A 144,179-nucleotide genomic window follows, 5' to 3' on the forward strand; every position below is an offset into this window, starting at 1 on the left:
ATCCCTCACCCCAGAAGAGCTATCCCAGTTTTGAGGTACTCTGTTAGTACAGCACCCACTCAAAACCATAGCTCTCAAGCCCGCAGTGATATGTTTATTTTTACCGGCCATCCAGATGACACATTAATTCAAACAAAAGACATTTAGTCAGCTAGCATTGCAAATAAAATGTCAAGAAAACATTCCCCTTCCAGCCCTATGTACATATGGGGTTAATTCTTCAATAAGTTACCATACTACCAGTAGAAGATGGCATATACACACACTAACATGTGACAAGAGAAAATACACGGAACACACAATTGTACACATGGGGCTAGGGATCATGTTTAGAGGGCATATGTGTAAGGTGGCCAAGGCAACCCAAGCCTCTAATACTGCAGAATTGTCAATGTGGTGATTTAAGAGATGCTCTCTTAAAGTGCATCTCTGCTCCCTGCTGGGCATCTCATCTCTTCAGATTGCATTGTCTCTACCAAATGTTGTCTTTACTAGATGTTATCTCTATGCTAGTCATATCTCTGACGGTTCTGCTTTTCTTATGGATCAATGAACTGCTCTCTACTACCATTGGCTTGGGGGGAGAGGGAGTGAGAAGAGAGAGAGCCCAAGCACAAACACAAGAGCAAGCACCTGAACCTGCCTTTATTGTGCATATCTAGCAGCCATAAAACCTCACGGGTTGCCTTTTATTTACCTTTTTATTTACCAAGTCCTGTCAATCTATACTGTGATTGTACTTCAGAGAGCAACTGGTAGAAATTGCAAACGGACAGATTTAAGTTTAATGCAAGGAATTTTTTCCTAATAATTAAAGCTGTCCAAAAATGGAACAGAGTACCTTAGGAGGTGATGAATTCCCCCTCGTTAGAAATATCGGCCACTTATCAGGTATATTCTAGAGTAGTGGTGTCAAACTCAAATAGAGATTCACTCACCCATACATAAGGATTCCTGCAGGCACATGTTGACTTAGAAAGCCACACATTAGCATTATCTGTGTTCTATTGTATATTTGTTTTGTTAACTATTTCCCAATTACATTTTCATCTGGTTGAGCTGCACTCTGGAGTGGAGTAGGCTGCACATGGCAGGCCACATATTTGGCACCTCTGTTTGGGAAGGAATCCTTGTTCAAGTACGGATTAAATTAGATGATGTCTGAGGTTCCTTCCAAGTGAGACTCCTTATTTATTCTTTCCAGCACAAAATTGTTGATCCTGTGATTCTGTGATTCTATACTAAAGAGAACAGTGCATTCCGAATTTGAAGAACTGGCTTCAAATCTCTGTCCCCAGCCACTACCTTATGTGACCATGGACATTTAAGAATAGTGTAAGAGCCTCAAATTATATTATAAAACTAATTATCAGAAACTATTTGGTACTGATGAGAAATTAGAATGCACAAATTAATCAGGGTGAAAACTCCCTTTTTGACAAGTACTGCTTGAATAATTAGCTATTTGGCAGAACTTTGGTTTAGACCAACATCATATACCATATAGCACAATGAGCTCAGTATATCATCAGACAACTGAATATTAAAGGTCACCATATGGACCTATGAATGGGTACAATAATTCTGGAAAGTAATTTGGAATTCGTGCGAAGAGTGACTAAAATATGCATGTCTTTTAACCCAGAGATTCCACTGTTAATGAATATGCCCCACCAACTGTCAACGGGGGAAAAGCCCCATATGGACCAAAATATAGCAGCCTTTTTCTTTTTGTGATAGCAAAGAAGTAGAAACAAAGTAGATTTCAATCAACTGGGGAAAGGCTAAATAAATTATAGTGCATGAATATAACAGAATATGACAAGTTTTTAGGAAACTATGAACATGAGGAGAAGCATAGAAAAAATACGAACTGATGCAAAGTGAAGTAAGCAAAACCAGTAAAACAATATACATCATGACTATAACAATGTAAATGAAACCGCATCACCAATAAAATACTCAAAACAATGCTGCATAACTATGTTGGCCAAGTTTGGGCCCCAAAAAGAAATAAGATACCTCCCTTGTTCCTTAGCATAAATGGATAATACCATTCTTTTTTGAAATGTTGGTTAGTTTCATGGAACTTTTTCCTCTTTTTTATTTTTATAAGGGAATACTTCTCTTAAAGATAATAGGGAGATACAATGAGAAATGCAGGTGATATAAAAAATTGCTAATAAAAAATTTATTTTTAAAAAGGGTAACACCATTTTTCTAAAAAGGGAGAAGCAAATCAGGCACCTTTCACAACTTTGACTTGAAGGAAATTTCTTAAAAGATTGTGGTGATCACAAGATGAATAATTTTGGTTACATGAAATTAAAAACCTTTTGCATAAAAAAAATCAATGCAGCTAAGAAGAGAAATTGTCAATGGAGGAAAAAAATCTTTGCATCAAATGTCCTTTATAAGGGTCTTAGTATCTGAGATATGTAGGGAAGCAACACAGATATATAAAAGTCATTCCCCAATAAATATTTGCTCACGTGATATGAATAAACAGTCCTCAAAAGAATTGCAAGTTAATAACCAATTGAAAGTTTACTTCATATCAATAATAAGAAAATGCAAGTCAAAACAACTTTGAGGTTTCAACACAACCAACAAATCAGCAAAGTTGACAAAAGACGGAAATAGTCCCTGTTGGAGGAGCTACAGAAAGATAGATACACTATCACATTGTTGGTGGAGGTGTGGAGAAAGAGCAACTTGGAATTTTGCTATGAAAGTGGCTAAAATGTCTCACCTTTAGCCAGAATCCCACTGCTAGGCATGCATGGAGCTGGAGGGTATTGGAGGATCCTCCGATACAAACAGGAAGAAAGGTCTATATACACCAAAATATTCATAGCAGAAATAAAATAGATGACTATTGATTTGGGAATGGTTAAACAAACTGTGATACATGGATGTAATGAAATATTATTGTGCCATAAGAAACAATGAATATTAAAAATTCTGTGCTATCTTCATCCAGAGAAAGAACTGTGAAGTTTGAATACAGATTGAGGCGCAGTACATACTCGCCTTTTTTGCTTCTCTTTTGTTTTTGTTTTTGGGTTTGGTGTTTTTTTGGTTCTGTCTCTTCTTTCTCATGATTCATTCCATTGGTTATAATTCTTCTCCACAACTTGACTAGTGTATAAATTAATTCAATGCGAAGTTATACATGGTAGTTATATGAGATTCCAGGCTGTCTTGGGGAGGGAGGGGGGAGGGAGGGGAGAAAATCTGGAACTCAAAATTATGTAGAACCATGTGTGGCAAACTAAAAATAAATAAATAAATTTTAAAAAATTAAAAATAAAAATGAAAGAAATAAAAAAGAAAAAAAAAGTACAATCAGTTGCCTCAAGAAAAAAAATTAAAAATTCTGAGAAGTATAAGAAGACTATATAAATTGGTGCAGAATGAACAAAACCAGTAAAACAATATTCACAATTATTACAACCATGTTCTTCCATGTAAATATAAAGAATATAAAAATGAAACAGTACTTTGTAATTATAATGACCAAGCTTAACCCTGAGCAAGAGTTGGAATAGTGCGTATAATCTCAGAGTTGAATAATATGTTGATTTGATTTGCTGAACCACTTTTTAAAATGCCTTTTTTATTCTTTGTTACAAAGGGATAGTTCACTGGGTAGAAGGTGGGGAAGAGATATATTCAGAAATGAAGGTGACATTAAAACAATATCAATAAAAACTTTTTAAAAATAATGTGAGGAGTGCTAAAACTGAGAATAAGCTAAGATTGACAACAAATGCTAAAGACAACAAAAATATATTTTATTTTAAACTATATTGGAAAAAGAAAGGATGAAAGAAAAGGACCACTGTTCAGATTAGATGTCATGATGATGATAATCAGTGAAGAAAAGAAAAACTACTCAACTCGTATTTTCTTTCTGTTTTCTCTTCTAAGGAGTATGATCTTTGGACTAGAAAGAACAGAACAAAAGTGATTAATAATGAGTTGAAACCCAAGAGAGTAAGGAGATGTTAGGAGAGGACTTCAATGAGTTCCAATAACCAAGGCTAAATAAACTTCATCCCAGGGTACTGAAAGAATGAACAGATGTAAATGATTATGATACAGTCAGTGATCTTTGAAAAGCAACGGTGAATGACAGAGGTGGCAAAGAACTGGAAAAGAGTAGATGTTCTTTTCAATAAAAGGGAAAGGGCAATCTGAAAAACTATAGACTGGTGAGCTTGACTGATCCCTGGGGAAAACTTTAGAACATAATATTAAAGAAATGGTTTGTAGTTACCTAGAAAGGGGATTAGTCACCACCGAGGGCCAGAATGATTTCATCCAGAAGAGGTCATAAGAAACTAACCTCAGTTTCTTTTTTGAGAAGTTAACTAGAAGGGTAGATGAGGGTAATGCTGTAAATGCAGTTTGGTTACATATCAACAAAGCATTTGTTCATCTATGTGGACTAGACAGTAATGGGAATAAAAGAAGGAAATGAGCATTTAGTAAACATCTACTATGTGCCACACACCATGCGCTAAGTATTTTACAAATACCACATTTGATCCTCGCAACAACCCTAGGAGGTAGGTTCTATTATTATCTCCATTTTACTATTGAGGAAACTGAGGCAGACAGATTAAGTGATTTGCCCAGAGTCACAGACCTAGTAAGTATCTAAGGACCAATTTGAATTCAAGTCTTCTTGACTCCAGGCCCAGTACCATCTACTGTGCCACCTAGCTGCCTCTGGTAGTTAATTAGTATAGTTAAGTGGATTTGGAACTAAATGAAGAAATGAACCCAAAGAATAGTCAGTCATTCATGGATAATGTCCATGGCCCACTTACAAAGCATGAAGGTCAGGTGGTGATGAAAAACCAAGGAATGAGATGACTTAAGATCAAGGTCAACAAGCATTTATCGAGCACTATGTGTCAGGCACTGTGCTAAATGAGCACTAGAAATACAAATGCAAGCAAAAAAATCCCTTCCCTCAAGGAGCTTATATTCTAATGGGAGAAGACAACACATTAAAGGGAACTGAAAAGTGGAGTTGAGGGTAGGGGAGAGGTAAAATGAAAGTATCTCATGTGGAGTCTTAATAGAGAAGATGCTGTGGAGATGAGTCAGACCTGGAGAGGAATAAAGGCATGGTTGGCCTAGCCTCCTCCTTAAAATACAGGTTATAAGAGGAACTAGCCAGTCAATGGTAGAGGCTGCAGGGGTGAAGGGTACTTCCTATGTGAAAAGTAGTCTGGCACGGGGTGGGGGGTGAGCTTCCAGGGCAAAGAGGTTTCTGTGGCATGGTAGAGAAAGTTCTGTGAAATGGGTCAGAAGTGTAACCTGGAGAGGAATGAAGAGATTGGGGAAATGATGCCTTGCTAGAAGAACTGTACATTCTTCCTTAGATTGTTTGGACAAGGTCTGTGAGAAATGAGCAAGGTATGTGCTCTAGGGGAAGTATACACAAACATGCACACATAACATACAGCCCTTCACCACCCACACATGCACTTTCTTGCCTTGAAAGGAGCAGAGATACAATTTAAGTGAAACTACCTGAAAGGATCCAGGGATTAAAAAACAGAAATGGTAACCACCTGAACACAGTCCTTTGCATTATATTCATTCTCTTTCTAGAGCACAAACCACCTTGACAGAAGACCAGCAGAAGCATTCTAAGTTCCTGAATCTCCCAATAGAGGGTATAGCTACCTGAGTGCATTTATGTTATTTAATTTATTTATCATATTCTGATTTTCATAAAATATACTTTTGTAAGTGATTCAATGAAACACACAACTAGTGATACAATAAAGAGGGAAGAGTTTTCTTAGTAGTATGGAACCTGAATCAAGACTTGATTGAATAATACACACCTGCAAATTCTAGACCAATCTTTCATGAAGGGGTGGAGCTAAAGGAAGAGATAGATGAGAGCCAAAGAAAGTTTGGCAGTTAGCCCGGAGAATTCTCTGGTGTTAGGTGGTGTTCATGACAGATGAAGTTAAGTGTCCTTGCCTTCTAATTTTTTTAGTTCCACCCAGCCCAAAGCTTAGTGACCCAGGGATAGGAATTTTAAATTGATGCAGATAAACTTAGAGGATATCTCTAGTGCCCTTAGAATCTGTTCTTGACCCTGCACTATTTAAGATGTTTATCAATAACTTGGATGAAATACACATGGCATACTTTATTATTTTTTATTGTTTACTATTCTCAACTTGACAAACACCAATAAGCATTTCCATATATAAAGAACAGAAAAAGAAGATTGCCATTGAAACCATGAATCTTCATTATGTTCACTTTGTTAGTTTTTAATCATATAATACATTTTGAATATCTTCTGCCTGTCATTAAGACCTGGCTTCTTCCTGATGACACAGCTTCCCTCTCTCTGGCTACCCTTACCAGCACTGGCTGCACTTTGACTCATTCCCTGTGTTACACCCAGACTCACTTGTCTTGGTAGGAGAACTGGAATACTCCTTGCTCTGAATTGCCACTTCCAGGTTCTCCTACCATCTTCATTCAGTAGCCTCTTCTTTGAAGTTCACAAATCTACATCTACCACCCAATCAAAATCCTGATAGCTCTTGTCTACAGACCTCCAGGACACTCCCCTTTCTTTCTCAATGGGTTCGGAACCTGGCTCATCTTTCTCCCCTGCCCACCTCCTGCCTTCATGCTGGGGGACTTCAACATACACTTGATACTCAAACGTCCCAGTTGCCCAACTTACTCATTCCCCATGACTTATTCCTCCACCATACATCAGCTACACACTAAGATGGTCATACTCTTGATCTTGCCATGACCTATAAATGCACCATTTCCATGTCTCTGAACTCTGAAATTACATTATCTAATCGCAACCTATTGGCTTTCCACCTCTCCCTCTGCCTTCCAGTGCCAAACCTTGCTCTTCGTCCAGGTGGTGACCTCCAATGCCTTGACACCTCAGTTCTTTCTCAAACCATCATCCTTATATTAGTCATACTCTCCTTTCTCCACTTTGACCCCTTGGTAAAACAGTTCAACTCTACACTGACTTCTCTTGACTTCCTTGCCATTTTATCATATTGTTGATCTGTGCCCTACCAATCCTCGGTCTTGGATCACTCCCACCATTCTTATCCTTTACTCCTAGACATGTGCTATTGGACAAAGTTAGAGAAAATTGTGCAACACTACTGACTAGGTCCACTACAAATTTATGTTATATGACATCAACTATGCCCTCATTGCTGCTAGGAAATCCTTTAACACCTCTATAATTACCTCCCACTCGCCACTGAAGCTTCTGTAAACCTTTTCCTCCCTCTTCAAAACTCCCATAGCTCCTCTACCCACCACCCACCCTCTGAACTGAAAATCCTGCCTCACATTTTACTGAATTCAGGTTATTCATTGGTAGCTCCCTCTTCTCTTTTTCTCCTTCTCTCTTATTACCCAAATGCCTGAGTACACAGGTAATACAGCCATAATTCCATTCCATTTAGTCTCCTCCAGCTGATTGCTTGTTCTTTCATTCCCCTTCCTCCCTTATTTTCAGTTTCTCCTTATCTTTGTGTTACTTCCCTACAGCCTACAAATATGCCCATCTCTCCTCCATCCTCAAAATAAAAAAAAAACCTTTTAATTCATTGATCCCTGCTAATTATGGCCCCATACCTCTGCTTCCCTTTGTAGCTAAACTCCTTAGAAGGACATCTATTAATCAATGCCTCCACTTCCTCTCCTTTTATTCTCTTAACTCTCCACAGTATAGCTTCTGACTTCATCATTCAACTGAAACTGCTCCCTCCAGAGTTACCCATGATCTCTTAAGTGCTAAATCCAATGCCCTTTTCTAAATCTGCAACCTTCTTGACCTCTGTAGCCTTTAACACTGTCACAATCACCCTCTTCTCCTTGATTTTTTTTTCCTCAGGTTTTAGGGACACTATATAACCACTCCTCGGTCTCCTTTGCTGTATCTTCATCCAGTTCATATCCACTAACCTTGAGTGTCCCACAGGGCCCTATTCTGGAACCTCTTCTCCTTCCACAGTATTTCACTTGCTGATCTTGTCAGCTCCCATGAACTTAATTATCATTTCTGTCCTAAAGATTTTCAAATCTATTTATCCCCTAACCCAGGGGTGGGGAACCTGCAGCCTAGAGGCCACATGTGGCCTTCTAGGTCCTTAAGTGTGGCCCTTTGACTGAATCCAAACTTCACAGAACGAATTTCCTTAATAAAAGGATTTGTTCTGTAAAACTTGAACTTGGTCAATAGGCCACACCCAAGGACCCAGAAGGCCATATGTGGCCTTGAGGCCCCCTGCCCTAACCTCTCTACTGAACTCCAGGACTTGCATCTCCAACTACCTACTTTACATCTCAAATTGGATGTCCCATAGATGTCTTAAACTCAACATGTCTGAAATGGAACTCATTATCTTTTCCTCAAACCCTCCCTCTTCCAAACTTCCCTATTAACTGTTGAGGGTACTACCATTCTTCCAAGCTAACAACCTAGGTGTCATCCTCAACTCCTCCCTCTCAAACCCCACCCCCACTCCCACATCCAATCTGTAGCCAAGGGCCTATTGATTTCAGCTTTGTAACATCTCTGCAATGCTCCTGCTTCACTTTGATACTGCCACTGCCCTAGAGCAGACTCTCATTACCTCAAACCTGGATTACTACAGTGGCCTGCTGGTTAATCAGCCTGCCATAAGTTTCTCCCTACCCCAGGCCATCCTCCATTCACCCACCAAAATGATTTTTTAAAGGGATTGGAGAGGATGCAGGTTGGAAATCTAGCAAATCACATCAACCTAAAAACTCAGACTTCCACCTATACCTCTTTGCCCTCTGGTTGAAGAGGATGGAGGGTAAATAGTGAAGAACTCCTCCCAGATCCTCCATTTAAGGAGAATACCCAGAGCAGCCATTTATTTCTCACCCAGCTGTATTGTCTGGACTTTAAATTCTGCCCCCCCTTTTCAGCCAATTTTTGTGTGTTCTCTTCCCCACCCCACATTCGATTATGTACACCTTAAGGGCAAGCACTGCCTTTTGCTTTTCTGTGTATCCCCAGTGCTAAGCATAGTGCCTGGCATATAGTGAATAAATAGTAACCTGGTCCTCTTCTACTTTTCCAGTCTTATACTTTATACCCTCCCCCCCTTTCCAGCATTCTTAAACCTTACACAGACACCACTTTCCTGCTCCTTCCTCCTCCTCCCCCCTCTCCCTCCACCACATACTCTTTGATTTAGTGACACTGGCCTTCTTGCTGCATCTCAGACAAGACACTCCATCTCCTAGTTCTGGAAATTTTCACTGGCTGTCTTCTATGCCTGGACTGGTCTCCCTCCTCATCTCCACCTCCAGGGTTCCCTGGCTTCCTTCAAGTTATAGGTAAAAGCCTACCTTCTAAGGGAAGCCTTTCCTAATCTCTTTTAATTCTAATGCTTCCCCTCCATTGATTATTTCCTATTTATCTTATATAGTTTGTTTGTGTACAATTGTTTGTTGTCTCCCTCATTAGACTGTGAGCTCCTTGAGGACTGTCTTTCACTTTTATTTTTATGCCCAGCACTTAGCACAGTGTATGATCTGGGGGGGAGGCGGTATAAAAGGGCTTAATAAATGTTCATTGACTGAGTCCTTTTCCAAATAACACATTGTTGGTTTGTTTTGCTTTTTTTTTTTTTTTTATCAAATTGTCCCTCTCAATCCCCCCCCCCTCCACTGAACAAATTAAAAAGAAAAACAAAGTCCTCAGCACAAACATGCATAGTCCAACAAAATAAGTTCCCACATTGCTCCTGTCTGAAAATATATGTCTCTTTTGGCATTTTAAGTTTATTGAGAGAGTCAGATGAGTGGAATGTTTCATCTTCATTCTTCTGGACTTATGGTCTATTCATTGAGTTGATTTGAATTTTAAGGTCTTTCAAAGTTGTTTTTCTCTGCAATATTATCATTTTATAAAATTGTTCTAGTTCTGTTCCCTCAGCTCTGCATCAGTTCATAAAGATCTTCCAACTGTCCTTCCAGAAGTTACTTGGCGTTGAGAATGAGGCTGGTGAAATGTGGATTGCCCAGTGGAGGAAGAGGCTAACATGGCTTTGAGATCTGGCCCCAGGGAAAATACATTCTAGGGGAAAGGCATCAGAAAGTAGTGAGTGATAGACTAAAAGAAAAACAAGAGTGAGATTACCAAAGATTGTAGGAAGAAGAAAACTTGAAAGACCCTGAATATAAACAGATAAGCCAATGAGGAAGATATTGATAACAGAAAGGAATACGGCCTCCATAGCAGGTTTTTTAAAAGTCCAAACATCTATGAATAAATATTACAAGACAAAGGAAAATGAATCAATATGTAATAAGGCAGCATACCCTCTGGCTTCCTAAGAGAGCATGTCACCACAGCAAGACATTCCTGAATCATTTAAAAGAAATAAGAATTTTAGACGCAGAATTTGTGGTTCGTATAGCAGAAATAATTGACAATAGAAAAACTTGTATCCACAATGGCAGGTCTCACCAAAGAAACAAAAGAGAGGATAACTAGCAATACAAATACACAGAAGTGAAGGATAATCAGTAAGAAGAGAAACAAAAACCAGTAACATTAAAAGAAAACAATCTATATACAACCAAAATATATTGATTGCAAAGACAGGTTGAAATGAGACAACCTTAGGATTATGGGTCTCCCAGAAGAAAATGGCAAAAATTAAAAAAAAATGCCATAATGCATGAAACAATACAAGAATTGCCCAGGACTTCTGAACCTGATGAGGAGGGGGGAAAACAAGTGCCAATCAAAAAACCTTCAAATCACCTCAAAAAAAAAAAAACCCTATGCTGCAAACTCCAAATACGTAGTGGTTAAATGGAATAATTCCACTGGTGAAGAACAAATTCTGAAAACAACCAGAAGAAAGACCTTCAAATACAAAAGAAATTCAAATAACACAAAACTTTTGCACCCGCCAGAATCTGTAGGAGGGAATGAAATAACGTGTTCTGAGGAGCAAAGGAGCTCAAAATGCAAACCCTACAGACATTCAGTAAAAAATAAAAAGTCATTCAAAAAATTCCTAGAAGGATATCCAGACCTGAAGAAATTATTTGCTTTTCAAATACCCAGACACAGCTACACAAGAAAAGTGAACAAATACAGCAAACAATGATGACGACAATAGAAAGACCTTTAAGAGATTTCTTTCTAAATGCACACAAGGAGACAAGGGTAAAAGAAAGCAGAAGTAAAATAAAAGTAATGGTTGGAAAACAGGCCTGAAACATTATAGACTAAACCTCACAACACCCTACCTACAAGTGAATCAATTTATTGTTGTTCTTTGCGGAACTAAAATAAAGAATGGGAGAGTGCATAAAAGGGGAAAAAAAGGAAGAGATGGGAACGAATATGAGGAAGGAAATAGATGGGAATATATGTTTTACCCTAATCAAGTCGAGTCCTGTAAGCTCTCCAAAGGAAGAGAACTACAGGAGAATGGGTGAGAAAGCAAAGGGAGGGATTGAAAAATAAAAGGAAAGAAAGGGAGCAACACTGTTTTAGTTCTGAGAAGGGCTACTTCTGATGAATGCTCCCATGGGAGTAGAGACATGTTCTACAAAGAGGAGTGAAAACCTTACAATGGGTATGATCTGTAAGAATTTGATTCTTAGAAAAAAAAAACCACTCATCTTTCCTTAGAATAAGGGGAATCAGAGCTCCCTGGGGCAACTGTCACCCAGAAGAGTGGGAGGAAATGGACCCAGGAATGTCAAGGCGAATAATACAAAAAAAAAGTGACCAGGCAGAGGGCAAAGGTTAATAATGAACTTTGCAATCAGGCTCATGGGAAAAAATCTTACCATGAAGCAATATCCTGTCTATCATTTGCAGAAATTGATATTTCTAAGAGTGAAGCACAGCAGAAAAAAGGGACCAGGGCAAGATCTATAAAGGAATAACATAGAAACAAGCTCCTTAGAAGCTTTAATTCTATGATGAACATAGAGACTAAGAAGAACGAAATATCTATAAAGGCCATGAATCAAAGAATAAAAGTCTAGAATAGACAGGGAAGATAAATAATGAAAAGAATGAAGAAATCATTTCTAGAAAAAGGTGCAGAAAATGGAGTTTTAAAAATAAAACAATTGGAAGGGGAGGAGAAGGTGTAATTTACTTTACTTAACTGAGGAAAAAAAGAGAAGTAAATAACCAGATGAAAGCAAGAAAGACAAAGGGACTAATAAGTTAAACTCCAAAATTAGGAAAAAGAATAACAAATGGGGGAAAGGAGATTTGAAAGTGAGGGGAAGAGAGTTGATGAGACTAGAGTTGCCTTAAAATAGAGTGAACTAAAATAACTTAGAAGACATAGTACTGTGTTTATAGAGAAAAGGGGGGAAATCTTAATTTGGGGGAAAAAATTTAGAGACAAATGGTGGAAAATACAAACTGAACTCTCATAACTTTAAATGTGAATAGAATAATCCAATAAAATGAAAAAAAGTGGCAGATTACATCTCACAATCTGCTGCTTATACAAAACATTTTAAAAACAAAGACATACACAAAATAAAAATGAGAGGCTGGAAAAAATTTACTATATATCAAGTGAATTCTAAAAATTAGGAGTTATAATCATGCTAACAGACAAAATAAAAGTAAACATTTAAAACATAAAAAGAGATCAACAAAGAAACTATATTATATTACATATATAGACAACAAAATTAAGCTTATTAAATTTAACAATATTAAGCTTATATGCTCCAAATATCACAGCATCTGAATTCATAAAGCAAGCATCAATTAAACCACCAAAGGACATAGACAATAGCACAGGAGTGGCAGGAGATTTCAATGTCCCTTTCTCAGTTTTAGATGTCTAACAAAGATAAACCAAAGAGAAGACATAAAACTCAACAAATTATTGGAAAAACTAAAGCTACAAGACTTGTGGCAGCTTCTAAATGAGACTACTAAGGATTATACTTATTTCTTATCACCACATGAAGCTGTTATGAAAACTGACCACATATTAGGTCATAGCAATATTGTAAATAAATGTAAAAAGACAGAAATAGTAAACACATCTTTTATAGAATATGATGCAGCAAAAACAATGATAAGTTCAGGGAGCACAGACCAAAATGGAGACTTTGGAATGAAATCCTAAATAATAATAAGTGGATCAAAGAATAAATCAGAGCAACAGCTACTAATCATGTGAAAGAAAATTATGACGAACAACAAATCAAAATTTCTGGGATTCAGCTAACATGGCCCTCAGCAGGGAAATGATTTTCCTACAAACATATTAACAAAATAGAAAGAGAGGATTAATTGATGTGTATGCAGTTTTAGAAAATTAAAAGAAGCCAACAAATAAACCCAAAATAAGCACAGAAGAGGGGATATTAAAAATTAGAAGTGAAAGAGACAAACTCACAACCAAAAAAAATATAGAAATTATAAATAAAACTAAAAGGTGATCCTTTGAAAAGACTACTAAAATTGATAATTTAGTCTATCTGATAAAAAAGGCATAAAATCACATCAACAAAATAGCAATCAAGGTAAAATCTTAACAAAACCAGAAGAAATAAAAAGAATTATCAGAATCTATTATACACAGTTATATGCTAACAAAATTGAGAACACAAAAGAAATAGAGGAATACATTCAAAAAGATCAAATACCCAAACTAACAGAGATCTTAAATAATCCAATTTCAGAAGAAGAAATAAAACTACCTGTAAAGCAACTACTAAAGGAGGGGGGGGGAATCATGTTTCCAATGAATTGACAGGAGAATTCTATCAAACTGTTAAAGAATAATTATTGCTAATACTGCACAAATTATTCTCAAAAACTGAGAAATAATGCACCCTACTAGATTCCTTTTATGAGACAACTATACCCCTAATACCTAACACAGAACTACAGGCCAATATTATTAGTGAATATTGATTTTAAAAATTTAAATGAAATTTTGTTGAATAGACTACAATGATTTATCTAAGAAATCATTCATGACCAAATTGGATTTTTACTAGTAATGCAAAGATAGTTCAGCATTAGGAAAACAATCCATGTAACTAATCACAGGAAAAACTAATATAACCCAAACCACATGATTATCTCAATAGATGGGGGGGGGGGGGAGACTGGGAAACTCTGACAAAGTACAACACTCATTTATGCTTAAAAAAAAAGTTTGATGCTTTAAACTTTTTTTTTTTGCTTCACTATCACTACCAGCCTCTTCTTCTTCATTCTACCTCACCTAGCCATAAAAACAAAACATTTCCCTTGTAATCAGTAAACAAAACAAACAAAAAAGCAAATCCACACATTGAGCACGTTCAAAAGTGCATGTCTTAATTTGTACCTCTAGTCAATCCTCTCTCTGTCAAATGGTGGCAAGCATGTTTCATCTTCAGTCATTTGGCAGTGCACTAAAGAGTTCTTCAACCTTTTAGAGCTGCTTTTCTTTACAATGTTGTAGTCATTGTACAAATTATTCTCCTGGTTCTCACTTTACTCTGCATCAGGTCATACAAGTCCTCCCAAGTTATTCTGAATTTTCTCATTTCTTACAATGCAATAATATTCCTTTACACCCATATACTATAATTTGCCTGGCCATTCTCTAAATGGATAGATCCCTTATTTTCCGTTTCTTTTTGACAAAAAGTGTTATGAATATTTTTGTACCTCTAGGTTCTTTCTCTCTTTTAACTCTTTCAGGTATGATGTTATAAGAATAGCTAGAATTTATGTGGTGCTTTAGGGTTTGCCAAATGTTTCACAAATATTGTCTTACTTTGTCATCACAGCAAACCTGGGAGGAGGTACTATTTCCATTCCCATCTAATAGATGAAGAAACTGAGGCAAAGAGAGGTTAAGTGACTTATCCACCTTGAGTCACACTGCTAGTGTCTGAGGTCATATTTGAACTTCAGTCTTCCTGACTCCAGGTCCTAGCAGTCTATCCACTTTACCACCTAGTTACCTACTAATAATATTGCTGGATCAAAAGGTATTCACATTTTAGTGATTTTAGAGGGGTATAATTGCTAATCAGATTTGCAGATGACACAAAGCTAGGAGAAGTAGGTAACATATTGAATTGCAGAATTAGGGTCCAAAAAATTCTTGACAGACTTGAATGATGAGCTTAGATGAAATCTAATGTAAATTTGAAAATGAATGTAAAGTCTAACAGTTTCAAAAAACCAACATCACAAGTAACTTTCTGCCTTCTTTTTAAGATGTGGAAAGGAATGGCTAGACAAAAAAAGTATGAGTTTCAGTATTATCTAATAATACTTAGAACCAAACTTTCTATTTTCTTCCCAAGCCTCCTATACCACCACCTCACTTCTCCCTCTCAGTATAGGACTTCATGTTTCATAGCCTTCTGTTGGATGTTCCTCTGCCCTCCAAATTCTACATTTTAAATCACTTAATCATATTCTTTTACCCTCTCCTCCTTTGTTTCAGTTTTAGAGGGTAAGGTGGTGCTTCTTATTGCCAATACCAGCCTCTCTACTTATGTCCTTGATCTCATCCCCAGCCCTCTCTTAATAAAACACTTGATAAATGCTTTATCCATTCCATTCCATCCATCACATTCCAAGGCCATATCTGATATATCTCTGCCCTTACAACCCAGGTCCCTACCCATAGTCAGTGCACAAAGGCACTGTGACACTACCAAACCTTTCTGCAATGTTTGTGATTAACACCTCAGGCAGCTCTTAGCATTGCCTGACCTACAGGATTTTCTCAAGGACATAAACAGCACAGGGAAACAGAAGCAAAAAAGGAAAACTCTCCAGGAATAACAGATCCCTGAAACTTAATTGTTTCCCAACAAAGAGGTCTAACCTATCACTTATCTCTCTTTCCTTGCATGAAAATCAGTAGTATAATGGTAAAAGAATGAATCAGTCTTAACTCTGGCGTAAAAACACTTCTCTCTGCTTTTATCTGTTGGCTTTTGGCATTACCAGCCTCAAAGAATAATTGTCACCCCTCTTACCATGATAGTTTTCAGCTAGTACCTTCATACCCATTCCCCCATAGCTTCCTTAATGTGCTAATAATTGTATGAAGGAATTATTAAAACAATATCAAACACAGGCTAAAATGATGGTTTAATGTCTATGCATCTGAGAAAATTAAGTTGTATATCACTTGGAGATCTTTGTAATCACCAAATAACCTTTGGCTTTTGATGGAAAATACAAAGGCCAGTGGTGTGAAATATCCTATGCAGAGGGACACAGTAAACAACCATCTTGAATATCAAAGATAACTCACTTGAGATGTGTCAGGTTTAATATTATGATAGGAATGATTTTCTAAGAAGCAAACATGCAGAGAAAATAGCCAACACCTATTTTTCTTAAAACCAATCAAGGCCAGGTGTTTGGGGTTCTTTATTGAGTTTACAAATTAAAAAGGAGAATAATCAACCTCAACTATCCACAGTAAACAAGCCAAGGCTGTGACTTTTATTCCTCTTATTGATCACCATTAAGTAGGAAAGGAAAACATGCATATGGGCAATATCCAGACAGTGTGCACTTTAACATTCAAGTTTATCTGGCTAATCTCAGACACATGGGCACAGATAGGGTTTTTGAGCTGCATTTCACACAAAAACTTTTATAAAGAAGCAAGAGAAAAGTTTAAAATTTTTTCTTAAAAAGCCAAGCTATTAAATATATGGTATTTCATTCTCAACCATCAAGAACCAGGAGATTGAAACAGCATCTCTGAAAAAGCTGCAAGTGAATGGACATCCACTATGGTGTTGGACACTTTGTTCCAGGCATATCCATGGGAAAGTAGTCTTCAGTTCTGTAGAGTGTGGGCAGTTCATACATCTGTGGAACTGGTGCGGGCTGTCTCTGAAATCAAAAGAACAACTTTTCAAAGTGGTTAAGTGAGAAGAGGGACTTAGCTAAACACTATAGCACACTACAGGCTCTATTACTGTGTAGTCATACAGTTGCTCAATAAATGGCTTATAACTGATTGAGGCCTTTGAAAACCTTTCTTATTCTGCTTGTATTTTATACCACCAGTGGATACAGCGATAGTTTCTCAGTTCTCAATTGCCCCAGTCTTAACCCCTCTACCATTGTCCACATGGCTAACTCTGAGCCATTGTTTGGTCTTACCATGGCCACTATATCATCTTCTAGCCTCAGAATGCTTTCCTATGCTGCTAACGTAAATCACTTTGTTCTGTGTTGTAGGGGAAGAACATGATCCAAAATTGCCATCATTGTTTATTTCCAGGACTCCTGCCTCTCCCAGAAGACCTTTGCTGGGCAGCAGCTGCTCACTCACTTAACTTTGGGGAAAGGGAAGAAAATATCAGAGTCTCTTTACTATTCCACATCTGGAATAACCAGTATGATGGTATCTGTAACTCACTGTGGTCAAGGATGTTTCCCAGGAGGGAGATCTCTAATAAAGTATTCAGAACTTTGGACTAGACCTTGTCCTTAGAGCATTATTAAGAACTTAGATGAAGACATCGCAAAAAGATCACAGAATTTCAGATCTAAAAGAGATCTCAGAAGCCCAACAGCAAGAGATAGAGAAATTCCATTTAAAATTACTGTAGACATTATAAAATATTTGGGAGTCTACCTGCCAAAACAAACCCAGAAACTATACAAAACACTTTCCATACAAATAAAGTCAGATCTAAATTCTGTGAACTATGGCAGTTACCAGACTTCTCAACCCACAAACGCCAAAGACCACAGAGCAGGTTAGTGGGAAATTGCTAGGTCAGGTTAGAAAGCAGTCCAGCCACCAGCCCTGGGGGGCAGCAGAGGTGGTGCAGCAGTGGTGGCAACAGCAGCAGAAAGCTCCTGCAGCTGCTTCCAGAGCTCCAGCATCAGCTGCTTCCAGAGTCCCTAGCTCACACAGTGGTAGGAATCAAGCAGCAGACCAGAGCAGGACAGCAGGGCTTGCTTTGCCCTTGCTTGGATCTGGTTTGCAATCCTGGTTGGCAGTTCTTGGAGGAGGAGGAGCGCTGCTGTGGCAGAGCTTGTGGTGATAGTGGAGTAGAAGTATCTCTGAAAACAGCAGCGCAGCCCCTAAAGCTTGGGACAAAGCACTCTCTACTCTACAAGCAGTCATACCCTGACAAAAAGCTTAAAGGTCAAGTAGTTGGCTGGGAACATGGCCAGGCAGCAAAAAAGGACACAGACTCTGACTCAGAATCTTTTTTTGGTGACAAAGAAGATCAAAGCATACAGCCAGAAGAAGTCAACAAAGCCAAAGAGCCTACATTAAAAGCCTCCAAGAAAAATATGAATTGGTCTCAGGCCATGGAAGAGCTCAAAAAGGATTTGGAAAAGCAAATAAGAGAAGTAGAGGAAAAATTGGGAAGAGAAATGACAGAGATGCAAGAAAACCATGAAAAACAAGTCAACAACTTACTACAGGAGACCCAAAAAAAAATACTGAAGAAAATAACACTTTAAAAAATAGACTAACCCAAATGGCAAAGGAGCTCCAAAAAGCCAATGAGGAGAAGAATGCCTTGAAAGGCAGAATCAGACAAATGGGAAAGGAGGTCCAAAAGACCACTGAAGAAATTACCCCCTTAAAAATTAGATTGGAGCAAGTGGAAGCTAGTGACTTTATGGGAAATTAAGATATAAAACAGAACCAAAGAAATGAAAAAATGGAAGACAATGTGAAATATCTCATTAGAAAAACCACTGACCTGGAGAATAGATCCAGGAGAGATCATTTAAAAATTATTGGACTACCTGAAAGCCATGATCAAAAAAAGAGCCTGGACATCATCTTTCAAGAAATTATCAAGGAAAACTGCCCTGATATTCTAGAGCCAGAGAGTAAAATAGAAATTGAAAGAATCCACCAATCACCTCCTGAAAAAGATCCCAAAAAGAAAACTCCTACGAATATTGTCACCAAATTCCAGAGTTCCCAGATCAAGGAGAAAATATTGCAAGCAGCCAGAAAGAAACAATTTGAGTACTGTGGAAACACAATCAGGATAACATGAGATCTATCAGCTTCTACATTAAGGGATCAAAAGGCTTGGAATATGATATTCTAGAGGTCAAAGGAGCTAGGATTAAAACCAAGAATCACCTACCCAGCAAAACTGAGTATGACGCTCCAAGGGAAAATATGGACTTTCAATAAAATAGAGGACTTTCAAGCTTTCTCAGTGAAAAGACCAGAGCTGAATAGAAAATTTGACTTTCAGACACAAGAATAAAGAGAAGCATGAAAAGGTAAACAAGAAAGAGAAATCATAAGGGACTTACTAAAGTTGAACTGTTTTGTTTACATTCCTACATGGAAAGATGAAGTATATAATTCATGAGACCTTTCTCAGTACTAGGGTAGTTGAAGGAAATATACATATATATAGACAGAGGGCATGGGGGAGTTGAATATGAGGGGATGATATCTAAAAAAATAAAGTAAAATTAAGGGATGAGAGAGGAATATATTGAGAGAGGGAGAAAGGGAGAGATAGAATGGGATAAATTATCTCCCATAAAAGTGGCAAGAAAAAGCAGTTCTGTTGGAAGGGAAGAGGGGGCAGGTGAGGGGGAATGAGTGAATCTTGCTCTCATTGGATTTGACTTGAGGAAGGAATAACATACACACTCAACTGGGTACCTCACCCCACAGGAAAGTATGGGGAAGGGGATAAAACAGGGGGGATGACAGAAGGGAGGGCAGATAGGGGGAAGAGGTAATCAAAAACAAACATTTTGGAAATAGAGCAGGGTCAAGGGAGAAAATTGAATAAAGGGGGACAGGGAAATATAGTTAGTCTTTCACAACATGAGTATTGTAGAAGTGTTTTACATAATGATACATGTGTGATCTATGTTGAATTGCTTGCCTTCTTAGGGAGGGTGGGTGGGAAAGGAAGAGGGGAGAGAATTTGGAACTCAAATTTTAAAATCAGATGCTCAAAAGAAAAAGTTGTTTTTGCCTGCAACTTAGAAATAAGATATATAGGGAATGGGGCATAGAAATCTATCCTGCCCTACAAGGAAGTAAGGGGAAAGGAGATGGGGGAGGAGAGTGGGGTGACAGAAGGGAGGGCTGACTGGGGAATGGGGCAATCAGAAAATATGCCATCTTGGAGTGGGGGGGAGGGTAGAAATGGGGAGAAAATTTGTAATTCAAAATCTTGCGGAAATCAATGTTGAAAACTAAAATATTAAACAAATAATAAAAATTTTTAAAAAAGAATACAAGTTATTTTCCAACTGATAAATGGTCAAAGGATATGAACAGGCAGTTTTCAGAGGAAGAAATTAAAGCTATCTATAGTCATATGAAAAAATGTTCTAAATCACTATTGATTAGAGAAATGCAAATAAAACAACTCTTAGGTGCCACATCTCACCTGTCAGATTGGCTAACATGACAAAACAGGAAAATCATAAATGCTGGAGAAGATGTGGGAAAATTGGAACACTAATAATGCATTGTTGGTGGAGTTATGAACTGATCCAACCTTTCTGGAGAGCAATTTGGAACTTTGCCCAAAGGCTATAAAAATGTGCATACCCTTTGACCCAGCAATCCCAATTCTAGGGCTGTATCCCAAAGAAATCATACAAGTGGAAAAAGGACCCGTATGTTCAACAGCTCTTTTTGTGGTGGCAAAGAATTGGAAATCAAGGGGATGCCCATCAATTGGGGAATGGTTAAACAAGTTTTGGTATACGAATGTAATGGAATACTATTGTGCTTTACGAAATGAGGAGCAGATGGACTTCATAATAACCTGAAAAGATTTATATGATCTGATGCAGAGTGAGGGGAGCAGAGCCAGGAGAACATTATACATGATTACAGATATACGGTATCTCTGATGACTAACTTTGATAAACTTGGCTCTTCTGAACAATGCAAGGTTCTAAGACAACTTCAAAAGACTCATGATGGAAAAAAGCAATTCACATCCAAAGAAAGAATTATGGAGTCTGAATGCAGATTGAAGCTTTTTTTTGTTTTTGTTTTGTTTCTGTTTTGTTTCTTTTTTCTTGTGGTTCATTCCATTGTTATAGTTCTTCTTTACAACTTGACTATTGTTAAAATATGTTTAATTGAAGGTATATGTAGTACCTATATCGGACTGCATATCATCTTGCACAGGGAGGGGGGAGGCGAGGGAGGGGGAGAAAATTTGAAACTCAGAAATTTGAGGAACTAAATGTTGTAAACTAAAACTAAATTAATTAATTAATATAAAAAAATAAATGAATGAATAAATAAATAAACAAATAAATAAAAGGGACCTCAGAGGTCATCTATCACTATCCCACTACCTGAAGAAGAATTCTCTCTACAACATCATTAACAAGTTGTCATTCACTCTACCTCCTGATACAGCTCATTCTACTGATCTTTAATTGTCAAGAAATTTTCTTTACTGTTAAGCCGAAACCTGCCCCTACAACCCATTACAGCTCTGCTTTCTTGGAACAGCTTACTTCCTTCCACCTTGGATAAGTCTCTTTTCTGGGCCTCAGTTTCTTCTTCTATAAAATGAGGGAGTTAGAACATTATGAAGGCAACTCTGAAATGCTTAAAAACTCTGGTCAGTGTAATTGCTGTTTTTTGTTATTTATGAGTCTTTGTTGTGCCTGACTATTTATAGGGTTCTCTCGGCAAGGTGACTGGAGTGGTTCACCTCTTCCTTCTCCAGCTCATTTTTACAGATGAGGAACTGAGGTAAACAGGGTTGAGTGATTTGCCCAGAGTCACACAACTAGTAAGTATCTCAAACCAGATTTGAACTCATGAAGAAGAGTCTTCCTGATTCCAAGCCCAGTGCTCTATCCACTGTACCACCTAACCAACCACAATTCCAGAGGCCCAATGATGAAGCATGCTATTCACCTCCTGACAGAGAGGTGATGGGATCAAGATGTAGAATTAACATACATTTTTGCGCATGGCCAATGTGGGAATTTTTTTCTTCTTTACCATGCATATTTGTTGCAAGGGCTTTGTTTTTCTTTTTTATTATTTGGGGCTGGGGTAGGGGTGGGAGCAGGGAAGGAAGGGAGAAAAGAATAAATGCTTATAATTTAAAAAAATTTAAGTGAGGGAGTTGGACTATGGGATTTCTACAGTTCCTTTCCACTTTAAATCACATGATTTTCTACTTTATTCGAACCTCAGTTTCTTCATCTGTAAAATTAAGGTTAACATGTTTCTGTCATAGGGAAGGACATTTGTAAGGATCAAGTGAAATAATGTGGACCCACCTGACCGGTAGGTTTGATAGTCCCAAGAAGAACAGCCCTATGAATTTTTGTGTCTGTAGGGAGACTTAACTTCTGATTGGCTGAGAGATTTCTGAGTCAATGACATGCATATATATATGTATGAAGAAATTACTCCTGATTGTAGAAGAGAGAAGAAGGGAAACAGAGACGCCCCCAGAGCCATAAGTATCTGGGGAAGAGTTAGCACCTCCATCATATCCCTTGATTCTCAGTACCTATACCCCAGAGATTGCTAAGAGTGGGTGAGATCATTCCCTCCTCAGCTGAGCTGAGCTGAGATTTTATCACACTCTCAGATTTTAGAGCACCCTCACTCATGTGTGTTCTATCACCTACATGAATTTGAATGACTTCCCCATTACTGTTTTACTGCTTTCTTTGATCAATATTTTTGCTTGCTATCTGTGATTGTCTTTTATCTAATAAACATTTGGAGGGAAGAGAGCCAAAATGGCAGAGAGTAAGCTAATTGTTATCCTCCAGGTCTGGGGCAGGACTATTTCCTTCCCCCCAACCTAATAAGAAGGGAAAGTGGCTTTTATCCTAAACTTTACCCAAAAAAAGGGTATCAAATCACTAGATATTTTATTGTAATTGATGGGTATAAGCCTAGTCCAATGCCCTTCTTGAAGACAGAAGAGTGTACGAATGATTGGCTAGTCACAGCCATCTTCCTATTCTCCACAAAGGTGAAACTCCAGTATCCCTGAGACATGAGGTGACATTCCAGATTTATCTAAAAATCTGTGTTACAAGCATAGCAGCTCTGGTCCTTATGTTTCATTGCATTCCTTGTTACTAATATATAAAACAACTACTACAATCAGAAGGTGCTATAGAATTGGAAATTTGAGCTGGTATTTCACTGAACTGAAAATTACAAAAATTAATACAACTATAAGGTTACTGATTAACATTAAAAAACCTGTAGCCACCCTGCTTAGGCTTTAGTGGGACCAGCCATGAATTACCTATTATACACATACACAGGGACTGGCCCATGTACCCCAGCCTGGCAGTCCAACCCCATCAAGAAGCAGGATTCTGACCTGACTTCATTGTCACAGCCCAATGCCAGCAGCCCCCTCTTCCCAAGAGCAATTGCCCTGAAATCTCCAGAGATCCAGTTTAGACCCAGTCAGTTCAAGATTGCCTTTGTTAGGACCTGCAGCACTTGTGAGGTCTAAAAGCACTAGATGCTAGAGTGGAGCCATGGGAAAACATCCGAGGGCTGAGACCCTCACTGGTCATTCTCTCACCCCAGGAAAGGCCCTTAGAAAGGATAGGTTTCAAACTCCTCACAAACTGGATTGGCCTGTCCCGAGCTGGAAGACCTGGGTGCCAGTCCCAGCTCTATCTGTAACTCACTCTGTAACTAAGCCCCATTTCCCCTTTTCTGATGGAATCTTCTTAAGGACCTAAACCACCTTTACTATGTACCTATGACAAGTCTATTAACTTCTCTGAACCTCCATGCCCTTCCCTCTAGAACAGCAATAAGAACATAAGAGCCATGGGTTTGGACACAGACGGCAAAGGCTCAAATTTTGCCTGTGCTACTTACTACCTGTGTGAACGTGGGCAAGTCGTTCAACCTCTGTGGACTGTAGGTTCTTCATCTGTAAAACGAAGTGGTTGGACACGATAATCTCCAATGTTCTTCCCAACTATAGATCCTTTAATTATGTCTTTGAACTACTTACTTCACAGGAATGTTGTAAGGAATGTGCTCTATAAATGTGAATTTTTTATAGCTATCTATATTATTGATATTTTACCTTTCCAGATTCCACCATTGTCCTCTACCCAACATCCTGTTTAGACTGATAATAATTACAACCACATCTGACCTCCTGGATCTACAAGATGAGTGCGCCAACCAGGTGTCGGGGGCTTTGTTTCTTTACCATACTTCTCTTGCCTAGTCACTACTGCAACTCCTGGGACTAACTCTTGAGACCTGCCTGGGCAGTAACCATGCCCAGGGGCCAGGAACCTTGGAGGCCATCCCCAAGAGGAGCAACACTCCTTCCTCTATGCAAAAATTCTGCATGTTGAGTCCTGCCTAGAGGGTTAAAATGGCTGGTGGCAGCTTTGCAGGATGCAATGGAGATATTCCCTCCCCTCCTCCCCCAAGTCTTCCTGATGAGGCTCATTCTATACAAAGAGAATTTCATGAACTACACATCTTAAAAAGTAGCGACTAAAAGAACAGCCTATTGGGGGGGGGGTTCAAAAGTCCCCCATCAGTCTGGTGGAAGCACCACTAGGACAGTCACCTATTGTCAAGGACTAGTCCCAGGGTGGCTAATTGATGGTCGGGGTGTCTCCTTTATATAATTCTACTCCAGGAACAATTCTAAAAAAGAGCAACTCACAAAGTACTGCACTTGTAGTTTTTGTTATTTTTCAAATAGGCAACGCAGAAGAGGGGGGAGCGTCACATAGGTGAAAGAGATCACCTTTGGAATCGAAAGATCTGGGTTCAAATTCTAACTGTTATTGTGTGACCTTGAGCAAATCCCTTCCCCTCTCTGGGCCCTGGTTTTCTCGCCTATACAATTAGTTGGGGTTTTGGGGGGGGAGGGATAATTTAAGGTAACTTCTCATTCAAAATCCTATGATTCCATGAGATATCAAATGTTTTTTCCCAGAAAACATTTGGAGGAATCCAAACTTGCAAAGCTTCCTTGTCCTCCACAGAAGTAGAAGGGCTGAGAATATAAATTAAAAGGCAGCTTGATGGATTATTATTATGATAATAACACATTTCCATAATACTTTAAAGTTTGCAAAGTATTTTTCTCCCAACAAATCTGTGAGATGGCTGGTGTGAGTATTTTCATCTACATTTAACAGCTAAAGCTGAGGCTAAAGGCAGTAAAAGTGACTATCCCAGAGTTACCCAGTAGGGCAGCAGAAAGGGTGCAGAATCCCAGATCTGATACTTATCATCTAAATGACCCTGAGCAAACCACCTCTCTCAGGCTGTTTCTCTTTTGTGGGGAGAATGTTATCAACTATCCTACCTACTTCACAGGATCAAATGAGCACATTGTAAAGAGAAAAGAAAAAATGAATCATATTGTAACTGATAAAGCAGGACATAAATGTCAATGATTTTTGGCAATATTAAAAATGATAGTAATTGCCATGGAGCTTGAGTCAGAAGAAACATGCCCCAAACCTCAGACAGGTATTAATTACACAGGTCAGAGATTCAGATCTGGGCTCCTTAGGGGTTCTTCAGTCTGGCAGTTATTCAATAAGTATTTTTAAAGAACCTACTATGTGCCAGGTACTGTGCTAAGCCCTGGGTATACAAAAAGAGACAAAAAGCATTCCCTGCCTTCAAAGAGCTCACGGTCTAATGGAGAAAACAAGCAAATAAATATGCACAAACAAACTAAATGCAGGATAAATAGGAAATGGAGAGAAAGCACTAGAAAGAGGGGTTGGGAAAGGCTTCTTATAGAAAGTGGGATTTTTGTTGGGACTTTAAGGAGCTCGAGGAAGCCAGGAGGTGGGATCAGGAGGCAGAGTACTCCAGGCATGGGGGACAGAGAAAATGCTCAGAGCTGAGAAAGAGTTTCTTGTTTGTGGAACAGCAAGAAGACACCGGTCACTGGATCAAAGAGCACATGGTAGGAGATAAGGCATATGGAGACTGGAAAGGTGGGGTGAGGCTTTGAACACCAGAGGATACAATCCTGGAGGTGACAGGGAATCACTGAGAGGGAGTTTATCGGGTGGCATGGCCAGGCCTGTACTTTAGGAAAATCACTTTGGTGTATCAATAGAGGATGGATTGCAGTGGGGGCAGAACTGAGGCAAGCAGACCCGCTAACAGGCTATTGCAGTAATCTAAAGCGAGAGGTGCTGAGGGCCTACGCCTACGCCTACGCCAAGGTGGTGGCAATAGCAAAGAGAAGGAGGTACATTCAAGATGTGTTGCAAAGGAGAAGTTGACAGGCCTTAGCAATACACTGGATATGGGAGATTAGAGATAATGAATGAGGAGTCTAGGACGACACCAAGATTGCAAGCCTGGAGAATGGTGGTGCCCTTGATAGTAAGTAATGGAGAAGTTTGAAGGGGATTGAGGGGAAGGTGATTAGAGGAAATAATCATGAATTCTGTTTGGGGCACGTTGAATTTAAGATGTCTACTAGACATCCTGTTTGAGGCAGCTGGAGATGTGAGCTGGTGGCATCTTAAAGAGGATAATCAATCCATGGGAGCTAATGAGATCATCAGGTGAAGCATTAGAGAGGGAGAAGAGAAGAGAGCTCAGGACAGAGTCCTGTAGGACATCAATGGTTAGAGGACATGACCTGGGTGAGGATACTGAAGAGGAGACTGAGAAGTGGTCTGACTGGTAGGAGGAGAACCAGGAGAGAGTGATCTCATTTTACAGATAAGGAAACTGAGGCTCAGAAAGGTTAGGTGACTTGCCCAACCACGGTCACAAAGCTAGTATTATAGGCAGGATCTGAACCCAGGTCTTCTTAGCCCTTAGTCCAAGATTCTATCTCTCACTCTGTCTCCCTAATGATCCTATGCACGCTACCCTTTTACAGCATGTGGAACTCTTGCCTGCAGAGAGTTCTTGATTCTAGTCTCTTATGTTCCTGCCTTCACATCCTATTTGCTCTATCTGCTCTGAAATCCTGATCTGTTTGTTTCCAATACTAACTTGGTGACCTAACCACACTGACTTAGTCTAGCTAGAAGGGCTTGGTTTGGTGCTCTAAGAACTTTATTACACCCTCAACTCCAATTACCACGGCCCTAGCAGCTTAGCAGAAAAGCCAAACACTCCCCTCCCCCAATTAAAAATATCATGTGCCCAAGGATTGCACAGGCTTAGGTATCTAGGAAAGATGGGATTCCCAATCTAAACAAAGGGAATAATGATTAAAGTTTATACTTGTCATAATGCAAAGAGCACTGGTTCTTGAATCAGACCTGAACCAACTCAGATATAAGGCTCCTCATCTGACTATTTGCCACCATGCACTAATCATCTCCCTTCTTGGGCCTCAGTTTCTTCAAACATAAAATGAGATTGTTGGGATAGATGATCTCTCAGGTTTCTTCTATTTCTAAATTCTTATATCCTATGTCCAATATTTTCATAGCCAACAGCTAATATCCAACAAATGTCTAATGTCCAAAAAGGATGAACACATTAATAGATTTTCTTGAAATATTTTTCTCAATCCAATAGCCTGTTTATTTGGTTGCCCTATTTAATGCCTCAGGATCAAGACAGTGTTAAAAATAACAATCAGCCTTAAGGACAAAAAGGTAAACACTAGTACAACTTACCACTTTCCAACGCTCCACAAAAGTCACAAAAGTGTGCCAACAGTCCCTAATGGGGCCAACAGCCATTAGTTAAATAAGGATGAGATATGTCAGCTAGCACTTACCCTAGTAGAAAGTTCAGTCTCAGAAGTCCCCCCCCATCCCGCCAGCCCAGGGCGTTTTATCAGGCCTCTGTCTCCCTAACCAGATGCATCTCCTCCCAGAACTGAGCTGAAATTCTCACACAGAAGGAAGATGCGGCCCAGTACCTTGTCTTTAGAGGCTACTGAATGAAGGAGAACCTTGGGTCCTTTGCCAATCATTAATTGTTCTTCCTTCTCAGCCCTGGGTGAACTGTGCTAGGGAAATGGGCCTACAGCAAAGCATGGATCCTTCTAAGGCTCTTCTAGTAAGAAACAATCAGAACCCACCCTAACGTCCTCATTCCCCAGCCACTTGACTAACTCCAAGCTCTAGTCCTGTCCTGTCACAGTTTCTTCCCAAAGTGAATAATAAGCAAGCTCAGAAATATCATCCTGGCTCTTTGAAAGACCAAAGCCCTTGGCAAAATAGTATCAGCCTAATGGACCTACAGAGGTTCTTAAGTGCACGAAGCCTCAGCCTGAAGAGCAGCTGTTGTGTTTACCTGTTAGTGAATTAATTGATTAAATCTCCACTGGTCACGTACACCACCAGAGGATTAATAAACTCAATTCATGAGGCCTGTTTACAAGACAGCTCATGCTAATATGCTTTTTTAAAATCACATTTTGTCCATTTGAACCTCTTCAGTATGAAAAGTCTGTTACCAAGGTTGAGAAAATAACATGGGGGAAAGGAAGGGAGAGAGAGTGGGAGGGAAAGTGAAGGGAAGTGAAAGACAGAGAGACTAGAGAGAGAAAAGGAAGAGACATTCTCTTACAGGAAAACAAAGGGAGAGGAGAGAAAAACAGGGAAAAGAAGGGGGGGAGAGAGAGAGAGAGAGAGAGAGAGACAGAGGGAGAGGGAGAGAGGGAGGGAAAGAGGGAGGGAGGGAAAGAGGGAGGGAGAGGGAGAAAGGAAGAGGGGAGACAGAGAGAGAGAGAGAGAGAGAGGGAGAGAGAAAGAGAGAGAGGGAGAGAGAGGGAGAGAGGGAGAGAGACAGAGACAGAGAGAGACAGAGAGGGAGGGAGGGAGGGAGAGAGAAAGTTGTTTGTCCTTCATTCTCAAAGAGGACCATGGCATCAGGAAGGTGATGCCATGACTTGCAAGTGAATTGGATATAAGTGAGAGAGGGCTGTGTAAAGTCACCAGCCTCACTCTCTCCTCTAGAGCCATCTGGGCACACTGGCAAGATACAGCTCAGGACAACTGGAGATGGCCCCAGATGCAGTGGGAGATTTTGGCCTTTTTAAGTTAAGGTCTTTCTCATGTCTCAGCTTGCCTGAAGCAATACCCATTCAGTGATTAAGGCTAGGTAACAAATAAGGCAAAGGGGGCAGCTAGGTGTTGCAGTGAGTAGAGCACCCGCCCTGGAATCAGGAGGACCTGAGTTCAAATTCAACCTCAGACACTTGACACATGTACTAGCTGTGTGACCTTGGGCAAGTCACTTAACCCCAATTGCCCTGCCTTCCCCCCTCTGAAAACCAAACAAAAAAAAAAGAAATGAGGCAAACAATGGTCTCTTTTACCTACTTTAAAAAAAAATCAATCTGGGAGGGAAGATCTTCAGGGTTTCTGGCCAAAACAGAAACAACTGCTATTTACACTCACTCTGAGCCATAAGGCCCCTTGGTTATTATCAAGCTTGGGCTGGGACCTATTGTTGGCCGATCGATGAGAGCCAGAGTAATTTAGGTTTAAGACATGGTTCTTAAGAAAAAAAATCTAACCCCAAGATATCTTGTGAGGTTTCGGGGATCAAAATTTACATTCCTTTGGGCAGAGCACATGCAGGTAAAGATATGATACTCTATTTGGGCAGAGGAAGAGAAGGGAGGAGGAGGAAGAGAGAAGAAAAAGAGGGAGTGAGGTATTGAAAAAAGAAAATAAGAGAAAGGATCACTCAGGGGGCACTAAGGGGGATGACAGGATAAGGTCCCTTAAGAGATTTTCCTGGCCAGTCCTCTCATTGTACAAATCAGGAAACTAAGGCACTATGCCTAAAGTCATGCAGTTAATTTGTAGCAGAGCTGGGATTTAAAACTTAGCCTTCAAATCCAGTGTTTTCTATGCTACCTACACTAACTCAGAAACGGAATCTTAAGAAGAGGAAACTATGAAAGAAAGGAATAAGTAGAAAAGTGGGAGCTTGAAGGAGAAGAAAAGGAAAGAGGGCAAGGAAAGGCAAATTCTTTTCTCTAAATAGCATAGAGAGTGAGTTCAGAACCAGAACCCAACCCAGGTCGGCCTCCCAGTTGAGTGTTCTTCATTTGATGCATCTTCCAATTTGATACAATGTATCTGTGTATAAAGCCCTACCAACAGTCCAACAGGTAATTCAAGCTGTTTTCCCTCTGTTAGCACTCAGCCATCCCCAGGCCTCCTCGTGATTAGCAGTGAGCACCCATACTGAGCTGCCTGGGCAGGCACACTAAGGTAAAACTGAAGGAAAGAACTGCAAGAAGAGAATGAAGCAAAGAATGAACAGAACGAAGAGCGGCCGCCTCTGGAGAACCCTATGCAGTTACCCTGGTGTGATTCTGGGGACTTTCCCTTTCCTCCATTCCAGGTACACAGCAGTGGGGGAAATGAGACTCCAAAGAATGCCTGCTTCCCCTAAGCAGAGGCCAGGACTGAAGCCATAAGGCTGGGAAGAGAATGGGAAGACACGAGGTCCTTGGCCATCCCCACCCCCTACCAAAAGGCCTACCTGCCTTCTCCCTGTTGGTGATGATCCTGTCGCACGTTGGGAAAGGAAAGAAAAGAAACAAAGACAGAGATCTTTCCTAGGTTGTCTTGCTTAGCAAGACATTTGCCCAGGCCCTCAAAAAATTCCCTGAAGGGAAAAAGTGAGAGCACATTGGATAGCCACAAGGCAATAAAAGAGTTAAAGCCAACCTAGGGGTACAGAAGCAGTGGGGCGAGACAGAGGTAGAGGATTACACACACACCCACACACACCCACACACACACACACACACTCACACACTCATACCCTCTCTCTCTCTCTCTCTCTTTCTGTCTCTGTGTCTCTCTCTCTCACTCACTCACTCACATACCCCTGTGAAGAGCCCAGCTCAGGTCAAACCAGTGGTTACCCATGGAACAGCTAATGAAGAATAAAAATAGTCTGTGTATGAGTATGTGAGGGGGAGGGGGGCTGGCGGTGGGGGACAGAGAAGGAGGCAAGCCCACAGAACTGGCATTGCAGTAGCATGGGGGGATGGGCTGCATTCAAATCAGGCTGCAGCTCGGGGTGACTCCTGCAGGCTGGATCTGCTGGTGAACTAAGCTACACAATGCGGAGGAACCACCAGCGGCAGGCCGACCCGAGGCTCTGCAACGCCACTGCAGTCAGACTCCACCCGCCAGAGGGGACTAGAATATTCGGGGGGGGGGGGGGCGGGTTGGCTGGGCAGGAGAGGAAGCTCCTCTTTGGTTATTGGCTGGTGAAGTCCAACACTAGCTTTCCGGAAGACGTGTGAGCCTTCCCACACCCAGGACCAAACCAGACAACAGAGTGCAGTGGCAAGAGCTGAGGACTTAGAGCCAGGAGACTTGGGTTCAAATCCAAACTCCCCAACATTTCTGCCAGGTCTAACAGCCTCATCTCTCTGAGCCTCAGTTTCTTCCTCTGTAAAAATGAATAATGATATTTGACCTAATGTCCTCAAAGAATTACTGTGAGGGAAGAACTCTGTTAATAAGAATTTACTTTTATGTAGCCTTTATGGTTGACAAAACATTATCGTCCACACAAGTAGTTGCTACAATGGATACAGCACTGGGCCTGGATTCAGGAAGACCTGAGTTCAAATTTGGCTTTAGACATTTAGTAGCTATGTAATCCTGGGCAAGTCAGTTAACTGCTGACTCAGTTTCCTCAATTGTAAAATGAGAATATTAATAGCACCTACCCCACAGGACTGTTGTGAGGATCAGAGGAGATGATATTTGCAGTGCTCAGCACGGTACTTGCTAGGAAGGCACTTACACGGTCGTTACCTTCAGCTTCCCTCTCTGAGGTGCTGTCTGAAACTACGTATCTTGATTCCAGCATGCTTTCCACTATACGACACCAAACTGCTTCTCAATCTTAAAGAACTATATAAAAGTGAGTGGTTATTAAAACTAGATTAGGTATGGGGGGAGAAGTCTTGTTCTAGAAGGCAATTTAGGGGAAGAGTGGAGGCAGAAAAATCCTAGGTGCAAAAATGACATTTTCCACTGGACACTTTATCCAGGTTGGTAAGCCCGATTCTCTATAGTCACAGTCATCCTTACAGACCCCAAAGACTGAAATGTCCAACTGTGTCCTCTCGCTTATGCCCCACGTGGGGCAGGGTACTGCCCATGTGCTGACAGGGTAAGTCAATGCTCAGAGACTGGAAAGAAGTTAAGAGCCCCTTGCAGTGGGCATGGGATGCTGCGATCTAAAACAGCTTCCAAATGCTGGACCCAGCCAGGGCTTCCTGATTGGCTCCAGATGATGTCATTCAGATGGCCAGCATCCCCAGTAAGGAGCCAGGGCCTTTACTTGCTCTGTGAATTCCTTTTCAAAGCAAGCACCTTCAAGCTCCCGGTCATGTTCCCCAGGTTAATGATTATACTTCTCAGGTAATAGTTAAAGTCAGTCTGACCTTAGGCCCCAAAACACCCATCAAGGTGTGATATTATCACACCAAAACAGCCACCTGGAAGGTATTATTGCTTAATGAGACAAGGTTTATTTCATAGCCTGAAGGCAGCAAATTAGAGGGTTTCCCCAAGCTTCAAGGGGCATCAAAGAGGTGTCAAGGGGGCATCAGAGGGGCCTCTGGTTCCTCCAGAACACCTGGAAGAACAAAATAAAAAGCCCCCGGGGGGGGACGACGACGACTAAATATTGAGAATTATAAAATTAGGTCACCTCTCCATTGTCTGTATGACCTAAAGTGACTTACAGGATAAAATCCCTTCTATTTGTTACAACATCCCCATACTTGAGCATGGAACGTGTCCCCCCCCCCCCCTTGCTAGTCCCATTGCTAGTCCAAACTCTTCTGACTGGCTTCCAAGGCCCTCTACAACCTGGCATATTATTTGATCTTAAAACACTTCCAAACAAACCTTATGCTCCTTAATGGCTGGTTACTCTACTGTCTTCCTTACTCGTATCTCTATGTCTCTGGTTAAGTGTCATCTCTGCCTAGAATTTCCTTCATCTTTCCCTCTCCCCATCTATGATAGCTCACATTTATTCAGTATTTTAACAGTTACAGAACACTTCCCTCACGACAACCCTATAAAGTAGTAAGTGCTAGCATTAATATTTCCATCTTACAGATGAGAAATCGGAAGCCCAGAGAGGGGATATAATTTAGCCATGATCACACAGCACTGACTATCAGAGTTGGGATTTGAACCCACAATTCTCCTGACTCCAAGTCCAATGTCCTTTCCACTAAACCATATGGCCTTTGTAAAGGCCCAATAGAGTCCTGATGACATTTGCACCTGTTCCCCCTAGGTAGGATGGTGGTTCTGAAAGCACTAATTCTGAAGGAAAACCTTTGGGCACACTTGAGGATCTGAGACAGAGAAGAGTAAGGCCAGGTCATCTGTTTTACCTCCAACCAAAACCAGAGGACTTGTGTTTTCTCAATGTCCCAAGAATTAAGCTGGCATTCACTGGACAAAGTAAGGGCTACTTCCCACTAGAACAGAACAAAAGAATCCATTAACAATCAACCCAAAGGATGAGACCAAGAAAAAAATCAATTCCTAGGGCCGAGACTCCTTCAGAACCGTTTTAAAATGATTCCCTGGTCCATGAGAACAAATGATAGTTAATCGTGTGGCTTGGCATAGGTAAGAGTGGGTGCCTACCAGCATCCCCAGAGTTAAAATTCTGGGAGGATGCAAGAGTGCTTGCATGGGGGCTACATGTCTAGAAGGGAGAGAGCAGGCTGTGTAAAATATTAATCAGGCACCGTTTTGAGCAGAGCTTGCAACAATTCTGAGCCAATCCCCTCTCTGCAGCCCAACAAGCTCAATGACATGACTCACAACTTCTGGAACTCATGCATTCTCTTGCCCTGAATGAACATGGAACAATTACAAAAGTTACTCATGGCAAGAGGATAGATGAGGAGGCCATGGTGGTACAGGGCAGGCTTGGAAAGTAAGGTTGTTTCTCACATTGTGATAATCATCATCATCATTTTACGTGGTGCTTTAAGGTTTTAAACATTCTGCACGTCTTAGTTATTTCATTGGATCCTCACAAGCCCGGGACGCAGGGGCTATTATTATTCTTATTTTGTTAATAAGGAAACTGAGACTGAGAGAAGTGGTAAGATTTGCCCAGGGTCACATACCTAGTGAATGTCCAAGACTAGATTTGAACTCGAGTCTTCTTAACTCCAAGCCCATCACTCATATCCCTTTCACCACAACCACACTGTCAGTTTCTCTATGGTAGGGACACCCACTATACTTGTATCCTGCTCAGATTAAACTCCCATAACACAAGCAAACAATGACCCTCCAACCACACAGATAGCAGCCCCTCTACCACATCAGATTGTCTTTGAGAGTTGATGTGGCCAAAAGAATTCATCACCCATGGTCAACCCAGCAACGAGTCTCTCTGCACTTAGCAAAGTTGGTCCTCAGGCAATAGACACACACTTCACCACTGAGCTCACCCCGGAAAACTTTCTGGTTCAATGGTCCTGGCCGAGCTTGGGGAAGATCTGCAAAGCATTTAAGATCAGAAAGGAAGCAAGTGATGGTGGAGAGCTGGCCTCATAGTCAAGAAGACCAGGATTCAAGTCTCGCCTCTGCCATATTTGATCTTAGTGTCCACTAGATAGAGTGCTAGAGCTGGAGTCAGGAAGACCCGAGTTCAAAACTTGCCACTAGCTAGCTATGTGACCTTGGGCATGTCACTTAGCCTCACCTAGGTTAACCTCTCCCCACCTGTAAAATGAGGATAATAACACCAGGTCGTTGTGAGGATAAAATGAGACGATGTATTAAAGCACCCTGCAAACCTCATGGACAGAGTTGTCTTCACTAGGAATTCCCATCCCAATGAGATCCGAGGTCTAGTCAAAGAATGAGGAGAAGGTGCAGGAAGAGGAGAAGGAAAGAAAGACAAGAAGGAAAAGGAGGATGAGAAGGAAAAGGAAGAAGATTAAGATGAGGAGGATGAGGAGGATGAAGAAGCAAAGACACAGTTAAGATGGGGCAACAGAAGATTTTCACGGAGGATATTAAAATTCCTACACTATCCATACACAAGTATCATATACAAATACATACAATATGTACATATATATTATATTTCTTTAAAATGCTTTATGTCTGTTGCCTTATTTGATCCTTACACGGTAAGTTTTATTCTCCTCATTTTATAGACAAAGACAAACGTGGCTCCTGGCAGTGAAATGACTCGCCTAATCAGGTTATTGAACCCAAGTCTTCAAATCCCAGGTGTGGGTAGAGCTCCTGTCCCATCACAGCTTTCCAGTCACTGGTTTGCCCTGAATGTTGCCATGGAAAGTACATGAAGAATAGCAGCCTGAAGACCTAGGTTCAAATCTCAGCTCTATCTGACACTTCCTAGTCTTCAACTCTGGGCCAGTTACTTCATCTCTCTTGGGCATCAAAGCCCCTTTAACTGGAAACTGGAGATAAGAACCTTTGTACTATCTACTTTTTAGGGCCCTTGTGAAACAATGTGGTATGGTTATTAAAGAGTCCTACTTCTTATACATCCTGGCTGGGTGACTCTGGGCAAGTCACTTAACCTCTTAGTGCCCCCAGGCAGCTCTCCAAGAAATAGAAGTTCACAGAAGGTACTGACCTGTACAAGTACAGAGAGTTTCCTGACTGGGGGGCTTCGTATATCAATAAAATTACAGATTATGTCTTTGTCTCTATCCATTTTTCAGAGTCATTCTGAAGAAACTGTTTAATAAACAGTAAAGCACTATAGAAATGCGAGGTATTATTAACAATGGGAATGTAAGGTGTTGGGGGAACAGAACAATAGCCTGGGTGAGCCAGCTTTTCACCTGGTATCCTGAGAAACACTCACCCGTAATGGACACATCATTATTTAGCTTCCCTTATCCAATCAGGTTCTCCCCAAATGTCTGTCCCCCTTAAAATGTCCACTGAATTGGCAACTGAAATCGCACCTTCAGGAATCCTCTGCCAGTCAACATACCACCCAACATTCAGAGTGGAACCAGTGGAAGTGGGGGTGGGCGGCTCAGGAGCAAGGAAGGGATAGTGACAGGAGGAGAGAACCTGGGTCCAGACACACAGCTAAATCCACTCCTCTCAGACCCTGTATTTTGTGTTAATACTTGCCATCTGCTCATGTTGCATTTTTACCACAGAGAGGGGAAGGGAGGAGGGAGGAGAGACAGAAAGAGAGAGTGAGAGAGGTGAGGGGAGAGAAGAGAAGGGAAGTAGATGACAGGGAGGAGAAGGAAAGAGAAAGGGGGAGGGGAAGACAGAAAGATACCATGGCTTTGCACTAGAGCTAAGTCTTGAAGGAAGTCCGTCATTCGAAGAGGGGGAGGGAGATAATCAGAGAAAGAAAGAAGGAGAGAGAGGAACAGAGGGAGAGGGAGGGAGGGAGAGAAGGGCAGAGGGAGGAAGAAAGAGAGAGAGGAAGGCAGGGAGAAAGAGAGAGGGGGAGAGGAAAGAGAGGGGGGGAGAGGGAAGATAGATATCATGGCTAAGTAAAGACACTAAAATCTCTCTCAGTCTTTGTGTTGCTGTCCTTGCTCTGGCTTCACCACCAGAGAACAAAACCAGAGCCAAATCATGCCTCCTCAGAATTGCCACTGAAGGGAAATTCTTCAGGAGGAAGGGAAAGGAAGAGAAGGCAAGGGGAGGCCTCCTCTGCACGTCTGATACTCTACCAGGCAAGAAATCTGCCTCAGGGAGCAGCTCAGTGCAGAGCTGGTGGGGGGAGGGGGGATAGAGGGAGGGAGGGAGGGAGGGAGAGGGGGAGGTGGAGGGAGGGAGAGAGAGAGAGAGAGAGAGAGAGAGAGAGAGAGAGAGAGAGAGAGAGAGAGGAAGATAGAGAGAGAGAGTTCGCCAGTGAATGTGTGTATATATGTGTGTGTGTGTGTGTGTGTGTGTGTGCTGGGGTGGAGATGGGAGGGGGTGGGGGTTCTAATGGGGAGGAGACTCAGCGGCTGGCAGCTGCGACTCCTACAGGCAGAGATAGGGGACAGCATCCTCTCCCACATCCTCCATTACATCACAGACGGAAAAGCTGCCCCAACCACAGAAAAAGAAAGGCCTGGAACCTTCCTTCTGGTGCCCGGGGCCAGGCCTGCCCAACTGGATCATATCAATAAAGAATTATGGGGGAGAGGATTCAGGACCAGGCTTGAACGAATCATTTTTAAATCAAATTAAAGTTGGGTGGTGCAGTGGACAAAGCTCTGGCCTGGGAATCAAGAGGACTGGATCTTGATGTGATACTTCTGTCATGCATTTTTGAGGTGACCTTGGGAAAGTCACTTCCCTCTCTGAATCTCATTTTCTTCCTCAATAAAAATGGCTGGGGGTAGACTGTAGGGTTAGACGCTCTGTAATATCTCTCTAACTTTCTAAGTTCCTCCTAAATGCTGACAAGTTCTAAGGCCACTCCAGTTCTGACATTTTCTGTTCTAAGATCCCTTCCAGTGCTGAGATTTTATGCTTTTGGGTCCTTACAACTCCAATATTCTCTTTTCCTCCCAATTCTGACATTTTATGTTCCATTCCAATGCTAACATTCTATGTTTTAAGATCCCTTCCTGATTTAACATTCTATGTTCCTTCCAGTTCTGACATTTTATGTTCTAAGAATCCTTCTACCTTCAACACTCGATGTTCTGTTATTGTATGACCTTCTCCAAACCCCTTTCCCAAAGTATTTGAGGGAAGTTGAAGGATTATAATAAGTATTACTCCCTTTCATCTGAAAAACAGGTCAAGCTTCATGGAATACTGAGTCTCCAAAGCCTATTTTTACATACTTCGAGAGGTCAATTGGTTTTCAGACCTAGCTTGGGTCTTCTTTGGGAAGCAGGACAGGGACTTTGCCAAGAGAGAGCCAATCCCAAGGTGGTCTCTGAACCTGGGACCAGGTTTTCCAACTATGCCTCCAGGTGCCCCTTTCCCCAGAGGCCCAAGGCTTTACACACCCCACAGTTCTCTCCTGTGCAAAATCTGCTTGTGCAACTCTGGAAGCCTAGTGTTGGGACTTGGCCCAAAGTGGTTTTGTTATTAGCCAAAGAGTCATCCTTGGAAAGAGCTGTGCTCTTAACCATTGGAAAAATTAATCAAAATGACACCTCGTGAACAAGATGTTTTGGCTCACTGGAAAACAAACAGCGGTTTACAACAAATTAGCAAGGTTCACTCTGTGCTTCTGGGCAAAAAGGCAACTTAGAGCATTCTGAATACTATTCTTGGGGCCTTTACTAGACTGGGACTGGTTCTTGGCAAATAGGAAAACTATCCAAGACAACTGTGTCCCTTGGTCTCCCTCTCCTGCATTTCGAAGGGCCCCAAGGCCTAGGGAGCAAGCTGAGATGTCTCCAGTTCATTTTTACACTTTCCTGCTCCTGCCGCCTGCCCTGATAATGTGTTGCAGATGTGAGGCTCTTTCTTCCTTTGTATGAAGTTGCTGGGCCAGACTCCTTCAGAGCAACTTTGCTCCCTCTTAAGTTTGTGTCCTCTGGGCTAGGTGCCCTCCTAGGTGCCTTTGGTATGATATTTAGCAAGACCACCTCCCCACCTCCTCTGCTATCTCCCCCCACCTCCACAGCGAGTGGAGAAAGGAACTTGGATGGCTGACAATTTCTCCCTAGTTGTGAGAAATCAGTTCTAAATAACCAGTCCTAGAACTATGGAAGGAACAAAATATGTCCAGAGTCCACCAGGACACTCTCTCTCTTTGTCTCAGTTTTTCTCTCTTCCTCATATTCCTTCAAGTTTCAAAGTGAAGTCTTATGTCCAGAAGCCCCAGCCTCATCCTCCAGCAAGGATCCTATGGTTAACCCAATCTGACGCCTCTGCGAGTAACTCAACTTCTGGCTTCAGCCGTAATGGAGTGTTCATTTCACCAACCCTACGAACCTTAGATGGTTCCAGGGTACCAGGTACCCAAAACCATATGGGAAAAGTATTTCTGATAACTCCATGGAAGGGAATTATTCCTAAATACCCAAGCCTCTCCTTTCTTCCAAAATCCACCCCCTGCATTCATTAATTGCACAAACATATATGAAGCACCTTCTACATTCCAAGAACTGTATTAGGCACTGGGGATAGAGACAAAAATGAGGAACTTACATTAACAGAGGAAATAACTGAACAGTAATATGTTATATAAAATACTTAGAGTAAAAATAAAGAAGTTGGGGGAGGGGCTCTACTAATAAAAACTCATACTGACATGAGCTTTACACTTTTCCAAATGCACTTTTCCAAATGTTTTCACCCGCATGATCATATTGGTCCTCTGTCATAATCCTTTGAAGTAGGCAGGGCATGGATTACTATATCCATTTAACAGGAGAGGAGTTAGAAGTGGTCACGTAGTTAAAAAGTGGTAATCAGGACTTGAGCCTAGATCTCCTGAGTTAGTCACAGAATTTTTGAGCTAAAAGGGCCTTTCAAGATCATCTAGTTCATTCCTACCTCTTTTCTCAGGTGAGGACATTGAGGTACATGGAAGGGAGGTGATTGTTCAGGGTCATCCAGCTGGTAAGTGTCAGAACCAGGAGTAAAACCTGGCTCTTCTGATTTATATTACAGGGTGTTATCAGCCATGCCGCCCCCCGCCAGGGGTCTTGTCTGTAGGAATATCCATCACCCCCAAACCCACCTTTTCACATACCTAGCGCAAAGTTATTTCTGTAGTAAATAAGGAGAAAAGGCCTTGTGAGAGGGGGACTTACTTCTTCTTGGTTCTGTTACAAGCTTGCTATATGACCTTTGCCAGATCACTCACCCTCAGTGATGAGTTGGCTGATTTTAGAAAAACATGGAAAGACTTGCTTGACATAATGAAGACTGAGCATTGGACATCGAGACAGCAATATTGAACAACTAAGTCATTTTGAATATTATAAATACTAAAATCAACTACAAGGGACCCATAAAGATGCTATGAACATCCAGAGAAAGAACTGATAAACAGAAGTATGTATAGTATGGTTTTACATATATACACATATTTGTGTCTAATGGTTGGGTGGGGAGAGAGGGAGAAAAAAATTAGAGAGCTCACAGTGAGAAGAAAAGAAAACTTCAAAGGGAGCACAGAAAAGTAGGGTAGCTCTTAAATGATGCATAATATTTATTACATAGTTTTTCAAAAAAGTAAACAGTGTGAAATGGAAATTCATAGTTTTATATTGAATCTTCTATGTTGTGCTTTGTACATGGAAATGTTCTTTTTTTTTTTTTGGTCTTCTTATATTTAAATTCAAAATGAATTTTTAAAAGGGAAAAAAATCACTTACCCTCTGTCTGCCTCCATTAATTTTTTTTCTTTTTTAGTTCAACCTGTAATGTCATTGGTATAAGGGATTTCAAGCAAGAAAATTCCCTCTACCCACACAGATCAGCAACTGTTCTGTAACTCCTAGTCTTAGTGAGGTTAGGCCAGGGCACTGAGAGGACTTGCTCAGGATGACCGCCAGTGCATGCCACAGACGGGACTTAAATGGAGGTCCTTCTTACCCCAAGGCCAGACCGCCAATCCTCTGTCTTAACAAACCATTTCCTTCAATCCACCTCCATATGTAAAGTGAACTGGGATATAGTGACAGGAAGTTGTAATGGCGTGAGAAAGATTATGGCTTGCCCAGGTTAGATAGTCAGGAAAGAATCCTTTTCTCCTCAGAAGCCTTAGAATCTGAAGAGACCTTAGAACACAGACTGTGCAAGCTGAGGGGGCCCTTAGGCCATAGGATGCTGAAGCCCCGACTCGAACCACAATAGAATGGGAGCTCCTAGAAGGCAGGGACTGCTCCACTGCTGTTTTCATATTCCTAGAGCTAAACACAATAGCTTTCACATAGTAGGAAATCGATTTGTGTTTAATTCGATTGTACACAGAACACAGAATGTTAGCACTGAACCAGAGAGGTCACTTAGTACAACCACCTGATAGAGAGCCCCAGAGGGGAAGGTCACAGCATCGGCCTACAGCCAGCCCTCATAAAACCCAGCTCTTCTGACTTTGAATCTAGTGTTCCTTTCGATATACTGTGTTTCCCTTCACACACACACATGCACGCACAGACACAGACACACACACACGCACATACACACACATATACATACACTAGATATAATCATTGTTGATGTGAGAGCAGGGATAGGGTAGGATGAGGGAGGGAGGAGGGATCTACACTGCTTCCTGAGACTGAAGGTGGTGACTGCTCACTGCAGCTGCTACCACATACAACAGAAGGCCAACAAACTGGCCAATCCTCCTCCAGCCTCCTGGAGGCCCCACAAAGAGGTTCCCTAGCCCCTCCCCCACTTCTAGAAGCCCAGGCCCTGAGACTGTCCTGGTGCCAGCTGTACTGGACTACACCTCCTGGGCTGGTTTTGGGGGAGGGGAGAGGAGGAGAGGAGAAGAGATCCAGAAATGGTGTGGCTAACCCCAGACATTAATTCAAAGGCAGCTGGGGCCCAGCCCAGGGGCTGTCAGAGCTGTCAATCCCCTTCCCTCTCCTCACCAGGTTGGGGGAGGGGGTAATCTTCAAAGACAAGGAGGGATGAGGGAAGGAGAACTAAGTTCAGCAACAGAAAGGACTGACTGGAGCGGTGAGATGGAATCGAGAAAGAAGTCAAAACTTCCGGGGATAGAAGAGAGAAGAGAAGGTGGTTGGTCCTCGAGGTGGGCTCTCCAAAACAGCCAAGCCAGTCTTCCTAGGAAGTTTTCAGCTAAGGTTGGCAAATCGAGTGAGATCCAGGCCTGGGTCCTCCCATATGTTTGACAGAGACTCTGATCTTCCTGGGGCCTTCTTTCCCCCTTTCAGTGTTTACTAGATCTAGGGCAAAAAGAGTCAAGAGGAGGAAGAGCAATCAAGGGCACGAGTCTGGGTAGTTTACTTTGGCTTATTCCCTTTTCCTGGGTAAAGCATTTGGAGTTGGGAGAGAGAGGAAAGTCCAAAGTAGATTTCACCCGTCAAAGTCAGCGGCTGATACTAGACCCAACCCACCTAGCTGAGGTCAGACCACCTTCTCTAAGGGGGAATGGTTACCTCTGGGGCCTGCTTAGGGGCAAGACAATGAGGGAGAATGGATTCAAAATAAAACAAAAAGCTGAGTTATGGGATTCAGAGAGAAAATGAAGTAGAGAAAGAGAGAAAAGAGACCATTAGGGATTTCTCTCTCTCTCTCTCTCATAGGGCCCATCCTGGCTCTGATGCTTCCTTGGTGACTGTAATCATGATCACCAAGAAAGGCCTCTCATGTAGGCCAAGATTAACACTTCTTGCTAGACTGTACTCACAGGTGACTCACCGGCTACTGGCAGGGATACATTTCCCAGGACAAGTTACTACAGGCAACGTCTACAAGCTTCATGCTGCTGTGGGAAAGCAGGGTCCAAGAAGGATTCAGAGTCCCAACAGCAGGAGCTCCCACCACCATCAGGCTACCTGAAGGTCATCACAAGGCACTGGACCTCCATCTTACCTTTGGTATCCATAGACATTCAAGAGGGTTGGAAAGCAACAACCACTTATAGAATTCCTCTCCCTTCTTGGTGATGCAATCAAAGAGCTGCTGGCCTCGGTTTGCTTATTTCTTCAACAAATATTTGCTGAAAGAAGTGGAAACTAAGGGGGTTCCCATCAATTGGGGAAGAACTGAACAGATGATGGCACATGAATACCATGGGTTAAGGGACAATATTCTTTATTGTACCTTAAGAAATGATGACAGGGACCATTTTCAGAGAAATGCAGAGATTTATATGACCTGATTCAGAGTGAAGTGAGGAGAACCAGGAGCACAGTTTACAATAATATCAACAACATTGTAAAGAAAAACAACTTTGAAAGTCTTAAGATTTCCTATAAATGCAATGACTCCAGAAGTCCTATAACGGAGCATACTACCCACCCCACGACTGAAAGCTGCTGCATAAGCACTTATTAAGTACTTCCTATGTACCAGGCACTGTGCTAAGTGCTGGGGATACAAAGAAAGGCCAAAGCCAATCTCTGCTCTCGAGGAGCTCACAGCCCAATGGGTGAGACAACAAGCTCATTTTATTTGGTATTTTTTTAAGTTCAGATAAAAAGCTAGGTGGTGAAATAGTGAAGACAGAGCAGTGGGCCTGGAGTCAGGAAGACTCAATCCTCAGACACTCACTAGCTGTGTTACCCTGCTGTTTGCCTCAGTTTCCTAAATTGTAAAGTAGGGGTTATAATAGAACTTGTCTCCTGGGGTGGTTGTGAGGATCCAGCGTGATACTTGTAAAGCACTCAGCACACTGTCTGGCACACAGTAGATGTTTACTAAATGCTTTTTTTCTTCTTTTATTCATACTACTGTCTAGTCCACATATCTCCTTCTTATCCATAAGATTAGCATGAGAAGTGAGCAAATGCTTTGTTGACATGTAACCAAGTTGTGATCATATGGCACTAGCCTGATCTACCAGTCTAGTTACTCTCTCAAAAAAGAAACTGAGGTTAGTTTCTTATGATCTTTTCTAGATGAAATCATTCTGGCCCTCAGTGGTGACTGATCTCTCTTCTACGTTTCTCCATACCATTTATTTAATACTATGCTCTTAAATCTTCCCAGGAATAAGCCAAGGACAGTGCCTGGCACATAGTGCACAACCTATAAATGTTGGTTGTTGTTAAAAACTCCCATGTGCAAGGAGATACTGTACCAACACTAAAGGAATTACAAAGGTCTTGCTCCCCCAGCAGTGGACAATGTAGTTGGAGAGTTAAGAGAGCTGAGTGGTACAGGGACATTGTACTGGATTTATAATCAGGAAGACCTGAGTTCAAATCCTACCTCAGGTAATTATTAGCTGTATGACACTGGACAAGTGACCTAACCTCTCTGTGCCACAGTTTCCTCACCTGGAGTTAGGGGGTTAGATTGAATGGCCTCTGAGGTCCCTATTAGCTCTAACTCTATGATCCTATGAACTACAACACCTAATTGTATATGATTAAGTTGCTATGAGACAATCACACATTAGAATTGGTAAAGACCTTGGAGAACATCTTGGATCCACGATCCTTCTTGTACAGAGGAAGAAATTGAAACACAAAGAGTTTTTAGATAATTTGACCCAAAGTTATATGGTGAGTCAGGGGTAGGGCTGAGATTTGAACTCAGGTTTCTTCAACTGAAGTGGAGTTCTAAAGAACATTAACAGGCAGCCCATATGATGGAGATGATGGTGAGGGAAGCCTGGGATCTGTGTGGGTGGAGAGATCAGTCATGTCTTTGAATTCACAGATCTAGCAGGTACCAAAACATTGCCAAGGGCATTGCCATTTATGCGACCACTGCTGTCTCATTATCATAGACTAAACCATAGCAACGCAGACTGGGAGAGTGGGAAGGGACCTCGTAACATGACACATTGAATGTTGGAGAGTATCTGAAGGGAATCTAAGAAATCATCTAATTCCTGTGGTGAGACTGAAGTGTGGGAACTGACTTGCCCAAGGTCACTCGACTTGTTCATTAGTGGCAAAGCTAGAACTAAATCCTTAGATTACCAGGGCCAAAGGGGTTTTGAATGATGCCAGTATCCAGGCTGGTGAGGAAATAAACCAGCTGAACTATAGCACTGGAAAGCCCTTTCTCTCCATTTCTATGGTATGCTAGGCATGGTCACATTTTCCACCCCACACCCTGTCAGGAGGAGAAGGTGGGATACTCACATTTCCGAAGGCAGGCAAACTGGTTGACTGTAACCACTTTCGAATGGTGTGAGGGAATGTTCCATAATCCTTCTCGGCCTGAAGCACTTGTGCCTCCAAGAAGGAGACATGGTGTCCCACCATCTTCACAAATGCCTTGGGGGAAGGGTTTTTTTTGGGGGGGTGGGGGTAAGAGAGTGGAAGGGAACATGGGTAGAGACGAAGAAAACAAAACCAGGAGAAAAGCTTAGACACATCTGCCTTGGATTTGAACACATTCCTGGCTGCAGCTCCACGGCCCAGAGCAAGACGTCAAAACCCTTAATTACTACCACAAGTCTTCCCTCAGCAGCTCAGGTTTCATGCAATGCCCCATAGCCATCCCCGGGAGGACATGACAGAAGGACTAGTTCCTGGGGATCCCAGGGTCCAAGTGGACACACTTCAGACTATATAAGGCTGCTACTCTGGTGTTGATTTGCTGTGTGGCTTCAGCAAAAGTTCCTTAATATCTCTGGGCTTCAGTTGCTCCAAATGCCATAAAATGGAGGAAATTAGTAAGCATGGTACAGTGGAAAAGGGAGCATTAGGTATAGAATCCAAAGACTTGGATTCAAATCCCGGTTCACTAAGCTATTTCCTATATGACTTCATGTAAGCCATTTAATCTCTCTAGGCTTCAGGTTTCTCCTTCTAGGAGGAAAAAGTTGGACTAGATGATCTCTAGGGTAAAAAATACTGTCCTATGGAACTTTTCCCATTTCCCAGGGCTGGGAATGAATGAGATCAGATCTTCAAAGCTCCTTGGCCAAAAGGCATTAGAGAAATTCAAGATGGGATTATTAGCATAATTCTTCAGGTGCTCAAGCAGATGTGATTTCTCAACAATAGCTTTATCACAGCCTGAGAAGCCAATCTACTCTTTGGGGGGAGGGAAGAAAAAGAATGGAGAGGGCGAAGGAGTTCAGGGTCCACTTGGCAATTGTATAAACAAGGACCAGAAAGTCCCTACTAACAAGGGCATTGTCTCTTTCTCTTCACCCTTTCTGAATCACTTCACATGGTATCAAAGAGTAGGAGAGTCTGTCTCTCTCTCTTCCTCATGCTCTGCATCCTGCAAACAGCTCCTCTCACATTAATACCATTCTGGTAGGAAGTGTGAGGCGCTGCACTGGAATGTAATCATTCCAAGGCCTGAGCTGCCTTTGAAATGCCAATAACTGCCTCATGGCAAAACCACAGCAGGAAGAGAGAAACCTGCAAGGCCCAACCTACTCTGGCCTCATGGGCCAGACATAAGTTTCAGTCAACACCCATAGGGTTGTTTTTGTTTTGTTTTGAAGTATATCTGCTAAGCTTCTTTTCTCCCTCCCCCCAGCTCACCCAAGGTCTGGTGGGGACACAGCCTAGAAACTGCCTCAGACCTCAAAAGGCAGAAGAGTTCATAGGATTTAGAACTTGGAAAGGACCTTACAGCTCCTTCTTATTGTACAGAAGAGAATCAGAGAGAGGAAGTGATGCTCAAATAGCAAGTGGCAGAGTCCTCTGGCTCCAAAGTCAGTGCTTTAATTGTGACTAGAAGGCATCCAGACCGGGCTCCTCTATACACAGAACGGCCCTCGTCTCCTTGGGACCCTGGGTAGGCAGGATGATATATTGAGGATGATATGATAACAACAATTCACATCTACAGAACTTCTGGGTGTATAAAGCACGGAGACAGGCCATTCCAACAACATTACCCTCATTCTATAAATGAGGAAACTGAAGCAAACCAGGTTCCTTCTCTTGGGCCTCCATTTCCTCATCTGTAAAATGAGAAGGTTGGTCGAGATGACCTATGTTGTCCTTTCCAGCTCTGTATCAATGATCCCATGATCCCTAAGCTCACCTATGGGGCTGGAGGTCAAAGCCAGGATCCGACCCTCCACTTCCTACCCTTTCTGCCATGCCATACTCCTCAATGCCAGGCTGGCTCCTGCCAGGCTCACCCTCAGCTCTTCCACCTCCATCTTCTCTTCAGTTGAGCAGGAAATCCTAAGCCTTCCAACGCTAGTTCTCTTTTCTTTGTGTCCCCTCTCCCCACAATCCCACCCAAAGCCTTGCTCCTGAGTTAGAGCTGAGGTCCCTGCTGGGGAAAGGCAGGGAAGAGATGGGGTTTGGTATTGCTCTATTAGGGAAAACTGGAGAACTTTATAGGAACAAAAACCCCTTAAATTATTTAAATATAGTCAATTGAATTACTGTAAATGAGGAAACTGAGACAAGAGCTGAGGCAATTTTCCGAAAGTCATATAGCTAGTGTCAATGCTAGGATTGGAACCTAGGACTCCTGACTTGATGGTCTGTGAGGGCCCTTCAAGCTATAAACCTATGACCCTATGACTCCAAGTCGAATGTTCTTTCTGTCTGCACTGTCATCTACACTGACTACACTAACTCCACTGTCTATACTGACTACACTGTATATACTGACTATACTGTCTCTCAAAGTGAACCCCATGAACATACAAGAGGTGAATGGGGGAAGGAGGTAGCCAGAAGACACATAGCACTAGTCCCAGATGCTGTTCTACTTGTCTGGGAGCATTCAAATCAAATCCATCTCAGAGCAGGTTGGCAACAGATGTTAAACTAATTGCCTCAAGTAGCAGCCCAGCTACTGCCAGGAACAATTTACACGTGTTTAGTGTCCAGAGAATCTCAAAGCACTTTATAGAACCCTGACAAGGAAGCCTTGATGGCATGTAGCCATAGAAATGGGTTCAATGGTCACTGGCTTCCCAACTGGACCCCCTTCCTCCTCAGGGGCTGGCCCTCACATCATGGGGCACCTAAACATTAGTTGATTTCCCCATCTCCAAGGAGTCCTATCACTGTATCTGGGAGAATCCCATCCTATCGCCTCTCTACATTCAAGGCAGTAAGGCTGTGATAAATATCCCAGGTTAACTCTGGTGTTGGTTCAGTGAGGTAGTGGACTTGTAGAAAAAGCAGCTATTTCAGAGCTCAGAGACTTGGGTTCAAATACCAATTCAGATTCTTCATGGCTGGGTAACCATGGGTAAATCATTTAACCTCTCTGAGACTTGGTTTCCTCCTCTGTTAAATAGAAGCGATAATATTTAATACTTAACTCAGGGAACTACTGTGAGAAAATCACTTTGTAAATCTGAATGGGCTATAGAAATGTGAGTTATTCTGATTTAGTATGGGGGGGGTGTCGGGCCTCCACTAAATAAGGAGAACTCTGATGATCTCATTGTGGTTCAGAGGTGACCCTGCTTCTTGACAGCTGTTCCAAGTTCCAATACAAGTTCCAGCATGTTCTACCATGTTGGAAAGCCTTTGAGGAAGGATGTGGTGACAGAATACAGGTCTATCACCTAAAGACAAGCTTAGCATAAGTTGGAAATCAGATTGTTTTCAGGCTTTCAAAATTCTTGAACATAGCAGTCCTGTAAGCACATCAACTAAGCTTTGTAGGAGTTACAATCTGGGTCAGTGCATGGAGCATGTATCATGAAGAACTAATAGATGTTTGAAGTATTTAAAGTAATTTGGATGTGGACAGGATTCAAGAGGGGCAGGGAGTTTTGTAAGCCAAGTCCAGGCTCCTGGAACTGTGGGCAAGATCACCTTACCAAAAAAAAAGGCTTTATTATTGGTTCCATATAAAATCACATAGACCACAAGGATTTTACCATGTTGGAATTATGAGACAGGATTCAGGAAGTAGGGTACAGGCCAAGGTCAAGAATCAAGCATCAATCAGGCAGGATCAGACAGGCTAGGGCTGATGACCTCTGTGGGCCCCCTGCCTATGCTCAGACTTGCCTTAGCTCATTCCTAGACCTCAGGGAAGGGGTTAAGACAGGAACCTTTTCCTCTCTCCAATGGAACGGACAAAATGGTCCAAGCTAGTCCAGGGAACAGTGCATAAAAGTCAGTTTCATCCAAACTGGGAACATCATTCCATGCAAAGGGAATAAGGACAGGATTTTTGTTTTAGGGCTAGAAAAAGTCAGACAGAGAATAGGAAGAAGCAGCTATAGACCTTTGCTTTTCTCTCTTCAAAAAATTCATTAACCAAAATTAAAATCAATCACTATTCTAATGTCAACCTTTTTTTAAAAAAAAATAATATCCACTCCTGGCTCTCAGTTGACCCTACTTCCTAAGGTATATCTGGTTCATGCTTACAGACTCTTTTGCAGGAGGTCCAAAAGACAGGAATAGTAATTATCAGAGGGTTTGTAAAAAGATACATACACTAATCATATGCATTGTTGGTGGAGTTGTGAATTGGAACAACTGGAAAGCAGTTTGGAATTATGCAAAGAAAGTAACTAAAATGTGCATCCCCTTTGACCCAGAGATTCCACCATGAGGCATATACTCCCAAGGAGCTAATTGACAAAAAGAAAGACCCCATGAACACCAAATGTTTTTAACAACACTTTTTTAGCAGAGAACTGGAAACAAAATAGATGTCCATTGATTGGTGAATGGCTAAACAAACTGTGGTAAGTGAATGTAATCTTTAAGATACATTTAAAAAAAGAAATGATAAATATAATGACTACAAAACATGAAAAGACCTATGTGAACTGACACCAAATGAAGTAAGCAGAGTCAGGAAAACAATACACACAACTGTGACAGTGTAAATGTAAAGAATGACAGTCACAAAAGTTGGAACTGGATGTTGCAAAATTATAAAGAATGAGTATGGTTCCGAAGAAGATACATGAGAAAACATCTCTCACTCTGCTCCTTTGCAGAGATGATACATTTAGCTGTGGGGAGAATTGCTATAGATAATGTCAGCATTTTTCAGTTTTGTCGAATTTTTTTTTCCTCTTAGAAAGAATTCTTTGTTATACAGAGTGGCTTCTTAGGAGTGAGGAGGAGAGACACAGGGAAAATGTAGGTGTTTTATATCTATATCTATCTATCTATCTATCTATCTCTATATATATATCTGGTAGGTTATCTAGATATCTATATATATATCTGATATATATATCTGAATAACAATATTTATGAGAAAGGGAAGAAAGAAAAGAAGGAAGGAAGGAAGGGATGGAGGGAGAGAAGGAAGGAAGAAAGGAAAGGAGGGAGGGAGGGAGGGAAGGACAGAGAGATAGGGACAGAAAATATTCAGGTCTAGCCTAACAATCTAGTCCCCCAACCAATCCACAGCCCAGTGCCTTCTCCTCAGAATTAGATTCTTGAGAGAGAAGGCAGAAGAACACCCCTGCCCCAACCTCTGTTTAAACACCTTCAAATGTCAACACAACAAACCTCTAATTTGTCCACTTTGGTGTATATGCCACTCATCTCCATCACTTTGGCTTTAACAAGGGGAATATTTTCATCCAGAATCTGCGACGTGTCATTCCTGATCTGCACGAGACAAAGCAGCCCATCAGGGCAGAGGACTGGGGCCCTGCTCCCTATTCTATATGCCTTGTCTTCCTCCATGAAGGGGAGTGGATTGTGGCCAGCAAGGGTCTGGGAGGAGAAAGCAGAGGAGATTCAGTCTCATCAGTATCATAAAGTGGCTGCTGTGATCTGTGACCTGTGACTTGCTGGCATGTCAGTGTATCATGGTGTATTGTGATACCTTACTAATATCATCAGGGACAGGAATTAACCCAAACTAGCGGGGACGGGGGGGGGGGGGCGGGGGGCGGTGAGGACTGGAACATGTTAATTTTCTCGAATCCAAACCCAACCCAAATATAAATTAGTTACTTAACTAGAGACCAAATAATGTTTCTCAACTTCCCCCACCCCAGTCCTAGCCAATCAATCAAATGCATTTTCTATCAAGCACAGAACATGAAAATAATGCGTCAAAGCCAGCCTCAACCGATACTTCTTTCCTTAATGACCAATCAAGCACTGTGCTGTGGTGGGGATACAAGGAAATATAAGAATATCGTGGATAGAGTGCTGGATTTGGAATTAGGAAGACCTGAGTTAAAATCCTTCCTCTGAAACTTAGTGGCCATCTGACCTTGGGCAAGTGGTTTAATGTGAGTCTCAGTTTCCTCATCTATATATTGAGGGGGTCGAACCAGATGGCCAGCTCTAAATCTACGATCCTACAATCTGCACTAGTGTCCTGGAGGCACCACTTATACTATCTGTGCGAATTTAGATCAGTCTTGTCACCTCTTTAGGCCCATTTCCTCATCTATAGAATTAGGGATTAGACTCAACACTCTCTAAAGGCTCTTCAGGCTCTGACACTATATGTTATATGTTCTAAGATCCCCTCCAGCTCTGACCATCCTAGGATTATCTTCTGGGTGCCACTGGGGGAGGGGGGGAGGGTAGTCTCCTTGTGAGTAGGTGCAGATCAGGGCACCTGTGGCCTCTTCAAGGAGAGAATATTGCCAGCAGATTGCAAAGGTACAGTGGTCCACCTTCCCCAACATTCCCTTCCCATTACCCTCTGCTCCTTCCTTATTTGGAGAGCTGCTCTTCCCCACCCCCGATACCTTGCTCTCATTGGCCAGAAACCAAAAAGGCCTCTCATGCTCCCAGAGTTTGAAAAAGAGTCTGAGAAACATCAAACTGAGCCCCAGAGTGGAAAGCCAAGTGAGTAATTACGAGTATACCTGCTTCGGGGGAGGTGGGTGGGGGGATTGGGCCAATTTCTCGGGCTCATTATGTCTGATAGGAAACCAGATCAAGCAGTGGGAGGGACCATCAAAAGGGAACCAGTGCCTCACTGCTGCTTCAAAAAAGGTTATTTTTGTAAAACCAAAATGGAGTGAATGGAAAGAGACAACCAGCTGGGAAGACCTCAGCTCTGGATCTCGTCCTAGGTTGAACCTCAACTCCTAAGAAGGGCTCTGCTTCAAACTCTGATTGCTGTGGCCTTGGTGGGGTATCAATCTCTTTCCCCACCCACCCCCTCTCCAACACCTCCTGCCTGTCCCCTGGCCCACAGGGAAATAGCCAAATGCCCAGTGCCCCTTTTAGCAGAGTCCATTTCTGGAGAGAACCCCACCGCAAGGCAAAAGCCAACCAGGGAGAGAATTATTTAGTGCAACAAAGAGTACAAAATTATCATTGCTACAAGGTCAGAGTGTCAGTGGAACAAGCCCAGATCTTCTCTCTCACTCTTTCCCCCCACCTTTTAATCTTTTCAGAGACAGAAAAGAAAAAGGAAAAAAAATGTGGCACAAGATTCAGGCTGTTAGCTATGTGGAACAAAAGAAATGCTTAGAATGGTACAGCCAGGGGCAGAAGAAGAGAAGGGGGCTTCTTCAATCAGGTAGAAACCCTGTATTATGCCGGGAATTCCTGGGGAAAGCACCTTCAGTTTGGTAACTTAAAGGCAACGTGGTATACTAACTGGGACACTGAGAAAACCTAAGTTTGAGCCCCAGATCAAATTTCTGTTATAGAGCAGGTAATTTTACATCCTTGAACCCTCAGGTTCCTCATCTACAAAATGGACATATCATTTGCATGATCTGTTTCCATAACTGTTTTGAAGAAAGGTCTTTGCAAAGTAGAAAGGTTCAAAAGAAGACCCTACCCAGACCCTAAGAGTAGAAACAAAGGGATATCAGGATAGGAATTCAAAAACTTCCCCTAAGAATTCACGGGGCCCAACCCCCCACTGCAACAGTACAGGCCCAATTCCCTTAGGCTACCATGCTCCCATCTTCTCAAAGCTGCCCTCCTGAAATTAAAGGTGTAGGCAATGGGTGCTGAGGTCAAATGCAGGCCCACCCTTGAGAAGCAAGGAATATCCTCAATGATTCAGGGCCCCAGGGAAGAAAAGCAAAACACACTTGACCCAAGAAAGAGAAGGACTGCCAAATGCAGCTGCTGGACTAAGGCCAGGGAGAACTTTTCTCCCACTATTTACAGAGAGAAACAGCCAGCTCCCTGGAGAAAGGTGGGATTCAGGCTGCAGAGAGAGGGCCCTCATCCTAAGCTGCTCCAGTGAAAATGGTGGGATTTAAGCTCTTGGAGTCCTGAGAAGTAATAGACACTGTTCTGGACTCTACAGATCACCAAGTGCTGGCAATTCTTGCCAGCTAAGCTACTCATTTCTACCTACCTATGGCTCCCCCACCCCCACCAAACAACTAATGTCTCCCTAGGTGAGACACAGCTATTGATCTCTGCTACTTCTGTGATATTACTCATTTCCAATGCTAGAGCCCTTTACCATTTAGAAAGTATTTCCCTTATCACAGCCTTGTAAGGTAGCTAGAAAAGAGTTATTCTCATTTTAAAGATGAGGAAACAGAGAATCAGAAAAGTGAAGTGGCCCACCTAAGGACACAAATGGCAGACCTAAGTTTAGAACCCAAAGCCAGGGTTCTGGCCAATAGATGAAGCTGAAAAGGAAGCCCTCACATGCATATAACCCCTTGCAGTCGATACAATATAACCACAACCTCACAGTTTATAAAGTGCTTTCACACATGTTACCTTCAACAACCTCTAAATTATGTCCAAATTAAATTGTTCACTGTTTCTTTAATTACTCCTGCGCTTTCCTACCTCTATACCTTTGCCAATGCTGTTCCTATTCTTGGAGTACCTTCTCTACCATCTCTCCCTGTTGGAGTCAGCTCTTATCAAGGTCCATGTGCTACTTTGTCATTTCAATTTAATTCAATGGAACAGATATTTATTATGTGTATGCACAGAAAACTACTATGCTTGAGAAAGATAAGAAATAGTCCCTGCCCCTAAGGGAGTTTATCCAGGTGGAGCTGACATAAGTATAGATAACTCTAATATATATTATCTGACATCTTACATGAAACCTCCCCTGATCTCCCAGTTAGGTACAATCTCTTTGCCTCCTCTGATCTCCTAGGACTTGGTACTTTTCTTATATTCCTCACACTCTTATCATAGTTAAAATCAGGGGACATATCTGGTCATCTGCCTATCTTCTCATGGTCCATAAGCTAAGAATTGTTTTTAGATATATAAATAATTATATTACATTACCTAGGTCTATGTCTTTACTCACCTATTTGACTAAGCCTCTTGAGGTCAGGAACCATCTTCTTGCTTGTTTCTCTGTTTCCCTTAGCAACTAACGCAAGCCTTTCTTACATAAGTCACAAATATTTGTGGAATGGGATCAGATACACTGGGCTGGTCACGCAACAGCAGGGAGGATGCACTTTGTCATTTTATCCAGGCATAACAGAGCTCTGGGTATGTGACTCTGGCTATGTTCATGAGCATTATGTATCACATAGGACACAAGTGATAAAAAAACTAAATTACACACAGTGGCAGAGTGATATAGTGTGAAGAGCATGGGACTTGGACTCAGGAAGCCTGCATTCAGATCTCTGCCCTGTCATTTACCAGCTGTGGGACCCTGGGTGAGGGACATAGCTTCTCTGGGCCTGCCTGTTTTGCATCTATTACAAGGGGAATTATGATACTTACTCTATCTAAACACAGAGTAGTTGTAGGATTGTTATGGAGAAAGCACTTAGTAAAGCTTAATAGAAACATGAACTAGGACAGACGTATTTCTGTCTCTGGCCTCTGAATTAGGAGATGATGCTCTAAGGTTCTGGCAGTGACTGTTATCCACCTACATAGGTGAGTACTAATACTTCCTACAGCAAGAAGCCTTGAAACTCTGCAGGAGGGGTTAAATGGGTCACCTCTGTGAAATCTGACTCCTAGCTCCTGCCTGAGTCCCACTCTGAACAGGAGTACTGAAGACTAAGCCTTCAGCCCTCCCAGAAGATAGTCACCATTCCTGCAGAACTGTCAGAGCCCCAGAAGCATCAGCCATGAAGAATGATGATGATGATCCCCCATAATGCATCACTGAACAGAATACTCTGAAGACCAGGTAGAAAGTCTCTAAAATCTAAGCTTTCACAGTCCCTGGCTGTCCAGGCCATGCTCTGAGCCCCTCCCCATCTTGCAGGGATCCAGCCCTAAAAGATGTTGGGATAGGAAAAGGAGAGCCTTTGGGAGCATGGCCTGGAAAATAATAGAATCCTAAGATCACAGAGTTGGGAAGGCTCTCAGGGCTCAAATATGAGAGCTGGGAGGGTCCTCAGAACATAGAAAGTCAGCCGGGAAAGACTTCAAAAGAAAGAATGTCTGGGAGAGATATAACAGCATAGAATGTCAGAACTGGGAGGAGCCTTGGAACACAAAATGTCAGAGCTGGGAGGAGCCTTGGAACACAGAATGGCAGAGCTGGGAGAGACCCTGGAACATAGAAAGTCAGAGTTGGGAGGGACCTTAGAACCTAGAATATCTGAGAATGAGAACAAGGAAATTGGAATGTTGGGTGTAGAAAGGGCCTTAGGGACTGTCAGGTCTAACTGCCTCACTTTACAAAGAAGTTAAACTGAGGCCTAAGAAAGACAAAGTGGCTTTTCAAGGTCACACAGAAAATGAGGGATAGGCAGAGACAAGACCAGAGTCCGGGTCTTCTGACTTCCAGTAAAGTCCTCCAGGGACCAACCTTTGCAGCTCAAAGGCAATTCCTTCATAGGACAAATACAACCCTCATCTAGCCATAGGGGTTCTTGATCTGCCTTTGTTCTAACCAAAGAGGGTAGACACCAGTCAGGTGGGGGCCTGAGAGTGCAAACAGACTCAAGGCAGAACACTACCCACAAGGACACTTCCCCTGGGCCTCAGCACGCTGAAGCCCTTTTGAGACTTCCTAGATGTTTGTACAGTGAGCTGCCTGGAACCAGAGGAGAGTTAAATATAGTATTTCCATCCCCACTGTACATCTTCCCGCAGAGGTGCCCGAGAGTGCCACCTTGTGGCTTGGTCTGCCATCCTCTGTGTGTGTAACAAGACCATCTCAGGGGAAGGGAGTTATCAAGATGGCCGCCTCAGGAAATACTTAGGGGTGTGTGAGAGTGTGGAGAGAGAGAGAGAGAGAGAGAGAGAGAGAGAGTCTGTGTGTGTGTGTGTGTGTGTGTGTCTGTGTGTCTGTGTGTGTGTGTGTGTGTGTGTGTGTGTTCCCTTTCCATTGCTGGCTGCTGCCCCACTCGCCTGGTTGCTAAATCACTGACAACATGGCCTCCCTAGAAAGCTCCCGGAAGGAGTTTTCTGGCCTGGGCCTAAGCTGAACCCTTCAGGCAGGGAAGCACCTACCATGTCAGTCAGGCCACAGAACTCCTCCAGCCTGAGAAGCATATCCTCAATGGTGGCTTCCACTTCCTTCACCTGGAAGGGAAAGAACAGCCCAGGGGATTAGTTTTACTGGGCAGAAGGAAGACAAAAAAAACCATTTAGAAAAACAACAACATTTTTTTTTAAAGCAAAGTGATATAAGTATGAGCCAGTAGAGCAAAGAATAACAGGATGTTGGACCAAAGGGCCTGAGTTCAAATCCCCAGTTCTGCTTAATTCCAGGGTGACCTTAGGTGATTCATTTTGCCTTTGGTTCCCTCCTTTGTGAAGTGAAGGGGTTAGATCAAATAATCTCTAAAATTCCTTTCCATATTGGACATTTCTATCCTCTATCTTCCAGCTCTAAATTCTGTGATCCTTCTAGGATCCCTTTTGCTTTTTTACAACCAAATGATAAAGCAGGTCTAGAGAGAGAGAAAAAAAGGGACTGATCATGAACCACTGTTGGACCAATTCATACGATACTGATGACGACAGATGACGATAATTATATCTCTAATTGTATTTGTGGTAAGCTTAAGGTTCACGAAGCACTTTTCTCACAAAAACCTTGAGTCACTGGTAGTGCAAATATCATTGTCCCTATTTTCAGATGAAGAGACTGAGGCTCAGAGAGGAGGAATGATTCCCCCAAGATCACACACCTAGTAAGTGGCAAGACTAAAACGGATCCTAGCACCTGGACTAATCCCCTTATTTGACTCAGAGCCAGAAGGGAGAAGTGACTGGCCCAAGGTCACGCTGCTAGCCGAAACTCAAACATCTCCTGCTGCTTTCCAGATATGGCTCTAGGACTCCACTACTGGGAGATACTAAAGTTTCTGCATAGGTAGCTAGTGGAGTATTTCCTAGCCATCCCCCTCCATTCCCAGTCCCAACCTGTGGAAAATTTCCACTTTTCCCATCCATCTTTCCATGGGGAATTGATACTACTCACATTTATACATCTGGGTACTTTCAGACCAAGGGGTAGTGGTAAGAAGACAAAAAAAAAGCCCTCTGCTCAGAAACATCTTTGGGGCTAGAATATAAATAGTCCAAAGCTCTGTCACAGCTGGAGTTATTTCTGTGGGTAAATTGGGGTGGGGGGGGAATAAAAACTGTGAACCATATTGATGGTTCCTGGGGAAGTGGAAAATGTGCAGGAAACACTCTCCTCCTCCCCCTCCCCCCAACAAAGCAAAACAAAAACAAAAATACTATTGACACAGAGAAAAGTGTTTTCAAAATACTGAGGAGAAAAGCTGCTTTATCCATGGCCAAGGCAGCAGCTAAAGGAAGGGTTGGGCTAGTTCCTTCCATTCATCCATGGAAAGCCAGGTGAGATGTAAAGGCTTCACTGAGGAGCTATGAGAAATCTGAACATTCTCTGCAGAGAACTTGCTCATGCCCAAGGAGGCTGAGGGTGAGCTAAATTTCTGTTCCAGGAAAGTCAGCTAGAAAACACCAGCAATCTGAGCCTCAGTTTCCACATCTGCCAAATGAGGTAGGCACTAGATGATATCTAGTGTCTCTTCTGGCTCTATTTATGAGTCTATGAATAAAACATAATAAGGAAGGCAGATCTGTGTGTCCCACCCCCCGCCCCCCTACACACACACACACACACACACACAAAGAGAAAGAAAATCATATAACACATTCAAATGCCACACAGAAATAAAGGACTTTTGGAATGTCTACACCACAGGTGACCAAACAAACATGTTGTCTACAACACTCTTTGTGTAGAGAAACCATTAAAATGTAATTGGGAAATATTTGATAAAATAAGCAAAAATGCAATAAAGCATAAATAACATTATATTTTAAAAAATAAGTTGTCCACAGGGATCCTATTACGGTTTGGTGGCCCCTATTTCTACTTGAGTTTGACACCGCTAGTCTAAACCATTGCTTCCTTTCAATAGTGCGTATAATTGTGCAGGTAAGGTCAACCAGACAAGATAAACTAATTTTTTTTTTCTTGAAACGTATTCTCTGATACACCCTTACAAATGAGATAGTCACATTGTCCAGGCCACAGGTATTTTTAATCAGTCTGCTATCTTCATCACAGGCAGAGAAAAATGGGTGACTCCAGTGTTCCCAGGTAAAAATTCTTACTCGGGGCAGGTAGGTGGCATGGTGAGTAGAGCACTGGCCCTGGAGTCAGGAGGACCTGAGTTCAAACCAGGCCTCAGACACTTGACACACTTATTAGCTGTGTGACCTTGGGCAAGTCACTTAACCCCAATTGCCCTGACAAAAAGCAAAAAAAAAAAAATTCTTACTTTGGGTGATCCAGTGTCTAATTTTAATGTGAATAACAATAGACTTTATTTACAGCTGTTATCTCACTGGAACCTTGCGATATCTATCATTTAGTTCTACCTTCTTCATTTCAAACATGAAGAAATTGAAGCCCAGGAAGGTTAAGTGTCTTGCCCAACGTCACACAGGGGCAAGAGCTCATGTCAGAGGTACGCTTTGAATCCAGTTTCTTTAACTCTCCACTATATTATGTTTTTCAAAGATAGGGATTATTATCCCCATTTAATAGGTGAGAAAACTGAGGCTCAGAGAGGATCAATTCAACATTTAATTGAATTAATAATGAATGAATACTGTGTGAGACATTAAGTACTGAGGATACAAAGATAAAAAATGAAATAGACCCTGCCCTCCAAGTGGTTACATTCTACTTGGAGGATACAATGTATATATAGATAAATAAATACAAAGTATATACAACACAGTACAAAGTAACTTAAAGAGACCTTCAGGTGCTGTCAAGGAGGAGATCAGAAACCTATAGTGCTGCTAATAAATGGCAAAGCCAAGACTAAAGCCGTCTTCTGCCTCAGATCAGCTCCTCCCGTGTCAAGCAAGACAACGGTCAAGGCTCTTCTTAGGAAGTCAAGGCTTCAGTTTCCTCATCTGTAAAATCGAGGGCTTGGGATTCACTACGTGATTTTTAAAGTTCTTTCCAGCACTGATTGATATTTTCTGAGTCTACCTCTCACGGATACAAAATGGGCATTTTTCTTTCTGTTTGTGAACAATGAATTTCAACTTATCTTTCACGTTCTCCCTTCCTCTTAGGGGCAAGAGCACAGCCCTTCCCACTAAACACAGTAGGAAATTTGATGTAAGAGCCACGCCCAGCCTGAAGGACAGGACAACTGGCCCTAGAGTCCAGAGGAACCTTTTTCTAGTCCTTGCTCTGCTCCTGGATCATTCCATGGCCTTGAATAAGTCACCAACCATCCCTGGTCCTTGGTTTCCCCTGTCTGTGAAATAGGGAAGTCAGTTTCTACACATTCCTACTTTACAAGGATGCCACTAGTGGTGAACAACATAGCCAAAGAGAACGTGAGCTTCTTGACAGTGAAGGTTTTCTTTCTTTTTTTTTTAAATTCTGAGCTTAAACACCAAAAGAGAGCATTTCAAAATACACAGAACACAAAAGGAGGATAGTATAAGAAACTGTGACTCTCCACTTCATACCACTTGCTTTTAAATATATGTATATTACATATACATATACAATAAATTTCATACATTATTTTCTTTTTAAAATAATATTTTATTTTCTCCAATTACAAGTAAAAACAGTTTTAACATTCATTTAAAACATTTTTGAATTCCAAATGCTTTTTACCATCCCTCCTCTCCTTTGTTTGAGATGACAAGCAAATTGATATAGGTTATACCTGTGCAATCATGCAAAACATATTTCTACATTAGTCACATGCATTGCTTTCAAAACTATCCTGCTATTCTGTGCTTCCTTCTGAACTTCTTTCTTTTCTCTCAGTGCATTTTTAAAAAATGTTTCAATAGCCCTCTTTTTGGGGGCTCAATTAAAAATAGAGAAAAAGAAAAAATGTAACAAATAAGCACAGTCAAACAAGAATCCATACGGTGGCTGTGACCAAAAATATATTTCCCTTTCTGCACCATGAGTCTATCACCTGTCAGGAGAAGGGTAATATGTTTCATCGTAGGTCCTCTGGAGAGATTAGACTTCTTAAGTCTTTCAAAATTACTTTTCTTTACAATATTTTTGTTATTGTATAAATTGTTCTCCTGGTTGTGTTCACTTCATTCTGCTTCAGTTCATACTACCCAACAATACTCTGAAGCCATCTCTTTCATCATTTCTTATGGCACAATAATATTCCTTTACATTTATACATCACCATTTGTTCAGCCATCCCCCCATTTGGTTGGTACCTCTCTTAGCTTCTAATTCAGAGGGGGTTTTTTTCCTCCTTTTAATTCCCACTTCAGGATCAGGAAGTTAGTTTTCCTTGCAATGGTTAACCTTAGGAATCATCCTCCCTCTTAACATCCTTTCTCCCTCTCCCACATATTCCCCCATCTCCTCAGGACTGGAAGTTTTCAATGACCACTCGTCAGAATGTTGTGGAAGAGACTCCTGCTGAGAAACAGATCAATCAAGATGACTACTGAGATCCTTTCCAACTCTTGAGATTTTGCCCTTGTCTTTCATTTTTGCATCCCCAAAGCCAAGCACAGGACCTTGTACATATCATTAGTATGATAATCAACATTGCCAAAGGTACTGCCATCTTTCCAGTATCTTGGGTTCATACTTATAGCTTACCTCAGCTCCTCACTCTTCTTCATTCCATATATTCAATCAGTTACCAAATCTTGCCAATTCTACTTTCACATTTCTCACATATGACTCCTCTGCACTCACACATCTACCATCTCAGTTCAGGTTCTCATGACATCTCTCCCCCCTAGTTTATTGTAAAAACCTCTAATTGGACTCTCTGCCTGAAGTCTCTCACCACTCCAGTCCATCCTACACACCAGGGCCAAAGTAATCTTGTTTAAGCACAGTTCTTACCGTGAGACTCCTCGACTCAGTCAGCTGCAGTGGTTTCCTATTGCCTCCAGCATAAAATATAAACTCCTCTGTTTAGCATCTAAAGCCCTACACAACTTGGCCCCAACCTATCTTTCCAGCTTCACTGGGCATTACTTTCCCTCCCTTATTCTGCAACATCGCCAAATAGGCCTTCTCTCTGTTCCTCAAACTTGACACTCCATTTCCCATGTCTGTGTCTTTCTGTGGCCATCCCACCTTTCTGTAAAGCTCTTCTTTCTTTCCTCCCCCTCACAGATGCCTTCTCTTCCTTTAAGATGAAGTCCAGGCACCATCTTGTGCCTTCTCAATTTCCCCAGCTGCTAGCATGCTCCTTCCAAAACTACCTTGTATTTAACTACTTTGTACAACTGTGTTTTCATTTGCTTTATATTTAAGCTGCATATACATATATATTTGTCTCTCCCATTAAAATGTAAGTTCATTGAGAGTAGGGATTGTTTTTTCTTGGTACTTGTATCCCCAGCACTAGCATAGTGCCTGGCACATAGAAAGTACTTAATAAGTTCTTGTTGACTGATTGCTGAACACTCTCCTAGGTGTAGGAGGAAATAAGGGGGGATAGGATCAGAGATTACCTTAAAGGTCATCTAGTCTAAGACCTTCCTTTTACAAATGAGGAAACAGATACAGAGAGGTAAACTAATCTACAGTCACAGATCTAGAGTAGCAGAACTAGGGTTGGAATGCATGTCTTCTAATTCCAACAAATGCGTCAAAACAGGAGAGTGCAATGCACATCGGGAGTGATGGAATATAGTATATGGAGGGAAGCAATATGAGACGAGATAGAAAATTATGGGGGTTCCAGGTAGTCAAGACCCTTGAATTCCAGTCAGAAGTTCAATTTTATTTGAGAGGCAACAGGGAGCCACCGAGGATTTAAAAAAAAACCAACAGAATTATATGACTAAATCTATATAGAAGAAAGCTTATTCTGGCAGCAATATGAGTGGAAACTAGAAGGCAGGGTGAAGTAGGGTACAGATTAGAGATGGTAAGGCCCTTAAATATAATATATTCTCTTTCCTCCCAATTACATGTTATAATGATTTTTAACTTTCTTAAAGTTTTGAGTTTCAAATTCTATCCTTCTCTTCATCTCCTCCCCCCTCTCTGAGAGTAAGCAATCAAATATAGGTTATACAGAGAAAGCCTTTAAAGAGGCTATTGCAATAGTCCAGGGAGGTGGTATTGGGGATCTGAACTAGGGTGGTGGCAGTGAGAATTAAAGAATAGGATACATGTTAAGAGGTGGAATCATCAGGATCCAGGAAGTGATTGGATGGCAGAGAAGAGGAAAGGGAAAATCAGAGATTACCCTGAAAGGAAGTCTTGAATAGTAGATACGTGCTGAACTTTGGCTCAGAAAGATCTGGGTTCACATTCCATTTCAGTCACATTAGCTGTGTGACCATAGAGAAGTGACTTAATTTCTCTGAGCCTTAGTTGCCTCATCTGTAAAAGAGTTAATAATATCTGCTGAACCGACCTCAAAGGGTTATTATGAAGCACGAATGAGATTTATAGATATATGTATATATATATTATATACATACACAAACATATATATACATATATATATATATATATATATCTTTGCAAGCTTTAAAGTACTTTATAAATGGCTATTATTACTCTAAGATTGTGCAAATGGGAGACCAAGTGAATGGTTGTCACAATTAGAAAGAGTACAGTCATGAATGAAATTGGTTTGGCACATGTTGAATCTGAAGTGCCAGTGCATGGTGTCCAGGTGCATGGTATCCCAGAGACAACTGAAGATGTAGATCTGGAACTCAGGAAAAAGTCAGGATTATAAACATAAATTTGGGAGTCTTCTACATGGAGGTGGTAGTTGAATCCATGGGAATGAATGAGAGAGCCAAGAGAGAGAATGCAGAGTGAGGAAATAAAAGGGCTAAGCAAGGACAAAGCTTTGGAGAACACTCACATCAAGGGGTAAGGAAGAAGCCAAAGAGTTTGTGAAGGAAATAGAGAAAGCGCAACTGGTGATTGAAGAGAACGAAACCAAGATAGCACAGTATCTTGAACTCAAGAAAAGAGAGACTATTTCTGTGGTCAATAGGGTCAAAAGGATGAGGACTGAAAATATATATATATATATACATATATATATACATATATATATATAATTAGATTAAGCAATTCAGAGGTCAGTGACTAAGTTAGAGAAAGCAGTTTCTCCAAAGGGGGATGGTAGGGGAAGGAGAGGAAACCCATTTGCAAGATGGTAAGGACAGCATGGATAGTGAGAAAGTGTAAACCTGCGTCACGGACGTCTTTCAAGCTTAGCAGTAATAGGAGAAAAATAGTAAACTATGGCTAGATGCATCCGGAGAGGGTTTTTAGAACTGGGGAATTCTGAATACGTTTGCAGGCAGGTAAGAAGGAGCTAGTAGCATATGATAGCCTAAAGACGCACAAGAGAGAGGATGCTGATTTAGCAAGGTCTTGGAAGAGGTCAGGAAGAATGAGATCAAGGTTACAGAGTGAGAAATTAGCCTAGATGATTAGTAAAAGTAACCCTCCTTTTGACTGGAGAGAAGGAAAAGAAGGAATGGAAGAAGGAATGTGAGAAACCTATATAAAATGGTCTTATTCTTCTCAGTGAAATACAGACTATTCCAAAAGTCTTAGTGCAGTGTTAAGTTTTCTTAACACTACACAAAGTCTTTTGGGTCTCTGTGTAGAAGACGACAGTGTTTTCTTTAATTCACTAGGGGAGGGAGGAATGGTGGTGGAATAGTCTTTGTGAAGGACACAAGGCAGATAATAAAGGTAGAATAAGAAAACTATTGAGTAGAATCAAGCATTCATGATGGGTCAAACCAACTTGATTTCGTAATGTTCTCCAGTGATGCTTAACAACTCTTAAGCAGAAACAGAGAAACTGTATGAGGATGGTAACCCAGAGGTGACAGTTCATAGGTCACAAGCACCTAAAGGTAAAGGGGGAGGGAGTCTCACATGGCAAACCATTGGATTAAGGCTGGATATGAAGCAAGAAAAGCTACAGTGGGAGAGATAAACCAGAGGAGAAGAGATGATTAGAGCCCAAAAGGGACCAGGGTAGGGAACAGACCTGTGATCTCACTGATACAAGAAACTCTCTCTACCAAAGCAGCTCCGTACTCCCTCAGCAATTTAAAATCTAAGAGAGTTGCCTAAAGTGATGGTTCCAGACTCAAATAAAAATGGATTCCTGTGGTTTACACTGTTGCCAACTACATTTTCATCAGCTTCAGGCTGCGCTTGGGAATTTTGTGGGCTACAGTTAGCCTGTAGGATACATCTGGCCTCTGAGAGGTTAAGTGACTTGTCAGGGTCAGAGAGCCAGTACATGTCAGAAAGAGAACTTGAACTATTCTTTTAGTCATCCAGGTGTGTGACCTAGGAGTCATCTTCAACTCTTCACTCTCACCCCAGACCCCAGACCAAATCAGTTGCTGATTCTACCTCCCCAACATCTCTTGCATTCTTCTCCTTCTAGGTGGAGAGTGGATAGAGTGCTGCGCCAGAAGTCAGGAAGTCCTGAGTGTTCAAACCTGGTCTCAGATTTGAACTGTGTGATGTTAGGCAAGTCACTTAACCTCTGTCCACCTCAGTCTCCTTATCTGTAAAATAGGGTTAACAATAGCACCCATCTTCTAGAGTTGTGAGGATAAAGTGAGATAATACTTGTAAAGCACTTTTCAAACCTTAAAGAGATTATATATATGTATACACACACACACACACACACACACATATATATGCCAGCTATTGTTGTTGTTATTGCTACAACAATCTAGTCCAGACCATCATCTCTCACCTGGACTCACCTTGCCTCCAGCACTTAGCAAGGTGCCTGGCACATGATAGGTGCTTAATAAATGTTTATTGGTTGGCTGATTTTACATAACATCCTAATTGGTCTTCTTGCTGAGTCTCCTCCTCCTCCCATCTATCTAGCAGCTGCCAAACTGAGATTTCTAAAGCCCAGGCCTTGACCATGTCCCTCTCTTGTCCAAAAATCGCCACTTGCTCCCTATTGCCTTTAGATTGGCATTTAAAGCCCTTCACAATCTGGTTCCAGATCTCTCCTTCCAGGCTGATTAGATGTATTGCCCTCACACACTCTACACTCCAGCCAAAATGACCTAGTTGGTGTTTTCCACATACAGCATCCCATCTCCCACCTGGGGCTTTGACACAGACCGTTCCTGATACCTGGAATGCATCCTAGCATCTGCCTTTTGAAACCCCTACCTCCCTTCAAGGCTTAAGGGTTGTCTCCTTCAAGAGACCTTTCCTTATGCCCCTAATTGCATGTGCCCCTCCCTAATCTCTGTATGTTTAGTTTGTAAATATCCTGTATTTATCAATTTGTGATTATGTTGGATTCTTTGAGCAGAAAGTCAGCATTTTTAAAAATTGGGACTCTCTTCATTAACTTGTATCCCCAGTTCCTAGCACTGTGCCTGGCACATAGAAAGTGTCTAATAAATACTTGGTGAATGATTGAATTAAATCTCTATGCAGTACTTCAAGAAATGTGCTCTTTAAATCTGATAAATATTATTTGTATAATATTACAAATATCATGGCTTAGACAGCACTTTTCCAACCAAACCTCTGATCTTCTGTCAAAATTGCAGGCCTGACCAGGGGCTGACCTAAGACTTGTCCTCTAAAATGTCACAATGAAGGAGAGTTCTTCATTGTCTGGTTCAGCTAGTGAAAACGATCCATTTCTCCTACAAATGGTATCAAAAGCCATAGACTGGGGGGACAGGTAGGCATCAGGGCAGAGAGGTCATAGAACAGCTTGTTAGAAAGGACTGTGGACTCATTTCTTTCCAAGATATTTAGAGTAATGCAAACATTTATCTGTTTGGGATGGTTAAGAAAAAAAGAGGTTGTTATATATAGAAGCAGAAGAATGGACTTGACCACTAAACATCCATAAAACTTTAGGACTGCATGATTCCACAGATACAATCTGGTAACTTAGAAGCCCAGGAAAAGAATTCTCTTTTAATGAATTTCTTACTCCTGACAGTCCAATGCTTTTGGCAGCATGATCACTAGGCTCTTGGGGAAAAAACAAAATAAAAAAATAAAAAAAGCTTAGATCAGTCTTCAAACTGCCCCTCCAACTACAGTTACTTCCCCCTTCCTTTCACTATCAAATTTCCCAAAATGAGTGTTTTATACTTGTTGCCTCTACTTCTTTTTTTTGAGGAAAAAATATTAAATTTATTTTTTAAAAAGAGGTACAACACTAAATCTAAAATGATTTGCAAAGGAATATAACTTATTTAACAATGGCCATCAAGTAGCGTATTTTTAAAAATGGGGAGATGTTGATTCTATTGATGAATTAGCAAGGCATTTCTTTTAAAAAAATCTTTTTTTTACAGAAACATTTTTTTAGTTTTTAATTAAGTTTGGTGTTTTGTTTTGTTTTGGAGGAGGGAAGGTAGGGCAATTGGGGGTCAAGTGACTTGCCCAAGATCACACAACTAGTAAGTATTTGAGGCCAGATTTGAACTCAGGTCCTCCTGACTCCAGGGCCAGTGCTCTACTCACTGCACCACATAGCTGCCCCCCTTTTCTTTAGTTTTTAATGAACTTCTTCCAAGTGTAATTCATGACAATAGTTTGGATACATGGCAAATTCTGCTGGAAACCCCTATAGGATCAAGAAAAATATGGAACGCTTCACGAATTTGCATGTCATCCTGCGCAAGGGCCCTGCTAATATTCTCTGTATCGTTCCAATTTTAGTATACGTGCTGCTGAAGTGAGCATCTCTATTTCTTTTAAAAATATATTTTATATTGATATGGTTTGTTTCGACACAATACACACTTCCCAACAAATATGCAAACAACCTCCCAAAAAGTACATTCCCTGGGGAAAAAAAATATTAGTTTATCCTTAGTCGACAGAAAAGAGGGAAATGTCCTTTAAATTTAACACTATGATACTAATACTATTGTGTCTGGTCACAGTTCTATTACCACTTAATATTGTCTTTATTTACACTGGTGAAGTCATTGTGCATAGTTCTGTTTTGTCTATTTTCTTCACTCTGAAGGCATTCATAAGTCTTCCCATGTTTCTATGAATTCTTCAGTCATTATTCCTTACAGCCCAGTCATATTCTATTACTCTCATATGTTCAGCCATTGCCCAACTGTCAGGTTCATATTTTATTTTCAAGTTGTCGTTATCACAAATAATGCTGCTGTAAAGATTTTTGCACATAAGGGTCTTTTCTCGCCACCAAAAATCTCCTTGGGGTATAGCCCTGGTAGCAGAATCTCTGGGCCAAAGGGTACAAACAATGTAGTAACTTTTCTTACTTAATTCCAAACCATTTGCAAGAACAGCTAAACCAATTTAGAGCCCCAGCAGCAGCTAATTAGCATGGCTATCATCCTAACACCTCTCCAACTGCTTTTTCACTTTTTCTCACCTTTGCTGTGCCACTCCCATTTATTTAGCACCCAGACCCTCCGTAATCCCCAGCAATCTGGTTTCCATATGCAGCACACTATCCTGGCCCTCCCCCTGCCTCTATGACAACTCTTCCAGTCTCCATTGCTAACTCATCCTCCTTCCTACTCCTTAACTCTGGACATTCCTATAAACTTGGTCCTTAGCCTTCTGCTCTTCTGTCTTCCCTTTGTGCTAACAAGCATATCATAGACTCTCAGAATTAGAAGAAATTTAGGCACTATCTCCTCCAACCCTTACCTAAACTTCTACAAAGTGCAAGACATGGGCAGTCAAGCATTGCTTAAAGGGAGGAGGGGAACCCACAAGCACCTGAGGTATCCCCTTCTGTTCTACTTGTTAGGAAGTTTTTCGTATCTTGAACCAAAATCAATATTTTTTGCACCTTCCACTCACTGTTCCTGATTCTACTCTTGGTAACCAAACTGTACAAATCTGATGTTTCTCCTACATTACAACCCTTTGGGTACTTGAAGATGGAGGTCATGTCTTCTCTCCAGACTGAATGTCAGCATTTCTATCAACTCTTAAGCTCTTTCACCATCCTGGGCATCGTCCTCTAGATGTTCTCAAATTATCAATGTGCTTCCTTAAATGTGTGACCAGGTAGGGACAGGAACTGGGCCTGGACCTGTGATTTTATTGGTGCAGAGACCTCCTACACAAAGAAACTCCCTCTGCCAATACATACCGGTACTTTCTCTGCATCTGAAGTCTGAAAGAATTATCTAGAATGTAACTCGTGGGTTGCCAGGCATCATACAGCTAGTATTTGTCAGAGATAGGACGTGAACCCTTTCTTTAAGTCCAACTGTCTATCCACTATGCCACACTGGTCATGATCATAGAGTGGTTAGCACTCTATATTGTGATGGCCAGAACCAAACATGATATACCAGATGTGGTCTGGCCAGAGAAGAGTCCAATGGGCTATCACCTACTTATTCCTTATGCCTCTCATGGTGTACTCAACAATCAAATTGGGTTTTTTTTGGCTTCCATATCATAGTGTGGATTCATATGGGTCCCCTAAAACCCTTAGATGGTTTTCACACAAACTGTGGTCTATCTACTCTCTTGTATCTGGTTACTTATGAATTTTGAACCCAAAAGTTGTACACTAACATATTAAGTAAAAAGATTGGCTGTAGGTCTTTAAGATGTAAAAACTGAAGCCCAGATGAACATCGTTGTCTTGATAATGATTACTAATAACACATTTAGACAGTGCTTTAAGTTGTTCAAAGCACTTTCCTCATAACAAACCTGTGATGTACTCAAAACAAGGATTATTAACCCCCAGTTTAAAGATGAGGCAAGAAAGGCTTTGAAAGTTTAAATGCCTTGCTCACTCTCCCATGGCTATTAAGTTTCAGAGGCAACATTAAGTGACTTTCCCAAGCATGAACAACAAACTGAGATAAGAATGAACTCTTTCCTTAGATATTTGAGTTCACCTTAGTTTTCCCTAAAGGTAGAGGTTTATCAGAGGACCACAAATACTAGGAAGTCCTCCCTGTTTTCTTTCTGCAAGGTGAAACATAAGGTTGGGAACAATTCAAGTAAGCTTTGCTTCTTGATTCCTACTCTTCTTGCCTCTACCTTACAGTGCTAAGAAAATGAGTTCTTATTATGCCAACACTGACTCCTTCTCTGAGGCCATCAAGCTTCAGCATCTTTCCTGAAGAAACTCAGACCAGACTTAGGAAAAGGGTTTGCCTGAGTCCCTTTGGGAACTTCCACAGTCAAATGACTATTTCCCTCTGAGGCCTTCCCCTGTTCAGCATCATGGGTCCCCACAGTCTGTTTATCTTCTGCTCTGAAAAATAAATTTGGAACAACTTTGAAAGACTTGAGAATTCCAACTGGCACAACGATCAAACACAATTCCAGAGGCCTAAAGATGAAGCATGCTACCCACCTCCAGAGAGAGGGGTGTTGGACTCAGGGTGCAAAGTGAGACATATGTGTGTCTCCACAATACACATATGTATGCATCAATGTATTGTGTGCATACACGTGTGTTAATATGTTTGTTGGACATGCCCATGTGCACATATGTATGTATGTGTACATATATACATGCACACATATACACATACTACATACATGTATATAAAATCTCTAGATAAGGATAGGAATTGGAACCAGACTTGTGATTTCAAGGGTGTATGCATGTATACATATGTATGTTTATTACAAGGGCATCTGTATATTTCCCTAAAATAAACATATATATATATCCTTTTAATAAACCGAATCCTTAAAATAAACATGCATAGTGAGTCAAATCAAATTACTGAATTAGTATGTCCAAATACATATATGTGTGTATGTATGTGTTTATAATTACTGCATTGGTAATGTCCAAATACACACACACAAACATTACCAATCAATAATTTGTTTTATTTACTATATATGTTTATTACAAGGATTTTCTTTTTCTTTTCCAATGGGAGGAGGGGGAAGATGTGGGAGGGAGAAAAAATGAATTTTTGTTTATCAAAAAATATATATACATATATAAATATATATGGTTAGATGTATATACAGAAAAAGGAAAAAGAAAATCAGTTTGGCATGAAGCAGGCTCTTGGGTAAGGGTTTCCCAGACGTTTTCCAGGACCAGGATGTTCTGGTAACGACAGAAGCAGCTCGCATTTCTTGAGCCCTTTAAGATCTACAAAATACTTTTCTTCCCAACAACCCTATAAGATGAGGAATATAAGTATTATTAACATGCCTCTTTTACAGATGAAGCAACTGAGGCTGAGAGAAGCAAATGATTTGCCCTGAGTCACAAAACTAGCAAACAGGGTCAAAAGACTTGAGCACTAGATAGGCCTTGACGAAGCTCCGTGTGTTGAGCCCAAGGTCAGGGCTGTTTCCATTACACCAGTGCCGCCTTTACACTGAAGCGTGAGGCCTGCCCACAGCATCTCTAGCTGCAGCTGGAGGGAGAACAGCCCCAGACTCCGCCCCCAACTCCTGACCTATCAGCGCAGAGTGAAGGGCCAAAGAACTCAGGCAGGAGGCAGCTGACAGAGACAGTCTGGCCTGCTCCCAGAGACATGGGCAAACCAATTGGAGGAGTCACAGCCCTGGTTCTGAACTCCAGCAACGGGGGAAAAACAGGAAAAAAGGCACAAGTTGGGGTGAAGGGGGAAGGCCTATTCTTCTAGCATGTGATTAGGATAATGGGCTTTAGAACTAGAAGGCACCTTAAAGAAAACAACCCTTTTACTTTACAGATGAGGAAGCTGGAGCTCACAGGGGAACAGGACTTGATCAAGGCCACACAGCCAGGAAGTGGCAAAGCTGGGGCTCGGACCCAAGTCCCAGACTTCAAATCTAATGCTCAGGTCGTGTTCTCCTACACTATGCTGCCTCCTCTTAGAAATGTAATTTCCTCTATCATTTATAAGAGGACACAACTGGAAGGGTCATTACAGGGTTAAGATCAGCTTGGGGGAGCTCTCTAACGAAGCACCCAAGGGAGCCATGCTTGACCCCACACTGTCATGCTTTGTTGCGAATGCCTTAGGATAAAAATATAGATGACGTGTTTATCTAATTTATAGGTGATACAAAGCTGGAAAAGATAGCTAAAACTTTGTATGATTCTGTTAGGATCCAAAAAAAGATCCCCAGTCAAGAATTATGAGCTGAAAAATAAGACAGGATTTAATAGAGATAAGCTTGGTGGCTCGGTGGGTAGAGTGCCGGGCCTAGAGTCAGGAAGATCTAAGTTCAAATATGACCTCAGACACTTAGTAGCTCTGTGACACTGAGCAAGTCACTTCACCCTGTTTGCCTCAGTTGCTTCATCTGTAAAATGAGCTGGAAAAGGAAATGTCAAACTACTCCAGTATCTTTGCCAAGAAAACCCTAAATGGGGTCATGATGAGTTGGACATGACCGAAAACTATTGAACAACAAAAATACAGTGTCATAGGATTAGGAGCATAAGTAAGCTTTTGCAAAAAAAAAAAAAAAAAAAAAAAAAAAAAAAAACCAAACATTTATTAAATTTACATATAAAAAAAAGAGAAAGAAAATCAGTTTGGCATGAAGTGGGCTCTTGGGTGAGGGTTTCCCAGACCTTTAGAACCAAGATGTTCTAAAGTCCTCCAATATAATCCTCTTATTTTACAGATGAGGAAATCAAGGCAGAGAGAGAGTGACTTGGCCAATGTCACAAAGGAAGCAAATAGAAAAGCCAGGTCCTCAGACTCCAAATCTCAGGCTCTTTACATACTATTATTGCTTGGGTAAGAAATAAATGAACTTTATAAGTATCAAATGGAGGAGAAATGGCTGGACAATCTCGGGATTTTAGTGGACCACAAGTTCAATGTGTAATATGACAACCAAAAACCAAAACAAAACATTTAGTGTGTTCTTAGGCAGCATTAAAAGAGAATGAGATAATTAGAGATCATAGTCTTACTTCAGTCTGTTCTGGTTGAACTCCAGCTGGAATACTGTACCCAGATGTAGTCATTGTATGTAGGAAGAGCAATGACAGACAAGGTAGAAGGTGACCAGGCTGGTGAGAGTCCTGGAGACCATAATATCTGGACATCAGTTAAAGGACCTAGGGAGCTTTTGCCCAGAGGACAGAAGTCAGGGGAGACATGAAAACTGAAGGGCTGTCATATGCAAAAGGCATGAATTGTGTTCTGTTTGGCTCCAGAAGATAAAACTAGGAGTAATGGGTAGACATCTCTGAGAGGCAAACTACCCAACCTCATTGTAAGGACAATGTTCCTACAAGACTACCCTATCCAAAAGTGAAATGGATTGTCTTGGGAGGACCTTACAAAAAAATCTTTGCATGAAAACTGGATAAACGCTTGTTAGGGGAGGGGAGAATGTAGAAGAGATTCCTGTACAGGTTGGTAGAGATGGCCTCTGAGATCTCTTCCAACCATCAGGTTCTGTGATGGTACCAATGAGCAGAAGTTAGAGGCAGACAGATTACAGACTGACATAAGGGGGGAGTGGGAACCAAATAATTAGCTGTCAAGTTGAATGAACTACTTTGGAAGTTAGTGAGTTCCCCATCACTACAGGACTATAGGCAAAAGGTAGACAAGTATCCAGGATGCTAGATAGAGAATTCATTCACTGAGCAAGGAGTTGAGCTAGATTCCATTTATTGTCTCTTTCAGCTCTGATATTTTATTTTTTATGGTATCTGCCAGTACTGACATTCTATGTTCTAGGTTACCTTCCAGCTCCAAGATTTTAAGTTCTGTTTTCTAAGGTCCCCTCCAGTTCTAACCTTCTATAATAATCACATCCCAGAAAAGGAAAAATGGGGTTGTGGATCAGGATGGATCTGCTTAGCTATTTCTGGGAAACTTTTGGGTAGAGGGAACTTTGTCCTGGCCAGCATCGGATCCATCTGTACTAAGGAATTTAAGATGCTAAGATAGCTTTCTTCTCTCACTCAGGCAAAATCCATCTTCCTCCTAAACCTTCTGTTTCTAGATTTTTTGGAAAGCAATCCTGGGTGCTGGGAAGGCCTTATAATGGTAAGAGCACTGGATCTACAGTTAAAGGGCTCAGGTTAAAATTCTAGTTCTGTCACTTACTATGTGATCTTAGAATCAAGTCACTCCCTCTCCATAAACCTTTGTTTCCCCAGCTATCAAATAAGGGAGGTGTGCTCCCTCACACTTTCTCAAACTTGTGTGTGTGTGTGTGTGTGTGTGTGTGTGACAGGGGGAGAGGGGGAGGGGGAGAGAGAGAGAGAGAGAGAGAGAGAGAGAGAGAGAGAGAGACCTTCTTGGAAGTCTGATGCACAGTACCTAGCACACAGTAAGCACTTAATCAGTGTTTATTGATTGTCTGGCTGAAGCCTGTGGACATTCTCTGAATAATGTTTTTAAAGGCATAAAATAAAATATGTAAGATTGCAAAGTATTACAAATTACATTGAAATAAAGATGGAATTTTTTCCCAACCAAGTTCACTGACCCCTTGAAACCCATCCATGTACCCCAGGTTAAGATCCATTGTGCTAAATTATCTTACATTTCTGACAATCTGTGAACTTGACACCTTGAGGCGTCTTCTAGAAATGAACTATGAACCTTCTACCAAAGGAGGAACTTGGAAACTGAAAAAAAGTCAGTGACAGGAAACCCCCAACAAAACAGTCTGCAGCCTATGCTCATTGGCCAACCAGAACTGAGCTTCAGAATCATGTCGCTTCACCAGCAGCCTCCTTCTGCCACCCCATCTACCCCCTCCCACTCTCCTCCCCGGGGAAACCAAGATGTCAATGGCCTGCCTGAATAACAATGACGGACATTAATACAGCACTTCAAAGGTTTACAAATCTTAACCAAATTTGGCTCACTTGATCCTCACAAGAACCTTGTGAGACCAGCAGTGCAAGTGTATTTTTTCCATTTTATTACTGGCTACTAAGGAACAAAGCCGGAACTCAAACGCAGGCCACCAAACTCCAAATCCAGCACTCTTTAGACCAGATGATGTTATCACCTCCTTCACTGCACTGCCTCCTCTATCAGAAATGCTATTTGTTCTTCCAAGTGGAAGAGAACAGAGCTAGAGTGATCAAAGGGAAACTGAGGCTCAGAGAGGTAAAATAATTATCCTAAGGTCACAGAACTAGTGAATGACTCAGCATGGATTCAGACATCAACCTTCTGATTTTAAGTGTTGTGCTCTTTTCCATCTCCCCATGTAAAGGTCAAAAATCACTCAGGAGAGGCTCTGCCAAATTAACAAGGTCAAAGGACATGATCAGCAGGCCTGGTCCCCACTGGACTTTTATTTTCTAAGGGCAACACTGCCACACTTAAGATAGAAGCTTAAAAGGCAGAAGACCAGGATTCGAGTCACTTTTCTGGTAGCAACTAAATATGCGACTGTAAGCAAATCACTCTCCCTTCTCTATGCTTCTATCAAATAAGGGTATTGGACTACATGATTGCTAAGGTACCTTCCAGCTCTAAATCCCATGATCCTACAACATGATCAGGGTCCTAATTATATTCCTAAAGTCATTTTTAAGATGTATTTTAAAAAAACAACCACAATTCTTGCTCCTTGGTTCTAGCTCTGGTTCTGTCTTTAACTTGCTGTGTGACCTCAGGCAAATCACCTCCTCCCTCTTTGGGCCTCAGCTTCCTCATCTGTCAAATCAGAGGCTTGGATTAGATGGTCCACCCGGTCGCTTCCAGATGGGATAGTCTATGATTCATTAATCCGTTCTGATTTACTCTTTAATATTTTCATCAAGTCCAGTTTACTCTGTTATAATGATTGAGATCTACTGATGCGCGGATTCAAGGAGCAATGAGTGTCTCTAAACCCCTGTGTATTCTCTCTCTTAACTATTTCTTTTTGCAAATAAATTGCACCAGGGGCTTTTAAACTGGGCTGTCACTGCACACTAGTAATAAAGAAGTACTTCAACTCTTTTTACATTTGGTCCCTTACCAATGATAGAGATCCCATCTCTTGTGTGAGCAAAGGAGAATCCTGAATAAGGAAATTAATTTAATACATATTATCACATCTCTCAAAGGCCATCCCTAACAGAGAAAAAAATAAAGCCTACATTTAGCTGCTGAGCACAATGACATATCCTTATTTCGAAGAGAGAAGATGGGAGTGAACAGAGCATAAAACAAAACGAAAACTCAAGAATGGGGGAAATTGAGCACAGGCTTAATTTCCTTCACAAGGAAACTCCAAATGAACTTGGAGATCTGAGTATCTTTGTTCCTGACACTATCGCAAGCTGGAGTGTATGGCTGTCCAGCTGACAGGTTTTTTTTTTTAAAGTGTATTTCTTTTGTAGTGACAGAAAGGGGGAATGTTATGGTGATAAAAGGTCAGCTTGAAATCATGTCAAGGGTAGTCAAGGAAACTCAGGATCAAAGTATTCTGGAGATGAAAGGGACCTTTGAGGTCATCTAGCCCAACCCCTAAAGATTGTAAGTGATTTGCCTGAGGTCCCACAGCTAATAAATAGCAGAAGCAGGATTCAAATCCAGAGCTTCTGACTCCAGGTCCAAGGCTCTTTCCACTAAACCATAGTGCCTTATTTTTGCCTAGAGAAAGTTAGTAAGTAGGATTGGGTCCCTGTCTTCAACTATTTAAAGGGCTGTCATGTAAAAAAGGCCTTGACTTGTTCCAAGGACCAATTGGTAGAAATTATTGGGACTTATATTTCAACTCAGCTCAACTGCAAGAATTCCTAACAATCAGAGCTGTCCAACACAGCTGTGTCCCAAGAAAGTGAGCCTTCTGTCACTGGATGTGTTCAAGCTGAAGCTGGTTGTTGTTGAAGGGACACTGCTTCAGGAGGGCACTGGCCTGTTTGATCTCTGAGTCCTATCCAACTTTCAGACTTGAAGATTCATGACTCCAAAGCATACGCCCCTGCTGGCAAACTACCCCTCCCCTTTAGGTGATAAAATGACTTGACTACAGATCAGTTGGCTCAGTGGTCTGATGGAATCTTTGCAGTCCATTAGGCTAATGGGAAAAAAGTCGAGCCTCTGATTTCTAACTTTTGTGTTCAGTCTTTACACACTAGAATGTAAGCTCATTGAGGGAAGGGGGAGGGGGGAACTTAAGACTATTTCAGTTTTATGAGAGTTCCAAAGATACCCAAAACACCTGGTCTCTAAAGAGTACTAACAGAGTGGGAGAAGGATCTGTATATCAAAGCTAGATTGGACCACCTTGGGATAAATGCCCGGGTCCAGGTTCCTCCTCTAATTTCTTCCCAGTGGCAATACTCGGATAACAGGAAACGCCTCAGGGAATCCCTGGGCGGATCTAGGTTAGTAGTGCTTGGAGCATCTAGAGCAGCACCATTCATTCCCTAGCGCATCAAACAATATTCTTCCACCTGAATATTCCTCCTAGATCCTACCTAGGATAGAGGTTGCTAGGCCCCTGCACATATGGGCACAGCATCGTAGGCTATAATCACTGGGAGGGGCCTTAGAACAGACTGCCAGAACTGGCAGAGACATAAAACGTGCCCCATCACAGCTGAAAGGTACCTGAGAGCTCGCTCAGTCCACCCTGCTCCTTTCACTGAGGAGGAAACTGGAGAGGAACATTAACTTTCCCAGGGTGGGGAACGCAGAGGACCCTATGGGGTAGAACAAGCGCTCACTGTAAAAGTTTGGCTTCATCACAGGACTCCTAGTTCCCTCCCTCACTTTCTCCTCTGCTCCCTCTCCATCCCACCCTAGCAGGGTCCTCACTTTCCCAAGGCGATTTAACCCTTAGAGACCCGAGCTGCCCCTCCGGGGTCCTACCTCGGCCCCGGGGTCGGGGGTGAGAAAGAGGGCGAGCTCCTGCGCCCCGCTGTGCAGCTGCTCGGGCTGTGACTCCGACTGCTCCCTGTCCCCAACCCCGTCCCCGTCCACCAGCAGCATCATGAAGGCAGCGGCTGCAGCGGCGGCGGCTGCAGGACCCTGCTCGGGCACGCTCATTTCAAAGGCTCCCGGGCGCCGGCTCCTCCCAACCGCGCCCCGCTTCCCCGCCACCCCCCGGCTCTTCCTGGCAGAGGTAGGGCAGGTGCATGCAAAGCAGGGGCAGTGGAGCGTCGCCGCTGGTCCAACCCAGCCCCGGCCGCCTGCACCCGCGGGGAGCCCGTGCTGCGGCCGGGGGGCCGCTGCTGCTGCGGTTGCTGCCACTGATGCGGCTGCTACTGGAGCTGCGCGGGCTGCTATTGCCGCCGTCGCCGCCGAGGCCAGGCACAGTCCAGAGCCGCGGCGGGCCTGCCACCCAGCGGCGCGCGGCCGGTACTGCAACCCCACGGCCCAACCCCAGCCACTCTGCCGCCTGGGTCCCCGCGGCGCTCTTGCTCCCTCCGCCTCCTCGCGGTCTAAGGTTCCTCCCCTCCACTCTTCCATGCAACTGGAGATGGAGGCCGCTTAGCAGCAGGGGCTTGGCGGGGTAAAGCGGGGCGGGGCCTCGGGGGACCCTGACTGCAGAAAGGGGAGCCTTGGCTACTTTATATGCCAGAATATAATCCCTCCTCTTTAGGGCTTTTCTCCTCCACTCTCCAGCTCTGCGCAGTCGTCTTCAGGGCTCTGTCCCTAGTCCCAAGAACTTGGGCTCTCTTCTGCTTTCCCTTAGGGCTTCCTTGGGGCTCCTTCTTTTGACTGAATCTCAAGGTGAAACCGTTTGCTTTTCTTTTAAGAGAGGAAGGGGTCAGAGTGGGAGACAGTGAAAGCCTAATTTTTGTTTCTTCGAAATTATATCTTAAAAACACTTTCTCCTCCTTCCCTCTCCCTTTCTTTCACCGAACTTTATTCCCCAGCAGAGATGAAATCCCAGATCCTTAATGTATGGAATTAGAATCACTGATTGTCAGCTAGAAGGAATCTTAGCAATCATTAGAGCTGGAAGGGGCCTTAGCTGCCGACCATTACAGGTGTGGAAAGCGAGAAGTTAGGTTAATGACTTGCCCAAGGTCGCAGAGCTATTTAGTGTCTTAGGTTTTTGTTGTTTGTTTTATCGACGCGGGCCATCTGATTCTGCATCCAGGACTTTCCATTGTACCTCACTGGCTCTGGCCCAATACCCTAATTTTACCGATAAGGGAACTAAGGTCCAGAGAGCAGAAGTGACCTGCCCAAAGTCCTTGGGTAAGTTTAGCGGCAGAGCTGAACTCTGGTCTCTAAACTCTCCGTTGGGGGTATAAAGAAGCAAGTCAGAGAAAGCTTTCCCCTCCCTGCCCCTGAGGAATGAAATTCCCAATTCCGTACTCCATCTTCTCTATAACTGCCCCAAACACTAAACCCATAGCCACGTAGCAGCATTAAAACTCTCAGAAACCCTTCCAAAAGGTGACCCTAAGGCCCTAGCCACAGGGTCACAGGACCTGCATAGCAGAAGGGGAAAACTGACTTAATTAGAAACAAATTAACCCCTGCTCCACTGTTCATTGTCAGCAGGAGCCACAGAGGAGACTTTTAACTAAGCGCCTCCTTCTTAGCTTCAGAGCTCTTCTCCTGACTGTCTCTGTTTTTTGCCAGTAACAGGGCCCTAGCTAAACTGGGACTTGTGAGAGAGATGAATTCACAGGCCTCTCAGTTCCTACTTCCTCCTAATTTTGCCCCTCACTGATTTGAGAGAGCACCTAAGTTACCTCATCTTGGCCTAGAATCAGAGAATGTCAGCTGGAAGGAACCTTCAAAGATAAACTGACAGAGCTACGCTAACAGGAGAGATTATCCAGTCCAATCCCACCATTTTCAGGGGTGTAAACAGAGGCCCAGAGAAGCTATGACTTGCCCAAGGTCACAAAGGATTGTGCAGAGCCAGGGGTAGGATCCAAGTCTCTGGATAGCTAATTCTGGATTCTTTCCACCACTCCAGGTGACCACTTAGAGCAGGGTATTCTCTGGAAAAATCTGGGGATCTGCTCTGTAGAGGAAGACTCCCTCTGACTTTTCCCCCTTCCTTGTTTTCCCAATCTCCACTTTTCCTGGGACCATTTCTGAAGATGGACTTTCAATGTAAACTGTGTGATCTTGGACAAGTCCTGTCCCACTCTGGGTCTCCATTTCCTCATCTATAAATGAAGGCTGTGTTGAATGCGACGACCCCTCCTAGCAATGACATTCTTTAGTCCAAGACTAACAACCCTCTGACTTCCAGCATCTTATGTCCTATGGGTCCTTCTGGCTCTGATGCTCTAAGTTCTAAGGAGCCTTTCAGCTCTGACACATGTGTTCTGCACTCAGGTGCCTTCTAGCTATGACCCGACGATTCTGACTGGTAAACATGGTGGACAAGGGGAGTGGGCAGGGAGTGGAACTGCAACAAAAGCTGCCCCAGGGCCTTTGTCGCAAGGCTCTGGCCATGCCCATTTCCCCTGACCGTGGGAGAGGCCACTACTCCTCTGTGCCCCCACCATGCTTAGAGAGAAAGGCAAGGGGAGCAAAAGCTGGCAGTCCTGAGGCCTGGGACAGAAGGCAGCTGCCCGCACTGACCGCACCCTGACTGAACCAGTTTAAACCAGCTGCACTGATTGAGGAGGAGCATCAGAGACTAGCTCCCTCTAGTGCCCAAGTGTAGCCTTGAAGGCTACTCGATGCTGAGCAGTGGGAGGGTTGGAGCCGGCGGGGACAGGCTCAGGCCTGGTCTTCTCCTGCTGGAATGCTGTCCGGGGGTGGGCCATGAGGCGTGGCTTAACTGGCCTCTGAAGGAAACCTGGCTGGCACCATGGGGCGTTCTTCTCTCCTCTTCAACCTCTTACCTTCCCCCCCTTCCCCACCTTGTCCTCATTTCCAGATCCAAAACAAGTAATGGGGCATTAGAAAGACCATGCAGTCCAATCCTAGCATTTTGCAGACATAGAAACTGAGGCCCAGAGAGAGGATGTGACCTGTCAAGGGCTGGCATGTTTTTCTATCAGCAAGGCCAATTTTCCAGGCTTTATGGCTGTAAAGGCAAGAGGGAATTATTTTTAGCAGACAACCAGAGGCTCTGAATTCTAACATTTGATCAGCCCTAGGATTATAGACAAGTTGCTTTTCCCCTCTGTGGTTTCTCCATCAGTGAAACCAGGTTCACCACCCTGACTTCCCTCACAAACACACAGGTGTACACACGTTTTGAGGAGTAGCAAACAGGCTTGTTGGGAAAGTTAATTGCTAGAATAGTGGGAAATAATAGTGCCCAAATTAAAATGGGCTGACCTCTCTGTCACTGGCAGTCCTCAAGGGGAGGCTGGATCTCTCTTGTTGGGGTTGTTGTAGTAAGGATTCCTGCTCCTGTCTGAGTCAGAGTGTGGTGTGTTGGCCTGGGTCCAAGATCCAGAGTCAGAGACCCTGAGTCTGGGTCCCACATCTCATACTCAGTACCCATGTGACCTTTATTGAGTTCCTTCCTGTCTCTGGATCTGTTTCCTTATCTGTCAAATGAGGGCTTTGGTCTTGAGCTCTAAGCTCCCTTCCAGCTCTAATCCTCAGACTTCTGAGTTTCTTCCAGCTCTGAATGTTCATGATTCTTTTCTCTATGCAGTGTTAGGCCTCCAATCCCCAGCAGGAGCTTAGCTCACTGCTACCTTTGCTTCCAGCACAGACTACAAGCATAGTGTGGAAACTGCAGAAACATACAATTCAAGGTTGTTTTCAAGTACCTGATGTTCCTTTTAACAGAAAGAGCCAGACCGGTTGACAACCAGAGAATATTCCTGGATATAGAAAAAGGACAGAAGACTCAGGATAGGAAAGAAAAGCAGAAAACTCTGGAATTTCTCCCTTCTCCCCTCCCAAATATTCATGCATCTAATTCATTTAAGAAACATTTAAATGCTTACCTTGTGAAAGTCCTGGCAATAAAGGATTCTTTTGAAAAAAAGTTATACTCGTAGAGCCTGAGATTACACGGTTCCTACCTACCAAATTGGGAAGATAGGAGAATGGGCCTAGAAACAGACTATCCATTGCTTGAAAACCATTCTAGTTAACCATAAAAAGCCTTGGGGTGCAGTAGGAAAAAGATTAGAGTCGGAGACTGAAGGCCTAGTTTCTTTTATTTTAAATTAAATTAAATTAATTTTTTTGTCACATTTTAAATCCTGAACTACCTCTCTCTCTCTCTCTCTCTCTCTCTCTCTCTCTCTCTCTCTCTCCCTCCCTCCCTAGACCTGGTTTCAAAATCTTGGACCTACTACACATTCTCTACCTGTATGTTCAGTTGTGTCTGGCTCTTTGTGACCCCATTAGGGTTTTCTTGGCAGAGGTACTGGAATAGTTTGCCATTACCTTCTCCAGCTTATTTTATAGATAAGGAAACTGAGGCAAACCGGATTAAGTGACTTGCCCAGGGTCACACAGCTAGTAAGTGTCTGAGGCTGGATTTGAATTCAAGAAGATGAGTCTTCCTGACTCCAGGCTGAACACTCTAACCACTGTGCCATCTAGATGCCTCTCTACCTTTATAACCTTAAGAAAATCATTAAATTCTCTGGGCCCCAGTCTCTTCATTGGTTAAGTGAAGGGATTGAACTAGATGACCTCTAAGTTCCCCCTGTAGGTCTTAATCTAGTTTCCTTTGACTCATGCACCAGGTTCCCAGAGGACGATGAATTTTTTCTACAACTCACAAAGACCATTTACATAGGAATGGAAAGCTCTACAGCTTCTATTGGTGGAAAGATCACCAGCACCAATGAAATAAAATACGCTTCAAATACTGAAGTGGACCTGTAGGATTTACAAGGGACTTCTGAGGCCATCTAATACAACCCCCTCATTTAGATATGAGGAGCCTGGGCTCAGAACAGTGAAGGACTTGCCTCAGTTCACCCAGATAGTAGTAAATCTTGGGACCAGGATCAGAACCTGGCTTCTCTGCTTGTTTAAAAAGTATTAGTTTGAAGCTTCACAAATCTAATTAAAGGAATTTGAAACTAAAAAAAAAAAGAGGAGGGAGAAAAATTGCCTGCACATATCCACCAGCCATAACAACTAGCTACAACATAAGAAGAATAGCAGTAGAAGCGACCCAGAGATTCACAGGAGATAAAAATCCAAGTTAACGAGAACTAAAACCTATAGCCTCATTTATCTTGTTGTTCAACCTTCACACTCAACAAGGACCAATAACATCACCATGTTGGGGTCAAAGTACAGTGTGACTGACTGTGGCTGATCAGTCCAATACAAGCTCAGCAGGCTGTACCATAGGCCATAGTGCACATGGACATTTGGAGTGGAGATGTCTCTAAAGTTGTGCATCTCATGTTTCCTTTCTGCTCCTTCTATTCTGCTTAGCTCAGAGAGTACAGTGCCTTCTTTGATTTGGGCACGTCATCCTGGGCATCTTGTGCCAGTATCTCCCAAGTCTCACAAGCTATACTAAAATTCTCCAGAGAGATTTTGAGTGTCCTTGTTTCACTTCTTCTGACCACCATGTGAGGGCTTGCCTTGTGTGAATTCTCTGTAAAATAGTCTTTTATGTAAACATGTTTGGCATTTGGGTTATGTGACCAGCCCATGGGAGTTATACTCTCTGCAATAGAGTTTCAATGCTTGGCACTTCAGCTCGAGAGAGGACCTCAGTGTCTGGTACCTTATCCTGCCAGGTGATCTTCAAAATCTTCCTAAGACAATTCAAATGGAAGTGATTCAGTTTCCTAGCATGGCGCTGGTAGACTGTCCAGGTTTCACAGGCATACAACAATGAAGTCAGCACAAGGGCTCTGTGGACCTTCAATTTGGTAGTTAGTCTAATACTGCTTCTCTCTCACATATTCTTTTGGAGCCTCCCAAATGCTGAGCTAGCTCTGGCAATGCCTACATCAACCTCATTATCTACGTGGACATCCCTAGGAAATACACTGCCAAGGTAAATGAACTTATCCACAGAATGCAAAATTTCTGCATCTGCCATAACCAATAGTTCCACATATGGTTGGTGCAGTGCTGGCTGGTGGAAAACCTCTGTTTTCTTGGTGTTAATTGTCAGGGCAAAATTAGCACAAGTGGCAGAGAATCCACTCAGCCTCAGAGGCACCATTGAGTGCGCAATCATCTATGAGCAAAAAGTCACACACCAACTCTCCCTCCACTGTAGTCTTGGCATGTGGCCTTTGGAAGTTAAATACTTTACCATAAGTGCAGTAGCTGGCCTTGATGTCATTTCCATCCTCATTGAAGGTACCTGACAACACTGCTGAAAACATCATGCTAGAAAGCATGGGAGCAATCACACAGCCCTGCTTCACTCCATTGGTGCCTGGGAAAGTGTGAGAGTATCTTCCTTTATCCATTATCTGTTAAAGCAAGCCATCATGAAACTGGCATACAATACTGATGAACGTATCTGGGCAACCAAATTTCACCAAGATCTTCCACAAGCCCTGATAACTGACAGTATCAGAGGCCTTAGATCAACAAACAGTGTGTACAGCCCTCTGATCTGCTTCTGGCATTTCTCCTGGAATTGCTGGGCAGCGAACATTGTGTTGACTGCTGCTCAGTCCTTTCTGAAGTCACACGGGCTCTCAGGTAAATGACCATCTTCCAGGTGAAGGGTCAGGTGAAGGAGGACTCTGGCAGGAATCTTGCCAGTAATGGCTAAGATAGAGAACTCCCCTGTGATTGCCATAAGTCAACCTATTTCTTTTTCCTTTACAGAGATGCATAATGGAGGCATCCTTGAACTCTTGGGGGATAACCTCCTCATGCCATACAACCTGGAAGGTTTCAGTCAGCTTCTCTGCCTTATAGATCCCTGCTGGGACAGAATCAGCACCAGGCACTTTGCCACATTAAAGGAGCCTTAATGGCATTCAAAACCTCTTCTTCAAAATGAGGAGCAGGTGGACTTCAGAAAAACCTAGAAAGATTTATATGAATTGATGCTGAGTGAAGTGAGCAGAACCAGGAAAACATTGTACACAGTAACAGCAACATTGTGCAGTGACAAACTTTGATAGACTTAGCTCTTCTCAGTAATTCAAATATCTAAGACAACTCCAAAAGACTCATGATGGAAAATGCTATCCACATCCAGAAAAAGAACTATGGAGCCTGAATGTAGATTGAAGCATACTATTTGCTGTCTCTCAAAATTGTTAAATTTTGTTTCTTCTTTCTCTTGGTTCCTCCCATTGGTTCTAATTCTTCTTTATAACATGACTAATATAAAAATATGTTTAATATTAATGTATATGTAGAGTGTATATCAGATTGCATTTTGGGGAGGGAGGAAGGGATAGAGACAGGGAGAAAATTTAGAACTCAAAATCTTATGAAAGTGAATGTTGAAAACCAAAAAGTAATTAGTTAATTAATTTTAAAAATGTTAAGCCTACTTTTTCAGTTGGAGGTTTGGCTAGAGAGGGATTAACTTCGACCTGAGGTGCATGGTCAATGGCTTCAGCATTAGTTGATGATCGTCTGTTGAGAACACTATGGAAGTGTTCAGCCCATCTCTCTAGGATCATGTCCACATCACTAATCAACATGACTCCATCAGCACTGAGCAGCTGAAGTACACCATAGGTCTTTGGCCCATAAATAGCCTTCAGGGCATTGTATAAGCACTTTGGGTTGTTACTATCAGCATAAAACTGAATTTTATCTGTTTTTTTAGTGAGCCAAGAATCCTGCTTCAAAGCTTCACTTACACTTTAATTCTGATGGAGTTAAACACTAATGGACAAATTGTCCTGCTGGTAAACCCTATGAAATTCTTGGGTTTTTTTAATTTAGCAGCTTCTGAATTTCCTCATCATTTTTGTCTGATTAGTCCTGATGTTTGTGAGTGTTCTGGTCCAAATGAGCAAATGTAGTGTTGTCACCAAGTCTCTGAAAGCTGCCCACTCCTTTTCTGCTGCACTGTTGCTAACTGTGTGCTGACTCAGCTTTCCCTCCAGGTCAGCAATAAACTGTTCATACATGGAGAAGCATTCTAATCTATTGATGTTGAATCTTCTGACAGTTGTCTTGCCTTAGGGCCACCGCTTTTGTTGAATCCGAATGTTTAGCTTGGAGAGAATAAGTCTATAATTGGTCCAGCACTCTGTGCCACACATCACTTTCGTCATTCTTACATCCTGTCTCTTCTCCTTACAATGACATAGTCTATTAAATGTCAATTTTGCTGCAAGGGTGCATCCATGAAGTTTTGTTGCATTTAGGTAAGTGGAAAACAGGATTGGTGAAGAGAAGGTCATGAGATGCACAAATCTTCAGTAATATAGTGACCATTGTTTTTGCTGTTTCTGACTCTGTTCCTCCCAAGTACTCCCTGTCATGTCTGATAGTCTGTGCCTACTCTGGTGTTAAAATCACCCAGAATTACAAGCTTGTTCTCTTTTGGCACATTGATGATGAAGGTCTCCAGGTCTTCATAAAAGGTTTGGGTGGGGGGAGCGTTGTTTGTTTTGCCTAGTCAAGGTTCATCACAGTGGGGATGTATGCATTTATACAAGTGGCAGTCACATTGTCATGATCCTGTCACTCAGTCCTTTTGGGAGGCATACAAGCTTGCTGACTAAATTAGATCTGATTATGAAACCTATGCCAGCTTCATGGCACTCCTCATCACGCCAGCCATCCAGAAAAATGTGCATCCAGCTCTGACTTCAGTAAGCTGGCCTTCATTTGCCAGACTTGTTTCACTGAGGGCTGCTAATTGGATGTAGTACTTGCTGAGTTCTCTCACATCAAAAGCTGTTCATTTTTCAGGTCTATTGGATTTTGTGTTGTCCATGAGTGTGTACACATTTCATGTACCAGTGGTAAGGCAAATCATCTTTGCAAAAACTTTTTACATTTTTTTTTTGTGTGTTTCAACCACAGGATGGGGTCCCTGCCTACTACAGTAAGCAGGCCAGGAGTGGGTGAAGCAGTCAATGTTTAGGGCACCTTTTCTAGTCCCTTCTTCAAGCCAGGAGGTAAGCAGTGCAGTTCTTCAAAAAGACTGCTTGGGGGTGGGGCTAAGACAGTGGAGTAAAGGCAGGGACTCGCCCGAGCTCTCCCACAAATCCCTCCAAATGCCTTTAAAAATGGCTGTAAACAAATTCTAAGGCAGCAGAACCCACAGAAAAGGCAGAGAGAAACGAATTTCTAGCCCAAGACAACCTGGAAGGTTGACAGGAAAGGTCTGTTGTACTAATCTAAGAGAGGAGCACAGTCAAGCGCAAGCTGACGGGCCCCCAACAAACCTAGAGCAGGCCTCAGGGGGACTGAATTACTGGCAGCAGTGCTGGTTTCCAGACTTCTCAGCCCACAGACACCGAGGACAACTTAGGTCAGCAGAAAAGATTTTTCGGACCTGGGTGAGAGAGGAGCACAGACTGTGCCAGCAAACCGGGAGCAGGCCTTGGGAGTGACTGAATCAGCAGTGGCAGTGGCAATGGCATTGGCTTCTTTTGGAGCTCTCAGCCCATAGATGGTAAAGAGATAGAACAACTGGTCAGAATGAGATTAAAGGGGTCTCTTTGCTGGGACTAAGGCAGGACTGTGTTGCTGTGCCCATACATGGAACTGTGTCATGTGGCAGTCCTGGGGCGAGGAAGAACACTAGCATAGCAGAGCTTATGGCAGAAGTGGAGAGGGGACCCTCCTCACAGTTCCAGAACAGAAAAGAGTGCCTGTGTTTGCTCACAGACCAGAGCACAGGCCAGGAGAGGATCTCTTAGATCATACCATCTTGGAAGAACTGAAAACTTACAGGTCCCTAGAAGTATCTCTGAAAATAGCTGCACAAAACCCCTGAAGCTTGGGACAATGGGCCCTTCACCCTAGAAGCAGAGCCCTACCTTAACAAAGAGTTAAAAAGGCAAGTAATAGGTTGGGAAAACAAGCAAACAATGGGGAAAAAAACTCTGACTATAGAAACTTACTTTGGTGACAAGGAAGATCAAAATACACACTCAGAAGACAACAAAGTCAAAGCTCCTGCATCCAAAGCCTCCAAGAAAAATATGAATTGGTCTCAGGCCATGGAAGAGCTCCAAAAGGATTTTTAAAATCAAGTAAGAGAAGTAGAGGAAAAATTGGGAAGAAAAATGAGAGTGATGCAAGAAAATCATGAAAAAAGAGTCAACAGCTTGGTAAAGGAGACCCAAAAAATAGTGAATAAAATAACACCTTAAAAATAGATTAGACCAAATGGCAAAAGAGGCACAAAAAGCCAATGAGGACAAGAATGCCTTAAAAAGAAGAATTGGCCAAATGGAAAAGGAGGTCCAAAAGGTCACTGAAGAAAATGATTCCTTAAAAAGTAGGACTGAGCAAATGGAAGCTAATAATTTTATGACAAATCAATAAATCATAAAATAAAACCAAAAGAATGAAAAAATAGAAGACAATATGAAATATCTCATTGGAAAAACAACTGACCCGGAAAATAGATCCAGGAGACATAATTTTAAAATTATTGCTGAAAGCCATGATCAAAAAAAGAGCCTAGAGATAATCTTTCAAGAAATTATCAAGGAAAACTTCCCTGATATCCTAGAACCAGAGAGTAAAATAGAAATTGAAAGAATTCTCCTGAAAGAGAAATGAAAAATGAAATGAAAATTCCCAGGAATATTATAGCCAAATTCCAGATTTCAAGGAGAAAATATGGCAAGCAACCAGACAGAAACAATTCAAGTATTGTGGAGCCACAATCAGGAGAACACAAAATTTAGCAGCTTCTACCTTAAAGGATTGTAGGGCTCAGAATATGATATTCCAGAGGGCAAAGGAGCTAGGATTAAAACCAAGAATCACCTACCCACCAAAACTGAGTATAATCCATAAGAGGAAAAAATGGATATTCAATGAGATAGAGGAATTTCATAAATTCTTGAGAAAAGACTAGTGTTAAATAGAAAATTTGACTTTCAAATACAAGACTCAAGAGAAGCACAAAAGGTAAACAGGAAAGAGAAATCATAAGAGATTTATTAAGGTTAAACTGTTTACATTCCTACATGGAAAGATGATATTTGTAAATCATAAGACCTTTCTCATTATTAGGGCAGTTAGAAGGAGTATATGTAGACAGAGGGCACAGGTGTGAGTTGAATATGAAGGGATGATATTTCAAAAATAAAATTAAGGGGTGAGAGAGGAAACTAGGAGAAAGAGAAAGGGAGAGGTAGAATGGGGTAAATTATGTCACATAAAAGAGGCAAGAAAAAGCTTTTCCAATGGAGGGGAAGGGGGGAGGTGAGAGGCAGGGAGTGAATCTTACTCTCATCAGAATTGGCTCAAAGAAGGAATAACATACACATTCAACTGGGTACAGAAATCATTCTTACCATACAAGAAAGTAGGGGGGAAGGAGAAAAGAGAAGGGGGTGTGATAGAAGAGAGGGCAGATTGGGGTAGTCAGAAGCAAAAGCAAAAGCAAAACACTTTTGAGAAGGGACAGGGTGAAAGGAGAGAGAGAATAGAATAAATGGGGAGGGAGATAGGATGGAGGGAAATAGAGTTAGTCTTTCACAACATGACTATTATGGAAGTGTTTTGCATGACTACACATGTATAACCTATATCAAATTGCTTGCCTTCTCAATGGGGGTGGGGGTGGGGAGGAAGAAAGGAAGAGAATTTGGAACTCAAAGTTTTAAAAATGAATGTTAAAATGGTTTTTACATGTAATTTGGGGAAAATAAAATACTAAATAAAAATACAAAAAATAAAAAATGCTGCTTGGCAATTTGGAACTATGCTCAAATAGGTATAGCAGCTCTTTTCTAGTGGCAAAGAATTAGAAATTGAAGGGATGCCCATCAGTTGGAGAATGGATGGCCAATTTGTGGTATATAATTGTGATAGAACACTATTGTGATATAAGAAATGGTGAGCTAGATACTCTCAGGAAAAACCTGAAAGACTTACATGAACTAATGCAAAGTGAAATGAGTAGAACCAGGAGAACACTGTATATAGTAACAGCAATATTATAAGATGATCAACTGTGAATGACTTAGCTATTCTCAGGAATACAATGATCCAAGACAACCCTGAAGGACTTATGTTGAAAAATGCTATCTATCTCCAGAGAAAGAACTGATGGAGTCTGAATCCAGATTGAGGTATACTTTTTTTAAACTTTTTTGTTTTTCAAAAATTTTTATTTTGGTCTATGTTTTCTTTTACAACATGACTAATATGGAAATATACTTTGCATGACTACATATGTATAACCTATATCAAGTTGCTTAACTTCTCAATGAGGGGGATGGGAAGGGAGGGAGAGAATATGGAACTCAATTTTAGAAATGAATGGTGAAAATTGTTTATACATGTAACGGGGGACAAATAAAATACTAAAGTAAAAGTGGAAAAAAGGCTGCTTGGACACCCAGGAGGCTGCAGAATCTCATTGCTGCTTCAGTCCAGTGAGAAGACAACCCTATGGCCTGGGCTGCCTATGTGCAGGGTTGTGGCTACAGCTCCCAGTGTATGCACACCTGCTGCTTCATCACTCTCCTGTTGCCACAGGACTTCAACGTAGGTAAAATAGTAAGATAATAAAATAGCAGAATAGTGGATGATGGGTAATGTCTTGACTTGCGCATGAATTGGATGTAAGCAATGCAAAGTTGCACAGTCATCAGCCTCACTTTCTCTTCCAGAGTCATCAAAGTCCAGTGGCAGGACAAAAGTCAACACAACTATTGATGGCCTAGGATGGCCAGGGAAAGCCTTCACATGCTTGGGGTAGACATCCCCCTAACTCACCAACAGGTTTAAAGCTTTTTGGTTACCCTCAAACTGATTTAGCTAGTTTTACTGCCGGGGTGGGTAGCTGCTGCTCATGCTATTGCTTCTTGGAGATACAAGTGAGAGTTGGGTGACAGGTGGACCCCAAAGGTGGTTAATGAACATCCTTGAAAAGGGTTTGGCAAGTGCTCATGCTAGAGGTTGTAATCCTTCTTGAATACCCCATACACCCCCACTTGTCTATACATAAATGCAAAAACTACAAATCCTAGGACATGGAGGCAAATTTTATATCATCTGTATCGTTGAGATTTCATGAGATGGGTCTCATGACTGGAATATGAATCTAGAAGAGTAAAGTTTGTTCAACAGAAATATATAGACAAAAGGAAGTGAGGAAAATATGAGCAGTGGTATTACATTTTTAATATTAATAATTACTAACATTTATATAGCGCCTACTCTGTGTCAGATATTATGCTAAGCAATTTACAAATATTATCCTATTTGATCCTTACAATAACCCTGGGCAGTAAGGGCCATCATCATCCCCATTTTACATATGAGGAAACTGAGGCAAATAGAAGTTAAGTGACTTTGCCCAGGGTCACACAACTAGTAAGTGCCTTCTTGACTCCAGATCCAACACTCTATTATACCACCTAAAAAAATCCAGAAACCAGAGGGGAGAATTGAAGTAGAAGGGATTTGGATGAAGATCAATGGAAACAGATAGAAATAGAAATAATATTGCCTTTGGAGTATAATACAGACCATCTGGACAGAAAGAGGAAATAAATAAGGAGTTCATGAAACAAAGCACAAGCCTAGCCCAGAAGCATGATGTAGAATAATGAGCCACTTCCATCATCTCTCTCTGCCAGAGCAGAACAACTAATAATTTCCTGATATACCTTAAGGATTATTTCATCTTCCAAAATGTGGAAGAACCAATGATGAGAACTTCAGTTCTGGACCTGATTCTGACCAATAAGGAGAAACTAGATTCTCAGGGGAAAATGACCTTAGAATAGAGGGGAGGAAACCAGGCATAGTCTGACACACAGCCCTGATTTGGGGAGAGCAAATTTCAGAGAAAGGATAGATTTCTACCTATTTTCTACCTATAATTACAGTAAGAAAAAGAAACTGTTTAAAGGAAGATATATGGATACACAAGGAACTTAAATTTTTTTAAAGAACATGTACAGATATATAAATAAAGTGATTCAAATGTCCATACCCTTTGAATCAAAGACTCCCTTGCTGGGTTTATACCCCAAAGGAGCCATCATACAAGCAGCCAAAGAAAGTCCTCATATACTCTAAAATATTTATAGCAGCACTTTTTGTAATAGCTAAGAATTGAAAACAAAATCAGTTGTTCAGTTGTTTTTCAGTAGTGTTCAACTTTTCATGATCTAATTTGCCCATCAGATTAGATGCCCATCAATTGAGGAATAGTTAAACAAATTGTGGTACATTAATATAATGGAATATTACTGCTTTATAAGAAATCATGTGTGTATTGGATACAGAGAAGTATGGAAAGATCTGTATGAACTGATGCAGAGGGAAGTAAGCAGAGCCAAGAAAACAATATACACAGTAACTATAACAATGTAAATGGAAAGAACAACTACCCACTAAAAATTCAAAAGTGAATGTAATGAAGTAATAAAGGTCAAAGCAGGATTAGAATGAAGAGACATGAGAAGACACAGTACCCTCCACCTATGCCCGTTGTGGAAGTCTATAGGTGTTACAAAGTTTTTGGACTTTTTCAACGTATCAATCAGTTGTGTTGATTTTTTTTCCTCTCTAAAAAGTATTATTTGTCATGTGGGATGGCTCTCTGGCAGGAAAAGGAGGAAGGATACTTGCAATCGTTATGGTGATCAAAGAAACAGAAAATAGATATAAAAACAACAAAAAAACCACCAAAAGACATGCAGAAGATGTTCACAAGGGAAGGTAATTGGAGGTAATGGGAAGATGAATATCACAGCATGACATCATAAGAATAGTCTCAGGAGTCCTAAACCTCAGAATGAGCTGAGGTTTGTGAGGAAGACTAAAGGAAGATGTATCAGTAAGGCAATAATAACAATGTAGATGATAATTGTCAAAATGCCTATGTGGTTCTGTATCACAAAGTATACGAGACTGTCCACAGAGAAGGTAGAAGAAGTGACCCATGTATCCAGACACCAGAGAACCATGTCCCACAAGCCATCTACCCAGTCCATCACAGCAGCAAAGTATTCAATACGTAATATCACAACATGGAGCCTCACCATCCCAAAACCTCTCAGACCCCCTACTCTGGTCTGCTCAAAAACAGACTCACAGTACAGGTGTCACACACAGTCTGTTCAGCTATCAGAGGTACGTTCGTTACCTCAGCTCTAACAGTCACAACGGCCATTAACCACCCTAACAATTCTCTCTCTCTCAGAATTTTCTGTGACATAACTTCCTTGTCCTCTCAGGAAGCTCCTCCAACCACACGTGACTTAGGCTTCCTGTGATGTAAGTGGGTCACATGCCCTATTAATGGGTGGAAAAGATCTTCAAATCTAAATTGCTATTGCAGAAGACTAAAAAGTTGTTTTGTTTTTCTTAACTCTGTGGGCTGAATGAGGAGGTTGGAAGAAAGGATAAGAATAGGAGAGAAGGGATGATGGTAGGGAAGGGTACAGAGAAGGTGGAGCTACATACCTCTTATTATTCTTGAAAGCAGTGGTTTCCAAAGCTTGGGCTGATGTCCACTGGGGGCATGGCATCAACCCAAAGGGTGAGCGGGTGACCTGGCTTCAAGAACTACATTATTGATCAGTTAACAGTTGGGAAGCAAAGGGTATAATAAGAGTCAATTGTTAAATTTTTAGTGTGAACATTTATGCATCAGAAATCAGAGTTTGATTTATTATTTTGTTGATTGTGTATTCTTTAGAAAGTGATAGAGCAAACATTAATTAAGCAGATTGAACTTTAAAAGCATCATTTGGGAAAGCCAGCTATCAAACATTTACCAGCATACTCCTGTTGGGAAAACAGGTCACATCTCCCCCTTGCTCCAATAGCCAGTTGATATCCAATTGTAGGACTTGTCCTCAGCCAAACTGTACATCCTCTAACACTATATCTCTTCCCTCTTCTGTAAAAGCTACCAACCTCCTTACTTTTGAGCCTGGTGTAGGCCCTTCAGTCTGGTCATAACATAAATTAATGGCAACCCACATCAGCTACACCAGTGCCACTGGGGAAAATTCCCTTAGAGCCCAGATCGCCTCAGGTTTTGGCAGGTGCGCTTGGGAGGGTGGGTGCCATTCTCTGGGGCAGTGGACAGTGACTGGTGATCTCCAGTTTTCATTTTGGGTAGGACAGAAGGAGTCACCCAAGAGGAGCAGACAGGATGGGTAGATGCAGAGGTCCCTTCATCTGGAATGGCAGAGAGTCTAAGAACCTCCATCGCAGGGTCACTTGGTCTCAGAGGGGAGAAGGCCAGAAGGCTATAGAAAGTTCCTGAAGAGCCTGGCACAGGGCTGCCAGGCTTTTTTGAAATGTCTCAGAATCCAGTGAAGGAGCTTCCTCTTCACCACATGGTTAGACAGTGGTGAAGCTACAGTTAGCTACAGAATGTCTACAAGTGCTCCCCAGCCTCTACAAGGCACTTCCATTCCATGTCACCACAACTCTCCTGGGAAGCAGGCTCCTCAGCTTCTCTAGTGGAGAGATGCCATCTTGGATGCTCCACACGTGCTCCAGATCCAGGTTTCAGAAATCAACCCAGACTTTGCCTCCACTATTACTGTGAGTTAGGAGAACTAGGAAGATCTAGATTTTTCTACTCCATTTTGTGGCCCTGTGCCTTACTGTCCTCCAGCTTCCACTCCTGCCTAGGCTCAGAATTCCTCTGTTTGATCTAACAACATGTCCTTATTCTAGGGGCAACTAGATGGCACACTGGGCCTGGAGTCAGGAAGACCTGAGTTCAAATCCAGCCTCAGAGAGCTGTGTGACCCTAGGCAAAGTCACTTAACCTCTCTCTACCTCAATTTCCTCATCTATAAAACAGGCATAATGATAGCACTCTCCTCTCAGAGTTGTGAGAAATCAGCTGATCCGCTCATTAATTAACAGGCCCAAATAAACTATATTGAGCTACTGAACACTGGTGGGTCTGAGGGCTCATCCACTCTCAGTGGTCTTTGAAAGATTACAGAGAACAGGAAAGATGCTACAGAACTGGACAGTGGCAGATGTCCCAACTATCCCAGAAGGAAAGAGAGTCAATCTGCACACCAGAAATAAACCAGTGAGCTTGACTTAGATTCTAGAACAGGAAGCAGTAATGACAAAGGCCCAGCATAGCTTCAGGAAAAGAACATGCCAGACTAATTTCCCTTTTTGACAGGACTATTAAATTAAATTGTCATTAAATTAATAATAATAAATTAAAATAAATAGTAAATTATGATTAAATTAAAGGTCAGGGCAATGCTATAGAGCTAGTTTACCTAGATTTTAACAAAGCATTGGATGAAGTCTCTCATTCTATTCCTGTGGGGAAAGTTGGAGAGGAGTGATCAAGACAATTGTATAGTTAGGTGGATTCAGCATTGGCTAAGTAGCCAGGCCCAAAGGGTAGTGAGTCAAATTCCATGTCAATTTGAAAGTCCCCAATGGAATGCCCCAGGGATCTGTGCTTTGCTTTGTACTGTTAAACATTTTTATTCATGACTTAGAAAATGCACAAATGGCATGCTTATCAATTTGTAGAACAGAGAAAGCTGGTTGTAATAGCTAATAGGCTAGATGCTCAAGGATTCAAAAAAGATCTTCACAGACTAGAATGATGGACTGGAACTAATTAAATGAAATATAATAGTGAATGAAATGTAAATTCCTACCCTTGGGTTCAAAAAATCAAAGACAAGATGGGAGAAGTATGGCTGGATAACGGCTGGTCTGAAAAAATGGAGGAGCGAGGCAGTACTGAAAGAGAAATGAATCAACATTGTGATACACCAGCCAAAAAAGCTAATGCAATCCCAAATTGCATTTTAAAAAGCAGTGTCCAGGATGAGAGAGGCCATAATCTCATTATACTCAACGCTGGTCAAACTACATGATGCGTTTATTTCTGGTTGTTATATTTTCGGAAAGATGTAAGTAAGCTAGAAAGCACCCAAAGAAGAGTGATCAGGCTGGGGAAGGGCTTTGAGAGTATGACATGAGGCTCAGCTGAAAGCATTAAGAAAGAGAAGACATTAGAGCTGTTCTCAAGTATCTGGAGGGCTATCATTTGGGAAAGGTATTAGACATGTTTCTCCTAGAGGGCGGCGCTTGAAGCCATGAATCCAAGATGCAGAGGAGCAGATTTAGGCTTGATGTAAGAAAAAGCTCCTTCATACTTATGGAACAGACTGCCTGGGACTAGAGGTCTTATAAGCAAAGGCAAGGGGATTCCTGTTCTGGAACACATTATTAACCTCTGGAATTCCTTCTACCTTTGAGATACTATAGTTCTGTGACTATAAATCCATTCTCTTTCTACTGTGAAATGTCAGAGCTTGAGGGGCCCTTAGAGATCAAACTCCTCATTTTATGGAGGATGAAACCGAAGTCCAGGGAAGGCACATGACTCACTCAGGGAGTCAGCAGAGGTGGGACAAGGTAACTACATTCTCTGTACAGTGCTTTCTCTCACACCTTATGTCGTAGTTGATCTGATGCCATAGGGTCTGTGGGAAATGGGGGCAAAGGAGAGGACTGATAATATAAGAACCCAAAAAAATCTTGTCCCACTATTGGCACTAGGAGAGTGGCCAGAGAATAAAATGTTGCTGTGTCTAGGTGGGAACGGTGGCCCTTGCTTATGATCCCTGCTACTAGGGAGCCTGAGGCTGGTGGACCACTTGAGCTCAGGAGTTCTGAGCTGCAGTAGGGTAAAGCCAATGTTAGGTGTCTACTTTCTCTGCCAATATGGTGAGACTCCAGGAGTGAGTGGGGGGCCACAAGGCTGACTAAAGAGGCAACAAATCTGCCCAGACTTGGAAATAGAACAGGTCAAAACTTCAGTGCCAGTCAGCAGTAGGATTGAGCCCATTAATGGTCACTGCTTCTCCAGCCTGGGCAAGATAGAGAACTTGTTGTTGAGTCCTTTCAGTTGTGTCCAGCTCTTTGGGACCTCATTTGGGGTTTTCTTGGCAAAGATACTGGAGGAGTTTGCCATTTCCTTCTCTAACTCATTTTACAGATGAGGAAACTGAGGCAAACAGGGTTAAGTGACTTGCCCAGGGTCTCACAGGCCAAATTTGAACTCAGAAAGATGAATGTTCCTGATTACAGGCCTGGCACTCTAACCACTGTGCCACCTAGCTGTCCAAAGATAGGGGAAAACAGTCTCAAAAAACCAAAACCCCCAAATCCCTGAGTTCAATCACCCGTTCTGTAGACTCAGCTACAGCTCTGACTCGATAACTCATTCCCCCAGTCATATGGCAGCCAAGGAGAGTGTACTACTAAAAAATATACAGACAGGGAGTAAACATTAACCAGGAGAGACCCAAACTATGTCAACACCGGGAAGCAAATGAACTTTTTGGAGGAGTGAAGGGATGCCAGCTTGGCAGAGTAGATAGAGAGCCGACCTCAGAGTCAGAAAGATGTAAGTTCAGATCCTGCCTCTGACATATCCTGACTTCTTGTCACCCCAGACAACCATACAAGGCTGAAGAACAGTTGCTGGTATATGCATTGGTAGCAGCAATTTTCTTGCTAAAAATTCCTTATATAAAATCACAAGTCTGTATCAAAGGAAGAAAAAAACACAAGATGCCGTAAAGAAGATTCCTCCGGAGAGGAGAGAGTCCTTGCGTCTGCCCCCTTCTCCCCACTCCCACAGCCCCGCCCTAGTTCAGTCTTAGCCTATAGCTCTAATAGCTTCCTAACTGGTCTCGCATCTTATAGTTTCTCCCCTTACCCCCCATCTTTCAGTCTAACCTCTCATGACCACCTCTGTGCATTTGTCCAGGCTTTCCACTGCTATCTGCAGCGGGTTCTTTCCTCATCTCACCTCCGAGAATCTTTATCTTCCTTCAAGGTTCAGACCAGGTGCCATCTTCTCCAAGAAGTCTTTCCTGATACCTCTGGTCGTCTCTTACTTAGCCATATTCCTGTATTCCTCTAAGGTTGTGAGCTTCTTAAAAAGAGATAGGGTTTCATTTGTGTTTTTGCAGCCTGTGCTTAGTTGAATTGAATCAGAACTTTCTAGCTTCACAATTCCATGAATCTAGATCTCTATGAATTGACCTTAGAAGGTGTGGAAAGTGTTACTCTAACAAAAGACTGGCCAATTAGTCCTGAAGCTTGTGTAATTAATTAGTCCTGCCTGTTGAGGCAGCTCAATAGTGTAGTATATAGAGTGCTGGGCCTGGAGCCAGGTAAGCCCGGAGTTCAAATCTCACCTCAGACTTATTAGCTGTGTGACCCTGAGCAAGTCACTTTTCTTTTGTCTGCCTCAGTTTCCTCAACTGTAAAGTTGGGATAATAATAGCACCTGTCTCCCAGGGTTGTTGTGAGAATCAAATTAGATAATATTTGTAAAATGCTTAGTATAGTACCTGGCACATAGTAGGTACTTTAAAAATGCTTGTTTCACCACCACTGCCACTGGTAACCCACATGGTATGCCTGCTGCTAGAAGTATGTGATGATGCAGAATGGAGGGGCCTCTATGCATGTATTCCATGACTGTTTCCTGTTCTTACTGAGTGGTGAAGGAAAGCCTTTCGATTGGTGGCTGAGCTGGAACTGAGTGTGCATACAAAAGGCCCTAACCAGCTGACTTAATCTCCCTTTTCCCTGGTGGCAAACAAGGTGAAAGGTGATTGGCAACAGGACAAAAGGTCATTAGAGCCAGCAGAATTTACCAACAGCCATAGCTGCTTCAGCCCTGAGGAGCAACTTGCTTGTTCCAGTCTGGCAGTGCATCAGCCAAGCGGTCAAAAGCCCATGTCCTGCAAGCAATGGAGTGACTAATCCTTTGGCTATGCTGGACCCACAAGTAAATTTAGCGGTAGGAAGAATGTTTGTAGCAGCCACTTTACCTTTGAGTCCTCTGTCCCAGGGATCACAGTGCTAGAGGGGATGGCGTGCTCCCGTTTTCGGGGGATGTGTTTATACTTCTAGTCTTTCTATATCTTCTCAGTAAATTTCCCTTTGTAAAAAAAAAATAAAAATAAAACAAAAACAAAAAACCCAACCTGATTAATTATGCATAATATTAGATGAGATACGAACTGGTTAAATTCATAGTGGAACACTAATCAGTGGTATTGATGACAGGAAGGAAATATTGTCACTGGGCACTTTATGTTGGAGAGAATATATCAGAATGGAAACTAGGGCTAAACGCGTTACAAAATCACTGTAACCCCTTGACCTCTGTGGAGGAAATGTAGCTGTCCTCCGGGATCCCAACTTGCCAATGCAAGTGGATATTGGGTTAGGATCCTCAGAGTCTTATAAAGGTTACATTAATTAATAACTAGAATGAGTTTCATTTTAACAATTGTCCAACAACCTTAAATAAGTCACAGTTTCTTCCTCTGTAAAATGAAATGGGAGTTGAACTGGATGAGCTCTAAAAATCCTTTCAGGTCTAAGTAAGCAATGGCAACAAATGAAGTGTGTGGGCCAGATTGTTGCTGTTTGTCCTTCGTTCTGGAGGAGGACCATGGCATTCCCCAGCCCTACTATCTCCTCTGGAGCCATCTGGGTCCAGTGGAAACATATAGCTCAGGATGACTGGAGGTGGCCCCAGACGCAGTGGGAGACCTTGGCCTTTTAAGCTAAGTTCTTTCCTGGTTCTCAGTTTGCCTGAGGCAATGCCCAATCAGTGATTAAGGCTAGGTAAGAAATGAGTCAGAGAATGGCCTCTTTTACCTAGTCAAAAAAAAAAATCAATCTGGGATGGGCAAGACCCTTAGGATTTCTAGCCAAAACAGAAACAATTGTTAATTACATTCACTCTGAGATAATCGGGGCCCAAACAAGATAGCCTTTCCCACTCTTATTAAAATATATTTACAATCATTCAGGTTTTAATGAGAAAAATGCTTTGAGATCTTCAAAGGCAGATTATTAAAGAAATAAAGTACCTGGCATAATTCTGGATAGTGGAGGCAATGTAGTTAAAGGGAAGGAAAAAAGGAAGGAAGGAAGGAAGAGGAAAAAGAAAAGAAACAAAGAAAAAAAGAAAGAAGGAAGGAAGAGAAGAAAGAAAAAAGAAAGAAGGACAGAAGAAAGATTCTGTATCTGCAAGGCAATGGAAGTGGAGGGCTGCTATGAGAAAGTCCCAGAATGCTCAGAAACCCACAGGGTGGACCTTGGAAGCAAATGAGAATGTCAATCACTACCAGTCCAGGTGTAATAGCTGTCAGACTGGAGTACCCCATGACCAGATCTCTGAGATTGCTCATGTTTTGTTCTGAAACAGTACCTCAAAATCCAATGGGCCCTAACCCAGGAGGCAGAGATCAGGATGTTTGCCTAGGTAACCTGGGTTGAAATCTAGTAAAGCTAACCACAAAAAAAAGACAGCAAGAGTCAGAGCTTAGCTCTGGAACAAATCCTCAGTTAAGGAACTAAAGCTGGAGAGATGAGAAAAAAACAAGAAGATACATATCCCTTAATGAATTATAATAAATATATTGAAATTTTAAAAATCAAATCTAGAAGAAGAGAATAATTCCATAACAACTCTAAGCAGAGGCTCAACAGAAAAAAAATTTATTTTCCATAACTGAATACCTAAGAGAACGTTTTAACAAGAAATAAAAAAATCGTATAAAAGCCCTAGAAGAAAGAATTGGAAGATTAAATTGTTCATAACAGAAAGTGGTGAACCTCATCCAAGTAATGGGCTCCCTGATAATTAGAATAGACCAAACAGAAATCAATGACTCCATACAACATGAAAAATATTAGGAGTAGATGGATAGATACATAGATAGATAGATGAATAGTTGGATGGACAGACAGGCAAATACATGAAAGATGCTAGAAAGATAGGTAGATAGATAGATAAAGCATTTATTGATCACTCACTATGAGCCAGGTACCATGCTAAGAGCTGGGGAGACAAATAAAGGCAAATAAAACAGTCCTTGCCCTCAAGGAACTTACATTCTAATATGGAAAGACAATATGTAAAGAGTGGAAGTGACTTGCCCAAGGTCACACAAATAATAAAAAGTAGAGCCTGTTTCCTCACGTGTATGGAAGTGTCCAATGTAATGGGTGGACAAGATGTCCTTTCAGGTACCCTCCAGCTTTACTTCTATGATGTTAAGATCCTGTTGAAAGAATGGGCTTCCACTCCCATCCCAAGTTGCAGTTGTTGTTTGTCCTTTGTTCTCCAAGAGGACCATGACCTCAGGAAGGTGATGCCATGATTTGCAAGTGAATTGGATTTAAGTGAGGGAGGGCTGTGCAAGGTCAGCAGCCTCACTTTCTCCTCTGGGACCATCTGGGTACAGTGGCAAGATCTAGATCAGGACAACCAGAGGTGGCCTCTGTGGGCCAGGTAGTGGCTAAGACAAGTATGCTGATATATACAATGCAAATTAGAATGTGATGAGTCCATAAGAGGAATATAAAGTGCTAGGAGAGCAGATAAGGGAGAGGATGCTTCCAGTTGAAAATCAGTGAAGGTTTCATGGAGGAGGGGGCATTGAAGCCAGTCCAGTAAAACCAATCGTATGTTCATTAGCCAGCTCATTTTCTCCATTTCTAAATGAGGCTGTATCTAAAATCCTGCCCAAAGAACTATCACTGAGTCAAGCTATTTAGAACATAGTTCAACGTCCTGCTGGGAACAGCACAAATTGATTTTGTTCAGAAACTACATCAGATCATCAAGCATTTATTTGCCTCTGTTCTCTCCTTTTTTTTTTTAACATTTCTGTATCTCTTCCTTATTTGACTATAAATGCAAAACCTATTTGGCACCATTTGTAATGCTAATATGCACATAGTAGGTAAAGAACAAACACAATTTAGATGAAGCCCTTGATGGAATGTATAACAGTTTTGGTGATGACACAGCTGGGAGGGGTGAGTGATTAAGACACTGGATGACAGAACTGGGAGATGTGGCTGAACAATAGTTTGTGTGAAAGAAACTTTGGGGGTTGAGTTTACTATGCATTAGAAATGAGTCATCGGCATGATGTCAGGCAAAAAAAAAACTAACGTGATCTCAATATGAAGTAATAGTCATCTAGTATCTAGAAGGAAGGAGGAAATAGTCATATTGTCTTCTGACCTGGCCAAAACCCATCTGGAGTATTGAGTTCAGCTACAGGCATAATGTTTGAAGAAATTTTGTGAGAAATTCCAGCCGAGATGGCTGCTTGAACAAAGAAAGAATGTCCAGCCCCCACACAGCTGCTACTCAAACAAATAATGATAAAGAAATCCAAAGAGAAGCTATAGTAAGTAACTATTTACACCCCAGATGTAACTGGAGTTCTAATGGAATACTCAAAAAGTCAGCCAGAAGCCCCTAGGAAATTGGAAAGGGGGCCACCAGCCAAGCCAATGCAAGCACAGGCAAACAGTCCTACAGCCTGCCAGCAAGACCAGAGATAGGCAGAAACAAGTATGGCCTGCACGTTCTATGTCCAGAGGAAGCAAGAACAGAAGGTTCCCCTGAGAAAACCCAGGGTGATCAAAGAACTAGAGTCAGGGGGAAACCAAGTGGTACAGTGGATAGAGTGCCAGGCCTGGAGTCAGAAAGGCTCATCTTCCTGAGTTAAAATCTGGCCTTAGGGCTTCCGGGTCGAGGGTCAGCGAAAAAAATGGTGCTGCCCGTGAATGTCTCTCCGCTCATCAAGGCGGGACGGTATTCAGCCCTGCTCTTGGGCATAGTCTACGGTTCGAAGCACTATGCTTATCTAAAGCCACCGGCAGAAAAAGAACGGAAGCTAGCGGCAGAGCAAAAAAAGAAAGAAGAAGAATTGAAGAAGGCTCAGCAGAGATTGGAAGAAGCCCGAGGTGACACCATATTGAAATAAAAGATTTGCTGTGTTTTCTTCTGCAAGAGTTGTGGTCTAATAAATCTTTCTGTGATGTAAAAAAAAAAAAAATCTGGCCTTAGATACTTACTAGCTGTGTGATCCTGGGCAAGTCACTTAATCTTGTTTGCCTCAGTTTCCTTATTTGTAAAATGACTGGAGATGGAAATGACAAACCACTCCAGTACCTCTGCCAAGAAAACCCCACATGGGGTCATGAAGAGTCAGACACAACTAACAACAAGAGAATCAGGAAGGGGAGGGGGATTCATCAATTGTGGAGCAACTGAACAAATCACAATGTAATAGAATATTATTATCTCATAAAGAATGATGAAAGAGATGATTTCAGAGAATCATGGGTAGAATTAACTTTTGTAGAGTGAAATGAAGAAAACACTATATACGAGAACAAGAACATTGTAAAGGAAATCAACTTTGAACACTCTTACCAATGGATTCATAAATCATGTCCCCATGAGGAGACATATCTTACCCACTTCTTTGCCAGAGACGTGATGGATTCAACCTACACAAAAAGACATTGTCTTTGATCATGGCCACCGTGTGGATTCATTTTGCTTGACTATGTTTATTTGTTAAACAGTTTGGTTCTTTTTTTTTTTCTCTAAGTTTTTAATTAGAGAGTCTGGATGGGAAGAGACGTTAGAAAAAGTGATCTCAAGAAAAAAGAGGGTCACTTAAACTTTGTTTTAAAAAAGGCCCAGAAGGAAACAGAAGGAAATTCAGAAAGAAGCACAAACTAGCAAGACAGATTTGAAATTACTGTGTTATATGCTTTTCGTTTGTAACATGATTTTGTGCATGCCCAGATCACCTGAGATGCCAAGACCTATGTAGGAGATGGCATGAACCTGCTTCTGGGAGAAGGCATCCTGCATTTCTCTTCCACATAGGGGGAAGCAGCTTCTTTACATAGGCTGTGTAGCCAGGACAGACTTTGTCTTTAAAATCACCAGTCTGAGACAGTCTTTCTCTTTCTAGCAGTGCCCAGGGAGTAGATATCCTGTTCATTAACAGACTGAGAGGGGTAAACTAAGCTGTGATGGGAATGCCTACTTCTCTTTCCTGCCCCGGATTCCACCTTTTAGGCCCTGTGGCCTAAGTATCAGGCTTGAATTTTTGGTCTCTTTTGTTTCTCCTTTTCAGTTCTAGGTGTACCCGGTATAGTCTTTAGAGCTTGAAGCTTCAACCATGGCAACCTTGGAGCTAACATTCCAGGCTAGGTATTGTTGCCAGCCCAGCAGGGAAGCCCAAAGAAGCCAGAATGCCACAACATAAACCCACAGAGGCTTTGGGCTTGGAGCGGTAGGATTGTGCAATGCAGGAACTGAGTTAGACTGTTCACTTAATCCCCATCTCCTCCTTAGAGATTTGGTCTAAAGTGGGATTATGTCTCTCCCAGGCGCAGGAGGGAATATCTGTACACTTGTTCCTGCTATATCTCTGACTGTTAAGAGGTTAAATATAACCTGGATCCAAGGAACTCCTTAGGAGAGAACACAGTCAGTAGAAGCTCAAACAAATGATAGAGACTAAACACTCCCAAACTCCCTTAAGAGTACCAGAGAACCGTGCTAGAGGGGTGAAATCGGGGACATGCTAGTAAATGTTTAATAACCAGCTCTCTAGAAAAGAAATGTACCCCTAACACACTTAGAAGTTTAGTGCACGTTATTAAAAATTTTCCAAAACTTTCTTAAGTCTAGACAACCAGCAAAATAATAAATCAAGCCCTGATTTATAGCATTTCTTAATTTCTAAGGTCTGAATACTCATACTGAAATTTTAACAATTGGCTCTCCAGGGCTGGTATAAGCTGGTGCCAGCACTCCCCTGGTGAAATATAAGAAGCCTGGCCGTCAGGCAGTGAGGGCCAGAGCAATCACTGCTGTACTTTAAAAAACAAATAGTTATGAAAAGGAAATTCACAGTTTTATATAATTTTGTTTGGTGTACTGTGTATATGGAAATGTTCTCTTTTGTTGTTTAGTTTCAGAATAAAATATAAAATTAATTTTTTTAAAAATAGCAATGTTGACAAAGTGGATCAGGTACCCAAGAGGGCAACCCTGTTGGTGAAGAGTCTTCATGGCATATAAGGAACTAAAGAGGTAAAGATGGGAGTTGGGGGTGGGGAGGAGAAGGTTGACTTCAAATATCTAATCGGGGTGGGGAACCTGTGGCCTCGAGGCCACATGTGGTCTCTAGGTCCTCCAGTGCAGTGCATGGACTGAATCCAAACTTCATAGAACAAATCCTTTTATTAAGGGGGGATTTATTCTGTGAATTTTGGATTCAGTCCAAGGGCTTCACTTAAGGACCTAGAGACCACATTTGGCCTCAAGGACACTAGTTCCCCACCCCTGATCTAAAAGGTTTTCATATGGAAGAGGATGAAAAGTATTTTGTGTGGCCCCTGAAGACAGAACTAAGACCAATATATGGAACTCATGGTGAGGCAAATTCTGCTTTAGGATAAGGAAAACTTTTTTTTTTTTAATGAGAATTGAATGACAATTAAATAGGTCACTACATAAGATAGTGAGCTTTCTGATTGCTGGATGCGTTCAAGTAAAATGTAGATGAATGACCACCAATATGGTGTGCTTTCTATGGACTGCAGCTTTGGGAGAAAGCTAGATTATATGTAAGTTTCCTTCCCAGGTGTGAGACTTTGATTCTAAACACTTGAAAAACATTTTCAGCCTCTGACTTAATGATCTTTGCTTTTCCCTACTATGAAACTGAGAATAAATTTTGGTGTATAGGATCCAATTTCAGAAAGTCAAATATACATAGAAAAAATGTGAAACATTTCTATTTCTCATATTACTGGACTAAAGAGGACTCCTCATACATAAGAATTTTGATTTAGTGGCCACTGAGAGTAAAAATCAATGACATCATTTTGGCAGCTGTTGCCATCTGGTCAGCCATTTAGAACGCCTTCTGCAGTCTGACTGAGCAGGAGCCATTTTTCAGGTTCCACGAGGGACTAGGAGGACACAGAGTGACCTCTATCAAGGATAGATTGGAATTCCTTAGCAACTCAAGGGGCCAAACTCATTGCTTCTTTTAACCCATGAAGGTATCATTTCTATCGAGTGTTTTAATTAGTCTTAACTGTTCCTGAGGGATCCCAGTCCTATTTGAAATAGCTCATGAAGAATTAGACCAGTAATCAGAAAGTTCCCACTTCAATTAACTTCATAAATAACAATAAACAGCAAGGACTGTCTAGATACATAGAACCAAAGGATGTTACGGAAGGCCCTGCAGTTCATCTTTTAAATATTTTATTTTCGGCAAATGTAATTTATGGAAAGTTAGATCATAACATTGAGATCTTGCTGGGCAGAAGCTCTTTTTGTCTTTTCCCCCTCTCTTCAGGTGCACTGGAACACAGTCCTTGCAGGGACAGGGTTTGCCTTCATCTAGTCCAAGGCCCTCATTTTGCACATGTTGCTCAGAGACCCAAAGAAAAGGAGCTTCTTTGCCCAAGAAGCAAGGAAGGGTTAGAATTGGGACTTGAACTCAAATCTTCTGACCTCAATTCTATTTGGGTCATTTCAATACAACAAACATTAGGCACATGACTAGATGTGAAAGCGCTGCACTTGGCACTGTGGATATCAAGACATTTAAATTGTCCCTGCTTTCTTTCTTTCTCTCTCTCTCTCTCTTTTTTTCTTTCTTTCTTCTTTTCCTTCCTTCCTTCCTTCCTTCCTTCCTTTCTTTCCTTCCTTCTTTCTTTTTCTGAATTTATTTAGTACTTTATTTTCCCCATTTACATGTAAAAACAATTTTTAACACATTTTCAAAGCTTTGAGTTCCAAATTCTCTCCCTTCCTTCCCTACCAACCCATTGAGAAAGCAAGCAATTCAATATAGGTTATGCATGTGTAGTCATGCAAAACATTTCCATATTAGTCATGTTGTGAAAGAAAACATAGACCCAAAAGAAAAACCCAAACCTCAAGAAAAATAAAGTTAAAAATGTATGGTTCAATCTATATTCAGACACCATCAGTTCTTTCTCTGGGGTGGATAGAATTTTTTATCATAAGTTCCTCAGAACTGTCTTAGAACATTGTATGGCTGAGAATAGCTAAGTCATTCACAGCTGATCAGCTTACAATATTGCTGTTACTTTGTACACAGTACATTTCACTTGGCATCAGCTCATGTAAGTCTTTCCAGGTTTTTCTGAAAGCATCCTGCTCATCATTTCTTATAGCACAATAGTATTCCATCATGATCACATACCACAATTTGTTCAGCCATTCCCCAATTGATGGGCATCCCCTCAATTTCTAATTCTTTGTCCCCAGAAAAGAGCTGCTATAAATATTTTTGTACATATAGGTCCTTTTCCTTTTTGTTTTTTCTATCTCTTTGGGGATACAGACCTAGTGGTGGTATTGCTAGGTTAAAGGGTATGCATAGTTTTATAGCTCTTTGGCCGTAGTTCCAAATTGCTCTACAGAATGGTTGAATCAGTTCACAACTTCACCAACAATGCATTAATGTCTCCTATTTCCCCACATCCCCTCTGATATTTGTCATTTTCCTTTTCCGTCCTATTAGCCAATCTAATAGATATGAGGTAGTACTTAAGAACTGTTTTAATTTGCATTTCTCCTGTCAATAGTGAGTTAGAGCATTTTTTCATATAGATATAAATAACTATGATTACTTCATCTGAAAACCATTCATATCTTTTGATCATTTATTGATTGGAGAATGGCTCTTATTTTTATAAATTTGACTCACTTCTCTATATGTTTGAGAAATGAGGCCTTTATCAGAGAAATTTGTTTCAGAATTTTTTTCACAGTTATATTGCTAACTATATTTCCCTCCTTTTATTCTATTCTCTCTCTCCTTTAACCCTGTCCCATCTCAAAAGTGTTTTGCTTTTGACTATCCCCTGCCCTAGTCTGTCCTCACTTATATCATAACTCCCCTTCTCTTATCCCCTTTCCCTCCTACTTTCCTGTAGGGTAAGATAGATTTCTATACTCAATTGAATGTGTATGTTATTTTCTTATTGAGACAATTCTATGAGAGTAAGGTTCACTCACTCCCCCTCATCTCCCTCTCTTCCCCTCCAGTGTGAAAGCTTTTTCATGCCTCTTTTATGTGAGATAATTTACCCCATCCTACCTCTCCTTTTCCCTTTCTCCCAGTACATTCCTCTTTCACCCCGTAATTCTATTCTTTTTAGATATCATCCCTTCATATTCAAGTCACACTTGTGCCCTCTGTCTATATATACTCCTTCTAACTACCCTAATAATGAGAAAGTTCTTATGAGTTTCATCTTCCTATGTAGGGATGTAAACAGTTTAACCTTATTAAGTCCCCTATGATTTCTCTTTTTGGTTTACCTTTTTATGCTTCCCATGAGTTTTGTGTTTGAAAATCAAATTTTTTCTTCATCTCTGGTCTTTTCATCAAGAATGATTGAAAATCCTCTATTTCATTGAAGTTTTTTTCTCCTGAAGGATTATACTCAATTTTGCTGGGTAGATGATTCTTGGTTGTACTCCTAGCTCCTTTTGCCCTCTGAAATATCATATTCTAAGCCCTCCAATACTTTGATGTAAAAACTGCTAAAGCTTGTGTTATCCTGACTGTGGCTCCATGATACTTGAATTGTTTCCTTCTGGCTGCTTGCAATATTCTCTCCTTGACCAGGAATTTGGCTATAATATTCCTGAGAGTTTTCATTTGGGGATTTCTTTCAGCAGGTGATCAGTGGATTCTTTCAATTTCTATTTTACCCTCTGGTTCTAAAACATCAGGGTAGTTTTCCCTGATAACTTCTTGAAAGATGATGTGTAGACTCTTGTTTTTTTATTATGGCTTTCAGGTAGTTCAAAAAAATTTAATTTATTTCTCCTGGATCTGTTTTCCAGGTCAGCTGTTTTTCCAATGAGATATTTCAAATTGTCTTCTATTTTTTCTTTGTTTTGTTTTTTTCATTGTTTCTTGATTTCTCATAAACTCATCAGCTTCCATTTGCTCAACTCTAATTTTTAAGGAATTATTTTCATCAGTGAGCTTTTAGACCTCCTTTTCCATTTGGCCAATCCTACTTTTTAAGGAACATTTTTCTTCAGTGAATTTTTGTGCCTCTTTTTCCACTTGGCAATTCTGCTTTTTAAGGCATTCTTCTCCTCATTGGCTTTTTGTACCTCTTTTACCATTTGGCCTAATCTATTTTTTAAGGTATTATTTTTTTCAGTATTTTTTGTGTCTCCTTTACCAAGCTGCTGACTCTTTTTTCATGATTTTCTTGCATTGCTTTCATTTCTCTTCCCAATTTTTCCTCTACCTCTCTTACTTCATTTTCAAAATCTTTTTTGGAGCTCTTCCATGGCCTGAGATCAATTGATACTTTTCTTGGAGGCTTTGAATATAAGAGCTTTGACTTTATTGTCTTCTTCTGAGTGTGTGTTTTGATCTTCCTTGTCACCATAGCAACTTTCTATGGTCAGAATTTTTTTTGGTTGTTTGGTCATTTTCCAGCCTATTGCTTGAGTCTTAACTCTTTGTTAAGGTAGAGCTCTGCTTCCAGTATGGAGGGCAAACTGTCCCAAGCTTCAGGGATTTTGTGCAACTGTTTTCAGAGATACTTTTAGGGATCTGTAAATTTTTAGTTCTTCTAAGGTGGTATGATCTAAGGAGAAGTGTTTATTCCTCTCATGGCTTATGCTCTGGTCTATGAGCAAACACAAGCTCTCTTTTCTGTTCTGGAACTGTGAGGAGGGTCCCCTCTCCACTGCAGCCATAAGCTCTGGTGTATTAGTGCTCCTCCTCACCCTGGGACTGCCACTCAGGACTGCAAACAAGATCCAAATATGGGAAAAGCAACAGAGTCCTGCCTCAGTGCTAGCAAAGAGACCCCTGTAATCTCCTTCCCTCCAGTTGTTTGACCCTCTTACCATCTGTGGGCTGAGAGCTCACTGCTAATTCAGTAGCTCCTAAGGCCTGCTCCTGGTTTTCTGGGGCTGGATCTGTGCTGGTGTGGCCTCTACTGGATTGTACTCTACTCTTACCCAGGTGTGACACACCTTTCCTGTTGACCTTTTTAAGTTGCCTTTGGCTGGAAAAAAATTTCACCCCATCCTTTTGTGGGTTCTACTGCTCCAGGAATTGTTTTATGGCATTATTTAAAGGTGTTTGGAGGGGTTTGGGGAAGAGCTCAGATGAGTTGCTGACTTTTCTCTGCCATCTTGACTCTGCACCCTTCATCCCTGCTTTCTAGCACCAGACAAGCTAATGGGGAGATTGCAAACACAAACATTTATAACTAGATAAATGCAATGTAGAAATGTGGGCAAATTACTAGGAGAAACATGAGGAATATTTTGTCCCAACTGCATTTTTTCTGCCACTTTAATAAATTCTTTTGCTAAAGCTACTTAAGTCTACTGGCTGATTGTTGATAGGAAATTCATTAAAGGGAATTCATGAGTGATGGTACTAGAAACCTAGCCCCTCAGGATTACCCCTAGAAACTTGAAAAGGAATAGCCAGCCTCTGAAGACCCTAAACCTCTAGTGTGAGAGTGAGTTATGTGAGTGGGCCCAGAGGGGATACGTAAACAAAATAAATACAAAGTAATTTGGGGAGAAAAGTACCAGTAGCGAGGGAGTATCAGGAAAGGTTTCATATGGAAGATGATGCTTGAGCTAAGCAGATGAGGAGGGAATGCATTCGAAGCATGGGTGACAGTTTTTGAAGGAAATAGAACTGGGAGATGGAGTATTGTGTGTGAGGAGTAGTAAGAAGGTCAGTTTGTTTGATCTACTAGGTGTGTGAAGGGGAGTAAGGTCTAATAAGCTAGAAAGGTAGGTTTGCTGGAAAGACTTATATGAACTGATGCTCAGTGAAGTGAGCAGAACCAGGAGAACATTTTACACAGTAACAGCCACAGTGTGCAAGGACTAATTTTGATAGACTTAGCCCTTCTCGGCAATGCAAAGTCCTAAAACATTTCCAAAGGACTCATGATGGAAAATGCCATCCACATCTAGAGAAAGAACTATGGAGTCAGAATGCAGAGTGAAGCACACTATTTTCTCTTCTGTTTTGTTTTGTTTTCCTTCTCATGGTTTCTCCTGTTCATTATAATTCTTCTATGTAATATGACTAATGTGAAAATATGTTTAATAGGAATGTATGTGTAGAGCCTGTATCAGATTGCATGCCGTCTTGGGGAGATAGGAGAGAGGGAGGGGGAGAAAACTTAAAACTTATGGAAGTGAATGTTGGAAACTGAAAATAAATAAATTAATAAATTGAGGGTGGGGGAAGAAAGGTAGGTTTGGAGCCAGGTTGTGAAGGGTTTTAAATGGCTATAAACAAAGGAATTTGTACTGGATCCTAGAGGAAGTAGGGAGCCATTAAAATTTACTGAGCAGGGTAGTAATGTGGTCAGAACTGTGCTACATGATAAGAAGTTGTGTTTTAGGAAGATTATCACAATGCTATTGTTCTTTATAGGACAACATGAAGGAAAAGACCTTGCAGATTATCTAGTTCAACAACTTCATTTTAGTTTTGTAAAAGTTGATACCTTTTGCTTTTATTTCATAGTTATTTCCACATATACACTACCCCTACTGCCAAACAATCCCTCCCTTGTAGCTAAGAAAAATAGTCAAGCATAACCAACTTTGTTTGACAGTATATACAACATTCTGCAGCCATATTCTCCCACCTATTTACTTCTCAGTGCCCAAATCAGTCATTACAATGACTCAACATTCGACTGAGTTTTATTGTTCTTTTTTGGTACATTATTTTAATTATTATGCATATTATTCTCCTGATGCATACTAGCATTACAAATGGTGCCAAATAGGTTTTGCACTTACAGTCAAACAAGGAAGAGATACAGAAATGTTAAAAAAAAAAAGGAGAGAACAGAGGCAAATAAATGCTTGATGATCTGATGTAGTTTCTGAACAAAATCAATTTGTGCTGCTCCCAGCAGGACACTGAACTATGTTCTAAATAGCTTGACTCAGTGATAATTCTTTGGGCAGGATTTTAGATACAGCCTCATTTAGAAATGGAGAAAATGAGCTGGCTAATGAACATACGATTGGTTTTACTGGACTGGCTTCAATGCCCCCTCCTCCATGAAACCTTCACTGATTTTCAACTGGAAGCATCCTCTCCCTTATCTGCTCTCCTAGCACTTTATATTCCTCTTATGGACTCATCACATTCTAATTTGCATTGTATTTATCAGCATACTTGTCTTAGCCACTACCTGGCCCACAGAGGCCACCTCTGGTTGTCCTGATCTAGATCTTGCCACTGTACCCAGATGGTCCCAGAGGAGAAAGTGAGGCTGCTGACCTTGCACAGCCCTCCCTCACTTAAATCCAATTCACTTGCAAATCATGGCATCACCTTCCTGAGGTCATGGTCCTCTTGGAGAACAAAGGACAAACAACAACTGCAACTTGGGATGGGAGTGGAAGCCCATTCTTTCAATAGGATCTTAACATCATAGAAGTAAAGCTGGAGGGTACCTGAAAGGACATCTTGTCCACCCCTTACATTGGGCACTTCCATACACGTGAGGAAATGGGCTCTACTTTTTATTATTTGTGCGACCTTGGGCAAGTCACTTCCACTCTTTACATGTTGTCTTTCCGTATTAGAATGTAAGTTCCTTGAGGGCAAGGACTGTTTTATTTGCTTTTATTTGTCTCCCCAGCTCTTAGCATGGTACCTGGCTCATAGTGAGTGCTCAATAAATGTTTTATCCATATATCTACCTATCTTCCTAGCATCTTTCATGTATTTGCCTGTCTGTCCATCCAACTATTCATCTATCTATCTATGTATCTATCCATCTACTCCTAATATTTTTCATGTTGTATGGAGTCATTGATTTTTGTTTGGTCTATTCTAATTATCAGGGAGCCCATTACTTGGATGAGGTTCACCACTTTCTGTTATGAACAATTTAATCTTCCAATTCTTTCTTCTAGGGCTTTTATACGATTTTTTTATTTCTTGTTAAAATGTTCTCTTAGGTATTCAGTTGTGGAAAATCAATTTTTTTTCTGTTGAGCCTCTGCTTAGAGTTGTTATGGAATTATTCTCTTCTTCTAGATTTGATTTTTAAAAACTTCAATATATTTATTATAATTCATCAAGGGGTATATATCTTCTTGGTTTTTTTTCTCATCTCTCCAGCTTTAGTTTCTTAATTGAGGATTTGTTCCAGGGCTAAACTCTGACTCTTGCTGTCTTTTTTTTTTTGTGGTTAGTTTTACTAGATTTCAACCCAGGTTACCTAGGCAAACATCCTGATCTCTGCCTCCTGGGTTAGGGCCCATTGGATTTTGAGGTACTGTCCCAGAAGAAAATGTGAGCAACCTCAGAGATCTGGAATTTGCATTATTTTATATGCTTCCCATATTTTTCTGAATTATCATAATCCTCATTTCTTATGGTGCAATAATATTCTATTATGTTTGTATATTATTTTATTTAGCAATTTCCCAATCAATGGGCAAGCACCTACTTTGTTTCCAGATTTTTTTTTTTACAGTTACAAAGCATACTGCTGTGAATATTTTAATCTGTATGTTTTCTGTCTTTTACCTCCTTGGAGTATATGCCCAGTAGTAAAGACTTTGGGTCAATCAATCAACAAGCATTTATTAAGCACCTACTATATGCTAGGCCCTGCAAGTACAAAGACCAAAATGAAATAGTTCCTGTCCTGGAGGAGTTTATGTTTTATCTAGAGAGACAAATAGAGTTTTGGAGCTGGGAGGGATTCTGGCACCATCTTCTAGTACACTCTCCTCATTATCACAGATGAGGAAATTGAGGCTCAAAGAGGGTCTGTGAGTCACCTAATGTTGCATAGCTAGTTACTGGCAGACCTAATAGAGCTAGGACTAAACCCAGGTCTCCTCATTCCCAGCCAAGGGGAATTAACAGTACAGTGTTTTGTTTTTGTTTTGCATAATTACAAAAAAAATTTTCCTTCCAGGGTAGAGCTCCTTTATTTTATACATAAGGAAGCTGAGATTCACTGCTAGGAAATGACCTCCTTTCTCCCTACCTACACAGTCACACAGATAGTAAGCAACAGAATCAGAACCCAGGTGTCTTTGCCAAAAATGCTTATGAACCTAATATGGATACCTTTTGGGAACTGGAGATTAACAATTACAAAGTCCTTGGAGAAGTAAACATGCTATCAAAAGACTCAGCTTCCCTCTGGTATCCAAGCAGTTATGGGAAAGGACAACAGGGATATTTGAATCATTGTCAAGAGCTAATCTAGTTCATTCAAAGGTTCACTGCTTGGCTTCTCTCCTGGGCTCCTTTCTTGGCATTCTTGGCATGGGTCACATCTCCCTTTACCAGCCACTTGCTAACTCGTATTGGCCCTGCCTCTTCTGAAGTCCTAGCTGCTGTTGGTGTATGCAATCCGTCTTGGCATCCTGTACCTGTAAGGATGTGAGTGCCAGGACAGCCTGGAGGTGGGGAAAAAGATGCAGGGCTTCTGGCCAGAGAGATGTGTTGCAATTGAATTTGCAGCGAACTATATGTAGCTTTTTGTGCAGACTGTCCTCCACTTCTAGGATATACTCCTTCCTCCTGTTCTCTGCCTCTTAGAATCCCTAACTTCCTTGAAGACTCACATCATATGCCTTTCCTGATGCTCACTTCTTCCTTGTAGAGTATGTACTTAACTGTTTATATGTTCTATCCTCCAAACAGAATGTAAGCTCCATGAAGGCAACAACTGTATTTCACTGTGTCTTTCTATCTGCAGAGCCCAGCACAATGCCTCATACCTAGTGGGCGCTTACTAAATACTGATTGGATTGGATTGGATTGTTAGAGTCTTGGACAAGAGTTTGGTTTTTTCTTCTTAACTTCATATGTTATTGGGATCATAGGATTTAGACTAACTAAAAAAGATTTTTCTACCCTTCTTTTTGGTCATTTTTTAGTTGTGGTCTACTCTTCATGACCCTATTTGAGGTTTTCTTGAGAGAGATACTAGAATAGTTTGCCATTTCCTTCTCATTTTACAAATGAGTAACTGAGGCAAATAAGATTAGGTGACTTGCCCAGGGTAATACAGCTGGAAAGTGTCTGAGGCCAGATTTGTACTCGTCTAGTCCACCTTTCTTACTTTGCAGGTAAGAAAACTTGCCCAAGGCCATGTAGCTAGGATCATAGATATAAAACCAGAAAGGGCATCAAGGACCATGTAGTCTTGCCCCCTCATTTTCACATGAGGAAACTGAGGCTAGTAGTCAGGTCTTAGACCAGAGCACCTGAGAAATATGGCTAGATTAACCCTATTTTACAGATTAAAAAAAATTAGATTCAGAGAACTAATGATTTGCCCAGGGTCACAGAGCAGAAAAGTAAGTAGCAAGGCCCCGGGAAAAAAGTCTAGTAGTTACTGAAAGCTTTCCATAATCACAAGATTCCTTCTTCAGGTGACAAACCTGATCCCTGGTCACCAGGGAAGCTTGACTGTCCCTGAACTGTCACAGGTCACTCCTTTATTTGTATTCCCCTATTTGAGGTAGTCACATTTGGGCTACCATTCTTCTCCATCCTTTTGAGATAGTCACCAAGTTAATGATTTAGAGCCTGAATCACTAAAACTGATAGTCATCCTCTTGAGAGAGTCACCTAGTTTCTGATTTAGAGCCTGAACTACTAAAAAGAAATAATTTTCAACTGAGTCAACTAAGACATACTTTTAAGGCAGCTGCCAAAGGCATTTGGGAGTGCTAAGAGAAACCTGAAATTCAAGTCAGTACATACCATAGATGTAGGCTGAGCACGTGCTACAGCCAAGCATGGGAACAAAACAGAAAGTCTTTTATGTTATATAAGAACAGTATTGCTTTAAGTGCCCCATAACCTGCTCTGGGTCAGGCCTTAGTCACTAACAAAGAAACAAATGCCATTTCCTTATGGTTTCAGGCCTTGGTGAGGGATTGAATAGCGAAGGAATGCTGTCCTGATACAATCTGGCAGTTGTGTTATGAGTGACGTTCTGACATTTGTTATCACAGGTAACTCTGGCTGACCAACCTCAGTTCCCCCTTCAAACTGACCCAGGTGTCATTTCTGGTCCTGATATGTTGTTTGTATGCACCTGGGTGGGAGAGCACAAGGGCAGAGGTTGTTTTAAAGTCAAAGTCATCCTCAGGCACCCAGTCTCCAAAGTAAAAGGCAGCATGGTTCTGCAGGCAAAGCCTTAACTAACACAGGGCTAACAGGGCTTTGCCTCAGGACACCAACATCCAAGCTTCATTCCCTGCAGAGCATACTTCCTCTTAATTGTGTCTATTGGCCTTACAACTTACTTCCTAGTCCACTGCTGCAACTATCCCTAAGGTCTTATGATCTTGGTACTCCTCACCTGGGGCCATCTTCTCTGCCAGATACCATAGGGGGAGAGCCAGACTTCCAAGAAAAGGTACTGGCACACTTGCACCTGTGGTTGGGACTCGACTGTTCTCTGCACTCTTGCTGCCCCGCTCCTCAAATTGACTTCTGTGTTACAGCTACACTCACTTACCTGAAACTGTTTTTAACTCCAGGCAAGAGAATTCCTAGTAATGGCTCTGTTGTCAGGTGCGAGACTGTCTTGAGCAGTGGGAAGAGGACCTGACCTGTTTGGAAGTCTTGGATTTGAGTAACATTTTAGTTATTTACTAGCTATGAGCCCTTGAATAGTCACTTAACCCATTTGCCTCATCTGTAAAATGGGGATGCCAATAACTTGGGGGTGAAGGGTGCAGCTAGCTGGTCCAGTGAATAGAACGCTGAACCTGGAGTCAGGAAGGTCTGAGTTCAAATCAGGCCTCAGACATTTACTAACTGTGTGACTCTGGGCAAGTTGCTTCATCCTATTTGCCTCAGTTTCCTCATCTGTAAAATGAGCTGGAGAAGGAAATGGAAAAACCACTCTAGTATCTTTGCCAAGAAAACCCCAAATGGGGTCATGAAGAGCTGGACATGACTGAAACAACCAAACAACAAAGAAACCTTGGGAGTTTGTGGCACACTACCAAAAATGATGTGCTCATCAGAAATGACACAAAACGTTTTCTTAATAATAAGAGAAGAAAATCTAGTAAGAGGGAGGGGTGAACAGCCCAGTGCCAAACTAGTATTCATGCAACGTTAAAAAAAAAAAACACCAGAAGAAGCCTCAATCACCAGACACTGTGCTGAGTGCTAAAGATATAAAAACAGAAATGAAAGAATTTGTGACCTTTCAAGGAGTTTAACTTCTAGTGAGAGAGATGACACACTTATATACAAAGCAAATACAGGCTCTTTATTTTTGGTGGGGGGAGGCAGTAGCAGCTGAGGAATCAGGAAAGGCTTCAGGTAGAAAGTGGAGTCTAAGCTGAGTTCTAAAGTAAACTAGGGATTTCAAGAGGCAAAAGTGAGGGGAGAGAAAGGAGGGAGCGTGCTTTAGAGGCATGGAGGACACCTGCATAGGCAGGGCAGTGGAGAAGGATGACTAACTGTGAAGAACAGTTTTGGCCAGATCACAGAGGATGCGAACAATGAGGGGGGGCTGGGATGGAGATCCATGTTCCCCCTGATGCACTCCCCAGGGAGGACTTTGGAACACGTGCAGGAATTATGTGACTATTTCTTCTCCAACTACCACCTGGCAATTAGAGAGTCTCTTCACTGTACAATAAGGGGACAGGAAATAGTCATAGAATTCCTGAGCAAGCTCCAAAAATCATGTTAGCTGGGGATTATGTCAAGCCAAGCACACTGCATATGCTCATAAGAACTGGGCCCTCATTGGCCAGTCTCCTAGTATATGTAATAAAGTTGAAAAGGAAGGTTTGAAGACCTCTGGCCAAGCTGACTACCTGAACAGAGGTAGACCTGCCCAGCTCCCAAATACCTACTCCAGCAAAATCCTCAAATTTGTCCCAGACCAAATAATGATCAAAGAATCCAGTGAGAAACAAAGGCAAGTGACTTCTTCAACCCCAGAACTATACAAAAAGTTAGCCAGAAGCCCATGGAAAATAGCCAAGGGGTCTGCCAGCAAAATCAGCGCCAACACAGGCAAATAAGCCAGCAGCCCACAGCACGACCAGAGACACATGTAGCTTGCAAAGCTCTGTGTCTAGAGACAGCAAGAGTGGAGGGCCCAAAGAAAAAGGCCAAAGGGTGGTCAGAAAGCCAGAGTGGGGACATTGGCGGCTCTGGGGAGCCACAGTAACCAAAATGGCTTGGCAGCACCCAGACAAGATAGCCCAAGCCTAGGGCCTCTGTAGTCACTAGTATGCTGTCCTAAGATTCCAGAGAGGAACCTGAAGGCTCAGCCTTCTGAAGCTTAAGGATCCAGGGGGGCCTAACCCCAGGAAGTGGAGATCAGCAAAGGGAACTCAGGTAAGCCAGGGCCAAACAAGGACAATGCCAAACAGGGCCTCCAATCCCACCCCAAAACACAACAGGTGGTGGAGTGTGGCCCTGGCATAAAGCCTCAAATCAGGAACTAAAGCAGGAGAGAAGAATAAATCAAAGAAAATGCCAAGCTCTAGAAAAAGTTACTGCAGATCTAGACATCTGCCAGAAGAAGTGAATAATTCTACAACAACTGAAAACAGTGAGTTAAAGGGGAAAAAAAATCCCAAACCAATAGATTTTCCTCAAGGGTTACATGAATACCTAGAGGAAATGAAGCAAGAGATAAAAAATGAAATAAAAACTCTGGAGAAAAGAATTAAGGGAATATATAACTTAGAAGAGAATGTGGAAAGCCTTGCACAAGAGAAAGACTGCCTAAAAACTAGAATTTACTAAACAGAAATCAATGATTCCATGAGATGGTAAGAAATATTAAAACAAAGTCAAAAGATTAAAAAAATAAGAAAATGTAAAATCTGACATCAAAAATAGCTGACCTGGAGAACAGGTCAAGGAGAGCTCATTTAAGAATCATTATGCTCTTTGAAAACTATGATTTTTAAAAAGCCTGGGCACTATAGTTGAGAAAATCCTAAGTCAGAGTTGCCTAGATCTTGCAAACATCAAAGAATCTGGAGGATTTGGGACTTCCCCTCTTGCCATTGCTGTTCAGTATCTAGCCACATCCCGGGATCAGTTAATGGCACTGACTGCATCAGGCACAAATACAGCTGGACACAGATCCACCATGTTTAAGGGGAATTCCTTGTCAACCCATGAATGGAAGAAAATGACTTCTAGCAACCAGGAGCTGTGAATTATCTATTTGCTATGTGTACTATCAAAGCTTAAATCTACTTTCCTGTGGATTTCTATATGCTTTTGTGAGGGCATGTCAGACTTTTGGTGGGATGCTTTCTTTTTATTCTACAATAAATATTCCTTTGGGGCTTTTGGTGGCGTGGTGGATAGAGCGCTAGACCTGGAGTCTGGAAGACTCATCTTCTTCAGTTCAAGTCTGGCCTCAGACACTTACTAGCTGTGTGACCCTGAGAAAGTCACTTAATCCCTGTTTGCCTCAGTTTCTTATCTATAAAATGATCTGGAGAAGGAAATGGCAAACCACTCTAGTATCTTTGCCAAGAAAACTCTAAATGGGGACACAAAGAGTTAGATACAACTGAAATGACTCAAAAACAAGAAAGATATCTCTTTCCGTCAACAAATATCCTTTCTAAAAACTGTTTAACACTGGCTTACCAATATAATTTTCAATTGGAGATGGGGGTTGTGGGGAGGGAGTGGGGGGAGAGGAAGGAACACCCATGGAAGCTATCAACCCCAACTCCTCAGGGGTACCCTTAATACCTTCAGCAAGGTTATAAGACCAGGGATTCATCTTTGAGATGAGTAACTAGCTGCAAATTCTTTGCCATTCTCATAAAGTCAACAGTACAGTATAGTGGAAAGAACATTAAACTTGTAAGAAGGCCTAGACCTGAGTTGTGACGCTAGAAAGTCACTTAACTCTTTGAACCTCAGTTTCATCTGTAAAACGGAAATGACACTTTATCTGCAGTTCTAGAATTTGTTTAGAGCCATTTTTTATAGGTTTTTGGAGGGACGTAGGAGGGAGCTTAAGCAAGTCCCTGCTTTCCAGCCACTATATTGGCTCCGCCCATCCCCATGACACTTTATCTCAAAGAGTTTCTATCAACTTTGCAAGATGTAAAGCTCTATAGAAACATTATTGTTTCAAAATACCCGCTGTAAATCAAGTAACTTAGAATATTTTAAAATATTGAGACAAAATTATTTTCCTTTTTAAGGATGAAAAGATAGTCTACATAAGTGGAGATCTGTGAATCTTCACTTCTCTGCTTATTTGTGATAATTATACCCAATAGGTTATATTCACAGAACTTTATCTTGTCTTTTCAACCTGGAAGCTGCTTACGCCAAATGAGTGAAGAAGTGATACAGCATAGTGTCAGCCTGGTAATTAAATGTATGAAACTGGACAAAGTCACCTGGCTCTTCTGTGCCTGTTTTCTTCTCGTAAAATGACTGGATCACCTCTGAAGTCCCTTGTAACTATAAAATTCTATGATTTGTACTGGACAGGTAAAAATAATCATTGTTGAACAAATGGAAGAAATTATTGGAGACACAATAAATGAATTTGATTATATAAAAAATTAAGGAGTTTTATATAGCAAAAAGCAATATATCCAAAATAAAAATAATCTAAAAGTCCAACAATAGGGGAATAGTTAAGTAAATTGTGGTTCATCGGTGTATTGGAAAACTATATTGCCACTATGACCAATAAATATGAGGAATACAAAGAAAAATGGAGTATATGTTAACTATCTAAGAGGGAAAGTGAATGACAATGAATGAACAAAGAGGGAATGCCTAAAGAATTATATTATCTTACATATTGAAATTAATTGATTTAAATGTCAATTGTTGCTAAATAACTTTAATTGGTTATATCGATGTTCAACATTGTCAACTCAAAAATATTTTGATACTTTTTTATTGTCCAAATTTCCCCTAAACCTCTCCTTCTCCATTCTCCAAGAGAGCTAATTCATTTAACCAAGGAAAAGGACAAAGAGGAAGAAAATATTAACAAAATTGATACATTGAAAAAAATTCTGACAATATGTGCCTTGTTCCACATCCACGGACTGGCCCCCTCCCAACACTACGAAGGAGTAGGGGGAAGTATTTTTGATAATTATTTTTGGGCCCAAGTTTGTTATTTGTAATTTTTCAATATTTTTGTTGTGTTTCTTTTTCAGTCTATTTCCATTATTGTAGTTATTGTGTATATTATTTTCTTGGCTCTGCTTCACTTTTCATCAGTTCATATCAGTCTTTTTTTTCAATTAATTAACAAGTATTTACTAAGTAAATGCTATGTTTCAAGCAGTGAGGCAATGAATTTTAAAAGTGAGAATGTCCTTTCCCTCAAAGAGTTTATATTCTCTGAGGAGGATAGATGTATAAAGACAAGTAGATACAGGTCATATACTAGACAAATGAGAGTCAATATGGTTTAGCAGAAAGAAAGCCAACTCCAGAATTAGAACAATCTGAAATTAAGCCTTGCCTCTGGCTGGCTTTGTGACCACAGATCTCTCAGTACCTTTCTTGTGTGTGTGTGTGTTTTTTTTTTCAATTAATTTTTTCAATAAAGGAAAATCTGCCTCCTCTGTCTACTTCCCCATCCTGTCTCCAATTGTGAAAAAAAGAAAAACACATGATCTCAAAGTTAAAGCTAAAATAGATTTAATCAAAAGAGAAAAATAGGGAAACAATACTATATGTCAGCCATACTAATCAATATTGTTTTCACCTATTTAAAATAACTAGACAGTATAAGATTGGAATATTGCAGTGGTACAGAAAATGATGAGTTTGTGCACTTAGAAAAATGTGGAAAGACCTGAACTTATAAAGGAAAATGTTATCTACCCGAGGACAAACAAGCATAGTATGGTCTTACATAGATGCATATGAATGTATATGTCTATATGTGAGTATGATTATAGATATCTAAGTACATGTATATGTGTATGTAAATATATGTATATGTGTGTATGTGTGTATATATGTATATGCATGCATGTATGTATATATGTGTGTATGTATGTACATATATGTGTGTGTATCCGTGCTTAATTGTAGCCTTCTTGGGGTGGGCAGGAAGCGGGGAAAAAGAACGAAGTAAAAAGTGCACGGCTGAGAACAACAACAAAAAAAAGATGGACAGCTTTGAACCCAATGTGTAATATTTATTATACAGATTTTCTTGAAATGGAAATTTATTGCTGTATATTTTGAATTCTCTCTTATGTTCTGCTGTGCACATTGCGATGCTTTATTTTTCTTTTCCTATTTTGTATTAAATTTTAGTATTTAAGTTTATATGTTTCTTTTTCTTTTCTTGTGAATTTAAGTTTAAGACAAATTAATAAAAAAAAAAGAAAAAGGAAAAAGGAAAACAGTATCCCTGTTTTTACATATATAGTCAAGCGAAACAATTTCCCAAATTGGCTGTGTTCAAAAAAATACACCTCAGTCTACGCACTAAGTTCATCACTTTTCTATCAGGAGGTGGGCTGCATGTTCTACCTTGAATCTTCTGGAATTATCATTGATCATTGCCATTGATCAGAATTCCTAAGTCTATCATAGTCTTTTTTAAAAAAAAAAATCTCTACAATACTGTTGTTAATGAATAAATTGTTCTCCTGATTCTGCTCACTCCACTTTGCATTAGTTCATACAAATCGAGGCAGCTAGGTGAAGAGGGCTCCGGGTCTGGAGTCAAGAAGAGCTAAGTTCAAATACCAGTATCTCAAGCACTTATTAGCTGTTTGACCCTGGGCAACTGTTCACTTAACCTGTTTGCCTCACTTTCACTTTCCTCAACTATACAAAAGAGGATAATAACAGACCCTATTTCCCAGGGTCATGGTGAGGGGCTGTATATGAATGTTAGCTATTATTAAGCCTTCTTCAGGTTTCTCTGAATCCATCGCTTTTGTCTTTTCTTATACCGCAATAGCATTCCATCACACTCATATATCATAACTCTGTCAGCCATTCCACAACTGACAGTTACTCCCTTAGTTTCCAATTCTACCACCACAAAAAGAGCCACTATGAATATTTTTGACCAGTCCAGATGAAAGCAAGATTCACAGCTAGACCCTCTTTGCCACCCTGTCTCCTTGTCTGGATAGACTTCTACTTGCACACCTCAGTTAGATGACATCATTGCTCCTACTATCTCTCTCCCTTTTTCCCTGTAGTTCCTCTCACCCGCCCTAATCTTCTTTTAAGATCATCAAAACATAACAGAACCACTTCTAGGCCCTCTCTCTATGATTCCTGATGATGACAGGGTTCTGAGGGAACACATGAATTCCCATATTAGAATATAAACAGTTTATCCCTGCTTAGTCCCTTATGATTGTTAACTCATGTATACTTTTTTATATTTTTCTTGACCCCTGTGTTCACACTTCCAAATTTCTATACAGCTCTCTTCTGTTCATCAGAAATGCTTGGAAGTCTTTTATTTCATTAATAATATATTCCACATCTCCCCAGCCCCAGTAAGATTATACTCAGTTTTGCTGGCTCAGTCATTCTTGGTTGTAAGTCTATATCCTTTGCTGTCTGGAAAATCATATTGAAAGCTCTTCACTCCTTTAAATTGGTGGGTAATAAATCTGGTGTTGTCCTGACTATGGCTCCTTAGTAATTAAATTCTTTTTTTATGGTTCCTTGTAATATTTTTATTTGGCCTGAAAGTGCTGGATTTTGGCTATAATGTTTCTGGGAGTTTTCATTAGGGGTTTCTTTCAGAAGGTGACTTGGATTCCCACCCCACCCCACTCCCATTTTCTCTTTGCTTTGTGGTTCTAAGAAATCAGGGCAGTTTTATTTTATGATTTCTTAAAATGATATGTCCAGCTCCTTTTTAGGGGCACAACCCTTAAATAGTTCAGGGATTGTTAAGTTAATTTCTCCTCAATCTGTTGTCTGGATCAGCAGTTTTTGCTTTGAGATACTTACATTTTCTTCTATGTTTTTGGTTTTTTAATATTTTTTGTTGTCTCATGGAGTCATTGGCTTCTGTTTGGTCTGCTCTAATATTCAGGGTGTTTGTTGCTTGGGTAAAGTTTTATACCTCTCATGCCAAGCAGTTGATTCCCTTTCCATTCTTTTTTATAGCTCTCATTTCTTCTCCAACTTTTTCTCCTGGCACTCTCGTTTCATTTATAAAAAAAAAACTTAACCTTTAAAAAAAAAACCTCTTGATTCATCTCCTGTAGAAATTCTAGTTCAATTTGTGCAAAAAATGTTTCTTTGTGGCTTTGCTTATTGATGTTTTGGGTCATTCTCATCCTCTGGGTTTATGTGTTTTATGTGTTCTCACCATAATAACTTTTATGATGTAATCCTTTGTTGTTGTTGTTGTTTGCTCATTCTTCAAGGCTACTTCCTAACTTTGGACTTCATATTAGGACCATGTTCTGCATACTTCTGGAGGGAACATCTGGATTGAGTTTGTGCCCTCTTGGATATTTCTTTTGTTTTCTTGGAGGTACTGAATATTGATTTATACCAGGATTTCAGAGATAGCTAAGGGTGAGGACCTCCAAGCTTTCAGTGTGCTCCCAAAATGGTCGGATCCAGGGCAACGTCTGATTGTTGCCATTCTGTTATGAGCTCTGCAAATTCTTGATGTGGGTATGGATCGAAGCAACATACCTGCGAACTTGCCCCAGGTGGAGTTCCAGCAGACTTGTTTCTGGAATCAGCCACTATTGCTCAGCTGGAAATCTCTGATAGTTCAGAGTGACACAACTGCAGGCTCTCCGTTTGTCTGAGATTCCTGCTCTGATTGTTCTGTTGCAGGCTTCAGACAAGGCTGGAGGCTGGAGCTGACACCCCACCATACTCCTGAGGCTCAGGCCATACAAGCTGCTGCTTGCTTCTGCATGTGCTCCTGACTCAATAAACCGCATAAAGCTTGTGACCATTCCTTGCCTTGAATTTGTACCCCTTGACACAAGCCCCCTGCTCAGTTTAGTACTGGATCTCTGACTGTGAGGAGTGAATGACAGAACTGCTAATTGGCACTTATGTCTGCATAAGTTTATTCTCCTCTGTGTGGGCCTGGGACTGTTTCTTTCCCTGGTAAATAACTCACACCTCGCCCACCTCCCCCCACCCCTGTACTGTGCTCGAATGCTACATGTAGCAATTCTTGGCTAGACCCCATCCCCATCCCCATCCTCCAAAGATCTATCTGTCTCCCTTTGCTAACCTGGGCTGGAAAAATGACTTCCTGTGATTTTTTTTTCTTGGATTTCCTGATCAGGATCTGTGCAGAGGAATCATAGGGGAGAGCTAGGCTGTACTTCTCCCTTCTATTCTGCCATCTTGGCTTCACCTCCCATAGAAATCTTTCTATTCTTCTCTGTATTTATCCTTGTTTCTACAGAACTTTAACATTTCACTACATTCATGTACCACTCAACCAATGGGCATTTGCTTTGTTTTCAGTTCTTTGCTACTACCAAAAAAAGTTGCCATAAATATTTTGTGTATATGGGAAATTTCTTTCTTTCTTTTTTAACAGTGACTAACTCGGGGCATAGGCCTAGTAGTGGAATACCTGAGTCAAAGGTTATGAACATTTTAGTCACTTTTTTTTTTGCACAATTCCAATTTGTACTAATAGTTGCGCTAATTCACAGATTCATCAGAGTTTCATTAGTGTGCCAATCTTTCCACGTCTCCTCTGACATAAATTATTTTTGTCTTGGTTATCTTAGAAAGCATTTATTAAGCATTCGCTAAATGTTAGGCACAGAGTTAAGTAGGGAGTATATAAATAAAGGTAAAGATATGGCCTCTGCCTTCAAGGAGCTCACATTCTCATGGGGGAAAGAACATTAAAACTACTATATAGTGTAAATGGAGGGCAACTAGGTGGCACAGTGGATGGAGTGCAGGGCTCGGAGTCAGGAAGGTGAGTCTTCTTGAGTTCAAGTCTGTATTCAGACACCACTTAACTGCTCTGGGCCTTGTTTGCTTAATCCATTGAATAGGGGAGATTAGACTAGATTGTCTCTAAGGTTAGACTCAGACATTAGCTGTGTGACTCTGGGCAAGTCACTTAACCCTGTTTACCTCAGTTTCCTCATCTGTCAAATGAGCTGGGGAAGGAAATGGCAAACCACTTCAGTGTCTTTGCCAAGAAAACCCCAACTGGGGTCACAAAGAGTCGGATATGACTGAAAACGACTGAACAACAGTGTAAATGAAAGGTAATTGCAAAGAGAAGGCGCTAGCAGGGGGTAGCGGGAAGGAAGTAGGGTTAGGGAGTGGGAAAGGCTTCTTGTAGAAGGTGGGATTTGAGCAGAGTTTTGAAGGAAGCCGGAAATGCCAGGAAGCAGAAATGAAGAGGAAGAGAATTCCAGGCATGTGGGATAGCAGCAGAAGGGCGCAGAATCCATAGGTGTGGTAGTGTATGTGATGAACATCAAGGCCAGTATGGCTGGATCATCTCCAGAGGGAAGTATCAGAGTATACAGTATAGTGTAAGTATACAGAGAGTGTGTGGTAGAACCTCAAGTTGCTTTGCTTTGCATTTCTCATGACTAGTGATTTGGAGCATCCTTTCATATGGTTGATAATAGTTTGCAATGCTTCTTTTCAAGCATTTGTTTATATCCTTTGACCATGCCTCTATTGGGGAAGGGCTTTTGGCCTTTTATATTTCTATTAGTTTTCTATATGTAGCAAACCTTTAACCAAGAAATTCGATTTAAAAAAAAATTTATTTTTGCCATTCAAGCATTTTCCTTCTTATCCTAAGTGCAAACAGTAAGTTTTCAATAAATTAAATATTTAAAAAATAAAAATAACACTGAGCAAAAAGTCCTTTTAGTAAATATATCTGATTTTTAAAATCTGACTTCAAGAAGCTATAAGGATTAACTGATACAAAGTGAAATGAACAGAACTAGGAGAACACTGTACACAGTAACAACAACATTGTGTGATGATTAACTATGGATGGCTTAGCTCTTCTCAGCAATACAATGATCCAATACAATTCCAAAAGACCCATGATGGAGAATGCTACCCGCATCCAGAGCAAGCACTGATGGAGTCTGAATGCAGATTGAAGAAAGCTATTTTCCCTTTCTTCACTATTTTCATGGTTTTTTTCCTTTGGGTCCATTTCTTCTTTCACAATATGACTAATGCAGAAGTAGGTTTTACACGACCATACATCTATAACCTATATCAAGTACCATTTTAGGAAGAGGGGCATTTCTTCACCTGTTAAATGAGAATAATAGCACCTATCTCCCAAGACTGTTGCAAGACTCAAATGAGATATTTGTAAAGTGCTTTGCCCATATATTATAATGTTTAAAGCACTATGTAAATGCTAGTTGTTATTATTATAGTTATTATCATTATCATTATTATAGGTAAGTCTTAGAAAATTGCTGGAGGCTCCAAAAAGTTAAGGGAGTTGCCACAAGCCAAACAGCTGCTAGATGTCAGAGGCAGGGTTTGAACTAATTTTCCTGACTTTATATCCAGTACTTTTCCTATAATATCCCACGCCTCATGAGCAATATCAGTAAGAGCTACAAAACTGATCACATCCTTTCACCCAGTGAACCAATTATTAGAACTATGTCCCAGGAATTTTATTAAAAGAGGATGAACGGTTTAAAAAAAGTCACAGCAGTAAACTAATTCCACTGTTTTGGAGAACAATCTGGAATTATGCCCAAAGAGTTATTAAACTGCCTATACCCTTTGACCCAGCAATACCACCACTTGGTCTGTTTCCCATGATGAGCAGGGAAAAAGGAAAAGAACCTGCATGTTCTAAAATATTTATAGTAGCTCTCTTGGTGGTGGCAAAGAACTGGAAAGAGTGGGGATGCCCGTCAAGTGGGGAATAGCTAAACAAGTTGTGGTATAGGACCACGATGGGATATTATTCTGCTATAAGAAATGAGCTCATTGATTTCAGAAAATATGGAAAGATTTGCAGGAAATAATGAAGTGCAAAATGAACAGAACTAAGAGAATGTTGTATACAGTAACAGCAATCTGGTTTTAAGAACAACTAAGGACCTATGAAGGAAGAAGCTGTGTCTCCACAGAAAGAACCGGTAATAAGAAGTATGTGTAGTATGGTTTTATACACACACACACACACACACACACACACGCGTGCATGCACACACATGCACACTTAATGGCAGGCACGGCGGGGTGAGGAAGGGAAAAAATATAAAAAGTGCACAGCAGAGAATAAAAAGAAAATGTAGGAGGCATAGAAAGCAGACTAGCTTTGGAAACAACGAATAGTACTCATGGTTTGTTTGTTTTTTTTAAGTAAAGAGTGTGAAATGTAAATTCACTTTTTAGGTTGTGAATCCTCTTTTTAGGCTGTGCTGTGTACATGAAAGTATTCTTTTATTGTCTTTATGTATTTAAGTTGGAAATGAATAAAAAAAATTTCAAGTCATAGCTTTATTTACAACAACAACAACAAAACAAAAATTGGAAACAACACATATATCAAATAATGGCAGAATGGCCAAATAGGGATATATCATTGTAGAGTGAGTGATAGGGACTGGACCCATGATTTCATTAGCATAGGGAACTTTCAGATGAGGCCATTCTCTCTGCTGATGCAGGCAGGTTCTCTTTTTTCCCAAGCTGTAGTCTTAGAGTTTCTTTAGGCAATGAGAGGTTAAGTAACATGGCCAATATATGTCAATGATAAGACCTGAACCCATTTCCTTGTGGTCAGTTCTCCATCCACTCTCTAATGGTGTATTCCATCAATGTAATGGAATATTGATATGCCATACAAGTGACAAAGATTTGTGTAATGTAATGTAGAGGAAAGAAGTCATTATTACATATTTTTTAAAAATCAAAAGCAATCTGATAGGGACATGAAAGACAAGGAGGAAAGAAAACAGAAGCAAGGAAAATATTACCTGATACTTTGGCCTGTGATTTCATCATGACAGGCACTCTGTTTAATGGGGCAGATTGTAAGCCATCTTTATCTGCCCATCTGATGGGACTCTGGTCTTTGTCCTCCCAGGAATCTCCCACGGTGGGCTGGGCTCCTTCCTCTAGGTCTCTGGACATTGTATATGTAGCAGCAGACCACAAGAATTGTCCAAGTCACCTTTCACTCTTCAAAACTGGCTCATTTTTTTTCTATCCATTTCTCTGACATCCATTAAGTTTTCCTCCTTTATGTAATGCAGCCTACTTAGACCCATCCTGCACCTATCCACTTCCTTTTGGTAAAAGGTATAGATAGCAGGCTCATCAGATTTGCGGATGACACAAAACTAGAGAAATATCTAACATGTTGAATGGCAGGTAGGGTCCAAAAGGACCTTGACAGGCTAGAGCCTTGGGCTAAATCTAATAAGATGAAATTCAATAGGGAGAAATACAAACTCTGGCATCCGGAGACAAAAAAAATATTGTCACAAGATGGGAAAGGCACGGAGAGGAAGTAGTAGGTTGGAAAGGGATCTGGGAGTCTCAGTGAACTACAAGCTCAATGAGTTGGCAATGCAAAGTGACATCCAGAAAAACTAAAGCAATCTTGGGCTGCATGAGGATGGTCTTAATTTCTAGGAATAGGGAGGTGATAACTACTCTGCCCTCACCAGAATTCACCTGCAGTACTGTGTTGAAGGCTTTATGAAGTTAAGAGTGTCTAGAGGAGGGCAATCAGGATTCAGGTACTGTCGGTCAATAAGCATTTATTAAAGCTTTCTAATGTGCCAGGCACTGGGTAAAAGTAAGCATGAGGGACACTAAGAAAGGGATGGGATGGAGTGAACAGTCCTTCCTCTCAAAGAGCTCAGTCTAGTGGGGGAGATAGCAGGCAAATAGCTATGTATGAACAAGGTGTAGTTGTGGTTGTATGCACATACACACATGTACATACACATATTGTATATTTATACATATATATGAATGATAAATTGGAGATAATCTAAGGGAAGACATGGAGCTTAAGGACTACGAAAAGCCTTATTCAGGAGGTGGAACATTAGCTAAGAACTGAAGGAAGCTAGGGAAGCCAAGAGGAGTAGATGAGAACACAACCAGTGAAAATGCCCAGAATCAGGAGACGGATTGCTACATTTGAGGAAGAGCAAGAAGGTTGTTGGCACTGGATCACAGGATTATGTGGAGGGGAGTAAGTACACTAAAAAGGCAGGAAAGTGCCATATTATGAAAAGCTTTAAAAGCCAAACAGGATTTTATGTTTAATCCTGAAATAGGGGGCTACTCAAGTTTATTGAATGGGGATGGGGTGGGGTGAAGGTTGAGGGGGAGGAGGAGTATCTTGAATTCACATAAAGGTTGGTTGAAGGAGGTAGGTGTGTTTTCAGCCTAGAGATTCAAGGAAGACAGCTAAACAGCTCTGCTCAAATGTTGGGAGATACCACACTGAGAAGAGAATAGACTTGCTCTCTGTCCCAAGTGGCAGAAGTAGAAGCAATAGGCTGAACTTTAAAGAAGCAAATTTAGCCTTGAGCTCAGGAAAGAATCCTAACCAATTACAGATATCCGAAAATAGAATAACCTCCCTTAGGATGTAGCAGGCTTCCCCTCCTTGAAGGCCTTTAAGCAGAGGCCAGAAGACCACTTGTCAACCACTGATAGGCATGGCATACTTATGGTAGGGATTCCTTCATGATTGGGTTAGATTAGATGGCCACGGAGGTCCCTTCCAGCTCTCAAACTCTGTGATTTTGTGGGTTGCCCTCAACTGTGGGATACTGGGTCTCAAAGTCATACATACTAATCAGAAGAATAATGGTGACAAAGATGGGATAGACCTTTATTTTTAAATGTTGTTAAAATTTAAACACCTTCAACAAACTAGTTTATAATTTCCTATGTGTGCATGTATGTATAGCTCATTTTAAATGGGTTTATTTTCAGTTTATTTTTAATTCAATTTACTTTCAGTTTAAATGAGATTAAGTCTCTACCATCTTCAGGGTGGAAATAAGGATAAGAGTAAGTCTTTCCTCGAAAGGACCTTATGGGCTACTTCTGTACATGGACACAAAAAAGTGTGGTGCAAAGTAATTTGAGAAAGCGCTAACTTGTATAACTTCTAGGAATAGTACAGATTTGGGGGAGTGGATGTAGTATATTTTCAAAGTTATTTTAAACATATTATTTCTTTAAAATTCTTTAAGTATGAAGATTATGCTGGAACTTGAAATCCTATCACATAAGGAGGCCTAATTATAGGAACTGAGAATGGTTTGGTCTACAGAAAACTTTGGAGGACAGGGTTAATTGCCATCTCCAAATATGTTTTCATGTAGAAGAGCCAAGAGACTCATTCTGTATGGCTCCAGAGAGATCTGGGTAGAAGTTATGAGGTAGTAGATTTCAGTGTAGAGGTACAGTGCTAGGCCTGGAGTCAGGAAGAGGAGTTCAAATCTGACTTCTGATACTAGCTGTGTGACTCTGGGCAAGTCACTTAACCTGCTTGCCTCAGTTTCCTAATCTGTAAAAATGGGAATAATAGCACTTACCTCCCAGGATTATGTGCATCAGATCATTATAAAGTGCTTAATATAGTTCCTGGCACATAGTAAAGACTATATGTTATCTACTATGATGGATGAAGATGACGATGAAACACCAGACTTTTAGAGCAATGGGACAGAAAGCAAACTACTTGTTGTGTAGCAAGTTCCCTTTCAGTTGGAGATGTTTAAGCAGAGGCTGAAGATCACATTAGAACAGTCAGATGGCACAGTGCTATAAAGCATCAGGCCTGGAGTCAGATTCATCCTCCTGAGTTCAAGTCCGGCCTCAAACACTGTGTGACCCTGGGCAAGTTTGCCTCAGTTTCTTCATCTGTAAAATGAGCTGGAGAAGGAAATGGCAAACCAGTCCAATATCTTTGCCAAGAAAACCCAAATGGGGTCATGAGGAATTGGACATCACTGAAAAAAGGTGACTGAACAACAAATGCCCTGTGATGTTGAGGCTGGGATACCTGGTTTCTGTGAAGGGTTAGATGATTTGATCTCACGGCTCTCAGACTGTATTAAATAGCCAACATTCTTTCTACATTTTCTATAATTATCTTCTTCAGGTTAACAGGAATCACTATCCATTCCTCATAGACAAGAGACAAGCTATCACCATCAATTGGATCATGGGACAGCCAGGATGGAATTCAGGACATTTCACTTCCAGAAATCTATTCTAATTTAATGAATTAATTACTACCACATAATTTCTAATTATGCCATCAGTTGTCTCTTCATTAGATGGAAAGTTTTGAAGTTTCATCACTTACAAGTTTTACCAATTACAGGATGAAAGTACAAGTAACTCACTCAATAACCAGTAAGAAATTTTTAACAATTCATCTAAAGTAACTGATAAAAGACTCATTATTCAGCTCAGAGTGTTAAGTACCATGAAGTGCCTGAGGTTTGCTTTGCACTGTTACTTCTAATACTCCCATATAGCTAGAACCATCATTTCTTAGCTCTGTGACTTTGGGCAAATCACTTCACCTCTGGGCCTCTGCTACAAAAGTTATGACCATCCTCCTAAGGTCACTATTCAAAAGCTTAATACTCGAAGGACCAGGCTCACCGGTTGATGCAACAACTTTACTATAATTTTATTTGGGCAGCTGGGTGGCATAATGAACAGTGCATTGGACCTAGTCAGAAAACCAGAGTTCAAATCCAGTCTTAGACACTTAGACAAAGAGCTACACGATCCTTAGATCCTTAGACACTTAGACACTTAGACAAAGAGCTACACGATCCTGGGTAAGTCACTTGTCTGTCTCAGTTGTCTCAACTACAACAAAGGGATCGTAAATAGCACCTATTTCACGAGGTTGTTGGGACATCAAATGAGGTATTTGTACAGTGCTTAGAACACTTGGAACATGGTGGGTGCTTAATAAAAGCTTACTTCTTTTCCTCCCCCTTTATTAAACATTTTTGTCCTATCTCTACTTGTTTTGCCCTATGGATAAAAAAAAATGCAGTTATCAGTGGATGGTTTGACTCCTCAATGCATTCTTAAATTCTGTTCCTTTTAATATTAAGTCTCATTTATCTTTGTATTTCAGGACCTGGTATAGCACACCTGGCTCTTGATAAATGGTTGCTGAATAAACATTGGTTGTATCTTCCCACTTTACAACTCAACTTGCTACTGACTTTTTCCCTTTATAGAAATCTTGTTTTGTTCCATGTCTATAGCCCTTCACTTTTTCTCTAGAACTTGGCACACCCATTAAAGTTACCGTAAGTATTTGGTTGCAAGAATTTTAATGTCTGAATTCTCTGAGTAGGCCATACTGAGCAAGATAGAAAAATCAAAATTTTTCTAAAAAGTAGTAAAAACATATACATCCAAACTGAGGCCCAGAAAGGCAAAGTACTAGTAGGCAACAAATAAAACTTCTATAAAACTTGGGCAGTAAGTTATAGGAGTCGCAAAACTGTTTAATTTGGGAGGGTCAGGCAGAGCTGGAAAAAAAGCGTCTCTGACAGCATCAGATAACAGCAGAGATAAGGCACACTATTGCCTTCATTACTCTTACACTCATCTGACAGCTCCTCCCCATTTTTACTAGAAGTATGACTCAAATTCTATAGACCTGAGATCAAATCCAGCCTCATTTACTAGCTGTGTGATCCTGATCAAGTGACAAACTCAATTGCCTCAAAAAAAAAAAAGTAAAAATATGTACAATTTGAATAAAAAGACAACAAAACTGAACACTCATCAAATTTGGCTATGGAGAAAATATACTTCCCTTTGAAGTAGGATGGGATATGAGTATGAAATATTTCTTGTGGAATATTGTCAGAAACTGTTCATGTTGGGTTTGCTAAACAATTTCTTTTTAGGAAAATTCTTTGTTATAAGGGAAGGCTCACTGCGTTAAGGAATGGGAAAGAACATATTCAGAAAAAGATTATATAACAAAAATATCAATAAAATTAAGAGGAAAACTTTCTGTAAGATGAAAACTTTGCAACACCGACTTTGATTCAGTCACAATTTATGTAAACAAGCATTCTTAATATAAGTCTTTTTATTGTGTTTACAAAAAATACTACTGAAACTAATTTGATTTCTCAAAAATCGAAGTTCATTTAGTGAAATATCAATGTACATTTTATATTAAAGTTGTAGTAAAAATACTGACATTTAATATTTTATACAAGTCTCATTCATGTAAAAATCACATAGCATGTAAAATTTAATTAGAAAACTCATAATATTCACAAAAGTATATGATTTTGTTGACAGCTCATGAGAACATTGTCTTAAACTCTGTTAAGATACTGAACATAAATTTCACAGTTAAGTTTATCTTTTTTAGTATTATAGGAGAAAAATAACTTTAGAAAACATATTTAGTTCTAAATCCAGTGTGCTATGTATTAATAAGATGCACTTGAAGTAATCTGTTTAGACTACCAATGAATTGTCATTTTTAAACGTAATAACAAACAATTTTTATGATACCCTTAAAAATAAATCATTTTCCAATTGCTGTATCTTTAATTTACATTAGTCTGGTTGAAAATCAAGTTTGCCTATATCCTTAAACAAGATAATTAGTATTAAAAAACGTGCTAGCAGCTTTGACTTTCCATTTTTGGAAAGTTGGAAATTTTTTTGACAAAACTAAATTTGGATTGTTTAAAAATTGTACGAATTCCTGAATTTTTCCAAGAAAAAGCTTAGACGTTAACTTTGTAAAATAAAAAATTAAGAGGTAGTGTGAAAGGCTAGTGTTTATATTTTAAAAGCTTAACTTGAACCCCTGCACCATTAACATATAAAACGATTGAACAATCTATGTGCTAACTTTTTATTATTATTCCATTCCAAAGTCACTTAAAAAAATAACAGTGGAATATGAATGGAAGAACTCCAGTGAATTTAAAAAGAACTAGAGTATAAAACCTAATATTATATAATGCTGTGCAGTCAGTATTAGTTTAGTGGTACTATAACAAAATACATTTAAGTATCCTGTGTTAGGTTTTCAGTATTTTAGCAATACTTTCATTCTTCACATAATTTTACTATATATAAATCCTTCAAAGTGGAGTCGTATAATTCTTCATTTTAATACCACACATTATAAAGGCATTCACACTAATCCCATCACAAAGTTAATTAATAAATAATTAGTTTGGGGAATGTGTCCATAAGTCATAAGCAAAAGGAAACATGCACTTCTTTATAGTAGCCTTAACTTCTATATACAGTGTTCATGCACAATTATAAATACAAAAAAAAAATTAAGCAAAGAATGAAAGTTAGCAGCATTACTAGTTCTATTTGGATGCTTGTGTTAAATAAATATCCTCTCATAAAATTAATGCAAATACACTGTTTGCCACGCATAATTTGTCCTAAAGTGTAGGCAGCTTTCCATAATCCAGAGATCAATACCATTAAAAGAAAATCAAAAATCTCTCTATATAAAAAAGTGCACAAGTTTGTCCTATATATATGTAGTTCTCTTCTCTTAATCCAAGTGCATATTATACCCATGAAAATTCACATTAGAGTACATTTAAAAGGCACAAATGTACACCAAGACAAACAGAAACAAAGATTTTTTTTTCCATGAGAAGTGGTAAAAAGGAATTGTCTTAAGATTCCCTCTAAGACATCAGGTTACAACAACATGGAATAAACTCAGTAATTTTACAAGGTATGGTATGTGTGAGTACCGTCTTAAAACAACTTTCACAAAACTTCACTGCATTCAGGAAATCACCTCTATGCTTCATAACAAGGTATATAATTTTTGAAAGCTGTTGATTTTGATTCTTTGAAAGTAACATAAAACATTGTGTTGCAATTAGCAAAATAAGCATAATGCAAGAAATCAGAGTCATAAAATACTGTAAACCAAGAGAAGAGAACTGGTCCTAAAGGTACCAAAAGGAGGTGGAATCAGACTTTCACATTAGAATCAGAAGACTGTAGCTAAGAGCATTAATACAGAATAATTTTACTGGGCTCTGCATGGCAGGTTAAATATACAACCACTTCAACAGGAAATGATCTAATTCATCTTGCAGTACTGAAAACGTACCCCTTTACTCTAACAGTATTCCTTACAGACAGAATATCCAAAGTTTATAATTCCACTTCCAAATGCTCCTTAAATTCTAGTCTCAAATTCACCTCCAGTCCACAATTGTTATTTACATTAGCCATAAGATTAAACTAACATTTTAAAGCTTTGTTATTGTTTGCATGTACACTTTATGTCACTGGTACAGAGGTACACATGCTTTTGAATAGCCGAATGTAAAGTTCTATGGCACCTTCATTTTAGGAAGCCACCCAGACACCAAATGTCATAATGTTATAATTGTTCCATCTTCTTCTAGTGGTTTTTGATCTGAAGCATGTGTTTCATGTTCCATCTTTGTGCCACTTGTGTGCTGTACATTCACATCATTAGGAATAAAACCGTTTTGTGATGACTCAAAACTCAGTTCAATTTGTGTTAGCGATTCTAAGCTCTCAGTCATAGGAACTGCCTTGGGTATTTGCTGAGGCATTCCATTATCTTCAATAATTATGTCTTCCTCATCACTATCTTCATCTTTAGGATCAAAATTTGTCTCAATATGTGGCGAGTAGCTGATAAGGCTGTTATCAGTAGACTGACCTGAGCTGCCAGAAGTCCGACTATTCCTGACAACATTATTTCTCTGGTTTGCCGGTCTTACAGTTATAATCAGGTTACGGCTGTTTGCAATCATCATGTCTGTAACTTGATCAAGACTTTTTCCTGAAACTTCTATTCCATTAACTTCTAAAACCTCATCATTAACTGCAAGCAAGCCTGTACTTTGAGCCAGGCCACCTGGAACAAGCCTGGATATGAAAATCCCTGGTACTTTTTCTAGGCCATGTGGTGTGACTCTTACACTAGAGCCATCGCGGATATAGAATCCTAGTGGTTTTTCTGTTCCATATTTGTAAAGACGAACTCTTCGATGCGTTTCTGGGAGAATGTCCACATCTATAATGGAAGATACTGGTCTAAAGTCTTGTGGCATACTAATAACTATGTTTGGTTTCTTTTTATGGTAATCAGGACGTAATACATTTGTCAAGACATTCTTCTTCTTTGTTAGAGTATCTGTACCAAAGGCACTATAGTCTGCTTCTTCTGTTTAAAAAACAAAAACAAAAACATTGATTTATCAGTATTCGTCTATATAGAAAGGCCATCAAAATATCCCATTGCTCTATGATAATGGTAGCAGAGTAATATACCAACAAGGATTTATAAGTTACTTATAATGAACGTAACCAATCAGTGACTTTATTCAATTTATAATTTAGTGCCAGTGTAATAATGATATTCTAGAAAAACCACTAGATGGCCCTCTTTTGTGATAATCAGAAAGTACCACTAAGATTTTTTACAAAGTTGAATCACATACACAAATCACAACTGTCTACTACATGCAACAGAGACTTAATTTCTTTTTGAATATATGTATTTGGGGCTACAAATTTTCCATCTTGGAATTTTTTATTTACGATGATGATAAAATAAATTAAGCTCAAATAAAATTAATATGACCTTATAAAGTTGCAGTTAAGTTTTCTAAGCACAACTAGTAGCCAAGGGACTACAGATTTATAGTCTTTCCTAATATATTTTTTTCAATTGGGTCCAACCTCATGCTTGAATAACAATGCCTAGGTACAACTGCAAGCTCATGTGATACAAGAAAGTTTAGGATTGAACTAGTGATTAAAAGGCAGGCAGTAATATACAGAAATGTGATAAAGCCACTACTTAGCATGTATTTATGAATTACAAAGAACAAAAGAGATTCAATAATTTACATGTAACATCACAAAATTTCACTAGATTTCACATGAAATGAGGAAAGCAAAGAACAGATATGACCGGTGGAGAAACACAAGTCAAACTCAGTATGGCTTACTTGGTCATTTATAGAATCTTTCAGGAGTTGCTTGCTGCCTGTGATTTTGTACCATTGGGCCCTTTTTGTTGTATTATTACATATTTAGCTTTTATTGTTTAAAATACTGTTTCTTGGGGCAGCTAGGAAGTACAGTGGATAGAGCACCAGCCCTGTAGTCAGGAAGAGAGTTCAAATCAAGACTCAGACATTTATATGGCTCCATGTGACCCCCCCTCCCCCGAGTAAATCACTTAATCCCAACTGCCCCCCCCAATAAAAAATAAACTATTTCTTATAAAGGACAAATTAAACATAACAGAGCCAGAAGCAAATCAAGCAGTCCACTGGCTAATACAACAAGCAGTACTTGACAAAGAACTACTTCCAGAAATAAGCAAAGTAACTTCTCAAAATTAACAATGATAGAACAAAAAAATTATACTTGGCTATGATTTTAATAAATTTTTTTGGAGGGGGGAAGGCAGGGTAATTGGGGTTAAGTGACTTGCCCAAGGTCACACAGCTAGTACAAGTATCTGAGGCTGAATTTGAACTCAAGCTCTCCTGACTCCAGGGCCAGTGCTCTACTCACTGCACCACCCAGCTGCCCCTTGGGTGTGATTTTAAAGTAAATTTGGATTAGCGGCTAAATTTTAAAAGCATTAATTTCCACATGCCCTATTACATCCCTAAAGTAGGGAGAGTTTTATATATTAATAGGAGCAAAACCTAGAAAATGACTGAATTAATTGTGCTAATTGAGAGCCCAATGTATTTTAACAGTTATCTAAAATCTCAGTTTCTTTTCTAGGACATAAAAGCCTACATACTTTTAGCTGAAGTATTTGCTGAATTAACATTACTTATACCACGTCTTTTAAAAATATTTCAAATTCCCAGCCTGTGTTAAAACATCATTTTCACAAAAAAACCTCAGGAATATCAATAAAGGTGAGATAAAACAAAGCACTTCTGATCCCAAAAGGAAATTTAATGCTATTGTTAGGAAGAAATGGGAAACACTTAAAGCTAGATGTGTAAGTCATCCCTGCTGAAGGCAGACATGTCATTCATAATTCATTGTTCACTTCAAACACTTTGTATAAACAACAAAAAACCCCTAACCACTGAGGTAAAAAAAAAAAAAAAAAAGCTGAAATAACAAAATACCAAACAAGCTAACATTATGCTTCCAAAATTTATTTAGAATGGTGGGAAAAAATGAAATATGTACCAAATATTTACCAGCTCTAAAACCTGTCAGATTAAAAAGAACTTCAATTTTCTCATTTTTTCAGCTCTGCTTGAAGTTTAAAAGTTGTCAAACTACAAGACATTTGAAACAAGAAAAAAAGTTGCTGACAATTTTGTCAGTCAAAATTTTACATGGGATAATTAGCAAATTTTAGACATATCCAAAGGACAGAAAGGCCGTTCCTAATATCTGGGTTCCACAAATACATCATGCTCTATATTAGCAAGGAGCAGTATTCTTATCACCCTTAATGATCCATTTTAGACAGTTTGAATAGACAATGTACAATGTTTTCTTGTGGAAAACAATTGTTTGCTTGAAAGGCTGTTTGGCTTTTTAAGAAATATCTAGAAATACCTATACCTTCTCTTTGCAAAACCTGGTACGTAAGCAAATTAAGAAAACAGCTACACTGAATCTTTTCTCAGAACATTTCATTCTCCAATAATGTGTGAAGAAAAGTCTACATAAGGCATATGTACTAGTGAAAAATATAAGGATCCCTAGCTATACAATAAAATTATCTTCCTTCACAAATACTCATGGAAAGCTTAGCCAGAGAAACTAATCTGCATAATTCAGCCATGCAGCCAGACTCCATTTGTGCATTCTTGACTAAATTCTCAAAAGCAATATGCCCGAGTACAAAGGCACCTTTGTTCTCCCATCTAGCTAAGCAGTTTACAGCTACTGGGAAAAAAAAATATTTTGGCAGAAAGCCACAGTACAGGGTGTTAGTTTAAAGTGTAAAGGTGAATGTCCAAAGAGAATGTAAGCTGACTTTCCACTTTAAGTCTATATGTATGCTCTGGAACTAAAGAGACTATGAAAAATAAATTGGAAAGCTCTGATCAAATTAATTTAAAGCAAAAACTCTTGTGTGCTACTAGAGGTCTTTATATTAGTGCCATAGTTAGTAATCTTCTAGACTAACACCTGACTTACTCAGCAACCTCAAGAATCCAAAACATAGCCAAGAACCTAGGAGGAAAAAATTGAGCAGTTAAAACATCAAAATGTTCATGAACCAAATCATGAACACTTCACTTAGAGTTCAAGAATCCCTCCGGTTCTCAATCAGAACCTATTTATTCTTATTTTAGGCCATGTGATTTGGTATAAAGAACAAAGGACTTTAGGGTCAGGAGACTTGGGCTTAACTCTTGGTTTCACTACTTATTAGCTGTGTCTCGGGAGCAAGTCATTTAACTTGTTTTCGGTGTCTTCATCTGGAAAACGAGGCTAATTCAATTTAGCAAATATTTATTAAGCTCTACGTGCAAGATACTGTAACTGAACTTATACTATCTATTTCACATCGTTAAGAAAAGTACTTGGTAAACTGCAAAGCACTATTTAAGTGTTATAGTTATAGGCAGGCACAGGACAACAGCAGTGACAACTAAAAGCCACTGAAGAGATAAATATTAGACAAAGTATCTCAAAAAGCACAGCATTCTGTGTCTATAAAGAGTGCACTGTATAAACACTTTTTCCTGCTTAAGAATACTTTTTACCTTTTAAAAATATGCAAATATCCCTAAAATTATAAGAATTAATGAAGTGTGTTCCTTCAAACTGATGTTATTAAAACACCTATTTTATATATATATATAAACACATTCTAGATCGAAATACAGATAATACTTTTTCCATTAAAAGTTTAAACAAGATTATTCATCTGCAAAAGAATTGTACTAGGTAGGGGTTGTTGGCTATTAGGATAGCCAGACAAAAATATTTCCACTCTCTAGGAGGTTACAAATGAACAATGCAGGAGACAAAAGATGTCAATATATGGGGCAGCAGTGTAACTGGGCAGTTCACTTCAGTTTCCTCATTAAAATGAGGGAGCTGGAGTAGATCTCTAAGGTCTCTCCCTTTCAGCTCTACATCTTATGGTCCTAGGACTATGAAGGTAGAGTGATAGACTTAAACCCTGCTATACAAATAACCACAATTCTGCACAATCTTTGTTACAGCCAAGAGGATTCAGTTATTAGAATTATCAGTCAATAGTCTGTATCATCTTTAATACTATCCTTTGGCAAACACGATGGTTGCTTTATTAGCCTAACTGTTACGTATCAGTTAAACAATGACTGTATATAATAACATGTGGTTTTCTCTTTGAAATATGTTTATGATGTTTTTTTGTACTTCAGGTTTTTGTTATGAGATCACTACTAAGTAAACATATTTTAACATTAGCTTTCTTTAAAAACAGTACCCGTTTACCATTTAAAATGTCTTTCAAAAAGCAATACCATCTAAAGATGCCACATACGCAAAAAATTAGGAGCAAATAGAATGAAACCTTCAAGAGTGACATCTTATCTGATCTGAACATTTAATTGTGTGGCTTAAGAAGCAGAGGTAGAAGCACAGGAATAGGTTCTTCTTTCCAAATACGTAAGTTATAGTTCCAAAAAGAAACACAAAATGAAGGCAATCACAACAATGGGTCCTTTAAGTAAGTTCCTTGAGGACAAATATAATTTTGTATTTGGTATATTCATAATGCCTACCCAGGTGTAGGACTATAACAAGAACTTCTTAAATCTGAATAACAGAATTTATATTTTATAACTAAAAATCATAAAGAATTACTAAGAAACTAAGCAACTAATGCCTAGACTCAAGAATACCACCACAGTTTTGGGACATTTGGGGGTCTTCTTCCTAAGAAAAGGTTACATAACAATTCTCCCACATCTGAAGGACCAAGGGTCCAAGTACCTAAAAGTCATTCATTTTGGACCTATTTCTGCTCAAATACAATTTTCCCACTGCATAATGAAAAATTCTTATTACATACGCTAAAGATACTCCTCCAGTGTATAGATAACCAAACATCTTAGGTGTTTACTATGGGAGGCACTAGAGATAAAACTAGGAAAGATAAGTCTCTGTCCTCGGGGAGCTTACGAACCAAAAACATTTTTCTTAACGTTTTGGGGTAAAATTTACATCCTTTTTGGCAGAGCTCTTTTGCACAAGTAAAGCCAGCCCAAGTTTCAAATACAAATAAATGTATTTCCAAACTAGATCAGGAAACTCATTTCAGCTAAATTACGACGCACTGGGGAAGTAAAAGCATTAGATAAAAATGTAAACATTATCAATAAGCTAGTGTCTGACATTCTCACTCTAAAAACATGAACATGGAACACAGCTGAAATAACTCATTTTATTGTTATTAAAACATAATATTCCCTTAAGAGTCAAACTTAAAACCATTTTCCAGTTTGCCTCCTCCATAAATTTAATTAGGATATCTTTCATGCAGTTGACCAAAAGAAAAAAAAGCCAGATAGTAATAGAAGACCTATAATCTTTTTTGTAAAAATCACTTTCAGGATTTAATTTTCTCTCTCCCTTTTTTTCCTATCATTCCCATGGCAACAGCACTAGAAATATGCACTGTTTATCCTCTGCCAACTAAACCCAGCCTTTGTAAGAAAAACAGGTATAGTATTCAATTGGACCGCAAGCCCCAAAAAGTTAAAGGAAAAACAACTGATTCAAGATGCCAAGATTTCCTAAACTCTAACAAAAAAAAAATACTTATCCCAACACTAAATGATTTATAAAGAATCTTATACTCTGGGAATCTGTTTCCTTTGAATAATAAATATAATCTTAAGAAAAAAATCACAACTTAAAATTTGTATAACAAGTTGTCCCCAAGGTGTATGAAATTGCTACCTATGAAAACAAATCAGTTTACTATCAACTAAGGAGGAAGATAGTGGCAGCATAATATGATTTCCAAGTTTAAAGCTGTTTCTTAGACCAAATAGTACCCAGTTATGTTTACATAACCTGCTGTATAAATAGTCATTAGGTGCTGGACATGAAAAGTATCAAAATAAAGTGTGATGAGGTATAGCTTTAAATGGACTAATTGTACTTTTTCCTTGACAGAAAAGTTGTCATTTGCATTAAGTTACTAGAAAACACAGAGAACTAGGACAGAATAATCTCTGTTGAGTAGAATTTCTCCCATTAAAATGTTGCTTATTTCTACAAGGCCCTAAAAAAATTCTAAAGTCTTAATGACAATATATGCCAAGTGTTCATTTTCACTATTTAAGAAACTGATATGAAGAAAAGCTAAGAAAAATAGGTGTCTTGTTTTGACATCTTTATTGAAACTAATAACCCCTGTAAAACTAAGAAATGTTGGAATAAACACCTAAAAAAGGAATTTAGAAAGGTACAGACTCTTAGAAGGTGGTAGGACTGAATTCTAATGTGAAGTTAAAGGCAAGATAAGAACTAAATTAATACAGAAAAGATATGTTATAAGCCAACTCCTACAAACCTTACATAAAATGATTTATCAACTTTTACCATGCAGTAATTGAAAAAGCTTAATGTTCACATTCTACCTGTTGAATGAATATTATGAAAAGCACTACATGGTTATTAGAAACTCCTACTACATAAGAACGTATTATGTAAAAATTAAGGCACAAGGGTAAAAATGACAAGTGTGGGAAATTTTTTTCATATAAAAGGTTCTTTAATGACTATCGATCAAGTTCTTACTCTCTTATGTCTTTTTAATGTTTTGGTACAGCTTGAAGCAAACCAGAGAGTTCAGTAATAGAATGTTGTATCAGGCCTTAAAATTTAGCTTACCAGAACCTAGATGCTATATACATGGCCACTGCCTCCATTCCAGTACTGCTGTGATATCCTTCTTTTCTCCCACTGTTTCCTTTTATAATACAGACGCTGAACCTGTTTCTAGTTGCTCCACACTTCATTCACCAAAAATACAGAAGGCACAAAAACACCTCAAACAAACAGTATGAAAACTAAAGTTTTTTCTCTTAAAGGTTTTTGGTGCCATAGGAGAACTTGTTTAATACAAAAAAAATGCTGTGATTTCAAATCCTTTTTTGCATCATTAATAAAGAATATTTACTGACCTCTGAAATAAACCTATAGACCAGTTTTCCTGTCACTCACTAATCATAGGAAACAATAAATCATAATATAAGCAACCACAGATCATAGACTTAGAGCTCGAAAAGATCTGAGAGATCATTTAGGCCAACCTTTTCATTTTACAGTTGAGAAAACACTATGACCCAGGGAGGTCAGAGGTCCAAGGTGAGTTTTGTACCTAATCCAACAAACCAATTTAAAACATTAACAACAACTTAAAATCAGAGTAAGTTCATTCTTTCAGGAAAGTCTAGTGATTAGCAACAATGATTTTCTGAAGTCATACCTACCTTTTTTTTGTATAAAAATCCTAAGCAGCGGATTGGCTGTTGAAACAGCTTTATGATAGTTATCATCGTTATTTATAGGCAGTAAGTCTCCATGAACGTCTGCATAGCCTACTAAAACTTCAACATTGGGTATCTTATGAACATGCTGTAGTAATCCATAAAATTCTTCAAATTTTCCAGGTTTAGAACGTTCCAGAGAAAATCGACGAAATTCTGCTCCAAACTATAAACAAAATATATGTAATTACTTTTAAGAAAAATATCAAAAGTCATCATTTCAACATCAACAAACATTCAGTATTTGTGTGCCAGAAATGGTGCTAAGGACGGGGGACGTTAAAAGTCAACAGGATACTGATGTTATGTAGTATCAGCAAGTCAAAGCATTTCTAACTAAGCAAACTATGAAATAGTCAACAAGTAAAATAATCCTTCTATTAATCAAGAAAATACATTTCATACATTACCAAAAGAAAGAAATATAATTAGCACTACAGTATAGTGGACAGAGCACTGATTTAAGGCAAAAGACCTCCAACATCCTGGCTCTGCCAATCACTCACCACCTGGTTTCTGACCCGGGCTGTAATATGAAGAGGGAGATGATTTCTAAGGTAGCTTTCAGCTCAAAATCCAATTATTTCCACCTCTGAGAAGGTTGGGAACCTGTCCTTTTCTCTGTCGCCCTAATCTTTCAATGGCTAGGACAGTCACTCTAGAGAATCGGGTTCTTGGCTCAGACCTAGACTCAAGACCTGACAAAAAGGACTCTGCTACTACGTGAAGCCAGTGCAGAGACCAGAATTTTATCTACTCCACCCATCCTCACATAACTTTAGTTAAAAGAAGTTTTCTTTCCATACTGACTGAATCCCATTTCAATTCCTAGCAAAGAAATAAAAATATTTTATTTTTCTTCTAGGAG

The 144,179-nt window shown here is 40.7% G+C and overlaps 3 protein-coding genes and 1 non-coding gene across 4 annotated transcripts in view; 1 reads left to right on the forward strand and 3 right to left on the reverse strand.

The window, feature by feature from the left end:
* Nucleotides 1-16,518: 16,518 nt before the first annotated feature.
* On the reverse strand, nt 16,519-77,118 carry BCAS4 (breast carcinoma amplified sequence 4). The gene is made up of 5 exons (XM_036752774.1): nt 76,675-77,118; nt 55,882-55,953; nt 50,044-50,145; nt 44,758-44,892; nt 16,519-16,945 (listed from the first exon to the last, which is right to left on the reverse strand). Exons 1-5 carry the CDS (start codon nt 76,849-76,851, stop codon nt 16,841-16,843), a joined length of 591 nt encoding a protein of 196 aa, XP_036608669.1. The 5' UTR covers nt 76,852-77,118; the 3' UTR covers nt 16,519-16,840.
* Nucleotides 66,535-66,640, reverse strand: LOC118845114. The gene has a single exon (XR_005009998.1). It is a non-coding gene; the product is annotated as a U6 spliceosomal RNA (small nuclear RNA).
* Nucleotides 77,119-101,407: 24,289 nt separating the features above from the next.
* On the forward strand, nt 101,408-101,717 carry LOC118844541 (ATP synthase subunit e, mitochondrial-like). The gene has a single exon (XM_036752448.1). It carries the CDS (start codon nt 101,430-101,432, stop codon nt 101,643-101,645), a length of 216 nt encoding a protein of 71 aa, XP_036608343.1. The 5' UTR covers nt 101,408-101,429; the 3' UTR covers nt 101,646-101,717.
* A 31,156-nt stretch (nt 101,718-132,873) lies between these two features.
* Nucleotides 132,874-144,179, reverse strand: part of PARD6B (par-6 family cell polarity regulator beta) — an 18,484-nt gene continuing 7,178 nt past the window's right edge. The window contains exons 2-3 of the mRNA XM_036752200.1: nt 143,255-143,477; nt 132,874-135,978 (exon numbers count right to left, since the gene is read on the reverse strand). Of these exons, the coding sequence (XP_036608095.1) occupies nt 135,155-135,978; nt 143,255-143,477 (1,047 nt within the window). The 3' untranslated portion in view covers nt 132,874-135,154. The remainder of the gene's footprint in view (nt 135,979-143,254; nt 143,478-144,179) is intronic.

This window comes from Trichosurus vulpecula, chromosome 3 (assembly GCF_011100635.1).
Source record: "Trichosurus vulpecula isolate mTriVul1 chromosome 3, mTriVul1.pri, whole genome shotgun sequence".
In the NCBI taxonomy this organism is placed as follows: domain Eukaryota; kingdom Metazoa; phylum Chordata; class Mammalia; order Diprotodontia; family Phalangeridae; genus Trichosurus; species Trichosurus vulpecula.

Excerpts from the sequence above, each read along its gene's own strand:
- BCAS4 (XM_036752774.1), bottom strand. The coding sequence starts at position 76,851 with ATGAGCGTGCCCGAGCAGGGTCCTGCAGCCGCCGCCGCTGCAGCCGCT. Across the intron at positions 50,146-55,881 it reads TCTGTGGCCTGACTGACATG|ATCAGGAATGACACGTCGCA; the intron begins GTAGGTGCTTCC and ends TGTCTCGTGCAG. Across the intron at positions 44,893-50,043 it reads CCAAAGTGGACAAATTAGAG|GCATTTGTGAAGATGGTGGG; the intron begins GTTTGTTGTGTT and ends CCTTCCCCCAAG.
- LOC118844541 (XM_036752448.1), top strand. The coding sequence starts at position 101,430 with ATGGTGCTGCCCGTGAATGTCTCTCCGCTCATCAAGGCGGGACGGTAT.